Source organism: Lepidochelys kempii, chromosome 6 (genome assembly GCF_965140265.1).
Source record: "Lepidochelys kempii isolate rLepKem1 chromosome 6, rLepKem1.hap2, whole genome shotgun sequence".
Taxonomy (NCBI): Eukaryota; Metazoa; Chordata; order Testudines; family Cheloniidae; genus Lepidochelys; species Lepidochelys kempii.
The window spans coordinates 54,403,304-54,547,482 of NC_133261.1; the positions used below are offsets into that span (position 1 = coordinate 54,403,304).

The 144,179-nt window shown below is 40.8% G+C and overlaps 2 protein-coding genes and 1 pseudogene across 2 annotated transcripts; 1 reads left to right on the forward strand and 2 right to left on the reverse strand.

The window, feature by feature from the left end:
• Nucleotides 1-4,178: 4,178 nt before the first annotated feature.
• Nucleotides 4,179-8,951, reverse strand: LOC140912847 (uncharacterized). Its single transcript, XM_073348023.1, has 2 exons — nt 7,737-8,951; nt 4,179-5,505 (listed from the first exon to the last, which is right to left on the reverse strand). Exons 1-2 carry the CDS (start codon nt 8,460-8,462, stop codon nt 4,969-4,971), a joined length of 1,263 nt encoding a protein of 420 aa, XP_073204124.1. The 5' UTR covers nt 8,463-8,951; the 3' UTR covers nt 4,179-4,968.
• Nucleotides 8,952-29,252: 20,301 nt separating this feature from the next.
• Nucleotides 29,253-98,863, forward strand: LOC140913602 (E3 SUMO-protein ligase ZBED1-like; annotated as a pseudogene).
• Nucleotides 98,864-115,867: 17,004 nt separating this feature from the next.
• Nucleotides 115,868-129,037, reverse strand: LOC140913603 (uncharacterized). The gene is made up of 3 exons (XM_073350330.1): nt 128,168-129,037; nt 127,182-127,580; nt 115,868-115,881 (listed from the first exon to the last, which is right to left on the reverse strand). The coding sequence occupies exons 1-3, from the start codon at nt 128,748-128,750 to the stop codon at nt 115,868-115,870; spliced, it is 996 nt and encodes a 331-aa protein (XP_073206431.1). The 5' UTR covers nt 128,751-129,037.
• Nucleotides 129,038-144,179: the final 15,142 nt, after the last annotated feature.

Here is a 144,179-nt window from a genome sequence, read left to right on the forward strand (position 1 = left end):
GCACAAGAAGTGTCATGATGGTCTCAGAGGCTCATGTCTGAAGAAATGTTATTCTTGAAAAGCTTTCTGTCAAGTTCCTTCCCCACTCTGAACTTTAGGGTACAGATGTGGAGACCTGCATGAAAACCCCCTAAGTTTATTTTTACCAGCTTATATTAAAACTTCCCCAAGGCACAAGCTATTTTACCTTTTGCCCTTGGATTTTATTGATGCAACCACCAAGCTTCTAACAAATATATAACCAGGAAAGAGCCCGCTTGGAAACTCCCCGCCCCCACCCCAAAATCCTCCCCAAACCCTACACCCCGTTTCCTGGGGAAGGCTTGATAAATACCTTATAGGGTAATCAGATTCAAAACCTAGAGAATCCCTCTAGGCAAAACCTTAAGTTACAAAAAGACACAAAAACAGGAATCTACATTCCATTCAGCACAGCTTATTTTATCAGCCATTTAAACAAAACAGAATCTAATGCGTATCTAGCTAGATTACTTACTAAGTTCTAAGACTCCATTCCTTTTCTGTTCCCAGCAAAAGCATCACACAGACAGATAGAGCCTTTGTTTCTCCCCCCTCCAGCTTTGAAAGTATCTTGTCTCCTCACTGGTCATTTTGGTCAGGTGTCAGCGAGATTATCCTAGCTTCTTAACCCTTTACAGGTGAAAGGGTTTTTCCTCTGGCCAGGAGGGATTTTAAAGGTGTTTACCCTTCCCTTTATATTTGACACTTTCCCTTGAGGGTATATTGTGAGATGGCTTTCACTCTTCCTATGCCAAATCCTGTCTTGTGTGTTGTTTAGGTCTCACTGCCTGGTGTTTGTCACTCAGCAGATTTTCAAAAATTAAAATCACTGGTACTCAATAATGATGTACAAACCCATGAACTTTATTAATTATATCAGCACTGACTAAACCAGTGAAGTCCTTCTCTTTCCTTTATATTCCATTCCATGAGACCTTCACAGCCTACAGTTTCTCCACTGATTGAAAATGTCTGAGTGGAAAAAGCAGGGGGGTTATTCCATTTGTGAAAACTCCTTTTCACTCCCAGCTGGATTTTTTGAAAAACAAAAAACCAACAGACAAACAAAAGTGTCAGTTTTGGTATGAACAAATTCTCATCATTCTAGGCAGTGACGTCAGTCTCCAGGAGGAGGTGTTAGACTTGAATCATTCCACAGCACTGGCTGATAGAATGACATTAACCCAACTTCAATGGAAGTTCAGCTCTCTTAGCGAAAAGAGAGTCAAAGTGATATGACACACACAAATAGTACAACAATAGAGAGATTACATAAAAGGAAAAACTAGACCTTCATGAGGCCTCAGGTCACACTACAGAGATAGGTAGAATATTAACTAAAGCATTGCAAACTGTGTCTGATCCTGTTCCCAGTCGTGTCATCATTCTCAGCACAGAATGGTTTGATTTTTTTTGAAACAAAATGACTTTTCATTTAAAAAAAAATATATTGCAAAAATCTTTTAAAATGGAAACACTTTTATTTTGATTTCATTTGACTGCAGATTTTTTTTAATTAATTTGTTTCATAGGAAATTCAAAATTCTTTGATTTTGGTCTGATTTGAAATTTTTAAAAAATATCAAAATTGCAGAATTTCCCACAAAAAAGGAAATTCTGGTTCCCACACACTGTGTGGGTCTGATAGAACCATCGGAGCAAGAGAAATGGTTGAACAGCTCTCTGAGGTGAGAGTTGATATTTTAGGACTGATCGATTTTTTAAAAAAAATGAAGAGAAAATCACTGAAAAAGATAAAATAATTCACAAAATTAGAAATGTTTGCAAATGTTAAAATAAGCCCTGGAGTGACAAGTTAGTGGGTGGTAGGCTGGTGACTTGATCAGAAGTGAGTCAAAACTTCATTTATTACATGATTCTATAATTAATTGCATGGTTCCATAATTCATCACATAGCTATATATTAGGTATATTCACTTTTTATATCCTAATTGCTAAACAGTAATTCTTTTTATCCTTTTATTTCCTTTTGTGGTTTAATTGTCAGTTTTTTCTTATGGTGTCATTATGTCTGGCAAATTGTCTTTATATTGAATCCTCTCGAGTGCAACAGGTTGAAATAGCTGGAGTATTGCAATGCATGGGATAAGCTGCAGATAAAGAACCTCTTGCTTGATCTTTAATGAGATAAAGTTTCTATTTCATTCCATTAAAGATGAGTGGTAACACAGATAATGTACTGACTCTTTTAAAGCTCTTAACTCATGAATAACATTTGTTTCAGCTTTTGCTAATTCCTCTTTTAATCCTCTCTCTTCATTACACAACTTTGAATAAACTTTGCATGTCTCTTTACCATGTCTATTAATATTGTCTTTACACAATATTTCTCTATTGTCTGAGAATTCTCCCTCTTTCATTTCTGGAAATAATTAGACTCATTACTGCCATTGCCCTTTTCTCTGCTTTCATTGCTTTCCCTGAAACCAGCCATTTGTTGATTTTTTTTAGTATTAATAAACACAGGACCAGGTTTAAGAGTTTGTTACCCTGAGTGAGACTAACATATTATAGACCAGAGGGGGTTAGCAAGGGTGCATATCTTTAGCAGGATTTTGTATTAACAAAATGAATGAGATAATTCACTTCTTACAACATGCTGTTAAAAGCCCATTCTGTGAATGTTGCATTAGCAACAGATGTTAGATAATGGAAATGTGCAGGGGTAGTTCTCTTCCTCTTTGTGCTCAGCACCCCTGAAAATCAGTATTTAACCAAGCAATTCCCATGGGATTCCAGTGGGCACTGTGGAGGCTCAGCACTCTTAAAATCAAATCAAAATATTAAGTTACCATCAGTATCAGAGGAGTGTGACTATTTTACATTTAATAAACAAGAAGTGAGACACCAGTGAGTTTACGGCATATCTGTTCCTGTGAGTTACCATTCACCAATGTCTGGAAATGCTGTAATTCCAACCATATGATAAACCTTCTTTTCACAACAAGAATAGCCTCTATTGATTGATTTTCTGGCCAAAACTAGAAAGACGGGGGGGGGGGGAATTGTAGATGTGTTCCATTTTTTTTTCCTTTTCCAAATCTATCAGAAGTTTGGGCCTAAGGGTATGTCTACACTACGGAATAAGGTCGAATTTATAGAAGTCGGTTTTTTAGAAATCGGTTTTATATATTCGAGTGTGTGTCCCCCCACAGAAAATGCTCTAAGTGCATTAAGTGCATTAACTCGGCGGAGCACTTCCACAGTACCGAGGCAAGCGTCGACTTCCGGAGTATTGCACTGTGGGTAGCTATCCCACAGTTCCCGCAGTCTCCGCTGCCCATTGGAATTCTGGGTTGAGATCCCAATGCCTGATGGGGCTAAAACATTGTCGCGGGTGGTTCTGGGTACATATCGTCAGGCCCCCGTTCCCTCCCTCCCCCCGTGAAAGCAAGGGCAGACAATCATTTCGTGCCTTTTTTCCTGAGTTACCTGTGCAGACGCCATACCACGGCAAGCATGGAGCCCGCTCAGGTAACCGTCACCCTATGTCTCCTGGGTGCTGGCAGACGCGGTACGGCATTGCTACACAGTAGCAGCAACCCCTTGCCTTGTGGCAGCAGACGGTACAGTACGACTGGTAGCTGTCATCGTCATGTCTGAGGTGCTCCTGGTCGCCTCTGTGAGGTCGATCAGGAGCGCCTGGGCAGACATGGGCGCAGGGACTAAATTTGGAGTGACTTGAGCAGGTCATTCTCTTTAGTCCTTCAGTCAGTCCTATTGAACCGTCTTACGGTGAGCAGGCAGGCGATACGGACTGCTAGCAGTCGTACTGTACCATCTTCTGCCGAGCAGCCATGAGATGTGGATGGCATGCAGTCCTTCTGCACCGTCTGCTGCCAGCCAAAGATGTAAAAGATAGATGGAGTGGATCAAAACAAGAAATAGACCAGATTTGTTTTGTACTCATTTGCTTCCCCCCCTCCCCTGTCTAGGGGACTCATTCTTCTAGATCACACTGCAGTCACTTAGAGAGAAGGTGCAGCGAGGTAAATCTAGCCATGTATCAATCAGAGGCCAAGCTAACCTTCTTGTTCCAATAAGGACAATTGTTGCGGTTCAGTGATGAGACAGAACACAGATTTATGCAAGCAAACAGGCTGGTCAGCGGAGATGGGCTGTTCTGCCCCCCCTGCCTTCCACCTTCTCCTTTTATTATATTTCTCCCCCTAAGCATTACACACTGCTACACAAAGGAATGTATGACGTTGATTCATATGCTTAGTTACCATCCTCTATCTACTACAATCCTGGTTCTCAGGCCTTGAGCCCAGGCTAAAGAAACCTCCCACAGTTGCTGTCCAAACAATCAAGTTCTCAGGGTTCATATCTAGCCCTTGTCCTTGGATAGAGCAATGTGTGCATTGCTTCTAGGAAACAGTCAGGGTGTGCCCCGCCTGCTTCCAGGTGGAATAGCTAGACATTAACCCTTCATCTCCCCTTTTTTGTTTATTGAAGTTGGCCATCTCATGGTAGCCGCCAATTTGTTTTGTCATGCTATTTAACTCCCAGACAGACAAGGACATAACCTGGGGAGCTTTCCAGGGCAAAATTTTACAAAGTCTTAACAAGGAAGGAATACATTGTACACAGCAACAACAAAAAATAAGCCCAATGATTACAAACACAAAATAACCAAAAACTTAACATCTGCAATATAATCATCTAAAAGGGGTACACTTCTTTTACTACAATTGTAACCAGCAAAAGGCAATATAAGTATCATTCTACTAAGACAGCAAAGGGTGCCATCACTTAAATTTGCAGGAATATAATTAAAGGTGCATGAACCACAAGTAAAAACCCATCCTGATGGTAGGATGATATGGCCATAATTATATGAAACATTAACAGCATGGGAACAATTTAAAAGGGATTGAGAAATTTTTTGACAGCCCAATGGCACCTTTGTACTAGTGCAGTTAACTACACGCGCACAGGTGACATTGTGAGCCCCGGCCGGGTACGGTGTGTGAAGGAATATAGCCGTGCGAGGCAGAATATAGTTGGCCGGGCCCCAATTAGCCATGCTAGAGTACTGGGAGAAAAGATTAGCATAAGCAAAGAGCAGTATCTTATTCTCCTTCGGACTTGTAACGGGGGAGGTGCTTCCGAGCCAACCCCTACAGAAAATAACAGGCACAAAAGGCACACAATCATCACAGAATTAGCAGTGATTTGGGCGAGAATCGCCACAAACAAAGTCTTAGGAGTTTCTGGCTGCTGATCTGCTGCCAGTTTTCGTTGAGCCGTGGCGACCAATGCTTTTACTGCTCCCCCTGTCACGGGCTGGCTTGGGACGTTACGCCTCCTCCGTTTCCGTCCCGCCGTTGTCGACTCGGGGGGCAACGCGGTCTCCTCCAAGGTCAGCTGAAACTCTGGTATGGGATTCGACAGCCCCTGGTGCCATGCCATGTTGTTTAAGTGCTGGTCGCACGCACCGGGCTGGAACCCACAACGGTCCTGCAGGGAGAGACACAGCAGCATATCCCCGACCCCAAGTGATTAGAGGTGCTGGGCCCAGCCACTGTGGATCGGGCAGCTGACGGTAAAAGACACGCGGTCTTTCCAGTACCTCAGATTTGTGAAAATGCCGATCCGCAGGGGTCTGCTGATCTGCATTCAGTGTTAAATTATTTAAAGTAAACAAGAGGATATACATTTGTTGTTGAACGTCTCCTAAGGTTCGGAGATGCAGCTCCCCTTGTTTTAATTGTTTATCTAGCAAGGTTTTGAGTGTGCGATTGGCACGTTCAACAATGGCTTGGCCCGTGGAATTATAAGGGATTCCGTGTTTAAGACGGACGTCCCAGCGGGCACAAAAGGTGGAGAGGGCTGCAGAGCAGTAGGCTGGGGCATTATCTGTTTTAATTTGGCAAGGGCGACCCATAACAGAAAAGCAGGCCAGCAAATGGTGAATAACTTTGTTAGTGGCTTCCCCACGTTGTGGGGTTGCCCAAAGGAAGCCTGAATAAGTATCAATGGAAACATGTAAAAATGAATAGGGGCGGAATTGTGGTACATGAGTAACATCCATTTGCCACAGCTGATTTGCTGTGGTACCTCGGGGGTTAACGGCATAAGAAAAAGTAGGAGCAGCAGCAGCACAGTGGGGGCAGGAACGAACAATGGAACGTGCATGATCAGCAGGAATGTGAAACTGCCGGGCCAAAACAGAGGCAGACTGATGAAAAAAGGCATGGCTTTCAATGGGATCAGAAAAAAGGGAATTTACCTGACCACGCAACGCGCGATCGGCGCGTGCATTGCCCTCAGTGAGTGGCCCAGGCAGAGGGGTATGACTGCGAATATGAGCAACAAAGTAAGGGAAATGACGAGTGGCAAGAAGATGCTGTAAAGACAAAAACAGGTGAAGGAGGTCTGCATCAACCTGAGGGGTAATGAGGGCAAGGGGTAAATGATCAATTACCTGATAAACATAATGGGTATCCACAATTAAATTAAAGGGACAATCAGCAAAAAATTGAAAAGCCAAAATAACAGCAGCCAATTCTGAACGCTATGCAGAACGCTGAGGCAGTGTAAAACGAGAATGCCAACGAGGGGGGTCACCCAACTGATAAGTGACTACACCTCGGTGGGGAGAGCCATCAGATGTTAATATCGAGGGTGGTGTCTAACTTTGTAAGTAAATCACGGCCCCAAATATTGAGGTGGACAGGGAGCACAAAAGGGCGGATTGTAGCAAGGGCACGGCCTCCTGGTTTAGAGACCGTGACCCAAGACAAACTTTGGCGCCCGGGTTTGCTACCCCCAATCCCCCACAACTCTTTAGAAGGAACCGTAGGCCAACTAACCGGCCACTCCAGATCACGAATCACTGTAACATCAGCTCCAGTGTCCACCAGCCCTGTAAAAGGAACATCATTTAAGAGAAGTATTAACTGAGGTTTCGAGGGGCAGACTGACATTGTCAGAGCAACAAGTGGAGAAGACGCGCTGTGAGACGGCGAGTGAGACAACGTAGATCCAAAGCCTCCTCCGCCCCGAGTTCGATCCTCGGCAGCTGGCACCTGATAGGGGACTAAAATCAATTGTGCAATTGACCGTCCACGCGGGAGCGACTGTGGAAGATGAGTCCACACCTGAACCTTAATAATGCCAGTGTAATCAGCATCAATGACCCCTGGAATGACAAAAAAGCCCTGTTTCCCAGCATGTGAGCGAGGGAGAACAAGACCTACAAAGCCGGCAGGGAGAGGTCCCACCACCTGTGTAGGTATGGCACAGACCTCCCCTGGCAGCCGAAAGTCAGTGTCCTCCTGCAATCTGTTGGTAAAATCCAAAAAGGACTCTAAGGCACCCTGACGGATACTGACAAAGCTTTTGGTAGGCTTGCCTGAATCCGGGACCTTCTTGAAAGCATGCTGGGCACAGGTGGAAATAATGGGGAAGACGGCCTGAGGGAGTTGAGACTGCATCTCAGTAGTAGCAAACTGGCCCTCCCCTGCCAAATGCTCATAAATGATACCTTGCTCTCTATATACCTGGGCTTGGCGTTCTGCCATCTGCCGATACTCACTAAGCCAAATAACATACTGACTGGGTGACAACATCATGCGCAGCAGCGTTTTCCAATCCTCAGGGATTAGGGAGTACCCAGCACCCATCCCTTCAATGAGACCACGCACAAAGGTGCTAGTCAGGCCAAATTCACGAATTGCTTTCTTTACCTCTCTAACCACCGAGTATGGCAGAGTGGTCCAGGTGCCCACGGGGTTGCCCTGGTCATCATTCTGCCAGGTCACCGGGCAAACGGAGACCAGATCAGCCAGCTCCTCTGCTGTAAGATCTGATCGAGCTTTCGCTGCGTGAACCATTTGTTGCACCAGCGAAAGCTTCTGAGCAGATGCAGATGACTCTCCAGGGGGCCCCATGGGGGGAGGGTGATCACACACCGGCTCCGGTGGGGAAGGCCAGGGAGGCGGTGGTAATAGAGGCACTGGGGGCGAAGCAGGGGGAGGGATGGCTGCAGGAGCGGACGGGGGTGGCAGGATCGGCAGCTCCTCTGTTGGGGCTGGAGAGGGCCTTTCCGAGGCGACACGCTGTGTCGCATCGCCAGGAGGGGGGATGGCTGCAGGGGCGGACGGGGGCGGCGAGAGCACCAGCCTCGCGAGGGAGGGTCTGTCCGAGGCGACACGCTGTACCACGTCGCGGCAGAGGTGCCAGGCATGTAAAGCCTGCACGGGCGCCCGAGGCTCTTCGTGCAATGTCTGGCCCAATCGCTCCCAGTCCGCTAGCTTAAGGCTTCCAGCTTCAGGATACCACGGGCACTTGGCACGCACCTCCTGTAGCAGGAGAGTGAGTTCTCGAGCCGGGCAGTCATGCTGAGCCTTACGCAGCAAATACTGCAGCTCATTGCGGTGTTGCACTTGCAAAGCAGAGAGGGAGCTTCCCATACTTACCACAATGAAAAATACTCACCGGGATCCACGAAGTGGATGAGTGACGCGTCTGAAACCCTTGCCGGGCGAGGTGAGTGCTGAGGGCCCCACGTTTGGGCGCCAGTTGTTGCGGTTCAGTGATGAGACAGAACACAGCTTTATGCAAGCAAACAGGCTGGTCAGCGGAGATGGGCTGTTCTGCCCCCCCTGCCTTCCACCTTCTCCTTTTATTATATTTCTCCCCCTAAGCATTACACACTGCTACACAAAGGAATGTATGACGTTGATTCATATGCTTAGTTACCATCCTCTATCTACTACAATCCTGGTTCTCAGGCCTTGAGCCCAGGCTAAAGAAACCTCCCACAGTTGCTGTCCAAACAATCAAGTTCTCAGGGTTCATATCTAGCCCTTGTCCTTGGATAGAGCAATGTGTGCATTGCTTCTAGGAAACAGTCAGGGTGTGCCCCGCCTGCTTCCAGGTGGAATAGCTAGACATTAACCCTTCAGACAATAACTTAGGTGCACCATTTCTTATTGGAACCCTCCGTGAAGTCCTGCCTGAAATACTCCTTGATGTAAAGCCACCCCCTTTGTTGATTTTAGCTCCCTGAAGCCAACCTTGTAAGCGCCCCTCCCAGCGTCAGAGCAATGGCAAACAATCGGGCATCTCAGAGTGCTGTCCAGAGCACTCACAATGGAGCACTCTGATGGGGCTAAAACATTGTCGTGGGTGGTTCTGGGTACGTGTCGTCAGGCCCCCGTTCCCTCCCTCCCTCCGTGAAAGCAAGGGCAGATAATCATTTTGCGCCTTTTTTCATGAGTTACCTGTGCAGACGCCATACCACGGCAAGCATGGAGCCAGCTCAGGTAACCATCACCCTATGTCTCCTGGGTGCTGGCAGATGCGGTACGGCTTTGCTGCACAGTAGCAGCAACCCATTGCCTTCTGGCAGCAGACGGTGCAATACGATTGGTAGTCGTCCTCGTCGTGTCCGAGGTGCTCCTGGCCACGTCGGCTGGGAGCGCCTGGGCAGACATGGGCGCAGGGACTAAATTTGGAGTGACTTGACCAGGTCATTCTCTTTAGTCCTGCAGTCCTATTGAACCGTCTTATGGTGAGCGGGCAGGCGATACGGACTGCTAGCAGTCGTACTGTACCATCTTCTGCCAGGCAGGCAAGAGATGAGGATTGCTAGCAGTCGTATTGTACCATCTTATGCCAGGCAGGCAAGAGATGAAGATGGCTAGCAGTCGTACTGTACCATCTTCTGCCGAGCAGCCATGAGATGTGGATGGCATGCAGTCCTTCTGCACCGTCTGCTGCCACCCAAAGATGTAAAAGATAGATGGAGTGGGTCAGAACAAGAAATAGACCAGATTTGTTTTGTACTCATTTGCCTCCTCCCCTGTCTAGATCACACTGCAGTCACTCACAGAGAAGGTGCAGCGAGGTAAATCTAGCCATGTATCAATCAGAGGCCAGGCTAACCTCCTTGTTCCAATAACAACGATAACTTTGGTGCACCATTTCTTATTGGAACCCTCCGTGCAGTCCTGCCTGAAATACTCCTTGATGTACAGGCACACCCTTTGTTGATTTTAGCTCCCTGAAGCCAACCCTGTAAGCCGTGTCGTCAGTCGCCCCTCCCTCCGTCAGAGCAACGGCAGACAATCGTTCTGCGCCTTTTTTCTGTGCGGACGCCATACCAAGGCAAGCATGGAGGCCGCTGAGCTCATTTTGGCAATTAGGAGCACATCAACCACCACTCGCATTATCCAGCAGTATATGCAGCCCCAGAACATGGCAACGCGATACCGGGCGAGGAGGCGACGTCAGCGCGGTCCCATGAATGATCAGGACATGGACACAGATTTCTCTGAAAGCATGGGCCCTGACAATGCATGCATCATGGTGCTAATGGGGCAGGTTCATGCTGTGGAACGCCAATTCTGGGCTCGGGAAACAAGCACAGACTGGTGGGACCTCATAGTGTTGCAGGTCTGGGACGATTCCCAGTGGCTGCGAAACTTTCGCATGCGTAGGGGCACTTTCATGGAACTTTGTGACTTGCTTTCCCCTGCCCTGAAGCGCATGAATACCAAGATGAGAGCAGCCCTCACAGTTGAGAAGCGAGTGGCGATAGCCCTGTGGAAGCTTGCAACGCCAGACAGCTACCGGTCAGTCGGGAATCAATTTGGAGTGGGCAAATCTACTGTGGGGGCTGCTGTGATGCAAGTAGCTCACGCAATCAAAGATCTGCTGATATCAAGGGTAGTGACCCTGGGAAATGTGCAGGTCATAGTGGATGGCTTTGCTGCAATGGGATTCCCTAACTGGTGGGGCTATAGACGGAACCCATATCCCTGTCTTGACACCGGAGCACCAAGCCGGCGAGTACATAAACCGCAAGGGGTACTTTTCGATAGTGCTGCAAGCTCTGGTGGATCACAAGGGACGTTTCACCAACATCAATGTGGGATGGCCGGGAAAGGTACATGACGCTCGCATCTTCAGGAACTCTGGTCTGTTTCAAAAGCTGCAGGAAGGGACTTTATTCCGAGACCAGAAAATAACCGCTGGGGATGTTGAAATGCCTATAGTTATCCTTGGGGACCCAGCCTACCCCTTAATGCCATGGCTCATGAAGCCGTACACAGGCAGCCTGGACAGTGGTCAGGAGCTGTTCAACTACAGGCTGAGCAAGTGCAGAATGGTGGTACAATGTACATTTGGACGTTTAAAGGCGCGCTGGCGCAGTTTACTGACTCGCTTAGACCTCAGCGAAACCAATATTCCCACTGTTATTACTGCTTGCTGTGTGCTCCACAATATCTGTGAGAGTAAGGGGGAGACGTTTATGGCGGGGTGGGAGGCTGAGGCAAATCGCCTGGCTGCTGGTTACGCGCAGCCAGACACCAGGGCGGTTAGAAGAGCTCAGGAGGGCGCGGTGCGCATCAGAGAAGCTTTGAAAACTAGTTTCATGACTGGCCAGGCTATGATGTGAAAGTTCTGTTTGTTTCTCCTTGATGAAACCCCCCGCCCCTTGGTTCACTCTACTTCCCTGTAAGCTAACCACCCTCCCCTCCTCCCTTTAATCATTGCTTGCAGAGGCAATAAAGTCATTGCTGCTTCACAGTCATGCATTCGTTATTCATTCATCACACAAATAGGGAGATGACTACCAAGGTATCCCAGGAGGGGTGGTGGAGGAGGGAAGGAAAATGCCACACAGCACTTTAAGCACAGCACTTTAAAAGTTTACAACTTTAAAATTTATTGAATGACAGCCTTCTTTTTTTTTGGGCAATCCTCTGTGGTGGAGTGGCTGGTTGGCCGGAGGCCCCCCCACCGCGTTCTTGGGCGTCTGGGTGTGGAGGCTATGGAACTTGGGGAGGAGGGCGGTTGGTTACAGAGGGGCAGCAGTGGCAGTCTGTGCTCCAGCTGCCTTTGCTGCAGCTCAACCATACACTGGAGCATACTGGTTTGGTCCTGCAGCAGCCTCAGCATTGAATCCTGCCTCCTCTCATCACGCTGCCGCCACATTTGAGCTTCAGCCCTGTCTTCAGCCCGCCACTTACTCTCTTCAGCCCGCCACTTACTCTCTTCAGCCCGCCACTTACTCTCTTCAGCCCTCCACCTCTCCTCCCGGTCATTTTGTGCTTTCCTGCACTCTGACATTATTTGCCTCCACGCATTCGTCTGTGCTCTGTCAGTGTGGGAGGACAGCATGAGCTCGGAGAACATTTCATCGCGAGTGCGTTTTTTTTTCTTTCTAAGCTTCACTAGCCTCTGGGAAGGAGAAGATCCTGTGATCATTGAAACACATGCAGCTGGTGGAGAAAAAAAAAGGGACAGCGGTATTTAAAAAGACACATTTTATAAAACAGTCGCTACACTCTTTCAGGGTAAACCTTGCTGTTAACATTACATACATAGCACATGTGCTTTCGTTACAAGGTCGCATTTTGCCTCCTCCCACCGCGTGACTACCCCTTCAACCTTCCCCCCTCCCTGTGGCTAACAGAGGGGAACATTTCTGTTTAGCCACAGGCAAACAGCCCAGCAGGAATGGGCTCCTCTGAGTGTCCCCTGAAGAAAAGCACTCTATTTCAACCAGGTGACCATGAATTATATCTCATTCTCCTGAGGATAACACAGAGAGATAAAGAACGGATTTTGGTTGAATGCCAGCAAACATACACTGCAATGCTTTGTTCTACAGTGATTCCCGAGTATGTGTTACTGGCCTGGAGTGGTAAAGTGTCCTACCATGAAGGACGAAATAAGGCTGCCCTCCCCAGAAACCTTTTGCAAAGGCTTTAGGACTACATCTAGGAGAACCGCAAATGCCAGGGCAAAGTAATCCTTTCACATGCTTGCTTTTAAACCATGTATAGTATTTTAAAAAGGTACACTCACCAGAGGTCCCTTCTCTGCCTGCTGGGTCCAGGAGGCAGCCTTGGGTGGGTTCGGGGGGTACTGGCTCCAGGTCTAGGGTGAGAAACAGTTCCTGGCTGTCGGGAAAACCGGTTTCTCTGCTTGCTTGCTGTGAGCTATCTACAACCTCCTCCTCATCATCATCTTCTTCGTCCCCAAAACCTACTTCCATATTGCCTCCATCTCCATTGAAGGAGTCAAACAACACGGCTGGGGTAGTGGTGGCTGAACCCCCTAAAATGGCATGCAGCTCATCATAGAAGCGGCATGTTTGGGGCTCTGACCCAGAGCGGCTGTTCGCCTCTCTGGTTTTCTGGTAGGCTTGCCTTAGCTCCTTCAGTTTCACGCGGCACTGCTTCGGGTCCCTTTTATGGCCTCTGTCCTTCATGCCCTGGGAGATTTTGACAAAGGTTTTGGCATTTCGAAAACTGGAACGGAGTTCTGATAGCACGGATTCCTCTCCCCAAACAGCGATCAGATCCCGTACCTCCCGTTCGGTCCATGCTGGAGCTCTTTTGCGATTCTGGGACTCCATCATGGTCACCTGTGCTGATGAGCTTTGCATGGTCACCTGCAGCTTGCCACGCTGGCCAAACAGGAAATGAGATTCAAAAGTTCGCGGTTCTTTTCCTGTCTACCTGGCCAGTGCATCTGAGTTGAGAGTGCTGTCCAGAGCGGTCAGAATGGAGCACTCTGGGATAGCTCCCGGAGGCCAATACCATCGAATTGTGTCCACAGTACCCCAAATTCGAGCCGGCAACGTCGATTTAAGCGCTAATCCACTTGTCAGGGGTGGAGTAAGGAAATCGATTTTAAGAGCCCTTTAAGTCGAAATAAAGGGCTTCATTGTGTGGATGGGTGCAGGTTTAAATCGATTTAACGCTGCTAAATTTGACCTAAAGTCCTAGTGTAGACCAGGGCTTAATTTGGGGTCTGGGAGAAGCTTTGAGTCAGTTCATATTGAACCTTAAATGGTTCAGCAGCTCCTAGGGAACTTTTAATTTGGTTTATTCTCGTTTGGTTTATTCTTGTTTGTTTCCTTTAACACCACTAATAATATATACAGAAAAAAATATGTAATTTAACTACATTTGTGTAGGGATTTCTTTTCAAAGAGAATTCCCAAAATACATAACGGCACTTTTCATACGGTAGTGCTTTATTAATCAAAATGTCAATTTTTACAATATGAAGACTGCTATAGAGGGTTGTTTGTTGTTGTTGGGCATAATGAATGGTGGTACACATTTACTTGTGGTGAGGACTTTCTTTCCCACATACTAATTAGCATTTTATGATGAATTCCCATTAAATTAATAAAAATTGTACACAAAAATGTGATCTCAGTACATGCCTGTCTAAACTGAGTGATGGGTGAACTGAGTGAAAACATGTACAGTTCTGTTCTAGCCCAGCTGATCAGTGGAGAATTCTTTGGAGGTATATAGGAAGGACCTACTGAAATCAGTGGGAGATTTGCCATTGATTTAAGCAGGAACTGGATTGTGCCCTGAATGAGGCAGAGTTCCTCGTGAGGTAGAAGAGCATTCACTGGCCTTTTGGTAAGGTGAAATGCCTATCTGTTGACCCCCTCTCTTTTTCTAACTATGATTTTACTTCAGAAAAGTTGTACAGTGAGTTGCTATTTTGTGTGAGTGTGGAGGCAGATGGCACTTTCTTGGAGTTGAGAAATAAATGAAGTAGAATGAATGCAGAAATAAATTTGACAGGCAAAAACAAGACACGTTTTATCATTGTGCTTTCATCCGGGCCATATGCTGCAGGTTTTAGTCAATTTGACACTGACAAAAATCCACCGAAGACTCCACTGAAACAGATTAGCAGGATTGGCAATAAAATTAAGATTTTCACCTATATCTGCATTCAGATTAGCAGTGATCTAGCTACCTATTTAGCAAACGTGATGCCAAATCACCATTGTATATAGGCAAAGAATACAAACATAAAATAGGCAAATATTGAAATAATGGCTTTTCCCTTGAAATCCTGGTATTTATCTGCTTAAGCTTTTGGGGTTTATTTTTATTTTTATTTGTTTAAATTTCCCTCTTCTTCTCCCTACCCCATCCGCATCCTTTTGTTGTACCAGCATTTTTCAAATAGGTGGAATTTGCACCAGGATCTGAAAATAGTATTAGGGCTCACTCTAATTTCTACAGGTAGGCTGATCAGGCACTAAGGATTCAATAAGGAGAATCCTGTGGGCTTATGGCTCCCCAGAGTTTAATCCTGGGTCTTTCTAGTATCCGGTGTCACTGGTTAGAACAGCTGCTTTGTGGGTCATTTGGATAAAGAATCTCTGAAGTAGTCTGGTCCCAGAACTTGGAAGGGGGTGTGTGTGTGTGTATGTTCCATTCTATACATGCAATGAAGTGAGCTGTAACCCACGAAAGCTTATGCTCAAATAAATTTGTCTCTAAAGTGCCATTAGTCCTCCTTTTCTTTTTGCGAATACAGACTAACACGGCTGCTACTCTGAAAGCTGTCTGTATGCTTAAAGCCCCACAACACAAGGTGGGATAGGAGAGACTTGCTCCAGAGCTTATCAATATTGCTCCTTAACCAGTTGGCAGTGTTCTTGGTTAGAAAGTCAGGACGTTCTCTCTCTTTCTCTCTCCATGATTCCCATGATGATGGCTTAGGTAGAAAGGGACCAGAACAGGAAATCAAACATGGTCCTCCCACGTGGCAATACAGAGTGTGAACCACACCACACCTATCAAAAAGATGGTTTCATTCTTGGTCCTGACCTTCTTAAGAATCAGCCATTTAATAGCATGTGCAAATGTATGGTAAAGGTTAGTGAACCAGGCATTTTTCAGAACATGTCACTGAGATTCTTCTCTCAGAGCATAACTGTAGACTAAAGTGAATCAGTATATGATCAAGTTTGATGTAAAATAAAACACATCATATTTAAAAGGGCATTGTTTTTTCTCTCTCTCCTTTTTTTTTTCTACATGCATCTTCTGTGAGTGGTTGATTCCACATAGGGAACAGTTGGAAAACATTGTATTTGGAAACATCTCTGCATATCCTGTCTATTGATTTAGGCAGCCAAATTTTGACTGGAGATTCCTAATTATGATTTTAAGATCTATCATGGTGGACAGGCTCATTAGTAGTTCCATATCCTTGCCCCAGTGATGTCCCCTAAACTCCAGATTCACTACAGTAGAGGACAGGATGTATCACCATTGCCAGCTCTCCCTCAAGATTTATGCAGTGGGAGGGAGAGGTTAGCTTTAGTGTATGGCCAGAATGTTTTAGGGCCCCCACCAACAGAGTCTGCTGAGAGAGAATATAATCTATCCGCACATCTTCTAGCCATACTCCTTCTTGTCCAATAATACCCCACTTTGGGGGTCTGGCTCTGTGTCCATTCTGTATCTAGTGCATCTAAAGCTATGCCTACATAGCTAGGGGTATGATTCCCAGCTTGTGTAGACATACTCATGGTAGCTCTCAGAGAGCTACCATACTAAACATAGAAGTGCTGCTGCCCATGCTACCACAGCTACAACAGGGCTAGCTGCCCCAAATCCAAAACTGCCTTGAACTTATGGATATGTACTTGGGGCGGCTAGCCCATGTCATCACTTACTGATCCCCATGCTAATGTGGCTATACTACAACTTTTAGCAAACTACTTCAATGACAGCTAGTGCATATGAGCTGGAATCACACTCCTAGCTCCAAGTGTAGAGAGAGCCTAAACTAGCAACCAATTTGTGCTGCCATAACCTCTTCCCCTTAACAGGTTTTTACCACTGCTGGCCTGCATAGGAGTCTGGAATTGTTTTGTTTTTTCCCTGCATAGGTTTGCCCTTGAATCTGGTCCACTTTCGTTATTTCCTGTCCTTTGTTTTTTTGATGAATAAATATAGTTGCAAAACCAAATATCCTACATATGTGCTATCAATGGAAATGAGATCCCTCTTAGAGAGGGATGATTAGGGGTGGGGATGAAGCAGCAAGACTAAGCTGGCATGACCTAAGGCCCCAAATAACACAGGAAAGCATAAAATGGAACAAAATGCAAATCAACAAAAAATCCACTTTCAAGGAGATAATAAAAGGGAAATAAAGGAAAGATGATGCACATCAGAACTGTTACTCATTTGAACATTACCCAGTGTTTTTTATGAGTTACAGGATGCTCTTTAATTTATCTTAGCCATGGTGTAGGACATAACTATTTAAAAATTTACTTAGACAGATTCCATTTTATTCATGTTATAAATGGATCATCATTTGGAATGTTTCTATTTATAAATATTTAAAGGCGTTTGATCTCATGGAAAGAAAAACAGCACAAAGCCTTAGGATCACAGTCAGCCCCAGGGGCACTCCCCTGCATCAGTGAAGGCTGCTCCAACCCAGGGAGTGATGCTCCCTCTGGGAGTGTAGACATCATTACTACCAGCTGTTGGGACAGGCAGCTTTAAGCTGGGCTACCTGTAGGAGCACCACTGATGGATGCAGCAGTGGTGATGCACTGAATCTCCTCCATCTTCCTGCTGTCATATTCACCATCTATTCTCAGTCAGTACCACTTTTTTTTTTTTTTAATCATTCTACCCACCCTATAAGCCCTCTGGTGGAAAGGAGATCATAAGCAATATGTGTCCCCACTGTTACAACTCGGTGTACTTTGTATCTTATCATGATCATGGCATATGCTGACTTTTTTGCCTACATAGAACCTTGGGTGAATCTAGCCCTTGCTTATATCCAAGGGAATCATTGATCATGCTTGAATGAAAATAATCCCTGGTTTGTCCGTCTGAATAAATCTTTTGTATTGGCATAACTGTGTGATGGTTTTCTAACCTCCCCTTTCTGTGTTCCAGCTGATATCTCTCTATTCCCTACACTGACACAATTTTTTAAAAAAAATAACTTATTACATTCTCTAATTCTGGGTTGCATAATGATGTTTTGACTTGTCTTGTATCCTTTAGCTAAAGCTCGATTGGTGAACTCTGATTCTTTTCTCATTTTGACAACACGCAGAGAAATCCTAATTTGTAATCAAAGTAGAAAAGTGGCTGACCTATTGCAGACATCCTCTCTGGCCTTTTCATTCTCATTTTTCTAAATCGGTGATAAGCAATTTCCAACATGGGAAAGAAGAAAAAAATAAAAACAAAACCACCCCTGCCCCAAAACAACATCCTACCTTATTCAAACAGAGTCAGTAAAATGCTATTTTATTAGTGCCTCAACCATATCATCCTCAATTAGCTTCAAAGGCCTAGATTCTCATTTCATAAGAACATCCTTGAAATGTGAGAAAAGAGAAGTGGCCTTAACTGACTCCCTGCAGTGTAGAGCACTTCATAAATTACCCAATTATTGTTGGTTCGTTTTTTCAGTATTATCAGCAAAACACATTCCCTACATAACTAATAAATAATGGGCCCGATTATGTAAAGCTGATGCAGGGAGATTTCATTTACTTTGGGTCTTGTCTACAAAGGGTTGTTTTGTTTTTATATCAATTTAACTCTTTTTTTTATTTATTTTTTTTAGTGGTGTGATTTTTTTCTACCCCCTAACTAAAATAATTTAATTGATTATAAAAACAATTTTTACAATTCCTAGTTTGGACACAGTTATACAGGCATAAAGATACAAGTATAGTTATTCCCATAGGAATCTATTTCGGTATAGTTAAATTGGTACAATTTTTGTGCATAGACAAGGCCAGAGTTTGCTCTTTCTTAGGATTACCTCCAGTTGAAGGCTTATTTAATTCATAACGATAGCTTCATTGCAACCCGACCAAAGAAGACTTTTGAAGGGAATGTACTGAATCGGAAGAGTATCCCTTTGCTGCTTTGGTTACCCCACTTCCCACAAGCACCAAACATGATGTGGATTGCCTTGGACCATCGGAGAAAAAAATTCAGTCATTTCCATCACTGGGAGCTCCTCAGTGAGTGCTGACAGAGGCCTCTGCCAGCATAACCAAGAATGGTCCCTGAAATGAATTTAGGCTGGTGATTACATTTTTCACGTATAAGCTTATGCAATTTGTGATAGTAATTAGCGGTAATAAGGGAACTGCCCATTACGTCCTATCGCAGCAAACTGAAATTGGTGAGGTTGGAATTGTTTAACGTGGTTGAACTGAGGAGCCATTTTGAATTCAAACGGTTTTTGCATTACTCAACTAAGTCTTGTCTAATTGGAATCCCTTGCTGTAACCAGTTGACCACAGCACCTGCCGTGAAATATCATCAATTTAGATAAGCAATAGTCACAAGTAAATATTAGCCATTTCCCCCACCTCTAGTCACTAGGGACCTGATCCTGCAAATGACTTTAATGTAACTCCACATGGGTTCAGGGTTTTACCCAGACCAGCAGCTAAGTCCATTCTGATGCTTTTATCATCTCCAGCCAACCACTGAAAGCACCAAAAAAAAAAAAATTGTAAAAACTGACACAGCTTCAGCAGAGAACAGGATGAGATTTAATAGGTTCAGAACCCACTCACTTTCATTGCACATAGTACTAGGTACTGGTTAAAGCTGGATTCTACAAGAGGTGACTAGGTTGTTTCCTTTATAAGATTTAAACTCTAGTCACACTGTCCTCCTTTTCACCCACAACACTTAGATTTTGATGAAGAGCTCATATTAAATATAGTATGAAAAGAAACCAAATGAGAAATCCTAGTCTTCATGCTCCCAAGGCAAGGTGTGATATGTCATCATATACTACAATGCATTTATGAGTAAACATTAAATGCTAGGAAATGGAATGCTGCTGCTTTATTAATTATTCAAAATATTTATCCAGTAGAAAGGAGCTCCTGAAATCTTTTATTTACAAGAGTCTCCTGACAAGCAAAGTAAATTAGAAACTACTGTACTAAGCAATGCAAGATCTCTCACTAAGTCTCTCGTCATCTTTAAAGCATAAGAGCAGTAAATAGACTATACAGTATGTTGGGCTTAGTGGATGGAATAAAATTGATAATGCCAGCATGTTCTGTGATTCCATCAGATCTCACAAGCTCACCTGAGCTAATAGTTACACTGAATATCTCCAATGGGAAAAAAATGGTGCTACAGGAAGTGATATTGATGAAGAATCAATGGCTGGCATTATTCTCAATTAGTCAGTACTTGCTTGATTCGTCTATGATCTTCTCTCTAAGGATACCCCTCTGATCTTTGTCCCATTCTCCTTTTATTTCTGTTACCTGCTGCAGTTCAGAGTGTGGACATAATGCCTGCCATCTGAGCTCATTCACCAGCCACTGAACTTACAGTACATTTCCTTCTTGAAACAAGTTACCTTGGAAATGAATTTTCATGGAGCTTTTGAAAATTGTTCCACTTTCTTAAGTGTAGATCTAGCTGGATTTAGTTCCTTTTTTAGGTTAGCAATTGTGGATTTACCAATCCCAATTGTTGGACTTTATACATAAGATCTCACCATATAGTATGGAGGAATAATTTGTCTTCAGAGAAGAGAAATAATGAAGGAATTAATAGGAAAACTCATCCACATGAACAGTGGTCAAGGGAAGTGCTGCATTGGATGTGACAATGACTTAGGATTCAGGAGTCCTTCTCTGCCTTGGATATGCCACAGAATTGCTCTGTGGCATATAACAAGGCACTCTAATCTCTTTGTGCCTCAGTTTCCCCATCGGTTTGTAGTCAGTGGAGCCCTCTAATGCTAAAGTCTGTCCGCTTTCAGTCAAAGCTTAAAATCTTACATTTTTTAATGCTGAAGGAAGTTGAGCACAGGGTTCAGAATTAGAGGATCCTGAATTCTAATAATCATTCTGGCACAGATGTACTGTGTGGCCTTGAACAAATCACTTTACCTTTTTGTCTTCGTTTTCACATCTGTAAAATAAGGATATAATACCTACCCACTTATACCACAAGGGTGCTGTAAGGATTACTTATTGTCTGAACAATGCTTTGAGCATATAAAGTACTATGTAAATGAGTATTATTATTGTTTAAAGTAGGCATATTAACACCATCTTTACAGAAATGTTTTGAGGCTTAATTATTGAACGTTTGCAGAGTGCATTCACATCTTCGGTTTAGACAACATGTTGAAGGAAATAAATATATTGGACTCTGTTCTCTATTAATACTCTGCTGCTAGCATGAAAGGGCATGATTAAAGATTATGAAAGCAAATTATACTCCAGCGTTTGTGATCACTACTAACTAGAAACAGCAGATAAATATAGCTGGACTTCAGCACCTTGATCCCATCAAATAATGTGCTGATTCCTTAAGCTCCTGGTGGCTCTTCTCCATTTAGTACTCAAATCCAGGTCACCCCCAGTTTCAAAATTGAATTGCATGACTGGGACCCAATAACAACATACAGCAGCACAGAAACTGTCTTTCTTAAAGGATTTATAGATTTCAGAGAATGCTATCTGGAATGCCACCTCTGCCCACATCACTGATTCATGAGTTCATCTCTAGTAAGACAGCAGCAGAATTACTTTGCTATAGAGAAGTGATAACATCTTGGGGGAGAAAAGGGTCATACTGTCACTTGCTGAATATCATACAACATAAAACTCAAATACTAGAACACTGTAAAAACTCATCACGTATCTCACAAAATGAGGGCCTTGCTGCTGGGATTCTGTCAGGCGACAATTTTTACTTTAGATAATCAAAGTCACTTCATCTGTCTCTCAGCATAACAATGGTAACTTCTCCTTTCCCAACTCCCGCAAAGGTTATTGGCTGTATTGTCAATCTTTCTTCAGCATTTGTCGGTATGTACTATATGTTCTTCCTTTACAATAAAATAAAACACGCACGCACACACAGAGTTAGCCAGTCTCCAAAATAATTGTAGTGACCTTTGGATGCATTTCATATGCACCTCTATGCTTGAAACTCATGTCTTCTGCCACTGCATGCTCCATTTTACATTTGCCTCCTCTAATTTTGTTCAGGTCAGGGTCAACAGCAGTGACAAGGTATATGACTAGCAACATTATAACGCTGTGATCTTGCCTCAGTGGGCAGCTTTCTATACGTGAAGCACAGCTAGCTGTTTCCAGGAAAAGAGTGAACCGCACACAGAGTTGAAAGAGCTGTTTCAAGAGACAGGACTTAAATGTCGTCATACCACTGAAGGCATAGGCACTGTATATGCACAACCTCTCAGAAGTCTTCTCTCCTCATATTACCATTGATATGCATTTTCTCAGTAACCTAAAGGGAAAATGAGAAACAGTCAGATTTTACGTTCTTAAAAGCAGGGGTGCTGGAACAATTTGTATAGTGGGGGCGCTTAGAGCCATTGACCCAAACTGTATACCCTGTAAATAATGGAAATTACTTCAAGCCAGGGGGTGCGGCAGCACTCCTAGTTCCAGCACCTATGCTTAAATGTATGCACAACTGTTTCTGTAATATGAGATTTCTACTATTTATATATGCATCCATACACTGTGTATATACAGCATCTAATAGCACGTACATATCCTTTCCATGTTTAAAAGGCTATGCAGATGTTAGCCAGTTAATTAGTTCTTGACATAATTCACAATATTATTATTCCTGTTTTATAGGTGGGGAAACTGAGACACATTGAGACTACATGACATGCCCAAGATGACAGAGGAAGTCAGTAACAGAACTGGCATTATTTTGGAGGATTTTGGTTTGTCTTAAAGTGATTTTAAAGTATAACCACTTCAAAAGATTAAGGCAGTTTAAGAGTTTAAATTTTGAGACATTAAGAAACAAAGCCATCTTGTCTCCTTACAAAGCTTTGAGCATAAATTGCATTAAGGATTAAAAGTGACTCAAGTGCTGAAGCCACCTTAAATGGTAAAATCACCTTTAATCTCTATCACACCATTTAATTTTAAATTGTTTTGAGAATTTAAGGGTGACGGGTCAGCTTGTGTGCACAAGAAATGGGCTTTGGTTGGATAACAAAGCTTGAGTTCAGCAAGAGAAAGAAATGGAAAAGACTCTGTCCTGAGATAAGGAGCTCTATACCTGGGAGCAGGGACTCTGCCAAGAGTCCTATTTTGCTCTGAGTTCCTCACTTGGAGACTCTGTGCTCTGTATGAAGGACTCCACAGAGATGCCCAACCAAGCTGGGGTGGTAGCAGTAAAGTGCTCACTTCACAGGACTCCAGCTCACCTGGCTGGTGAAAGCACAGCTGAAATCCCTGAGCTGGACCGGGTAGCTGCTCATCAGAAATGGACCCTGGCAGTATAGTTCTATCAGGATTGAACCAGACCAGCAGCAGAGAGTCACCTTGGATGCATGCTGGTTACCACTGAGAATGACTTTATCTGTGGGTGGTGGTTTGGTGAGTTGGGTTTATGGCAAGACAGGACTCTAGACCTCCATTACCTGGCAGATCATGTATTATTTTGGACTAGGAAGGTTTCCCTCCTGCTGTGTTAATTTTGGGTTGCTTATATGACTAATATATCTCTTTCAGGTCTCTTTTATACAGAGACACTTGAATTCCATGTCCTAATAAACCACTGAGTCCTTGCAAATGGGAGAAAAAACACTTGCAAAGATGATCAAGGAGGCTTTATTTTTATTTTGCCATGAAGATATAAGAATATGGCACTGGAAGGGGGCTTGACTCGGAGTTTTATTTATTATCCCAGATGGACGCCTAGACTCACTGAACCCAGCTCTTGTTGCTGCTATTGGCACCAGCAGAAGTGAAACACCCTGCAGCACCTCGCTGTAGACGTTGAGGGAAAGAAACTCCCATACAACAGGTGTTTGCTTAAAAACAAGATTAAAATAGAGTGAAAATCCTATTAAAATGAAAGAAATAGTTTACATAACATGCCTCATTTGAACAGATTGCAAAATTCCAATGAGGCAGACTCCCCTTAATGTAGTTACAGAAAAGAAAGGAAAATCATATATGACTAGAAATCAAACCTCTTCTCTGAGTTCCTGTGGTCAGAATGAAAGTCTCCTGCTGTTGCACCTATGTATCCCACCTATTTCTTCTCCCCCACCTCCCAATTTATAAATCTAGCCATCAGGGCAATTTCCCTCCCCCCATTTTCTGTAACAGCTTTCTGTAGATAAAATACAGGGCAGGAGTTGCCTCTTCCATTATACTAAGCATGAGGGAAGGACTTTTAGCAAAGAACAACCTCTGCCTTTGAAATGCCCAACCAAAGTACACAACGTTGTTGTAGCTGTATCAGTCCCAGGACCTCACCAATGAAAGTACAGCCTTTCACAGATCATTAGGACGGTCTGGCTCCAGTTTATTCAGACCTCTTTTTAAACCCATTTTTAATATATTTTTTTCTTGCCATGAATTATAAAATTAATGGCAAACCCCAACCCCTGTCATAGTAGAACTCCCTAATTACCTAAGGGAGATAGCTGTCATTTTGAGCTTCAGTTCAAGATCATTAGTACTACACTCTCTCATGGAGAAATTATTTTAGTTTTTTATTGCTTTCCCTTCACCTAAGATAAATAGCACTCAGGCTGAAAAGTATATGGATACTATTATTTTTATGTTGCTATTTGTTCTTAGAAAACATAAGTGAGCAATATTTTCCACCTAATGAAAATTAAGTGCTTTAGGATTATCTGATGATCTTGCTTGCAATAGTCAGCTAACAGGAAACATTTTTTCCTATAGTTAAACAAGCGGGGAAGAAAAGGTGGTTATCAACCGAAAAATACGACTGGATTTTTATAAAAGGTATTTTTAAAAATACTGATCCTACTCTTCACCAGAGGTGCATGCTATTAGGAAGCACATAATTCACACTGTAGTTACTGTCAAACTAAAGATTAGCATAATTCCTTTAAAAATAAATAAATAAATAAACACATAAATACATAGTTTGCCTCATAGTGTGCTGGATAGATGGGAGAAAAGAAACATTTGAGCTGAGTGTAAAACATTTTGTTTCTACTAAGCTATTCAAATAGCTTTTTCGACACGATAACTACCTTCCAATTTTTGTAAACTTGCATATTTTTGGGTAGAAAAGTGATGATATTTTGGAAGAATTTTAAATTAAAAGGATTTTTTTTGGTCATTACTTTTTTCACGCTGTCTGTTTAAAGCAAAAAAAAAAAAAAAAAAGCCATTCAAGCTGTTGAAAGATTACTTTCATTTTTAAATTGTCACACAGCACCAAAAAGTGGTGTCAAACTCCCTTGCGTGCGAGGAATTAAAAAAGATGCCCCAGCTTCAGAGTGCCATTGTCTGACAGGAATACGTTTTCCTATCCATTTGTGTCAGTACATTCAGCAGAAAAGTGTGTGTGGGGAAAATAATTAACGCTTGAAATACTTTCAGGAAAAGAACTTCTCTGGCTTTTGTTTCAAATGAACCACAACAATTTAGTTATTGAGTCCCACGGCAGCAGAAAATCACGCTGGCCAGTACTGTTAAATCACGCAGAATGGTTTTATAGACTTGACTGCTGCTAAATGAGACTTAGTCAAAGCTGTCATATTTACTGGGGCTGGGCTCAAGGCAGACAGCATCCTGCATTTTCTTGGAAGGAACTTAACCCGCTGTGTGTAAACACCTAGAAGGCAGGATGGTCCAATGGACACAATACAGGACTAGGAGACCTATGTTCTATTTCTGGGTTTCCCAGAATTTTCAAAGCCTGTTAGTGTATGTCTACACTGCAGTTAGGCACCCATGACTGACCCTTGCCAGCTGACTTGGGCTCATGGGGGTTGGGCTTAAGGGGCTGTTTAACTGCCATGTAGACATTCGAGCTAGGGCTGCAGCCAAAGCTCTGGGACCCTGCCACCCCACAGGGTCCTAGAGCCCAGGGTCCAGCTGAAGCCCAAATGTCTACATTGCAATAAACAGCCTCTTAGCCTGAGTCCCATGAGCCTAACACAGACCAGCCATGTATTTTTAATCTCCGTATAAACATCTTCTTAGATGCCTAAGTGGAAGGTGGATGTGTATAAGTGACTTTCCAATGAGTGACCTCTCTAGGCTCAAAGAAAGATCTCTGAGCACTGGGGATATGACTGAGTATAGGCAGGCAAGTGGAATTTTCTAACTGGACAAAGTGGTGGCTAGCAAGACTTAGGCATGTTAAAGTTAAGTCTGTTCATACCGCATCTAAACTGATAGGCACTGATCCAGGTTATCCACTTCAGAGCCACGTGTGTGCTGTGGAGAACATCTGAGGTTTTCTGCTAATAGAAAAAGTGGTTAGTGAAAGAAACACCACACACATTGTGATGCAAATGTAATTTTTTTAAGGATATTGGGTACAGGATAAAAGGCACATTTAAGGAAAAAAGAACACCTTGGCAAGAAGGATAGAAGAAACACTTAGCATTTTCTCTTAGTCTTTTGGAGGGTGACTCTGGGGTCAGTTGAAAGTGTACCCTGGCCAGTCAAGTGTTTCAAATGGAAAACACATAATTAGAAATCCTTATAACTTATCAGAACAGCAGTCCTTCTCATCCAGTGTCTTTTCACTATCAGTGAGCAGCTCCTGATGCTCAGAGAAAGGTCAAGGCTCATTTACTGTACAAGGGAAGCTTCTTTCTATACTCCTTCAGTTATAGGATGGCTTGTGCCCTGAAGCATGTGGTTCCAAATATTCATATTTTTATTCTATCTAATATAACTTGATGTTTCAATTATCTATATATATGTCAAATCCTTTTTTAAACCCTGCTAAACTGTTGGCCTCAATGGCACCTTGTGGCAAGGAGTTCCACAGGTTAATAGGTTGTTGTGTAAAAAAGGGACACTTTAATTAGGTTTTAATTTGTTGCCTTTCAACATCCTCAAATGTTCCCTTCTTTTTGTACAATGAAAAAAGAGTAAATAGCAGAGCCAGACTTACTTTCTTTCTACCATTCATTATTATTTGAGTAACTATCATAACACCTTTTGTTTCCTCTCTAAAGTAAACTGCTCCAGTCTTTTTCAATCCCATTTGGAAGCCTTTTCATGCCTCTAGTCATTTTTGTTGCCTATGTCTGTCTGAATTACTTCTATTTCTGCTGTACCTTCTTTGAGATGGGGTGACCAGTGCTGACTGCTAAATGCCAGGTGAGCGCATACCATTTATCCATATAGTAATGTTAGAATGTTTTCAGTTTTATTCTCCAACCTATTCTTTAATGCATCCTAACATTGTTTGCTTTTACTACATCAGAGTTTTTCATTGAGTTGTCCACAATGGGTGCCCAGATTGTAATTTGGAGACATTTCAGAGGAAATAGCCTGGTGGTCCATGTCCAGTAAAGGCAGGGGTGAAAAGGGTTGAAGGACGGAAGGTTGTGAGGATTGATCTGTGGTAATGACCTAGGTGGTAATTGATCTAGGGGTAAAGACCTAAAATAAGCAGAGCAAGAGACAAACTCATGGAGTCAGCTATTCCAGTTAGGTTCTGTGCTAAAGTGCTGAGGGAGTTAGAACCCCACTTTCAGTTTCTACAGTCATGCAGGTTCAGCTTACTGATCACTGATAGGTGAGTGCCATCTATTCTTTGATCTATGCTGTGAGCACCAAATTCTGTGCAGAATGACCCAGTAGGAGAACATTAACACCTCCTCCTCCTTGGTTAAGCCCTCTGGGCCCTGCCCTCCACAGGTACTTTTGCAGGACAAGGTACTCTGATATGATCTCTGTAGTGGCACTGAGAAAACCATATTCTTCCTCTGCATAGGCATGGTGCCAGTCCAGAACTCTGTGTCTCCTGCTGACAGGACAAGGGGAAAGGATTATTCACTGCCCTTTTTGCTCAGGTCCATAAGAAACTGGAGTTGGCTTTCCGGTGAAGGGTTGTCAGGGAAGAGTCAGGACATAAATGTTTTATGCCTAACACAATATTATCTCCCTTATTTGCCATTTCAGGTGTATCCCCTCTAGGTCTGGACAGAACTTTCCATTCAAAGTCCTGGCTTGCTGGGGTGGACTCCTCTTTTGGGCTGGGGGGAAAGGGGATGCATGGGGAGGAGGCTCTGGTTGTCTTGATAGTTCTGTGGGCAAAGAACCTGTTACAAGGTTTCTCTGTTTGTTTGTTTTGTTTTGTTTTGTTTTTTTCATAGATTCCATGGCCAGAAGGAAGCACTGTGATTATGTAGTCTGACTTCTGTATAACACAGGCCATAGAATTTCCCCAAAACAATTCCTAGAGTATATCTTTTAGAAAAACATCTGGTCTTGATTTTAGAAAGGTCATTGATGGAGAATTCACCATGATCCTTGGAAAATTGTTCCAATGGTTAATTACTCTAAGTGTAGTTTTTTTTAAAAAAAGTCTTGTTTATGGTCTGAATTTGTCTCGTTTCAACTTCCACCCATTATCGTGTTATACCATTCTCTGCTAGACTGAAGATCCCATTATTAAATATTGATTTCCCATGTAGGCACTTATAGATTGTATTCAAGTCACCCTTTAACCTTCTCTTTGTTAAGCGAAACAGATTGTGCTCCTTCCGTCTATCACTATAAGGCATATTTTCCTATCCCTTATTCATTCTCGTGTCTCTTTTCTGAACCCTCTCAAATTTTATTAATATCCTTTTTGAACTGTGTGCAGAGCTGGACACAGTATTCTAGCAGCAGTTGCACCACTGCCAAATACAGAAACAAAATAACCTCTCTACTCCTACTTGAGATTCCCCTGTTTAGGCATCCCAGGATCACATTGGCTTTTTTTTGGCTACGGAATCCCCCTGGGAGCTCATGTTCAGCTAATTATCCATCATTACCTCCATATCCTTTTACAGAGTCACTGCTTCTCAGGATAGAATCCCCCATCCTGTAAGTATGGCCTATATTCTTTGTTCCTAAATATATACATTTAACAATATTAAAATGCATATTGTTTGCTCACCCCCAGATTACAAAGCAATCCAGATCACTCTGAATCTGTGACCTATCTTTTTCAATATTTACCACTGTTCCATTTTTTGTGTCACCTGCAAATTTTATCAGTGACGATTTTATGTTTTTTTCTAGGTCTTTAATAAAAATGTTAAGTAGCATCGGGCAAGAACTGATCCCTGCACAACTCCAATGACAACACACCATCTCAATGATGATTCCCTATTTACATTTACATTTTGAGACCTATTTCTTAGCCAATTTTTAATCTATTTTATGTGGCATGTAATTTTATATCATTCTAGGTGGGCTGTCAATTAATCAGTTAACACAAGGGACTAACGCAAAACAAATGAACATTTTTTTTAATGAGTGTTAATTGCACACATCTGTTTTGACCCTCTTCACTTACTATATTTCATCACTTGGTGGACAATGGCACAGCTCTACTGTGTTCTCATGATTTGGAGTGTTTAAATATCGGAAAAAGTTAATGGAGCAAAGCAACAAAAGTTCAGGTCTTTTGAATGGGAAGTTTATTTAAAAAAAAACTTCTGGATGGTTCTCTGGATAAAAAGATGGTTATCTATAGCTATTGCAAAGTTGAGTTCCAATACCAAGTCTGCATGCCACCTATGCGCTAAACATGCTTTCACTTCCCGTTCTTGTGCTACAGATAACCCACCAGCAAATGAATCCCACCAGCCACAACAGAGTAACCTTACAGAGTTTCAGGATCACTACAAGCCCATGGATCAAATAAAGTACAACAGCTTAACCAAAGCTATTGCAAAGCGGATAGCTACGGACTGCAGACCACTCAACACTATAAACAGAGGGCTAAGAGATGTTATTCAAATTGCATCTTCCAATCAGTCATATACCTTGCCATTCTGAGGAACCGTTGCATCACGAATACATGACTTATATCACAACTAGAAGACTACACGTTGGAGCTTCTGAAAAATGCACTAGCTCTTGCTTTGACTAGTGATCACTGGAAATCCTTGAGTAATCACATCTATCTTTGACTTGTGGCGCACCTGATTGATGCTGCATGGACATTGCAGTCATTTGTTTTAACAGTAACTCCTATTGAAGAGAGACACTTATGCTGAAATGTGCAGTGAGTTTCTTGGATGTTGCAAAATAATGGAATATTCAAGAAAAGGTAACAACAATTAGTACTGACAGTGTACCTAATATGACAGCAGTAGCCAATCATTTTGTCTTTTGAACACATGACATGCATTGCTCACAGTCTGCCGCGATCCATTACAGTAGTGCTCAGGGATGACGGCTTTGGAAACGTGCTGGCAAAATGTAGAAAACTTGTGGGCCATTTCAAACACAATCCAGCTAACAGTACAGAGCTAGAAATACAAGCTGCAAATGTATAGAAACAAGAACCTCTTGTACAAGATATTTCAACCAGATGGAACTTCATGTTGGGTATGGTTCAGCGCCTCCTTAGAAATAAAGCTGCTATCACAGCCCCATTAGCTCTTCAAAACCACAGTCTATCAGTGCCAACAAGTAGAGATTTTGAAAAACTGCAAAAGCTAGAAACATTACTTGAACCCTGCAGGGTTCGTGACTGAACTCCTTGGGGGAGAATTGTATGTCTCCTGCTCCATGGTTTTACCTGTATTCTGCCATATATTTTATGTTAAGGCAATCTTGGATGATGACCCAGCATATGCTGTTTGATTTAAGAACACTTTCACTGAAGATCTGACAAAACGCAAAGAGAGTACCAATGTGAGATTTCTAAATACAGCTACAGCACTCGACCCAAGGTTTAAGAATCTGAAGCGTATTCCAAAATCTGAGAGGGATGAGGTGTGGAGCATGCTGGCAAAATTATTAACAGAGCAACATTCAGATGCAGAAACTACAGAATCCAAACCACGAAAAAAGAAAATTAACCTTCTATTGGTGACATCTGACTCAGATGATGAAAATGAAGGTGTGCTGATCCTCACTGGTTTAGATAACAGCTTCTGCTTGATAGTAATCAGCATGGAAGCATGTCCTCTGGAATGTGTTTGAAGCATGAAGGGGCATATGAGTGTTTAGCATATCTGTCACATAAATACCTTGCAAGCTGGCTACAACAGTGCCATATGAATGCCTGATCTCACTTTCAGGTAACACTGTAAATAAGAAGCAGGAAACATTATCTCCTGTAAATGTAAACAAACTTGTTTGTCTTAATGATTGGCTGAACAAAGGGAACAGCTACATGCCCAAAGGCCCAACAAGGCTTCAAATCCAAATACTCTGTCATGATGCCCCTTTTGCAGGGCACTTCAGCCTCTTCAAAACTCAAGACCTGGTACCAAGGAGCTTCTGGTGGCTGTCCCTATGCACTTCTGTAGCAACTTGCATAAAGTCCTGTGATCAGCATCATGGTAGGGAAAAAGGTCTAGTTATCTGCCTGAAAACTTAAGTCCACTCCTACACCTGCAAAGCTGGGCCATCAGTCCTTAGGGCCCTTCCATACCACAGAACAGAATGCAGACTGGATGCTACAGAATTAATTACCAGCATCTTTTAAGGTCTTCCCCATGTTTCATGTCTCCCTTTTTAAAACTGTATGCTCAGAATACCTTCCCACAACACACCACTCCTCTCTCCTGCTAATAGCAGTTTGGGGCCAAGAGGAATACATGATCAGGCAAATTCTAGACTCCCGATGAGTCCAAGGAAAACTCCAGTATTTAACAGATTAGGCAGGATATGGCCCAGACAATTGACCATGGGAACTTTTGCAGAACATGTCCACTCTCCAGAATGCCTGCTCACCTTTCACCAAATACCCAGAGAAACCCAGCCCTACGGCTCTTGGAAGGCCCCCTCAAAGGGGGGAATACAGTCAGGGGTCAGGCTAGCTAAAATGAGCTGCTGGCCTACTTCCCTGCTAACTTTGATACTAGGCAACTAATAGACCAAAATGTACTGCTCTGGAATGAACTGACTGGCTGCAGGGCCAGCCGCCTGGTTTATAAGCTCAGCAACAACAGCAGAGCACTGGCTGCTAAACATGCCTTGGTCCCTGGCCCTAGCCCCCAGTTCTCTCCTGGTTTTGAATTCTCAGTTCTGACCCTCACCTATGCCTCATAGCAGTGAGTCTGGTTAACCTTTTGACTTCAGCTTTGGTTTCTGACTCTTGGCTATGCCTTTGACTGGGGCTCTTTGGCTTACCCTGGGGCTTAGGCTTTGGCTTCTGCCTCCCAGTTCTGACCCTTGACCCTTGGCCAGACTTTTGGTCCAACCATGAGGTCCGACCACACATAACTTGATCACTGACACAGGTATGGCTCAGTAACTCCAACTGGGTTATAAAGGAGAAGAGAGTGGCTCTTGAAGGAGAGAGAAGTAGGGAACTAAGAGGAAGGAAATTCTATGTACAGTCCAATTGAGGGAGGAAACTTAGGGCTTAAATTTATGTTTTGACTTACCAGCAAAGCCAAGTCCTAGATACTGAGTGAGTTTTGACCCTGCCTCAGAATCTCTGCTCTCAGCATGTGGTAGGAATTCATGCTTTAAAAGCCATGACCTTGGCTTCAGTATTATCTTTTTCTGTTTCAGCTATTCACCCTTTATTTTATCCTCAGATTGCTCTATTCTTTGTGGCATATTATTTTACCTTTTGAGTCTGCATCCAGCCTCAGCTCATTTCAGCCAAAACAAACAGCTGTAACCTGGAGATGTGTGTGAATAGATTGCTAGGAGTGACAGGATTATTGGAATTAACGACTGGCTTCCCAGTGAATTTTCACCCATACCTTGTTCTCTCAACTGTTTTGAAGTGAGAATTGAGACCAGGTACAGCAAGTGCCAGGTTCAGTAGAGAACATATTTCAAAATAAAGCTCTTATGGTATTGAAAGATGGGCGGTGGTGGGAGGGAAGTGAAATTTTGTGAACACTGGCTGTTTCAATTAGAGCAGGCAAAACAATGAGACTCATGCCAAAAAACATTGAACTGCTGTGACCCTGTATATATGGGTTCAGAATCAGTTCAGAAGGAATTTTTTTCTGAAGCAGCTCCAGGGAGGTCACCCAGCCTAATATCTTCACAATAAAATATTTTCTATCATTACCAACAAGACAAGGACCTTTAGAGTTATTGCTGCCTTCTGCATTCTTATCTCACCCCACTGAATAGAAGGATAGTCAAGCTTCATAATGACAGGTTTCAGAGTAACAGCTGTGTTAGTCTGTCTTTGCAAAAAGAAAAGGAGTACTTGTGGCACCTTAAACCAATTTATTTGAGCATGAGCTTTCATGAGCTACAGCTCACTTCATCGGATGCATACCGTGGAAACTGCAGAAGACATTATATACACACAGAGACCATGAAACAATACCCCCCTTCCACCCCACTGTCCTGCTGGTAATAGCTTATCTAAAGTGATCATCAAGTTGGGCCATTTCCAGCACAAATCCAGGTTTTCTCACCCTCCACCCCCCCACACACAAACTCACTCTCCTGCTGGTAATAGCTATTTATGTATAGTGTGCCACATACCTCATAACAGCTGCATGGAAAGATGGAATGGAAGTCTTCATCACTCTACCCCTCTTCGCAACTCCTTAAGAATTATTATTTTAATAAAGTTTTAAATGTTAAATACTTTCTAAAGCTTATTTTAAAAATAATAAAGGAGACTGACGAGATAAGCCTCAACTCTAGCCATTTAGACTAATCATTGGTTTAGGATATAATTTAGCAAAAATATAACCCAATTGGCAACGTGATGCAAAACCAAATAATCTGCCAGTTAGTCCATCTCTAGCTATCAGGTAGCTGAAAAATCAGAGAACAGAAACATTCATAATAATGCTGAGATCATACCCTCCGCTTCTGCTAGTGGGGATGTTGGAAATCAAGCTGATCTTTTCTTGAAACAGGAAATGGGAACTGCCGTCCCATGGCATCATATGCTCTTTCTCTCACTCCACCCCTGTCCCCGCCCCCGTTCCCCCAGTCTCCTGGTAAACAAGGGAGCATTTCTACTGGAAAAAATAGTTCCATGGAGCATTGATATGGGGGCAGATGGAGCAAGAAATCATTTTATACTCCACATTATCATACCCTGTTAACCACATTGTGCTCCATTTAGAAAGCCCCATGGGACTTAATCTGTGGGAAATAAAAAGAAACATGCTCAAACTTCTATTCAGATACCCTGCTGAAATTAACAAAATATCAGCAAATGCAGGGACAGCTACAATTGCCATGGGCAGCCATTCTGTGGTCTCCAAAAGAAATAAGACTATGAAATTTTACCTCCATCAACCAAGTATGCATGATCAAACAGCCATATATTTTAAGGACAGGGATGACAGATAAAACATATTTGATCATTAAGGGTATGTCTACACTGCAGCTGGGAAGGAGTGCCATGCTAGCCCAGGTCGAGCTAGCATGCTAAAACTAATGGCATGAATTCTGCTGCCTAAGGCTGGAGCTCGGCCACTCAAGCCCAACTGACCCCTTCTGCTTGAGACCCTGATCAATGTTTAGCATGCTAGCTCGAGCTCTACTAGCATAAGTCTGGGAGGCTCACTCCCAGCTGCAGTATAGACATGCCATAAGGGGGGTTCATCATCGTGAATAACAATCCAGAGAGCTACTAACCTATTGTATGTAACTGCCGTGACCTCAGCGGAATTTGCCTGATTGAACATGGTGTGCCATTTACATGATTAACTGAAGCTGGTTTTGACTGAAGTATTTAATTTGTGGTGCAGTGTTGTATATTGTCCATATTGTCTAAACCCTGTCAGAACAGGGTTTAGATCTAGGGTTTTGATTCAAACTATTCTGTAGTTTGGGAACACTTGTGAAATTCCAGTCTTATATAAATAATTGCTTATTTCCAACACCCTCAAAGTTCAGGGGAGTTTAAGTGAGGCCTATCTGTAATAGGGATATCCCTCTCATTCTCTTTTCAGAATGTACATATGTAAGAAACAACTATGAACATATTAAGCATAGATACCAGGGCATTTTAAGATTGTGTATGTGTATAATATATATAAAATTCTCCCAGGATATATAGTATTAATTAGAGCTAGTTCAAAAAATGCAGAAGATTTTTCATGACATTTAAAAAAATATATTTCACAAAAACCTTGTTGATATTTCGACAATTTTCAGCCACTCTAGTTTTTGCATCCCCAGTCGTCATCTTTTCAGAATTTTGTCAGCCAGATTTCTAATATCTTTATATATTTCATACACTTTATTCCACCCATATTATTTTCTGAAACCCCATTTTCTTTTGATTATTTTCCAACCTGAAAGTGGTGCATATTGATTTGACTATCTGACTGCAAACTGTGGGGCAAGGGCAATGTCTGCTTCGCAGTACAAATGAATAATGGATTTTTTGCATTTTTGGAGTAGGAAGTAGCTCCGTTTGTTTTCCAGCTGTGAAAATAATGCTTTTGTAGTATTGTAAATATAGGGAGCACAGTTTAGTGGTTACACCAAAAGAAATAAGAGTCAGAACTTCTGGATTCTATGTCCAAATTCTTTCTCTGACCCACTGTAAGAGCCTCGTCAAACCACAGCCTCATATTAATCATTTATACAATGTATGTTATAATATTTAGCTAACTCAAAGGAATATTGTTAAGGTGAATTAATATGCTGTGAGTCTTAGATAAAAGGTGCCATACACAAGTACAAAATTGTTTACTGCAGACACACAGCAGGAAGGCTGGTGTTTAATGCTTTTCTGAAATTGGAAACTGAAGAATTTTATATAAACTGATAAGCTGTAACTTTTCAAACTGCTTTTTCTTTAACCTTTTTTTATATGCAATATATAGGTACAGTATTTTAAAATATAGTATAGCTAGCCTTAGAGATTTTAAGCACTAATCAGGAAGAGTTAAGGATCAGAAAGTCTAACAGTTCTAATTTATAAGTATCAAAAAATCATTAACCTTTTGCCGCTAGGTTTAGGGCCATAGATGTAAAATACATACAGTAACCATAATGAACAACCTGGTACAATTGCAGTGGAAATGTGTATGAGTAGCAGAGTGGAAAACTGACATGAGAGAGTATTCACCAAGCTATTTTATTCCTATGTTTTCTTCGAATGGCACATTAGTTTTCTGCTGTATTAATTTTTTCAACTACCAAATGTTGTTTTGATAGATCTTAAGGCTGGAGGTATTCTGTGCTGGCTGATGGGGCTGGCATTGTACTCATCATGTCATTTTGATGGGGGAAGTCTGGAGCATAGGTTCTGTCATCCTTAGTGATTACCAACGTCCCTTATTCCAAATACTCTTTCCTTTCTTCTAGATTTGTGCAGGTCAGATGTGGCCCCTTATAAATCAAGGCAATGGGCATGAGCTATATTCAAACATTACCAAAGCTTAGGTACAGAGTTTAGCGGAATGCAGGGGAAGGTGGAAATTTTGGATCAAGAGTTTTTTAGTTTGTCCCAGTATAGATACAGGGCTAACCACAAAGTTCAGAGCTTTATAAGAATTTCTATAAAACATGGCAGTCTCCAGAACCGGGTTTTTGAGTCAGAACTATCTTACTAAAGAATAATTATTTCATACATGTTACACAGATTTTCAGTTTATATTGCACCCCCAATCTCTACCTCAGACAAGAGGCAAGCAAGAATTGCAGCTCTGTGTTCTGAAAAGCACAAGGGTTCTTCCCTTTTCTAGAGTGGCTGAGGAAAGTTCCAGCCAGAAGTTCCACAGTGAGCAAACAGAGTGCTCTCATTTCTTCTTTCCTGTCAAAATGCAGCCTCAGTTGGTTTGGCCTGAGGAGGGTTTTTTTCCTCCAATGAGTTTGTTTATTTTACACAGCCTTCTACTACTCTATTATCATAAACACCATAGGAGACTCCAAACACACAGTGGTACTATCATCTGGCTTCGTGATTGATACTATAAGGCTTGCTCCTGTGGAGCCTGGGCGTTGTGACCCCAGGGAGAAGATACCTAGAGTAGTGAAACTGATCTGAGGTAGGGAAACTTTTGAGGTAAAGGGACAGGTATCAGGAGTGAAAGTTTTCATAAAGAAAAACGTTTATTTTACGTCTCCCTGCTGGTCAGGAGGAGTTGCCAGAGGGTGCAGCTGGTATGGATGTGGGTTAAATAGGAATAGGTTTGATGCCTCTGGGGAAAGATTTGCAGGGCATGTTCCTCATGGCAAATTCTGAGAGTGGTCTCTTAAAGGGGTAGGGATGCAGAAGGGTTTTGCCATGGTCAGGGAGAATCAGAAGAATAAGAGGCTAATGATGGCTTAGCAGCCACATCTAATTTTGACCTTTTCTCTGTAAATGGAAAGGTGGGGGAGGAAGTTAATATGAAGGTGTAGAGAATGTTGGAAATTTTTATGAAAATTATTTAACTCACTTTAACCACACTTTTTAAAATTATTATTTCTTCCTATTTGGTCTTTAGGGGTTAACTTCTTTATAGACAGCCTTGCTCCAGGGCATATGCATTGAATGGACTAATTGCTGGTCACAAGAACGTGTCTGGGAGTTGATATGAATAAACTAGCAAAAACTGTCAACAGGTGAACCTTGGAGATACACTGGAAACCAAGAACTGGGCCATTAATTTTTAACTGCTGTCCCAGGAGACTCTTTGGAATATTGATACATGTCTGACCATAACCTCTCCCCTGCTTGAGCCCATGGGAGAGCCCACATGAAAACAGCCTGTCTAAGACACTCCCAGAAAGATTTAAAAAATATTGCAAAGATAGGATCCCCTGTAATATCATGGCAGAAGGGCTCTTCCTACATAGGTCAATCTACTTTAAAGGACTCCACTGAAGAAGTTTCTAAGCAGAGGGAAAAGTTGCCCAAAAAACTATTTTTCTTGAACCCAAGGTTCCTCGCAATACAAAGGGAAGCCTCAGTGAAGATGAGGGAGCCCAGACGTTTGAGAATGAGCATCTGAGAAATAGTGACAATAAGGAAGCATGTTGTAGTGTTTGTTTTCAGTCATGGGTCTCCCAAGGGACCATCGAGGAAAAAATCCTATGTAGCAGTCACAGCTTGTCAGGCTTGGACCTTTGGGGAGGACTGTTTGCAATGGAAGGATTTTCCTAGGATGCCTCAACAAAGATGTATGATTTCACTGCCTTGCATGGGGGACATGGACAAGTAGTTGAGCTCTCCTGTTAAAATCTTTTGGTTCTCTCCTGCACATTGAAAGCAATAATCCATCTGTCTGGCAGCAGAAAATTTTATGTCTGCTTTTATTCTTATAGTGATAGAGAATTTTGCAGGGAAACAGTTTGTAATTAAGAAGGGGATCAGGGACTCGGATGATGCAGTGATCATTTATTTATTTTGGCCTCCATCAAAACTCTTTTTACAATTTTTGCACTATGAAAATATACATGAAATAGTAATGGAATTTTTTACACAATTTAAGTATACATGAAATGCACATTCTATATGGGGTGTCTCATTATACAAAATGTTCCAGACAAGACTATGATAGGTGTTTGGAATGCAGAATTTAAAGGCACTAGTGAATTTTCACAGGTAAATAACTTAGTACAATGTCTTCCCAATATATAGTATTTAGGTTCTGAGCAGGGTTATCTTATGTATTCCATGTAGCCATATACTTGTTTTACTGTAGTTCTACTGAACATTTTAGTGCTGGCTGTGGGGTCAGGAAATGCATATGCTGTGGATCTCATGCTCACGAGACTGAGGACTGCAAGGATTCATTAGATGTGGTATGTCTGGGAACTGTGGACATGTTTATAGACAGTGCCCAGCAGCATGGCACAATAGGGAAAGAACCCAGTTGCACAAGAATCCTTCCTCCTTCCCTGAGCCAGAGTGTCTGAAGATTCCATGTAGCCCTTCAAGGATTAATGAGGCCTCCAGTTTTAGAAGCAGGATCTCTCTACCTTTGGGAGAAGGACTCTGCCATTTTACAAATAAAGGATTGGGTCATGGAAAAATACTAGGAAACACTGAGAGGAAGGATGTTACAGATTGGGGCATGAGCACTAATGATATGGGGAAGCCCGATTTAGAGATCAAGGGAAATGGGATAGGGAAAAGAGAAACTGGGTAAGAAAAATCCACAGGATCCACTGATTTTGAAGAAATCTCAAAAAATTAAGATTGTCCATCTTCCAACAGAGAGAGAGAGAGAGAGAGAGAGTTTCAATATAGGAAAGGGAAGTAAGAGATCCAATGAGAATGCTGGGATTACAGGAATTGATAGTAGCCTGTTGCATCAGAATCACAAGGCATTTTCACAGTTCTAACAGAAAACAGGTTTTCTATATTAGGCACTGACTCAGGAAATGGAGAGAATAGAGAGGAACCTGTGGATGCATTACAAAAACATTTATTGGAGGATGGAGTTCAGGATGTTGCTCTGCTTGAGCAGATTACGGAAGAAATATTCAAGATGATACCAGGATCTAGGAACTCAGGAGACCATTTAGCTTAGAGTAAGGTGTCAGTAGACAAGAACAAAATACTCAAAAGGAAAAGGTGAGACAACAAAAGAGGTCAGACATAGGGACTAGCAATGTCAACAAGGTCCTCAACTAGGCACAGATGCCTGTGGAGACTCCATCTTGAATGTTCACTGGAGGAAAATGCTCCTTCAGTTTTCAGAGGAGCAAGATTTGGATATAGTGCAGATCCAGAAAACAATACTTTGTTCTTTTAAGTGTGAAATCCAGAGGGATTGGAGGTGGGGCCCATCTTTTTGGTTCACTGGTCCCCATACTTGCAATGGAGAAGGGATACTGTTTTTCACCTATGAAGTAATGGAGCAGAGGGGAATAGAAGTTCACCGAGGGAGAGGTTATTGGTTGATTTTTGTTATTTGACTGTGAGGTATCGCTGTGTTACCAGCGATGGCCCACAACATCAGAAGTTAAGGAAAGATATTTTTTACTAGAATTTTTTCCTTCCTTACTGATGACTTGACAGCTTTTTTGGGAGTGTGGGGGGGGGGGCAATGTGGGAGGGGTTTTTTTAGTGTTTCAGCTATAGTGACAGAGAATGAAACAATCAAGTAAATAAAACTTACTTACAGGTGGTAGGTAATGCTGCAGTGTTATAGGGAGTTTTTGGTCATTCTTCTTTTAGAAGCTGTAGGACTTTTACATCTATAGAGATGACTTGGGTAGTTGGTTGAAGAGGGGGTATATGAAAGTTAATATGATGATTGGGCAATGGTAGTGCAGCCAGACCACTGTTTGGTTCCAGCTAAATTCAGTGAATATCGCACAGTGATTTTTGGTTAGAGCTATTGGAAACTAAATATCTGTTTACTCAATACTGTGGTTTCTAGTAGAAAAGACGAAGGTGTCTTTATGGAACAAGCGTCAGTCTGGGGGTATTAGGCATCCCTCATGGAATGGTGGGAATTGACCGAGTAGAATCTGGTGGATTCTTTACAGTTCTTTTCAATATATCTGTATACAATTCATTGAAAGTGTTGTTTAGCATTGCAGGGTCATTTGAAAGATGTTCATAACTGACTGCGAGCTGGGGAACATGAGTGTCGTACAGGAAGAAAAGAAGGCGATGATTCAATATTGAAGGAGGAAAAAGTTGGAAACAGATAAATTTGCCAAGGATCTTAGCATAAAAAATGGGTCAGCAGTCCCAGACATATTTGCAGGATGCCAGGAAGGAAAATGCAGTGGGATATGGGGGAGCTATGGAATCCTGTTACTGGACAGATCCACAGGGACCCAGCTGGCATGTTGAGAATAGTTCAGACATATGACAGAGCAGGGACAACCCAACTCCAGCTTGCAGTATAGCCATATCCAGAGAAGATCAGTTGGAAGATGACCCAGGGGAGAGGAGGCTGAGACTTCCTGCTCTTTTGAGAATGTCTGAGAGAAGAAAGGAGCAGAATATTGGGGATGAACTGAAGTTCAAAGCCAGAAAGGCTGAAAGTGATTTAAGTTTGTATTTTTGTTTTGGGGATTTGTTGAATAATGTCAGGGAAGAATCCTGGCTTTGAAGGAGGAGGAAACTTGGGGGAGCTTGAAAGAAACACAAGTACACAGAGGGCCCAGGAAGGGGCTGTAGGAAAGGACTATTGACAGACTACAGTAGAAAGAAGCCCAAAAAGGTAGCAGAAGGTGGGGCTGAATATAGACAGCCCTTGCCTGATCCATTATAGGGTTCCTGGGCTAGAACTTTGAGGAGAGGGATGGCCTGGGTTTCCCTACCGACTACAGGGAAAGTGGTGGGAAACCTCCTTGGAGAGGAGTATAAGGATGACCGAACCCTGAGTGAAGGGTGTGAGGACCATGGGGCTTATAATGGGGGCATGAAAATCTGACATAAGAACATTTGTGTTGTGTTGGATTTTGTTACCCCAGAAGGGGTAAGAACAAAAGATGACCTAGCTGAAAGGCCAAGTCATGAGAAGAGAGATCACCACAAGACCACAATGACAGTTGGCAGAGGGCAGTAGAAGACGAGAGCTAGCTATGCCATGCCCAACCATGAGGGCATGCACCACAAGTGACTCAACTCTTCCACTACAGGGACACATTTTTGACCTCAAACAATTACTCAGCTGCAGCCAGAGCAGTGATCAAGATGAATACAAGCGAAGCTGTGTGGGTGAGGACTTTGGGGCAGGGGGAGGGGTTCCTTTGCTCTGCCAGAGGATTTACAGATCATGAGGGGCCCTCCTGGTGCTATAGATATTTTAAGATTAACCTTAGGCTGAGTTGAACTGGAAGAAGTGATTTGCCTCCTGCCAGGTTAAGGTGATAATGGAAGGGATGAAATCTGACTGTGGCCGGGGTCCCAGTGTGGGCCAGCTATGGTCACTCAATTAGGGTGAACTGCAATGAATGGGGCAGCCAAATCCCCCAAAGCTGGTGGATATTCCAGGATCTAGATTTACAAAGCCTCATAAAACATAAGCCTCTTTATTACCTTACTGGTTACTCAGAAGTCCAAATAACACAGTTCCTTTAAAGTGATCCAGCCTCAGGCCTCCAGCCAGGTGCCCAATATGGTGTCAAATATGAAGATTTCTGAAAATCTTATTTCATCATATAAAAGAAAAGGTCCTACCATTCCCAAAGGATTGGACATATTACCTCCCAGGTTAATGAATGTTTCAGATCTTACCCAAATACATGCTACAGCCAATTCTTATTAACTAAACTAAATTTATTACAAATCGAGAGAGCGCGTATGGCTAAAAGATCAATATACATACAGACATGAGTTCAATCCATTTAGGTGAAGATTCATAGCAGAGATGGTGAGCTCTGTAGTTTCAAAAAGTTATTTTAGAAATAGTTCATAGGTTATCGTCCAATGTCCAAATATCATATTCAGGGCGTACCAGTATAACCAGGACCACAGTCTCGCAACACAAATTTCCCCTGATGAAGCTTAAGCAGATCTGAGATGATCACGACCCCAGGTTGTCTTATACAGTGTCCTAGCATCCACTTGACCACACAGTCCTGGTTAAACAATAGGCTTTTGATGTAACCTTTTGCTTTCCAAACACCCCCAGTAATTAGTTACACAAATTAACATAGGGCAATTTATCCATTAGGCAGTCTATTACAAACTTCAGAGAGACACATAGACAATGACATTTTACCTAAGATTAATCCAAATGTTAATATTCCCTTTTGATCTCTGAATCAATAGGTATAGTGACAGACAGGAGCTGTCTGTTTACTGTTAGCATCTAAGATACACACAATTAGTATTACTTCTAACAATATAGGTTTGCATTTCAAAGTTCTAGCCTATTTAGCAAGAATGGCCCTAATTATCATTCACATACCTTTCTAACATGACTTTAAAGGTGGGATTTAGGTCATTCAGCCTGCAAGCTGTTTAACCCTTTCTAGCCATGCGTCACGCTGAGGTTGGCAGGAAGGGTGATGTTAATTAAAACATTCCTGTTACCTCTCTACATTTATGTGGCATATGTGTATCCTGCTTCTGGCAAATTGTCAATTAAATTGACAGGATAATTTTTTTCAGATGCTGGAGGGAAATAAATGTAACATAGTGAAGAGAAGTATAGTTTAATCTACCAGTTAAAGAAGGGGCCTTGGGGATGGTATGCTCAGAAACTTTCTTGTTGGTGTGACAAATTGGAAAAATGTCTTTACTATTTCTTATTAATATTATGTATGACCCTGTTCAATTTGATATTGTTACATCCCTGAGCGTGTATAATCAGATCAACGGAGGCTGTGAAGAGGGGTTGTTTAGGAGCCCAGCAAAGGTAAAACAATGACACAGATAAGACAGCCTCTCAGGTACCCACTGCACAAGAGTTAAGGGCTTGTTTATACTGGCACTTTACAGCACTGCAACTCCCCCCACCCCCACCCCCACCCCGAGCGCTGCAAGTTGCAGCACTGTAAAGCACCGGTGTAGACAGTGCACCAGTTCTGGTAGCCGCGCTCCCAGTGCTGGCAGCTACGCCCCTCAGGGAGGAGGTTTTTTAGAGCCCTGGGAGAGCTCTCTCCCAGCGCTCCGCTGCGACCACACAAGCCATGTTAAAGTGCTGCCACAGCAGCACTTCAACATTTTCAGTGACGATGTGCCCTAAGATTACAATGGATATGCCAACAGCTGGGGAAAGGAAATCCCTCACTAGCACGATCCAAGTTAACATGTTTTTTTTTTTCTCTTCCCAAGGGTAAGGTTGAGATTGAGAGACCCTGAGGGGTTAAACTGGTGCCCCCTGACAGAAAGGTGCAGGGACTAGTCATCTCAGCTGGGAGCTGATAGACAGACACAGAGTAAGCATGATGGAGTCTGACACAGCAACTTGAGAGTCCTGGTCAGTATTAAGCAGGCTGTAACTTGGTGCCCAAAGAAAATTGGGAAACACCACGGTTAAGTCATGCTTACCTAGGTGCTTGAGGGAAATGCCAAGCAAAAGACAATATGCATATAAGTCTCTGTTATTTTTAAATCTACTTCTGTAATCCCTGCATACCACTTGGGAAAAAAATCATACTTTGTTTTGGAGACACTGCTTCCTTTTCACTACATAATATTACTGTCTACAGGTCCCTAGAAGACATCTCTGCCAGGGTCCATGTCTACTAAGTAACATGACTGGTATTTAGGGAGGTGAAACCAAGAGATCCAGTTAGACAGTGGTTGGATTGCAGGATTCCACCCCAAAGAGAGGTGGAGGTACAAGCCTGCCATTTGAATGGAGTGCATTCAGGGGACTGGAAAAAGTTCTCAGAAGAGGGTGGCCTACAAGATGTTTGTGGTTTTTAATGTTCATAGGGTTCCCATGGAATGCATAAGGGAATGTCACTTTTTCCAATAATGTTGGAAAATAAGTAACAGGAGAAAAATGGGGGAACTGATGGGAACTGAAAAAAGAAATGCCTTTATAAAAGTATTTTGCTCACAACAATCCGAGGTTCCTTTTTACTTGCAAAGAGCATTATACTGCATCTCCCTTTGTCAAATTCAGGCAACTGCATTCCAGCAGGTTGGTTCACAGTTTAGGAAAGTGCTATACCAGGAAGTCCTTCAGAAATATTTTTCTGAATGTCATTTTGAAGTTTTGATTTCTTCAAATTATTTTACCTCCAAAATAAGAAAATTCCATTCAGAAATTGGGATGTATGGTGGCAGGTATTTTATGGAAAACTGTATTGAAGGGGCAATCTATGAGCCTGAAGCAAGAACCTAATCAATAAAGCCTGTCTGTGGAAAGGTGGCTAAGGCTGTCATATTTGGCAGTCATATTTGCTGACCACAAAATTTTTGCATGGCCTTTTTTTACGGACACTTGGTTCTGGTGTTAAGATGCCTTAGGACTGTGCATCTACTTCTATAAGGAAGGATGGAGTTTTCCAAAAATGGTCTTGAAGATACTTGCAATAGTTAATGAAAGAGGCTTTTTTTTATATTATTATGGCAGAAGTGGCGCACATCTCGTTTTCAGGCACTGGAAGAATCACTTGACACTTTAGTTTGAACTATTTTTGCCACCATTCAATGATTAGCAATGGCGAAGAAAAAATGGATGAGTGAGGAAAGATGTAGGTTAGCATCAGGGCCTATGATATGTAATTTACTTTTTAGCTATCTGCAGAATGGTCTGGAGTATTGAGAGTAAGGCTATGTCTATTGTGACACTGAGCCAGAAAGGGCTAAGACATATTAGGAAAGTATGTAAATGGTAATTAGGGCTATTCCTTATAAATAACTAGCAAAGTTGTGTTAGATAGACTAGAGTTTTGAAATGTAGGCTTGTATTGTTAAAGAATTGGAAGAAGATAGTGTTTTTAGTAGTCTGTGTTTACCTGTATCTTATTACAGGTTAACAATGTAACCAGACGGTTCCTGTCTGTCGCTATGTTTTATTGATTCAAAGATCAAAAGGGAATATTTAACATTTAGATGAACTGTGAATGTAGTAATATCACTGTCTTAATTTCTCTTTGAAGTATGTAATAAGCTACCTGTAAATGGCAGGAAACGGGCAGTTGCCTTATGCTAATCCACGTAGCTAATTACTGGTGATGCTTAGGAAATATGAGGTCTATTTCAAAGCTACAATGCTTCATCTATTATTCACCTACTGTCAAGAGGCTACCAGAGAACTATAAAAAGAACTCCTGGGCCCTGATTCTGAATCTCATATCTGCTTAAGCTTCATCAGGGGAAATTTGAGTTGCAAGACAGAGGTCCCCAGTTCCAGTCTGGATGACCCTGATTTTGGACATTGGACTATATATCCTATGGAACTTATTCTGAAAGAACTTTTTGCAACTCTAAAGCTCACCATCTCTACTGTGAAACTGACCTAAGAACTCTATTCATACCTGTGTGTATAATGATCTTTTAACCTATACTCTCTCTCTCTCTCTTTTAATAAATCTTAGTTTAGTTAATAGGAATTGGCTGTAAACATGTATTTGTGTAAGATCTCAAATATTCATTGACCTGGTGGGTAATGTGTCCGATTCTTTGGGATTGGTAGAACTTTTAGTATGATGAACAGGATTTTCAGTAATCATCATATTTGACTTGGCTATCTGGGTGGGAGCCCAAGGATGTGATGCTTTAAGGGAGGTGTGTTTTTTGGCTTCTGGGTAACCAGTAAGGTATTTAGAAACTGTTTTGTTGCTGGTTTGGTGATCTAATAATTAGAAATAACCTCCAGTTCTGGGGATCATGTGCCCCATTCTTTGCAGTGTGCCCTGATTGAGCAATCTCAGTGTGGGCCCCTTGGAACCCGTCACATCTACACTACCACTTCTGTCGGTACAATGTGTGTCTTTCAGGGATGTGAATAAACCACTCCCGAGTGACGTACTTTATACTGACCTAAGCACCCATGCAGACAGCTCTATGTTAGTGACAGGTTTCAGAGTAACAGCCGTGTTAGTCTGTATTCGCAAAAAGAAAAGGAGTACTTGTGGCACCTTAGAGACTAACCAATTTATTTGAACATAAGCTTTCGTGAGCTACAGCTCACTTCATCGGATGCATACCGTGGAAACTGCAGCAGACTTTATATATACACAGAGAATATGAAACAATACCTCCTCCCACCCCACTGTCCTGCTGGTAATAGCTTATCTAAAGTGATCATCAGGTGGGCCATTTCCAGCACAAATCCAGGTTTTCTCACCCTCCACCCCCCCACACAAATTCACTCTCCTGCTGGTGATAGCCCATCCAAAGTGACAACTCTTTACACAATGTGCATGACAATCAAGTTGGGCTATTTCCTGCACAAATCCAGGTTTTCTCACATCCCCCCCCACCCCCATACACACACAAACTCACTCTCCTGCTGGTAATAGCTCATCCAAACTGACCACTCTCCAAGTTTAAATCCAAGTTAAACCAGAACATCTGGGGGGGGGGGGTAGGAAAAAACAAGAGGACACAGGCTACCTTGCATAATGACTTAGCCACTCCCAGTCTCTATTTAAGCCTAAATTAATAGTATCCAATTTGCAAATGAATTCCAATTCAGCAGTTTCTCGCGGGAGTCTGGATTTGAAGTTTTTTTGTTTTAAGATAGCGACCTTCATGTCTGTGAGAGAGCTTAGTGAGAGAGCTTCTCCCAGAGACACAGCTACTGCCGCTGTCAATTAATTATGTCGACAGGAGAGCTCTCTCCAGTGAGCTTAGAGTGGCTACAGCTGTGCCGCCGTGCCTCTTTAAGCTCTCTAGTGTAGACATAACCTAAATATTGGGCGTCTTTTATATCTGAGTACTGTGCTTGTGATTAATTTTTGGTTATTGTTTTAAGTCTTTAATGAACATGCAAAGATAAACATACTGATTAATTTTCAGTGTTAAAAGGAAACAACTCAATTTTTTACTGCTGTCACATAGCAATAGGAAAACATATCTGGTATCAAATTTGTCCATCATTTTGCTCTGCTTTCTGACAGAATTGACAAAATAGTGAGGTGCAAACTCAGAAAAGTTCAGAGTTTGGGTTTGGATGCTCATCTGAAGTTAATCCTTTCTGCCCTCCTTGTGTCTGCAAAATTAGGCTGCAACTTTCATAAGTGCAATTTTCCTGCAATATTGCTGGCACATCTGCTTTTGGGTCTGAACTGTAAACTGCACATGGAATAATGTATACAGACTTTTCAGAACCTTAAAGCTTTGCTTGAGGTTCAGTTCTAAAAATGGAAAATTTTAGGAAATTCTTATGGAATTTGAACTGGTTTGACTACTTTTATCAAACACTTTTCAGAATTCTTGGGACAAATACACAAATTCATCAGCTTCAATGCAAATGTTACCCAAAGCCGTCTGATAATAACTCAGGTTAAAACTAGGGTCACTTTTGCAGGAAAAAGGAAAGAAGAGGAAAACTACCCTCCAATAATCACAACCAATATCTGCTGAAGGAGAAAGAAGATGGACCAGTATGTAGGGCAGGTGCTGATTTAGGTGATCTGGGTTCAAGTTCCTACTGTACCACAGACTTCCTGTATGGATTTAGGCAAGTCACTTAGATGCTGTGCCTCAGTTTCCATCTGTAAAATGGGGATAATAGTCCCTACTTCACAAGCATATTGAATACAATAACAATACAAGATTTTTAAGACAAGTGTAATTGTTTAATCACCAGGCTTCCATGAGAAAGAATAGTAATGAAAGATCAGCCTGGATTATTGCAATAACAAGAGCCTGCAGAGGATTTTGGAAAGTCAGGAGGCTGCCAAGAGTTATCAAGCAAAAGCTTTATCTAAAAGCTACCAAATCTGGCAAAGAAATAAATGACTCTTTAGTCACAAGATCACCCCCAAAAACTGACTAGACAAATGAACCAACTGGTAAGCACAATGAAACATGAACAAGGGCTAACTAATGCACAGCAGGATAGAGGGGAAGTTGACAAGAATGATGAAGTACTTGAAATAGAATTAGAAATTAAATGAATTGTTAGAATTTGTAAATGTAACATCCATTTCTACTTATCTTTTAAAATATTACTTTATCTGAATTCCTGGAAAAGGGCAAATTGTCTGAAATAACAATACACATAAAAGGGTGTAGGACACTTTTCAATCATGCTCATTATAGAGGACTATCTGGCAACACACTTTTCTCTTGTACTTATTTAGCTAATTTATCCACAGTGACAGTAACGTATGCTTTCCCTTGAACACTCAAGGTCCCAATTCAGCAAGTTATTAAGCACATGCCTAACTTTAAGCACATCCTATGTCCTATGAGACTATTCAGATATTTAAAGTTAGGTGCAATATGACACATTTGGGGGAAAATGTAATGTGACTTTAAAAATCAGATTAGCCTAATCTGGGACTACAGCTACCAAAATATCTTAATCATGCTCAAATGGTCATTGCATGACCTCACTAGAGGGGAGAGTTAAAACTGTTAGGGAGTCCTAACTGTGCATGCCCCTTACATATTTGGATTTCTTCTAAAAACTTTAACTTTAACTGAATTTTCTGGATTTACAGTGCTTGTTTATGTGATCATTACAGTATCCTAGCACTGTATTTTACCCTAAATTTCTGATATGTACTGTCAACCTTAACTTTATATAAGCATAGTTTTTTATGGGGAATATATAAACAAAAACATATATTGCTGAAAAAAACAGGCCTTCCTTATTACACCTGCACAAATATTTGAGGGGCAAAGAGGATGGTAGGCAAAGATATGGCTACTTGCATTTACCCACTAGGGGAAGTCCCCATTTCTATCTGCAAATGATGATTGTGCCTGGAAGCATGTCACCCACGCTTACTACATTAAATTTCAGACACAAATTGGGAACTTATTTATGGCCTCTTTAAAAATCGGATGCCTAAAATATGCACTCTGATACCAAAGTGATGGGTGTCATAAAACAACTAGTACAGATATATTAGACTGGTAATTACCAAATCTTAAAATTAATTTCTCACCTACTAGGCCGAATGGGATCTCTCCCAGAAGAAAGTGATAAATAGAAAGTTTGAATCAGCATTAGTGATCTATATTTTAGCCATATCTTCAGTCATTTGAGATGAATGGCTCAAATACCTGCTCTAAATTATATTAACACACATTATGTGATGACAGGCCAAAAACAAGGTTTATTAATTATCTCAAAGATTGAATTTATAGTTGGATGGACCATCACCTAAGGTGTCACTCACAACCAGTGACTGAGGTAATTTATGAGAGGAAGTGACTCATTTAAAAAAAAAAATCAATCTTGTTTCCAATGAGCTAAAGAATAGGTAAAGGGCTTCCAAGATTTGCTATCAGAAAGCAATCTTTAGAATTCAGAATCTTTGGTGTGGGTTTTCTGGAATAAAGCATCTTATCTATGTCAAAACAGTATTTATATTCCACTGCATTCCAGGTGAATGAATGGTATTACCCATGGGAATAATACAAAACTAACAGAAGACTTTAAATAGTAACAGATCCCCTGCTTTGTCCCTCAATAGACACAAGAAGTAACAGGGATACAGATGCAAAAGAAAAGATTTTTCCTGGCAAGTGAGAGAGGTTCAAATAGAAATAATACTTAGCATGTAGTGCTTTTGCATGGCCAAAATGAAGTTCAAATGTATCATCTGATAAGTAGTTAATTCAAATAGTTTAAAATGAACTGTCAAGGTTCCTTCCCTACTCTGAACTCTAGGGTATAGATGTGGGGACCTGCATGAAAACCCCTTAAGCTTATTTTTACCAGCTTAGGTTAAAACTTCCCCAAGGTACAAACTATTTTACCTTTTTGCCCTTGGACTTTATTGATGCCAGCACCAAGCTTCTAACAAATATATAACCGGGAAAGAGCCCACTTGGAAACTTCCCCCCCCCCCAAATCCTCCCCAAACCCTAGACCCCCTTTCCTGGGAAGGCTTGATAAAAATCCTCACCAATTTGCATAGGTGAACACAGACCCAAACCCTTGGATCTTAAGAGCAATGAAAAAGCAATCAGGTTCTTAAAAGAAGAATTTTAATTGAAGAAAAATAAGTAAAAGAATCACCTCTGTACAATCAGGATGGTAAATACCTTACAGGGTAATCAGATTCAAAACGGGCAAAACCTTAAGTTACAAAAAGACACAAAAACAGGAATCTACATTCCATTCAGCACAACTTATTTTATCAGCCATTTAAACAAAACAGAATCTAACGCATATCTAGCTAGATTACTTACTAAGTTCTAAGACTCTATTCCTTTTCTGTTCCTGACAAAAGCATCACACACAGACAGAGAGAACCTTTGTTTCCTCCTCCCCCTAGCTTTGAAAGTATCTTGTCTCCTCATTGGTCATTTTGGTCAGGTGCCAGCGAGGTTATCCTAGCTTCTTAACCCTTTACAGGTGAAAGGGTTTTTCCTCTGGCCAGGAGGGATTTAAAGATGTTTACCCTTCCCTTTATGACATGAACCAATATGAAATTTAAAGGAAAGAAAATAAGATCATCAGGACATAGTTTTTTTAAATCAATGGGACTTAGGTGGCCAAATAAATAAATAAAATCCCATTCAGCACCTGTCTGCATCTTTAGGTATCTAATTACTTTAAAAATCTGTCCATGAGTTTTTCATGTTCTGTGTGTGTGTGTGTGTATTATATAAAATCTTCCTACTGTATTTTCCACTACATCCAGCCAATGAAGTGGGTTTTAGCCCATGAAAGCTTATGCACAAAAATACATTTGTTAGTCTCTAAGGTTCCACAAGTACTCCTCATTCTTTTTTCTAGTAGTGCAATGTGACATGACTAACGTCACAAGTGGTTTGTTTTTTCTCACATCCTTTCCCCAGAGGCAAAGTGGTGTATGCACTCTAGTATTTTCCCACAGCCCACACCAATACATACACACTTCCATGTGTTAATATTAGACAATGCAAATTCAAGGAAATGTGAAGTGAGGAGTGTTTCTGTAGAAGTTCAGTTTTCAGTCTGGAATCAGGCCTCATATTGTGGAGGAGACAAACTGAAGTTTTCGGTATTATTTATTATTTGCAATACCATAGCACCTAGGAGCCCTAGTCATGGTCCAGGACTCCAATGTGCTAGGAACAAAAAATATTCCCTACAGTTTCTAAGAGCTGAGGGCTTCATGCCCTGGTATGTTGCATTGCTGTAGTCCAGATGGAAGATGATGTTTAACTTGTTTAAGTTAAGTCTAATGTTTAAGACATGTTTAACTGAGGCCATTCCCCATCAGGATGGTCTCCAAGACCCCAGATGGGAGAAATATCAGCCTCTGCTAGTAAGGCTATGAGAGCTTAGCATCAGTGAGGAATTCAAGAGCACTGCTCAACCACAGACTGAATTGGCCAATTGTGGGTGTGTACCTTCAACCAAAAGGAGACTTCACAGTGCCGCAAATTCCTCAAAGTGCTTTCCCATCCCCACCAGAATAACCTCAGACTTGCTTGGGCTATGCTTCAGTCTTCTTTATACATGAACTAATGTCCTCCAAATACACAGGGCCATCTTGGTGGTAGTGCTATATGGTGAAAGATAAGTAACGTTTAATTACTTAATTAGTAAACAAAGTGCTGTACTGTCTGCAGTAACCCACAATGTTGATTCAAGCACTATGGAATAGACTATGGTTGATGGAATAGACCTGTTATGAATTCAGTGGGCAAGGACCTCAGCTAAAGTAAACTAGCAGGCCTGCAATGAAGTCAAAGCAGCTACTCTCACTTACATCAGCTGAAGATCTGGCGCAGCATGGGTTGAATTTTTGTTTTTAATTTTACCTGTGGTGTTTGATGAAAAATTGTAAAATTAATAAAATAAATTTATTTGGAGTCTGATCAAAGCTTACTGAAGTCTATTTGAGTTCTTCTGTTAGCTTCAACAGGCTTCGGATCAGATCCTTGATGAAAAATACTTGACAAGTTCTTATTGGAATCCAACTTCCCTAGTCCTAACAAAAGTAGGATCTACTAACCATATACACCAGAAATTTTGCTTTCCTAGACAAATCAATATTATATAGTTTCTCTTAGCTAGCATGAATTCAAAATGGAACTAGTAATTGAGGTACTATCAGCACATTCATTAAGGAGGCAATGGCTAAGACACGGACTAGAGATCTGGGTTCTTGGCTCTGCCGTTGATTCGTTGTGTAACTTTTGGGAAATAACCTCTCTCTGCCTCACTTTTCTCATCTGTAAAATGGTGATTTTAATAATTCTGAATCACCTTTGTGAAGGAATGTAAGCTCTATGGACAAGAAATATCAATTGCTAATTAGTATCATTATTATGATTACTAAATGGGTTTTGGGGGAGTGAGATGTATTGCTTATTACTTTGGGGCATGCCAGACAAATTCCTCTTCTTCAGTATTTGTGGGAATATGAAAAAACAACAACAAAAATAATTTAAGACTCAAATAGCTGCTTCCTCCACTCAAGAAACAGCTGCTTTGAAAGTTCTAAAATTCAAACTCTGCTAAAATCACCAACAAAGTGTAGATTTATGATAAGTGATTTTTAACCAGTTCTGGGAGAAAATAAAACCTGTGTATGACTCATGCAGCTACAGCATATTCTTTGCTGAAAGTGGGAAACAAGAGTTTCTCAAATAGCTAGATATTTTTATTTTCCACCAGGGCTGGGCATATTAAGGTGCAATCAAAACCTTTATGGAAATCTCAGGCCATATCTTTATTGAAAAATGAAAAAGTTTGGTTCTTTTTGATCTATTGTTTTTTTGTAGGCACTCATATCTGTACTTAGGAAACAATATGCAATATGCCCAGCTCAACCAATGTAAGAGGTAGCATAAAATTTATGAGATATTTTTCAGCATGATTTTTCAGGCTCAATTAACATAACTGACTATTACAAGCAGCCAAGCTTTTGGATGTTCATCTGAACTGAAGCCCCTGAATATTTTGAGGTTCACCCATCACTTGAGTAAACAATCTGGAAAGAAAATCCCAAAGCATCCTGGAGTACACATAAACTTTGTAGGTTAAGCTCAAATTTACAAACTTTACTTTGGGACTAAATTCAAACATGAATGCTATGGTAATCTGGCCTAGAGTGAAATAAGTAGCAGCCTGGAATTTTCTTGAACTCCTGGAATAATGGTGGTAAGAACATTTGTGGAACCTACTGTATTAAAATTCTCATAGCTAATGCTATTAAAACTATATATGAATAGCAACATTAGCTTGGGCAATAGAAGGCTCTTATAATCACAGCATATTTGCAGTAGGTCAGCAAAGACTGCAACAAAACTTTAACATTCATTTAATTCTACTGGAAAAGTGGGAGCACAAATCTTTGCAAACATATTGGATTGTGAAAAACACCGCAGTCAGATACAATCTGTGTGTAATGTTATTAGAGATGGACACAAAATCCCAAATCCAACAACTCCTGAGCTTTGGGAGAAGTTTAATCAGCAGTCAAAATTGTGATTGTTCCCTTAAACGAAATGCCTGCAAAGTTAGAGAGCTTGGATCTAGGAGCGGTTCTGGCAGCCCAGGTGCTTCTTTCATTACTGTATCACCTAGTTGGTAATTATTAGATGTTCAGACATTACTTACTTTCTAGGAAGCCATCCCCTCAGTTTGTAGGAGTTTAGGAGGGAGTGGCCAGGGAATGCAGTTTATAAACCCTACATATATAGGGATCCACAAGGAAGTGAGCCTCTAGATAAGTTAGGCTTTTTGGTCTCTCCTCTGGCTTTCCAGACTCCCCTGCATGAGTTCGCAGCTTTTGACCCGAGATTGCAGGATTTTGGTCTGTTCTCTAGATTCCTGGACCACCCTGGCAAATCTGACTTTTAGCTAGAGACTTTAGTTTCTCCATCTTCAACCTCTGTGTATCAGGCTTCTTTAGCCATCTTCCAGGTTAGGGAAACCAGTGGGTGAGACTTCTTCCTCACCTTCCACTTACTAGCCAATCAGTCCTTTTTTTTTTTTTTTGAGCTTATACTCAAATAAATTACTTAGGCTTGAATAGAGACTGGGAGTGGCTTAGTCATTATGCAAGGTAGCCTATTTCCCCTTGTTTTTTCCTACCCCCCCCCCCCCGACGTTCTTGTTAAACCCTGGATTTGTGCTGGAAATGGCCCACCTTGATTATCATGCACATTGTAGGGAGAGTGGTCACTTTGGATAAGCTATTACCAGCAGGAGAGTGAGTTGAGGGGGTGGGGGGAGAAAACCTGGATTTGTGCTGGAAATGGCCCAACTTGATTATCATACACATTGTAAGGAGAGTGATCACTTTAGATAAGCTATTACCAGCAGGAGAGTGGGGTGGGAGGAGGTATTTTTTTCATGCTTTGTGTGTATATAATAAGATCTTCTAAACTTTCCACAGTATGCATCCGATGAAGTGAGCTGTAGCTCACGAAAGCTTATGCTCAAATAAATTGGTTAGTCTCTAAGGTGCCACAAGTCCTCCTAGTCTTTTTTCTGTGCCATCAGCTCCTCCCATCTCTTTCAAAGAATGAAACCGGGGGAGTAACTTTGGGCAAAATGCACTGAGCAGCTGGCAAAGGAAGGAGGGAGTCACAGCAGCTGAGCAAGAAGCCCAGCCCAATCTGGTCTGTGTGAGTTGGTTGAATAGGTCATGGGGAGAGGGGAAAAGGAGGCACTGGGATAGCTAAAGAGATATGGGGCCAGATTCTGTTTTGCACTGGTAACTGTGATCAAACTTTGTACTGTGTAGAGTTGATGAGACAGAGAGATAGAGGCTGTTACAGATGACAGGAGCTACAGAGAAGACTCTCACACTAACCATGTAAAGACTGTCTGAATGGAGAAGGTTGGTGCCGTGAAGAGAGATGGGTACCATGACATAGGCTAGGACAATCTAGAGGCTTTTAAAAAAAAGAGCAGTGAGCAATTTATAGCTTGATATGGAAATGAATGGAAGCTAATAAAATTGTTGGAGGATTTGAGAAATATAGCTATAGAAAGAGTAATGGCTTTTTGCATTTGGATTTTATTTCAGTGCTATAAATGTAATCATTAGTTGAGCATGTATAGTACCTACAATATTTGATCTAAAGTTTCTGGCACTAATTTTTTTTCTAACTAAGAAAAAATAAGTGTTCACAATTTTTTTCTTATACTGACTTTATTTTATGAACACTAGCAGATAGATTTAGATAGGTAAGAAAGCTCAATTGTTTGCCAAGGTATCTGATGTAGCTACAGTGAATCATATTTTTTTTTTTTGCCAAGGTATCTGATGTAGCTACAGTGAAGCTATATTTTTTTTATTAAAAAGCAGTTCCTGCCCAGCTCTAACTTTCATTCTTTATGTATATTGCACCAGTATTCAGCAGTAACAGTCAGGCTCAGCACCTATTGCGGTAGGTGCTGTACAAACTCATAAAAAAACCACAGCCTCCTTCCTGGAATGGCTTACAATGTAAAACATGATCCTGGAAAGAAATCCACAAGCACGGCCTCTTACACCCACCTTCCATGAGCCTCCGCATGACCAAATGAGTCCATGTTTGCAGACCTCCTTGCAGTACTCCCATTGGATTGATAGGAACAATTGCTGGCAGCACCCAAACAGGGGGAGGGGAATTAGGTTACTCAGTTGCACAACTGGTGGCTTAACAATATAATGAGAAACAATAAAATAACTTATATTTTTCTTTATCATCCTATCTGAACGCCTACTCGCTCCTGAGCTTTACTTGTCCCCAGTGCTCTATAACCCATATTCCATTTCCATAGAGTTAAATTTCACTTATTTTTAGTTTCAAACTTCCTTCCCCTTGTCCTCTCTCCTTTCTTCATTCATCTTGCTTTCCCTACCCTCAGCAATCCTCAGCCTCCATTCCAGAACCATTTAGTTCCTACCTCCCAAAAGACAATGTTTTCCCTGGCAATAATTTGCAGGTCGTTGCTAATGGCAGAGTGTTATCAGGATATGTTCCAGGGCCTGGGAGGATGCAAAAGTATGCCTGTCTTGCTGCTTGTTCCAGAGATACAGAGATATGGGAGATATGCAGTTGTAGTATACAGGTAGTCAAATGAAGCAGGCTAGTCTGAATCCCCTTTGTCAGCTACCAGAACCCCTATGCCCCTCCTACAGCTCTGATTCCCCCTTCTCAGTGGTAGATAGCACTCCTGTGCAAAATAAATCCATTTCACAGGAAAGCCAAGAGTAAACACCCTGAATTATCATAGGGAATGTGCTATTTCACTTGAGCTGGTTTAATAAACTGCTCCCTCTAGACAATGGGATGTAAAGGCCGGTCAATTGATTTGCCAAGTACTTAGCGACCTGCAGTAATAGCAGGTTGAGGGACCTGACAATGTGGATCATAATGTCAGACAGTGCGTCACTCCCACATTCTCAAATAGGTTCATGCACACAGCAATAAAGGCTGATCCAGCACTAACTCACAGAAGGAGTCTCATTGAGATCATTGGGTTATTACCAGTATGAAGAATTTGCAAGACCATTCCCTAAAGATCAGCCCTTTACTCATATGAGAAATCTTGAAATGAATGGGAGTACTTTACCTGAGTGAGAAGTACAAGAATGGACACTAAATGCAGCCAAAAAATCTAAAATATCCCTTAGGTAATTTTGTGCCCCTCGTCTCTTATTGAACTCACACACAACTAAAAGCACAGTGTGATATATGAATTTATCTATTGATGTATATGAATGAATAAGCCAGTAAAATAAATTTGACAGAACTGAAAGATTGCTAAGTCTTTTGCTGCATGAAGACAACATTGTACAGTACATAGCATACAATGTTATCAGCTTGCATGTTAATTTGATTATGTTGGAATCAATCACTTGCCCATCACTCATCTAGTAAGCACAGCCTTAGTTCTCTAAGTAGTTAATTAGGTGACAATCTCACTCCAGCCCAAGAGTAGTTTCATTATCTCAAGTCAATTACTTTTTGATTTATCAATTAGTTTTGCCATTGTAGGTTCCAGAAGTATCATGCATTGCAATGTGGCACAATTTAATTACACCAGAGTTTATTAGCACAGGCTTAAAGGCACTTAGAGAAATCTCAGGAGGTTAATAATAAAATAATAATAATAATAATAAGCTATATTCAGATCAAAATTTGAAAGTATAAATTAGGACATTCAAACGTTAAAACTCACCACACAAGAGTATAATAAAATATACTTGGATTCTCATGCTGATGTATTTATGATTCAAGACTTACTTATTGCACTTTGGTAAGCATTTCACTCTTTAGTGCTCAGCATAACACACTGTGGTAAAACATTAAAAGATGTGAGGAAACTCCATAACAAGATCAAGTTATGCAAATGAAAGGTTGCAGTGTCATGAACCATAACTAGACTAAATACTATTGGAAATATTAATTTATAAAGACACAATTAATTAGAATTTGTTCAATCCTTTGAACAAAAAAAGGTCTGCCCTTAGAGAGAGTCCAGATGGCCTGACTTGTTCCACAGCAACGTTGATAGGCAAGTACTTGTTTTTTTGCTAGAACATTTAGAATGCTTGAATAGGCCATTAAGGATGGCATATTTAGCATCCTGTAATGTCTGTGAAGTTAATTTGTAAAAGCAGTACACAGCCAGAATAGAACTTCCCTGACCCTGCAAGGTGATGAGTACTCCTGTGAGAAATGGTCTGCCCTCTGCCTTCATTGCAGGGTTGAACATGCTCACTAGCTTGTAGAAGTGTTCAACAACTTATAGAATTCAGTGCTTAGTGCCTCCATAACCTGGGTTCACACACATAAATTCTGTGATCAGTGAGCTCATTGTTTGAGTAAACACAGTTCAAGGGAGAATATATGCTATGCCATATATCAGGAGGGAATTGTAGTTACCACTGGGAGATCAGTGATGACTGTAGAGCAGTGGTGGTCAGCCTGTGGCCTGCGGGATGCATGTGGCCCATCAGGGTAATCTGATTATGGGCCGCGAGACATTTTGCTGACGTTGACTGCCCACAGGCACGGCCCCCTGCAGCTCCCAGTGGCTACGGTTTGCCATTCCTGGCCAGTGGGAGCTGCAGGAAGTGGTGGGCCACAGGGATGTCCTCTGGATTAACAGGGAAGGGTTTAAAAACTTTTACTTGGGGGGAACCACTGTGGTAACAAAAATTATTCAATTTGCCTGGGCCACAGTTGATCAGGCTGGGGCCACAGGATTTTTTGGGGGAGGAGATGACGAGGCACACCAAGTGTTTAAATTTTAAAGCATTATTGATAACATAATAAAATAGCAGCAGAGAGTGTTAGGAACGTTTTCACATTACTTAGGGGAAGAAAGCAAGTGTTAACGTCCCAAGCCCTAACCCACTTTTATACTTACACGTGCCTCCCAGATTGGCCAAGTCTGGGTGTAACGTTAGAAGAAGGGCAGGGGGGGAAGGTGGACGGGAGTGCTGTTCTAGGCCCAGGCCGTCCAAGGATCTGCTGTGCTCTCTGAATTGCTCCAGCTCTTATGAGGGTTTTAAGCCCTGGGGTTTTTGTGGGGTGTTTTATTCTGGGACCTCTGTTCCTGGTGCCTTTTGTGTTCGTTTAAACAGGCTTGCTATGGCCTTTTTGTTTTTTAAAAACATTTTGTCTTTGGAGACTTTGTTTTTTCTTTTATTGGCCTTTCCTGTTGTTGTTTTATTTGCTCTCACTGTTCTTGCTGTTATTTTTACAGCTTTGCTTTACTTAGGTTTTGGGGTTTTTTTTAAGGCTGGTCGGGGGGTTAAACTTTCCCCCTTCTGTGTTGGCAGGTAGCAGCTGGCCTTGGGCTAAAGTCAGCTTCTTATCTTTGAACTAAGCTTGCTAGCTGCAGTGTTAAGTTAACCTGGGTTTTGCTTTTTGCTCTGCCCTCCCCCCCCCTTGGCCTTTTGTACCTGCAAAAAAAACTTCCACTCACACACCTTTAACCCTCCCCAAAATGCTTTGCAATGCTTGCAACAGCGGTAGCAATATACAGTGCTAATCTGCCTTCCCAGGGGACTTCCTAAGGAAAGGGGGACATTAGATTGTAACACCTCAACTATGTACACTACTTGCAGGGGGAAGTCTGTGAGAAGGTATGGCCTATGTGTGAGGAGTCTTTAATTCTGTTTCTGCAGAACTTTTCATCAGGCCCCTGCCCTGTGAGCGTTTCCACTCAGGAGGAGGTAGGAGCTTCTCCCATACTATATAAAGAGCTCAGTTATTGGGTGCAAAGTGAAGAAAGGAGGTTTGTAGAAGGATTCTACCCTCCCTTTCCTGTTGAAATCTCCAAAGAACTGAACCATCTGACCTGTTTACTTCAGGACCCATGGAAACCTGAAGAAAAGCAGTTGGGCCGGGGGGGGGGGGGGGACCAAGAAGACTAGCTGGTCTATTTTTGTTAATTTCTTTGAACCAGAAGAGGAGAGTAGAAAATGACATAAGGGACTAAATTAGTGCTCTTTTTCCATTGTATCTTTGGCTGGGGTAAGCAGATATTTTGTTTGGCTCCTAGAGGATGAAGAGCTGGAGTGGGGATTTTTTTGACGTTTTTGTCCTGGGAAAGTGAGGTGTATTCTAATTTCGCCAGTGAGTTAAATCATTAGAAAACACTGGACTCCATTTTAATCTAAGAGAGGGACACCAACACTCCAGGAGTCTGACTGAGAGAAAATTGAGGCTCAGACCCAGTAGCTCACCATGGTTAAGAATGTCCCCAACAACACTGATGAATGTGTGTGTGTCTGTACCTCTGCTCAAAATACAGTACTCTACTTAGACATACAAATGTTGCCTCTGCACCAAACAGTATATGTCAATGAAATGCTCAACAGGATATACATCAATTTATTACGATACTCTCTGTAGGTTTGTATACTTTGATCTGGGTAGCCAGTCCTGGTTCTGCAGAAGTCACTGGCTGAACTCACTTTCCATCTAATTGATGGGACCGTAGGGTTTTCAAAAGCATTAAAGATACTCAGTCCAATGCTGAGTGTTTTTGAAAATCCTACCCTTGGACTTTATTTGTATATCTACTTGCGTCTGAATGACAAATTATATTTATAATCGATAATTTTCAAAGTAAAATTTTGCTTTTTGGGGCTCCAAATGAGTGTTTAAAAACAAAAAACAAAAAAAAACCAACTAAATCTGGTCCATTCTTGAGTGAAAAATGTATGGGTTTGTGTGTGAACTTCACATTTCATGGTAAATCTGCCAACACTCAGATCTGAATTGTGTTGCAAAAATGTCACATTATGCTAATGAAGTTCTTAGCTACATGTTCTCTCCTTAGGCTTGACTCCTCCTGCTGAGTAGGGTAACGTGGCAGCAATTCAGCAACACCTGTTAGTGCAGGATCAGGGTGATTCTGCACTTCCTGTTCCTGACCATCATTTTTTAGCTTCTGTTTCTACATGATGCACCACACATTTGCACTGGACAGGATGAAGCCCTATATTTGCTTTTCAAGCGATTGAAGTCATAACAGGAGGAAAAGCAATGGGGGAAACCAAGACAAGGCATCCATCTTCCTCTCTCCAAATCCTTCTGTTAGCACATTTCCATAAACGGATTAATCATAAATTATTAATACCAGCCTCACTGATACACACTCTATCTCTCTTTTATTGAAATCTGTCTCCCAGGCATTCTGGCCGTGTTTTTGACAGATAAGCCAATAGTGCCTCTATTTGCATAACCACGCTGGCACCTTGCTGCATAGTTAACATGCTGTAGTGTTGACACAGTGGCATATGATGTATTTGTGCTTGGCATAATCTTGATGGCCCACAATCAGTATTTTTGGATGAGGCGATTATAAATAAGTCACAGTTTTAAGTTGTAACTCATTTGATTAAGGCTAGTTTTTAACAAAATACAGTCTTGGGGGAAAAGAAATTCCCTTCTGCTTGTTAAACAGTCAACTGTACAAAGTATTATGTTAGGAAAGTATTAGTGTGTGAGAGTAGATACAGGGAAACAAACTGCTATGTTTTAAAGTAACTCAGAATATGAATTGTTAGCTGAGAACATTACTACAGCTACACTTTGTTTTTCCTGTGGTTCTAGATCCATTTTCTATGGAACACCCAAGTTAGAAGGGACTTAAAAAGTCATTACCATTTGATTTCTACCTGAAGACAATAAACTAATTTCACACTGGTTGCCATACAAGTTCCTACTAGAGAGGTGCTCACATCACACTATCTACAATGTCCACAGCAAGTTTGTTGGTAGCCATAGAAGGGACACTAAGATTGAATGGATCAAAGAGACACAACTCCTCTCTCATGTATAAAATAATTTATCCAGAAGAGGGTGATTTTAAGATAAGCAGTCACCAATGACATCTTCATTTTATTTTATGGACGAGTTGAAAATGATGCTGAATATACTGTAGCCACAGCAGCAGTCAGCAATGGTGGCATGATAGGAGAACTGAAACCTCAACATCTTTAAAATCTTTACATTTATGTAATACTGGGGATATCAAGGCACTTAAAATCACTTCTCAAAATACTCCTTTGAACAGCTAAGAAATTTACTTCCCTTTAAGATACCAGTTCTTTTGTTAATTGATCAAAGAATCCATTTGCATGAACAATAGCTCTCAGACAATGGGCCCTAACATTAATTGGAAACAAGCAATAAGTGAATGTGGGGCACTTATGTCTCTCCAAGCTATTGTTTGTGGTGAAAAGACATAGCATTTGGGAATAAACTATAAACTTAGGGCAGTATTATTAATAGTACTGTATGTCCTTTTAAAAACAAGTTAAAATAATACATAACAAAGAATTGTACACAGTTTATGGAGTCTTGTGGGTGAATTTGGTTTAGGAACATACAACACAAATGAAGAAATGTGTTGCCACGCTGTAATTTCCATCAATATCTCATTGCTGTGCCCACTGAGGGTTACATGCAGAGGCAATATTTTCCCTTTGTAACTATTTAGATGCATATTAGTCCTTTCTCTCTTTTGTGTTGGCAATGAAGAGGCAGGAATACAGCTACTGAAAAACAGGTGACGAGCACCGGATGATTTTAAATTAATGAGGTTCAGTGGCTGCATCGTCATTTGATTTTATCCCCGTCTTTGCTTTACAGTTTTGAAATAGGTAAGTATCTATCTCTTCCCCAGATAAAATTTTGAAATACTCTTTATTAATAATTTTGAATTTAATGGAAAACTTTTATTTTGATCTTGTCTTAGTAGATGGATATCAGGATACATGAATTCTAGCTGTTCAGGGAGATCAGACATTTGTGTCTCAGGATTACAAAGCCTTCCAAAGGTGTTCCCACCAGTTTGAGGTGATCATCATTCCCTTTAATCTCTTTCAGTATTTGGTCTATACCTATCCACTTTTCTATGGTATACAAAGCCATCCATTCAATCCTTCAGTGACAATTTATTTTAATTGAAACTGCTGGTTGGATATGACTTTGGCCTTCTCCATGTTCATTTTTAGACCAACCCTTGTGCTTTCTCATGGAAATGCTTTAATCATAATTTCCCACTTTGTGTGAGAGATCAAAACACTGTTAGCTGCATAGCTCAAATTATATTTTTCTCAGCAGGCCTGGAGAATTCTAAAAATATTATTTTATTTTAAACTGAAAGTGAATTTAATGCTTGTGAAGGTGCTTGAAGATGAAAGCCTTCCAATCTGCTTGAGCAGGCATTGGCACAGGAGTGAGGCAGGTGGGGGTAGAATTTCTCTCTGGTGGTAAAGGGTGTTGAGAGACAAAGGTTTTAAACCGTCTTGGTCTGATGAGTTATGAGGGTGAAGAATGTACGTTTAAATGTATCTCAAGGGAGACTGGAGTTTGAGATGGACATCATTTGGTATGGAAATTACTTCAGACTAAAATAGAAATAAGTAAATAAATATTTTCCTAATAGTCTATATATAAAGAGGCAGCAGTAATGCAAGTATGAGTTAACATGGACCTTGCAGACCCCACTTTTAAGGTTGAATAGGTAGAATTTGGTCTCCATGATCAGTTATTCCTCAGTGTCTCTACTGAGATTTCCAACAAAAGTGGATAATGATTTCTGTTCAGTAGACCCTTGTCCATTGAGAACTGCACTAAGGTTGAATCATTTTCAAATACACCAGCAAAACGTAGCCTTTTATATAGTAATGGCTTTCCTTCAATACTAACCAGGGCTGCATTTGGATTAGTGAATTAGAAGTGAAAAAGCGGCTAAATGGCTTATGCAGAGCAGGTTAGAAAACAGAATCAGTCCCATTCTATCTGGCGTTGTGAAATCTGCGTTCATTCCAAATTGGAACAAAAACGCAAAACTCTGAAAAATTGAAATGTGGAATGGAAAGTCCCAAAAAATTAAATTTGAAAATGTGGAGTAATTAAGTTGTGATACTGTCAAAGCATGTTAATATAAAATATTAAATATAAATACATTATTATAATTATAATAATTTTAACATTTCCAAACAAAATCAAGAAAGATTCATTTTGACATTTCCCTCCTCAAACTCAACACATTCCCACAAACTGTTGATTTCAACAAAACTGGATTTTCCAATGGAAAACTGTTCCATTATTTTTTTGACCAGCTTAGGCCCAGCATTGACTTCTCTGAAACCAATCCAGTTTTTGAAAAAAACTACTTTCTTCATCCCACCAGCTGCCATACTCCTGTGTCCTCCAAATTGCAAAAAAGAGCTTTAGTTCATGAGTGTTACTTATATTTTAACTGTCCATTGACTCATGAGGTGTATGGAGAGCACTTTGTAAATAGTATATGTGGCCAAATAATGCCACATTTACTAAAGAAAACTATCATCAAATTCAATGGGAGTTTTGGATGGTGAGGATTTCCTATTAACACAGTATATCTTTATGCCTTACTCCCCATTCTATTTGGATCATCTTGGTTTTGGTGAATGTCCCGAACAAAACATTCCTATCAGTGTGGATGCCCAAAGCATATACATATATGTTTATAAATCTATTTTTATGACAGCCTTTGCTTAACTCTATTCATGAACACAAGACATCATGGCTAGTTTGCAACCATATTCTCAATCAATGATTCTGAAATGGATTTTCTTTCATAGCTCAGTGCAGTTAAGTCTTTAATATGAGCCTAGTATCAGTGCCATTGTTAGGTATTTGGTGACATGCCTGTAGATATATAGTCCTTAAAGTCTTTTTACGCCTTTCTTATGAAGCATGAATGAGGGGGGGAGTTTAAAAGAGATAAGAATGATGATAATACAACACACAGAGAACAAAGCAAAGCTTACTCTCTCTTTTATCGGTTTGCAAGGAGAGGAACAAAAGAGCTCCAGGAGTGTGATTTCAAGGAGAGGAACAAAAGAGCTCCAGGAGTGTGATTTATTTATTATTATTATTATTTTATTACAGAAAATTAAATGGAGAATCCACTGAGTCTCAGAACAAATATTTTTATTGATTTACCTTTTCTCCTTACTCATTGTGATCTTCCAGTAACGGAGCATGAAGATATTTGCTCTCATTTCTCATTGGCTCAACAAACCAGCCATCTCCTCAAACTAGTTCTAACAAACTCGGGACCCCTTCAAAGCCCAGACAAGAATATTAATTTTTCATTGTTGGAATAGCTATTTGGAATGTGTTTCAGATTGTCCCTGGACTCTTTTTTTTTCTTTCATTTTATCTGCAGGAATACACTGGTCCTTCAGAGTTATTTTTTTTAAAAAATGTTACTGAGCTGGAACTATTCTGTAATGCTAAGTCATAGCACTGGATCTGATAGTAAAATTAGGACCAGGTCTTGCCTTTAGAGAAAGTCAAATTCTGGTTACTTTATTCATTCATGTTACTACATCACAGTCTGACCCAACAACATACTACCAGTGAGGATTGCTGTTGAAGATCCCTGTCCAAGAACAGATAGGCCCTGCCCAGCTAGAAATAACATGAGAACATAAGAATGGCCATACTGGGTCAGACCAAAGGTTCATCTAGCCCATTATCCTGTCTTCCGACAGTGGCCAATGCCAGGTGCCCCAGAGAGAATGAAGAGAACCAATAATCATCAAGTGATCCATCCCCTGTCACTCATTCCCAGTTTCTGGCAAACAGGCTAGGAACACCATCCCTTCCCATCCTGGATAATAGCGATTGATGGAGCTATCCTCCATGAACTTATTTAGTTCTTTTTTGAACCCTGTTGTAGTCTTGGCCTTCACAGCATCCTCTGGCAAAGAATTCCACAGGTTGACTGTGTGTTGTGTGAAAAATACTTCCTTTTGTTTGTTTTAAACCCGCTGCCTATTCATTTCACTTGGTGATGCCTAGTTCTTGTATTATGAGAAGGATTAAATAACACTTCCTTATTTACTTCTCCACACCAGTCATGATTTTATATACCTCAATCATATCCACTTTAGTCATCTCTTTTCCAAGCTGAAAAGTCCCAGTCTTATTAATCTCTCCTCATACCGTTCCATACTCCTAATAATTTTTGTTGCCCTGTTCTGAACCCTTTCCAATATGTCTTTTTTTGAGATGGGGCAATCACATCTGCACACAGTATTCAAGATGTGGGCATACCATGGATTTATATAGAGGCAACATGATATTTTCTGTCTTATTACCTATCCCTTTCTTAATGATTCCCAGCATTCTGTTCGCTTTTTTGACTGCCGCACATTGATTGGATGTTTTCAGAGAACTATCCACAATGACTCCAAGACCTTTTTCTCAAGTGGTAACATCTAATTTATACCACATCATTTTATATGTATAGTTGGGATTATGTTTTCCAATGTGCATTACTTTGCATTTATCAACATTGAATTTCATCCGCCATTTTGTTGCCCAGTCAACCAGTTCTGTGAGGTCCTTTTGTAGCTCTTCGCAGTCTGCCTGGGACTTAACTATCTTGAGTAGTTTTGTATCATCTGCAAATTTTGTCACCTCACTGTTTATACCTTTTTCTGAAAATCCACTGGATCACCCTTGTCCATATGCTTGTTGACCCCATCAAAGAATTCTAGTAGATTGGTGAGGTATGATTTCCCTTTACAAAAACCATGTTGATGTCTTCCACAACAAATTATGTTAATCTATGTGTCTGACAATTTTGTTCTTTACTATAGTTTCAACCAGTTTGCCCAGTACTGAAGTCAGGCTTACCAGACTGTAATTGCTATGATCACCTCTAAAGCCCTTTTTAAAAGTGGTGTCACATTGGCTATTCTCCAGTCATAGTAGATACCCAACAGCAGATCAGGAGCCAACCTTCTAGGCTGTGTGTGTGTATATTATATATATGGTGGACGGTTTATGCTGAGGGATGTAGAAGGAACAATTAGCATGTTATTGGGGTGAGAGGCCATCAGGGTAGGAAACTGCTAAGATGAGAATACCTTGGTAGGACACTTATGGGCCAGTCTCTGTGGCATGGAGGCAGGTCAGAGCTGACAGTGTGATTAGCCTGTGGTGGGAGACACCAGAAGGTATCAGAATTAAATAACATCCTTTTTTCTTTTTGAGGGTGGGAGTCTTAAAACTGAGGAAGGATGGATGATTGTACCATTGGGTATTATAGCATCTTTAATTCTTCTCTCTGGTAATTCTGTGACAGAGGAACTTGTGGGGTAGGGATGCAGAGTCCATAGAAGTGGATACTTATGTCAGCACTACTCACTGGGAAGAAGACACAATGAGTATAAAGTAATCAGAAGGATTTTTGTTTTGAGTGGGACAGCACTCTAGGGTTTGAAAAGTGAGTTGTGAAAAGTAAGCAGAGTGGGTGGCATATAAAGAGGGTATTGGTATCTGAGTTTGTTTTTTTTTCCAGTCAGCCACAAGGCTCATTAGTTAGGCACAGACTGCAGCAGCTGCTTCCCTTCAATGGCCACTGTCTATGGTAGGACAATACTGCCGTATGCTGGGAATATGGACGCCCAGGAGGCAGGTATAGTTATGGGGGTCTGATTCCTTGATCCCTTTTGTAGTTGGCAGGGGGAGAGCAGGTAATGCATGTATAAGAAGAGCATGGAAACCAAGAGGAACAAGATGTTTAATTTCTGTTCCCTTCCCTCTTATCCCCTCAGAAGGTTATGTTGTCAGGAGACAAGAAATCTGACCTTCTGTGCATGATAATTAATTCTTGATCAGTGGGAAAACAAACAAACAAAATATTAATCAGTTATGATTTAATAGAACATGAGACTCCCTCCACCCTCCAAAAATTACTGTGTTTTACCAAAAGCTACCTGGTGAGATTCTTCCATCCCACTGAATGGCACCTTATCCCAGGGGAGGAATGAGGCTATTCAACATTCTAGAAGTTAACATTATTTTTCTTTAGGGACAAGGCTTTTCTTTTATGCATACTTTGTTTGTAAACTTAAAAAAAATTACAAAGTCATATGAATATAGAATCATATTAATACAGGCTCTGTTTTACACTTATAACCTCACTGCTTACGGAGGGAAACCTTCCATTTTCTGTGTGAAGTCTGCTTGAGTGGGCAAGAGTTAAAAGTGGAGAACATGGCCATAAAAAGAGAGACTTTTGAAAAATAGCTGAAACATTTACTGTCAGCATAGTGCACAAAATGACTATATTTGGAAACAATTGGACATTTTTCCATAGGAGATTTTGGGTGCTGACTAGAAATAAAATGTCATTCATCCTCCATTCCAAGTGCAGGGGTAGGATAACCAATATGGCAGTGTTATCAGAGCTGGTATCACAAAATTACATGCCTGGAGATTACATGAAAAACAGGTTTAGTTTGTACCCCTTGCCACTCGTATTATAACTACATCTCAAGAATGGAATTTCTTTTCTTGTTATACTTTCTTATCAAGAGACTGAGGTGTCAAATATGTAGGAACAGAAGACTCTTTAGGAACAGTAAAAGGCCAGGTAGCCTGATGTGCCTGCCCTTTAAATGCAATGCTCAATAAAATATATGCCACACAGATAGTAACAGCCCGTACTTTCTGTCCTATATTGCAACTGGATGGTGATTCTACTGTGGCCCAATGGTTTTAGTAGGATACTGGGATTCAGGATTTCTGTGTTCTCTTCCCAGCCCTGTCTGTTTGTGACCTTGAATAAATCACAACTTTTCTTGTGCTTTTATAATTTCACCACCTGTAAAACTATTATTATGTAATAATCACAGCATCATGGAAACTGGAGTTGGAAAAAACTGATTTGCTCATCATACATACCCTACACTCTAGTATTAAACTTTAGAAAAGGGTTTTAAAATAAAAAAAGAGGAAGCAGGATAAATAACTAAACTGAAGAACAATGATATTAAAATCTTTCAGTTCAGCAGGGAGGCTACTTCAGTAATTATAACACAGGCATAGAAGTTCTACAAAAAAGGAATTATGAAGGAAAGAAACAAACAGTATGATAATGTTACTCCTTTTGTTCCAAGAGGTTAGCCAAGATCTTCTGGGCTGTTCCAGTTAGGAAAAGAAATTGATGATGGAATCAGGCATTTCTCTGATGCAATCTTGTTTACTTACAAAGAATGTACAATGTCCTGTTTCCCTGAACACAACAGGAATCAAACAAGAACCAGTATCACAGTTCCAAGTTAACGTACTTAAAGGAAATGTTTTTTCCCCAGACAGCACATATCCCAAAAGCTCTCTGACTTTATCTCACAGCCACATTCCTGGCACTTCTTGTGACTGCATCTTTACCTTTTTTCTGCTCCTACTTCTCTGGTATTCTCTCCTGCTTCTCTGTGTTTCTGCCTTTCTCTCTCTTTCACACACACACAAACCTCCAGAAAACAATAGTCAGTGAACCCCTCTGTCCACATGTGTCTTGCATGTGTCTTTGTTTTGGGTGGTGACATGCACCTGTGTTTGGGTGGAGGCCTCTATGGTTTCAGTTACCTTGTTTCATGGAGAAGCTTAACTGTTTTTTACAACTACCCTGAATGAAGTCTGTTGGTTATTCCCAACCCATAACAGTAAAATGGTCAGAACAATGTGATTATTTGGGCCAGGCAGATATCCTTCAGAAATTGGAAAACAAGCCTTACCTGGAATATTTTGTTGAGCTCTGGTCACTTGGGTGCTTCTGAGTTCCTATTCACAATACAAGAAAATGGGGTCAGTCAAAGAAATTTAAATGCAGCAGGGTAAAAACCCTGATAAACGAATACATACATTGTGCATAACTAACCCGTGGAACTCATTATCACAATATAAGATTGAGGCCAATAATTTAGTAGAGGATTAAAATGTATATAGATAATAGAGATAATGTATATAGATAATAAATAATGAATATAAACCCTTATTCTTCAGTGCATAAAAGTACCTTTGACAAGGGATAGGCAAAAGCTTCCCCTATCAGCAACTTAGCCCATAACTGTTCATTGCTGAGTTCCTTGCACCTTGCTCTATTTTATTGTCACCATATCTGTTTGGGCAGAGTTTTGTTGGGATGGGACTAGTTCAACTCATACACCAATTTACAGGAGTTGTACTGTAAGCCAGTATAAGAGACAGTAACACAGCCCTAAAATCTTCCTCCCAGTCCAGTCCAGTCCTGTTTCAACATGACCTTCATCTCAGGAGTTTTAACACTTATTCTGTACAAAACATCAAATAAATAAAATAATAATAATTATAATAATTAATAATAAATAATCATAACCTACATAGAATTTTTAATCCAAAGCTCTCAAAATATTTTGCAAAGATAGTATTATCCCTTTTGATCGGAGCAGTTAGCCAAAATTCAGAGTATTGCAGTAGGAATCAAACAAATAACAAGAGACAGTTTCATTTCTTACATCTCCAAGCCCAGCCAGCACTCTGCACTAAAAGCTCTCTCTTCGCTTTTTCCTTGTGGTCATGCTACAAGTGCTTCCCTGGCTATCTCTGGTGCTTCCTTGCTTCTTTCTTGCCTGCTTCTGTGGGGTTTCTGCTGCTTCTCTCTCTGACACCCAAACCTCCCTCAAGCAATACTCAGCCCACCTGTGGAGGCCCTCCACACACACAGCTCATATTCCTGACTGGCCTTTTATGTGTTTTGGGAATTGGCTGCTATTGTTTCAGCCCTCTTATTCCATATAGGATCTTCATTGATTCTTAATATTTATCCTGAATGAAGGGTGATTAGTTCACCCACCAGCTTCAACAAGGTTTCACCAGCACCTGGCATAACAGCAGGTAAAACTGCAATATCCTATTTTGCAGTGGAGAAAACTGAGGCACTGAAATGTTAAGCCCAACATTGCAAAGTCAGGTGGAGGAAGCAGTAAGAACAGAACCCAGGAGTCTTGTCTCTGTTTCCATTTCCTCTTCTGTAAAATCGGTATTGTAATATTTTCTACTACACGGGCTATACTGCAAGACTTCCCAGAATCCCCTTTTTCTATGCTCCTGTGAAGGCAACTGCTGTGAAGCTTACTTCAGTGGTGCATGTGTGTCTACAGAGTCCCTTCACTGGTGCATGCGTGTCTACTGAGTCCCTCTGTATCTTCCTACATCCAGCTTCTGCAGTGTATGTGCAACATTTCTACTGTGTTTGGCCACTTTGTGGCCATGTAGCAATATCTGTGTGGGGAATGTATGGTGCCACGTTTCAGCTCTGCTTTGTGACCGTGAAATTATTCGGCTTCTGGAAAATCTTCCATAGGAGATGGTTATTCTAAGAGTTGGAGGGTTATCTGTTTTTAATTCACTACGGAGCTTCAATCTCAGGAGTTACAAAACAGCATTTCAGCAGAGGACACTAAAGTACTTAGAGGAGATGTTGTGAAGCTAGTCCACCTTTCAATCCATTTATCAAAAGTACTTCCTGTTCTGATTTTTTAGTAGGTGAGACAATAATGCAAATTGAGTCAAGAAAGTTAATCTTCATCTGACTATTTTAATACATAAAAGATTCCTATAAAATAAATTCTGACCCATTAGCTTTTGCCAATTATTGCCAAATTATAGGGCACATACAGAGTAGATATATATTACTGCTCATTATAAACCTCCTGAAAATGGATATTTATAGTAGAATTATTGGCACAGCCTTAACTCAAGCCCTGTGAATAGTGATGCTAGAATACAGTAAATGCTGCAAGTCAAACTCTGGTACAGCAAGCTAGTTTATTTTCTAGGCTCTATTCCCATAGATTTATTTTATGGGAATCACTTAATAAGCTCATTATCTACAGGCAACTGTTAATAGTCAAAGCATGGTAACTTTCAGGTTCTATTAAGCCTGAAACACATAGGCACCGTAATCTTTCTCAATCACTCTCCCTTTCCTTTAAATATGTAAATTATCTTTTATTAAAAGCATATGTAACTATTAATTAAGTAATGACTTCAGCTGGTTTTGTGATGATCTTCTCTTTATTCTTTAGTGTAGCCCCCTCGCAGATAAACTACAGGGAGGATATATATTTTAAAGTGGGGAGGATTTCATTTAGTCTCTGACTTTAAACTATTTCAAGCCCTTTTATATACCTTGATACCCGTGCATAACATTGTAGGTGTGTTGTCAGAAGATAATATATGGGAGAAGAAAAATCCATCCATGGAGAAAATGTTTTCTGTCTCTTACACTTAGTGATGAATATTAGTAATTTCTCCCCTTCCCATTGAAGCATCTAGTGGGAGGGACAGAAAGGGGGCACCAGCTAAAAGGGGGGCACGTGACCTCCCCACGTGACCTCCCCACCCACCACATGACCCCCTCACATGACTCCTCCCCGCCATGCTCCCTATGTGACAGCCCGCCATGCTCTCCCTGTCCCCTCCCCATCCCATGTTACCTGGTGGGAGGGCGGACTCTGCTCCAGTCCCCCTGGCATCTCCCAGGCAGCCTTCGGCCATGCTGCCTTCCTGGATTGTTCCAGGCAAGCAGTGTGGCTGGAGGTTGCCTGGGAGCGTGCAACTGCTGCGTGCCACTCCAGGCAGCATGACCAGAAGAGGAGACTGGAAGAGGAGAGGCTCTGGCCCCGCTTCTTCTCTCCTGGCTCTGGCTCTGGCTCTGGCCCTGCCCCTTCATCTTCCCAGCTTCTGGACTTGTCACCCCCCAACATTTTGGGGAAGGTCATGTGACCTTAGATTAAGAGAATCTAACCGTGGGTCACCATGGGGCCCCCACAAAGTTATTTTAAAATCACCTGAACACATTCCAAAACATTTTATCCACAAATACATTTCTCACTGGTTTTGAACAAAGTACTTGTATAAAAATGTATCTTCTGATCCCAATAGGATGTTTTCTTTGTTTTGCATCAGGAAATTATTCTTATTTTGTTTAAAGTAATGCAATGAAAAATAAAGTACCGAGTTTATTTAATATGATGAACTGTTCACTACTGCAAAACAAGAGCTATTTTTGATAACCCAGCCTATAGTATTTGTATTGGTCTAGCAAGCATTCAGAAGTACTGTTGTTTGGAAGTTGTTTTCCCCTATAATTATAAGCAGTACAGACCTGGGTCTTTATTGGTCAAAGTGAAATCAGAGTTTTATACTTTTGTAATTATATTGGCTTCTGTAGAGTTACTCCTGACTCACACTGGTATAAATTAGATTACAAAAATTTCTTTTTTCATGTGGACTTAGATTCTGGAGCAAAAGGATAGAGGCCACCAGAGAAAGTATTGGCTTACCAAGCCACTGCATAATGTCCCTATCTGATTCATTTAAAACTCTAGGCATGAAATTTTGGTCCCATAGAAATCAATGGTAGTTTTGTCATTGATTTAACTGCGGCCAGGATTTCACTGATAAAATCTACTATCTGCTGCCATTTTGTGTTCAGTTCAGATGTGGCACAAACTCTCTTGGAGAGCTGACTTTTTTTTTTTTATTGTGTGTTTCTTTTTTAGATTAGATTCTCTTAATCTAAAATAAAAGTCATTCAGATTGAAAGTCTACATTTGGCTTTGTGTACAAAAAAATCCAGAAAAAACTGACAATCTCCTTTCTATTTTGTTTCCTTGTATTTGCTGCTGGGAATGGGATTGACTAGATAATGCAATTGGAAGGGGAGAGGCAGGCAATAACTGAATATAAGAGAGCAAGGAAGAAGACAAGAGTGGCAAATCCTGCAAGAAAGAAAAAACAGTGAAGATAGCCAGAATTTGGAGCCCTGGGAGCATAGATGATGACTGGCAGATGATTGCAATTGAGAACAGAAGACCAGAAGACTTTCAGCCAGAAAGAACAGAATGGGGAAGGCCTGAAAATCACACCAGGAAGAGTCAGGTCTCCGTGAATGAGGACTCCCTACTAAAAAGAACAGAGGGGCCTGTCACCAAAGTGATCCAGAGAACAGAAGGGTGTTTTGTCTGCTGGAAGCTAAGATACAGGATGTGGACCTGAGCTGGAAGAGGATCCTAATGGGAGTAGGAAAGAATTCAATTGATTATCCTTCACATGGAAACAAATGATACTGCTAGATTTTCACTGGGATGCATCAAGGAAGACTACTCCAGGAAGAAATGGAAGCTCAGGTGATCTTCAGTGGGATTCTACTAGAGGAGGAGAGCAAAGGTGAGACAAAATTATGATGGTCAACAGATGTCTCATGCAATGGTGCTAGATAGAGGCCTCTGGAATGTTTGACTGCTGGGAGGCATTCATGGACAGAAGACTATTCTCATGGATGAACTCCACCTGAATAAGGAGGGAATAGACTTCTGCAATGAAGGTTGGTACAACTGATTAAAAGAGCTTTTAACTAGGAATTCAGGGGAGAGGGTTGAGAGGTGCTCAGGTAATCTCCACACCTGATTCTAATATTGATTGGGAAGAAAATCAAGTAAAAAAGGATAAAGCAATACGGAAAAGAACAGAAGGTACGAGAATGGACAACAAGGGAAAATATAGTGGCAATTACAATGACAGTAACAGTCAGGTAGGCGATACTGGCAGTATAATAACTGGCACCTATCCTGGTAAGGAATCTGGGGAGACCAAGTAAAAATTTTAAAAAGGAGCCTGGGTAACAAAATGAGGGAACTAGAGCTACTGGTGCAAGAAGTGAAAATAGATATTAGAGGGATAATAGAAACATGGTGAATAACAGTCATGACTGGAATACAGGTATTGAAAGGTATGCACTGTTCAGGAAAGAGAAGTAAAGGTAAGGGTGATGGAGTAGTATTATGTATCAATGACAAGGTAGATTATAGAAATTAAGAGTGATGGAATGGATAAAATGGAATCTATTTGGGTTAAAAACACTGGGGGGAAATGATAGCAGAGGCTTCACTAAGATAGTGCTTGGGGAATGCTACAGACCCCCAGGATCTGATCTGGATTGGGATAGAGATCTCTATTGTAGCTAATTAAATAAATAGTACTGGGCATTGTGCAATTATGAGAGACTTTAATTTACCAGATATAGATAGGAGGACAAATGCTACTCACAATTATATGGCCCAGATATTTCTGGATGTGATAGCTAACAGATTTCTTCACCAAATAGTCACTGAGCCAACAAGAGGTGATGCCATTTTAGATTTAATATTGGTAAATAGTGAGGACCTCATAAAAGAACTGGTTGTAGAAGATAACCTTGGTTTGAGTAGTCATGATTAATTCTGTTTAACTTAAACTGGGGTCCCTGATTCCAAAAGGGCAAACTTAAAACAAGTATAGGAATTGTTATGTAAAGCCTCCGCTCAATCCAGTAGAATGTGATTATAAGATTTGTAACTTTTCAGTCATTGCTAGTATGATCATTAAGTTCTGTAACCTTTTGCAAACTTTGTAACTTTGCTGCAGTTTCCACGGTATGCATCCGATGAAGTGAGCTGTAGCTCACGAAAACTCATGCTCAAATAAATTGGTTAGTCTCTAAGGTGCCACAAGTACTCCTTTTCTTTTTGCGAATACAGACTAACATGGCTGTTACTCTGAAATTTGTAACTTTAGTGATTGTTAGCATAACCTTTTAAATTCTGTAACTTTTGCAAGCTTTGTAATCTTTTCAGTTACCACTTGTATGAACCTCCAAGCTTTGCAATATTCCATCACGCGATCAGAGAGAGTGTGAAAAAGGGAGTGTGTGTGGAAGATAAGGGAGTGTGAACAAGGGAGTGTATGTGGGACTGGGTGGAGAGGAACTGCAAAGAGAAAAGAGCCCAGAGACAGGAGCCAGGTGTGTCTTATATAATCTGCCCTGAGAAGGCAATCACGGAGTGCTGTAAAGAAAAGAAGAACCTAGTATGCATGAAAGGCACAAGGTCTGGGAATGCTTCTCGGTGATGGACACAGCAGGAAAAACTCAGTGTATGTGACAGGAGCCACCCAGTTCCAGCAAAAGGAAGAAGGCATGCGCACAAGCCCCCTGCTTCTTGACCTGCTCGCTGACCTGGATTCATGACCGCAGGCGGACACACCAAATCTACTATGCTTCGGCTTCTCAGCTTCCTCTGCTGTCTCCAGTAACTCTCTGCCTCTGTGAGTATGTAGGTGCATGAGGGTATGAATGCAGTGAATGTGTGCATGCATGAATAAGCTCCATCCCTTTTCTGTTTGATCCAATAGTGGCATTTAATAAAACCAATATAAGTGTAACCCTGGGTTGATTTCTAGGGAAAATGAGGTAACAGGAATTAGTTAGGGAAATTGACTGGACTGAAGAACAAGGATCTGAACATGGAGGTGGCTTGGAATTATTTCTAGTCAAAGTTGCAGAAACTATCTAGATCCTGCAGCCCAAGCATGGGGGAAAATCTTATAGGGAAGTGTTACAGAACAAACTGGATGAAGAAGCATCTCAAACAGGTTATTAAGACAAAGAAGATAGCCAGCAAGGAATGCAAGAGGGGATGGATCAGTAAGAAGATACTTCCTGGAGGTCAGAAAGTATGGGAAAAAATGAGAATTGACAAAAGCCAAGCAGAGCTGGACTTTGCAAAGGAAATGAAAAACAATCATAATAGGTTTGTTAGCCATACGAATAAGCAGAAAGTAAGGAAAGAAGTGGGACTTCTAAACACTGAGGATGAGGTGCAGATTGAAGTATCTAGGTATGGCCCAACACCTGAACAAATACTTTGCCTCAGTTTTTGATAAGGGTCATGAGGAGCTTGGGGGAAATGGCAGGGTGGCTAATGGGAACAAGGGTATGGAAGCGGAAATTACCACATCCAAGATGAAAGCCAAACTCAAACAACTTAAAGGAATTGACGCATGAAATTTCAAGCCCAACAGCAAGGATTTTTAATGAAACCCCAAAGTTAATGGACAAACTCTATGACTGGAGAATTGCAAATATAGTGTGTGTTGTTGTGGTTCAAATACAAGACAGCACAAAGCTTTAAGCAAGAAAGCAGGCTGGTCTGCCAACGGGCTGGTCCTGTCAGCTTTCCACCTTCTCCTTTATTCTTTCTCTCCCCCCGCGCATTACATTCTCCAACAGATAAAAGGAATACACTGGCTTTGTTTAACATTCTTATTTACCAATTTCTATCTACCGCATTCCTTGCTCTCGGGCCTTGAGCCCAGTCCTGGGAGGCTTCCCACGGTTCATGTCATCTGGGCGAGATTCCAAGGTTCATGCCCTTGAGAGGAGCCGTGTGTGCACTGCTCCTACACAACACTCTGGGTGTGCCCTGAATGTTGCCAAGTGCATGAACCTTGTATGAATGCTACAGTGTGTGTGTGTATATATATATATATATATATTTAAGAAAGTGGGAAAAAGTGATCCATGCAACTACAGGTCCATTAGTTTGACCTCAACTGTATGCAAGATTTTAGAACAAATTTGGAAAGGGACAGTATTTAAAAACATACAGGTAAATGGTAACTGGAATAAAATACAACATGGTTTTACAAAAAGTAGATCATTCAAGACCAACCTGATTTTATTTTTTTTAAGAAGCTAACCAGTTTTCTAGACAGTGGAAATGCAGTAGATCTTATCTACCTGGATTTCAGTAAACCATTTGAGACAGTTCTACGTGGGAAATTATTAGTTAAATTGGAGAAGATGGAGATTAATATGAGACTTTAAAGGTAGGAAGGGACTGGTTAAAGGGGAGACTGAAATCAGTCATGCTGAAAGGTGAACTGTCAGTCTGGAGTGAGATTAATAGTGGAGTTCCTCAGGAATAAGTCTTGGAACAAATCTTATTTAACATTTTCCTTATTGACCTTGGCACACAAAGTAGGAGTACGCCAAAAAAAAATAATTAAAAAAAATTGCGGATGGTACAAAGCTGGAAGGTATTGCCAATGTGGAGGAGGACCGGAACATCATACAAGAAGATTCGGACAACCTTGAAAACTGGACTAATAGAAATTGGATTAAATTTAATAGTGTGAAGTGCAAGGGCATGTACTTTGGAACATTTTTTGCTATTAGATGGGAATTTATCAGTTGGAAGAGAGAGGAAGAAAAAGACATGGGTGAACTGGTCGATCACAGGATGATTAGGTACTGCCAATGTGATGCAGTCATGAAAAATGTTAATGCAATCCTAAAATGCATCAGGTGAGGTATTTTCTGTAGAGATAGGGAAGTGTGATTACCATTCAAGGCACTGGTGAGACCTCAAGTGGAATGCTGTGTGCAATTTTGGCCTCCCATGTTTAAGAAAGATGAATTCCAACTGAAACAGGTGCAGAGAAGGCTTCTAGGATGATCAGAGGAATTGAGACCCTGCCTTATGAGAAGAGACTTAAGGAGCTGGACATGTTTAGCCTAACAAAATTATCTTAACCAGCTCACCACTGTTAGGCAGAGCAACCTCCTTGCAAAAAACTATAAAAGGTCTTTTGAACAAAATTGAGTCAGAGAGAATGCTACCTACATGGTATTGTTTCATCAGTAACATTGTTCAGAGAACTGCTGCAATCTAAAAACATCTTTAGGCAGGTTCTAATTAGTTCAATAAACTGATGTCACGAAAATCTTTACCAGGGACTTTTTCCCACCATTCCTACTGAGATTTACATTCTATCAAATAGAGACCAGTTTTCATCTACAGAAGTCATTACCCATTTTTCTTAGTCTACATTAAAGGCAAATTTGAGGCTTTAAGATTTCTGTTTCCTCGTGATATTTTTATGAAGATGCAGCGGAGAGAGATCTAGATTTTAAAGGTTTGTGTACGTTGGCCAAGTAGCACCAGTCAATCTTAATCTTTGACTCTCTGTGCTCCTATTCAAATAATTCCTGTGCAGGTCACTTAGAGGACAAAAAAGTCTTCAGACACACATTGCATCTGATTCTAATCTGTGACAGCACAAAAATATTCTTCATTAAACTGTAGAAAAGCAGGAATGCCAGCTAATTGCTTTCTACTATTTTTTTTTCTTTTTAAGTCTCCATGATAGATCTGAGAGGAGGAGTGGGGGGGGGGGGGCGACACACCATTAGAGTTTTAGACCATATCTGTATTTTTTTAAATGATCTGCCCTGTCTTTAGCAGCTGTAACAAGCCAAGTGTCCTACACTGGAGTAGTAAATACAAGGAGCTGACTGCTCAACATTGGCCTTCTTTTAGAAGAATCTGGGTATTTTTCCCCTCCCAGTTTCAATTTTAATTTAAATAGTTATCTGGGAATCATTAGTTCTATTTCAAAACGAGTAATTTCACAGGAGCATTATAAGTGTACAAATACATATGGTGCTCTTAGAGTAAATTTGAATTCCACCACTTTCCAATCCGACTCTGAGTCATAAACTTTTTTTTTCTTTTTAATTGAATGAAAGAAAACTCATCACGCTCTAAATATCAAGCATATGGGAAAGGCGAGAAAAGGGATAGATACAGGAGTATACCTACAAAAGATTCCTTCAGGTGAGTTTCCATTTTTATTCAACCCTGCTCCATTTGAAGCAATTCTTTCTAGAGACTTTAAACTCAGTGTTGGGTGGATAGTCAAAAGAATATTTTGAACAGTGGGGGGGTGGAGAGAAAGAAAGAAATGTGATATATACATAGTAGTTTGACAACTTTGAAGATGTGTTAGTGAGAAAGTGAGCTCTTTTCTCCCTTTTTGATTTTATACATAGTTACTACATAAAGTCTATGTAGAAAGGACAGTTCTTCTTTAAACGTTCTCCTCTGAAGAAAGACATAGATAAAATATGTCAGGCTGTACACTGTTCCCTTCCTTTAAAACAGAACTGGTGAATTTTAGCTTTTGTTAGTTAATGTGGAATAATCTTTTTTTTTCTTTTTTTCTTATTCTTCTGGTGGAGTTGCAGGTGCTTCACCCAACAGTTGAAGAGTAGAATCCACTGTGATGTTCAGTATGGACAATGCTATGAGCAAAACTACTTATTAAATCTAAAATACTAATTTAAATAACTTAGGGTTGGATTCTTATTAGCAGAGCTGAGACAGACTAGATTGAAGTAAGGTGGGGGTGGCTATCAGAGATTCAGCTGTATTTCCCTGATCCCATACCACCCAGCCTCATCTGAGTAGTGCCAAGTGGACATAGTGGACTGAGACTGCAACACTTTGATTAATCTTGTCTTTAGAACTAAGATTCTAGAAATACCAAATTGAAGATTGTTCTGAACATGTTCAGATGATCATAATGGGCCAAAAGTATTCAGCACACTTTTTGATCATGTCTATCTAAACTTTCCACCATGTTCTAAAACCCCCACCGCTCTCTCTCTCTCTATATGTATAAAATAATAATAAAAAAAGACTGCACCTCCCCTTGTCCTTGGAGTGTTCTTTGTTGCACTTAAAAAAATCTGAGCCCTAAACAAAAAAAAGCATGGGTATCCAGGTACAACTGGGAGAGCTAATTGTGCAAGGAAGAAACAGAGTAAAACAGGATATAGTCACATGCTAAAACATCACATCAAAAAGCCCCTCACACACAACCAGGCTCCTAAAGCTGGAAGCATGAACTAATTCCTTTTGAATACTAATGCATTACACTTGCAAAAAGAGTTAGGCCAAGTAGACCTTAGTTTCCTCAGTTAATGGCTTATGGTTTGGAAGACAGCAAGGTAGGGAAATACTTATCCTTCCAGAGAGTAAAAGTTACTCATGCTGCAAGGAAAAAAAAATCATAACCGAAAACAAATCAAAACAGGGGTGGAATCCTCAACTTTAAAGGTCATTTACTTTGAATTTTGTACTGAGCACATAAAGGGTTTGAAAACCAGCATGAATAGACCTCTGTTTCAAGGAGAATATTCTCAGTGAAATTAGGAAACCTGACTTCCATCTCAACAAGTTTGCCCCTGTGTATGCTCAGGACTTTAAAGCATCCTTGAACTTGTTAAGAATTCAGTGTACCACTGAGGGCCCTCATTTAGGCTGTATTTCAGGAAGTATATATCTTGTGGTTTTTAAACATTAAAATACAGGCTGAAATTCCTTATCATGTGCCAACTAAGAGCTCCCTTTGAAAACCTGGAGAACCAGCATTTTAAATCAGTGTCGTTGATTGAATAGAAGTTGCTCGTGGTTGTATTAATTCCATCTCAGAAGGATGAACATTTCTCTGGATCTGTCCTAACTGATTTCCTGATTGCAATTTTTCACTGTAATCCAGATGATTAAAAAGAATATTTTAAATCTTCCTTTAAGTCAAGCCCCAATGTACAAAGGCCTCAGTAGGATAGGGCCTGGATAGAATTCTTTTCATATCAGACCTGTGGACTGTACAATTCTAGGTATTTACTATGGCTGAGAAACCTCTAGCAAAACTCATATATGGAAGGAGACGAAGCATTTTCAACAAAGGGCCTTCAGCTCTAGAACCTTCTATAGATAAAGATTCAGATGCAATCCTACTTCACTACTCTTAGAGCTCAATTTAAGATCTTCTGCCAATAAAGGAGGCCTCACCAAGGTTGTTGACATTTTCCTTACCCAACATATTTTCAAAAAAATCCCAAACAATAAAACAACACAGCATCATTGAGGGAGGGAAGGAGAAATAGTAGCTAGTGACTGAATTGCATAGTACTGAGGGTTTACAGCATACAGTGACTTCACTTCTGAAAATAACATTGTCATTGGCCAGCAACTACCTCTCTTCGAATCAATGATATGTGCCTTGGTTCTATAGTTGTAGATATTTAGTGCAGTTTTCCCATTTTTGTTACTTAATTAACTCTAATGTTTATGTTGGATGGATGAACTGGGTGAGGTGAAAGGAAGCAATTTAAACTCTTTTTTTTTTAAAAAAGAGCCTGTTAAAAAAATTAAAAACAATCTGTTTCTGTTCAATTTGTTTCTCTTTGTTTTCATCCAGTTGTCTTCTTTTTGCTCTCAACAGGTATCAGAAGTGCAAGTAACAAAATACCATGCAAGACACTGTTCTCTTATCAAAGAGGTTGGGTTAACTGTCCAAGCATTTAACTGTTACATCTTTGGAACTGTGGAACACATTGGGGAACAATTAATTACCTCAGCCTTCTAAATCCAAGAGGCAAAATTACTGACAAGGCTTGTTAATAAATTTACAAGAGTGATGTTAGACTTTGAGCAAAAGTCCTCTGAAAACATATGTTTGGAGAAGATAAGAAAATACTGATATTGGGGTCAGGTCACATTGCACCTCATAACTTCCCTATTCAAATATGCTGAATCATGTTACTGAAATATGAAGAATTGCTGAATGTTAAAAATAAGAGTTTTGTTAGTTTAATGTAATAGTTTATAAATATGGATAGTTATGATGGGTACGGCTTATGTCCAGGCCCTAGGCTAGCTTCTTCCTGGCACAAGTGTTGTCTTGCTAATCTCTTTCTCTTACATAAACTTGTTTAGGTAATATTTATTGCTGACAGAACAAAGGTGATGGTTAGTTATTGTCCTGGAGAATTTAAATACCAGCTGGTATAATAGACACACAAAACATCATGGTAAAAGCCTCTATCTTGGGAAAATCAGGTGTACGGTGACAAAGACATAATGGCATCAAAACAGTGTAGACAATGAAAGTTATGGTAGGTTTCAGAGTAGACTCGAGTGTACATATTGTACAGGTTATGTAAGATACAATGCTTAGTGTTGATTGAGGAAAACTATTGAATATATAAGGTGAAAACGTATAAGAAACAAGTGAACAAGAGCCCAAGTCGGAGAAATACCAGACCAGATACTGAAGAAATGAGACTGAAGGACCATACCAGAAAGGGACTGAGAGCATAGGTGTCGACTTGTAGGTGCTCCATCCCTGGAGCACCCACAGGAAAAAAAGAGTGGGTGATCAGCACCCACTGGCAGTCCCATGGATCAGTGCCTCCCCCTCCCCGCGGCAGCACCTCCAACCCACCGTGATCAGATGTTCATCAGTATGCAGGAGACATTGGGGAGGATGAGGGGAGGAGCAGGAAGAGGCAGGTGGTAGGGGTTTGGGGGAAGGGGTGGAGTGGAGTGGGGGAGGACCTGGGGCAGAGCAGGAAGATTCACCCCAGGAAGTCAGCACCTATGACTGAGGCACTCATCATGAAATACAGGAGCGCTTCCTGGTACCAAGTAGTTGGCAAACTTGGACCCCACCTGTTTTGCTTTATCTGTTTAGTCTCTGTCATAAACATATAATCAGAAACTATGTGACAATAAATCTGTCTGAAAATTTATAAATAAAGATGAAAATTGGTTGCACTTAATTTGGGTGGACTCATGACTCAGTTTCCTACCTTACACTCCTTACAAAATGTAACAGTCACATATCACACAGGGACTCAAAAAAAAAAAAAAGGAAAGAAAAAGAAAAAGGAAAACCAACCTCCTTTCTTCTATTCTTATTATTGTAACAAACTTGTGGTTACCTCTACAGACCCAAAGACAGAGAACTGAGCAATTCTGAATCTATTAATCAGAAGCCCCCATCCCATCCCAGTCCCTACCATATTCACACAAACACAAAACAAGCCCGTCCGGCACATAGTTACCAGAACTGCAGGAGTATTCTTAGTTTTGGGTCATTTCTCATTCCTCACTAGTTTTCCCCGCAGACCAGTTAACATTATCCTAAACTTTTACTCTATTTTTGTATCTTTTCACAAACTTTACTTCACAACCAATGCAATATTTATTAAGGGGTTAGAAGGCCCTGCCTGCACGAGGTGCCTTGTTTGGAAGGATATGTAAAATAATATTATAGTTTACATCTTCAAAGTACTATTCAAACATTAATTAATTAAAACCAAGGTCCTGACCACTTGTTGTCATTAAAGAGCCTTAGTACTTTCTACAAGAGTTGGAACATTAGCCTCAGGCTCCTGGCCAAATTCCAAGCATGTAATTACATTCTACCCACCTAAATTTCCATGGCAATTGCCACTAGATACATTGTTTTTCTGTTTCTGTCCTGAACTGTAGTACCATCTAGCTATTAACTGCTTAAAGACTGACACTTTACATTCCAAAGGTGGCTGCATTTCCCTGATTGATGAAGGCATCCCATTACATATAGTATTGATGTAAGATTTGGGATTTTTGGATTAAAATAAGGTACTATGTCAGCCAGTTATTAATTTTAATTATTTTCGTATGCAAAAAAATCTGATATTTATTCCCAGTCTACCTCCTAACACATGTCAAAAAGGAAATTTGTGTTTACTTTTTTTTTAATAATTCACGTATAGTAGAATTATATAAGCAGGTGAGACTATGAACTGTGGCAACAGTTGATCATCTTATGAATAGGACTGGGCATTGAAGCGGTTTGTGTAATGGATCAAGAGACTTTTAAATATAAACAACTCTTTCTTTTTTTAATCCCTCACTCCCTGAAGTTTCTGATTTAGCAAGAGAGAAAATAAGTGCACTGAGGCTATGTACAACATAGAATATATTTTAAAGACTTTTCATGTGAACTGTGTTCCAGAGTTAATTAAGAAGCAGAAGAGGGACATAATTTGAGTCATAGACAAGGCGGAGAAAATTTCAGAGTCCAGGAGGTAGAGAAATACAGGAGTTTTATTTCATCTGGCTAAAGATATAGAAAAGAGGGCTTTTGCAATGAAAAATAGCAAGACTGTACTATGTGTATGTAGTAAGGATGTGACACAGGAATTCTTCTAAGTAAGCTTTGTTTCCTGTCCCCAGTCATATGATGTATGTCAGACTTACACAAGGTCAAGAAGCTGTCATGTGACAGGGATCAGTGCCCCACCTCCCCCCGTTTAAATAGTTTCTTCTTTATTGTAGGATCTGGGGTGGGGTCACCTCTCCACCCCCCCCCCCCCCCCCAGGAGAGGGGGGCTCAGCTGCTCAGCCATGGGGTGCACTCCTGGAGTGCTGACTGACTCCAGTGGCTAGGAAAGGAGGCTGGTGCAAGAGGAGGGAATGTGGAGAGGCAAGGGGATCAGATGCAACCATGCTTCAGAGGCGCACAATCTGGGTTTGCCATGTTGTGAACTGAGCCCATGAGACAAAATAGATAGAAAGCTGGCTAGATCATCAGGCTCAACGGGTAGTGATCAATGGCTCCATGTCTAGTTGGCAGCCAGTATCAAGGGAAGTGCCCCAAGGGTCAATCCTGGGGCCAGTTTTGTTCAATATCTTTATTAATGATCTGGAGGATGGAGTGGATTGCACCTTCAGCAAGTTTGCAGATGACACTAAACTGGGAGGAGTGGTAGATACGCTGGAGGGTAGGGATAGGATACAGAGGGACCTAGACAAATTAGAGGATTGGGCCAAAAGAAATCTGATGAGGTTCAACAAGGACAAGGACAAAGTCATGCACTTAGGAAGGAAGAATCCCACGCACTGCTACAGACTAGGGACTGAGTGGCTAGGCAGCAGTTCTGCAGAAAAGGACCTAGGGGTTACAGTGGATGAGAAACTGGATATGAGTTAAGAGTGTGCCCTTGTTGCCAAGAAGGCTAATGGCGTTTTGGGCTGTATAAGTAGGAGCTTTGCCAGCAGATCAAGGGATGCGATCATTCCCCTCTATTCGACATTGTTGAGGCCTCTCTGGAGTACTGTGTCCAGTTTTGGGCCCCACACTACAAGAAGGATGTGGAAAAATTGGAAAGAGTCCAGCGGAGGGCAACAAAAATGAATAGGGGGCAGGAGCACATGGCTTATGAGGAGCAGCTGAGGGAACTGGGATTATTTAGTCTTCAGAAGAGAAGAATGAGAGGGGATTTGTTAGGTGCTTTCAATTACCTGAAAGGATGGATCTAGACTGGAAAGGATAGATCAAGAGAATGGATCTAGACTGTTCTCAGTGGTACCAGATGATAGAATAAGGAGCAATGGTCTCAAGTTGCAGTGGGGGAGGTTTAGGTTGGGTATTAGGAAAAACTGTTTCACTAGGAGGGTGGTGAAGCACTGGAATGGGTTGCCTAGGGAGGTGGTGGAATCTCCTTCCTTAGAGGTTTTTAAGGTCAGGCTTGACAAAGCCCTGGATGGGATGATTTAGTTGGGGATTGGTCCTACTTTGAGCAGGGGGTTGGACTAGATGACCTCCTAAGGTCCCTTCCAACCCTGATATTCTATGATTCTATGAAATCCAGAGTTTTAAAACCAAGGGCAGCAATTTTAATCTGGGTCTTGAAATAAATGTGGAGCCAGCAGAGTATTTTGAGGATAGAAATGATGCTATTGCACTTCTTAGTACATGTACAGCTTTATGGGCAGCAGCTTTATGAACACGCTGTGGTGTCACGAAAACTCCATCAGGAAGTTGGAGAGAAAAGAGATGGGATAGCCAAAACACGTCAAGTATATAGACCTGATTGTCCTCACAGATGCACTAGAGTAAATCAGGATGTCCATCTTAGTCATCATAATAGGGAGAGGAGTACTATACCCTCTACATTGTTGCCATTTGGAAAGCTAAATGGAACATTGCATTAATGTGCAATATATGAACTACAAGAAGAAATCTTCAATAATTTAGTCAAATAGCTGGAACAAAATGGGAATAGAAATGCTTGACAGCATCCACTGCTTTATAGTATATGAATGTGTTCACAACATCATTATTTTAGTTTGTTTCAAAATGTTATTGACAAAGCAATAAAGCATACAGTATCTCTGCTAAACACACACAGCAAATTAGTTGAGACAATGCTTTGGTTCTGGAGCTATACCCATAAGATTATGCAAGATTGACCTGCATATTAGTCACTGAGCATACAAGCAGCACTAAATATTGAAAGTACGGCTGTCAAGTGATTAAAAAATTAATCGTGATTAATCACACAATTAATTGCACTGTTCAACATTAATAGAATACCATTTCTTTAAATATTTTTGATTATATATATATATATTTCAATTACAACACAGAATCCAAAGTGTACAGTACTCACTTTATATTATTTTTTATTAAAAGTATTTGCACTGTAAAAAAAAAACAAAAGAAATCGTATTTTTCAATTCACCTGATACAAGTACCCTAGTGTGATCTCTTTATTATAAAAGTTGAACTTACAAACATAGAATTATGTACAAAAAACCTGCATTCAAAAATAAAACAATGTAAAATTTTAGAGCCTGCAAGTCCACTCAGTCCTACTTCTTGTTTAGCCAATCACACAGACAAACAAGTTTTTTGATATTTGCAGGAGATAATGCTGCCTGCTTCTTGTTTACAGTGTCACCTGAAAGTGAGAACAGGTATTCTCATGGCACTGTTGTAGCCAGCGTCGCAAGATATTTACGTGCCAGATGCGCTAAAGATTCATATGTCCCCTTATGCTTCAACCACCATTCTAGGGGACATGCCTCCATGCTAGGGATGGGTTCTGCTCGATAACAGAACACAAAGCAGTGTGGACTGATGCATGTTAATTTTCTTTATCTGAGTCAGATGCCACAAGCAGAAGGTTGATTTTCTCTTTTGGTGGTTTGGGCTCTGTAGTTTCCGCATCGGAGTGTTGCTCTTTTAAGACTTCTGAAAGCATGTTCCTCACCCTGTCCCTCTCAGATTTTGGAAGGCACTTCAGATTCTTAAACCTTGGGTTGAATTCTGTACAACTATCTTTAGAAATCTCCATTGGTACCTTCTTTGTGTTTCATTAAATATGCAGCTAAAGTGTTCTTAAAATGAAGAACATGTGCTGGGTCATCATCCAAGACTGCTGTAACATGAAATATATGGCAAAATGCCAGTGAAACAGAGTAGGGGACATACAATTCTCCCTCAGGGAGTTCAGTCACAAATTTAAGCAATGCATTATTTTTTTAAATGAGCATCATCAGCTTGGAAGCATGTCCTTTGGAATGGTGGCCAAAGCACGAAGGGGCATACGCATATTTAGCATATCTGGCACGTAAATATGGCCGGCTGGCTACAAAAGTGCCATGAAAATGCCTGTTCTCACTTTCTGGTGACAGTGTAAATAAGAAGAGGGCAGCATTATCTCCTGTAAATGTAAACAAACTTGTTTGTCCTAGCGATTGGCTGAACAAGAAGTAGGACTGAGTGGACTTGTAGGCTCTGAAGTTTTATATTATTTTGTTATTGAGTGCAGTTATATACCAAAAAAAATCTACATTTGTAAATTGGACTTTCACCACTAAGAGATTTCACTACAGTACTTGTAAAAGGTGAATGGAAAAATACTATTTCTTTTATTTATCATTTTTACAATGCAAATATTTGTAATAAACATAATATACAGTTTGATTTCAGTTACAACACAGAATACAATATATATGAAAATGTAGAAAAAACATCCAAAATATTTATTAAATTTCAATTGATATTCTATTGTTTAACAATGCGATAAAAACTGCAATTAATCATGATAAGTTTTTTTAATCGCGATAATTTTTTTTGAGTTAACCGTGTGAGTTAACTGCGATTAATCGACAGCCCTAGTTGTAAAGGAAATTTTTAGTTCAATAGAACTGCATAATTTTAGGACTACATACACCTAGTACATTAGTGGATGTTAAAGGGCAATGATGTGGCTTTATTTACTAGCTGCTTTTTAAAGTGTCAAATACATAGTCTAGGGAGCATCTGACTTACTGAAGGAGTGGCCTTCAATTAGTAGACACTCAAATACCATGGTGTACAATCTATTTCTCTTTATCCTTTATCTGTATCAGGGCAGTCATAATCTCTCTCTCAGATACATTTTCAAAACTAGTCAATAATTTGGGGTGTCCAGTTTTGGACACCTTGGGCCTTATTTTTAGGGGGGTGAAAGACCTGAAACTCTCATTATCTCCAGTTGGAGTTGTGGGTGCTCAGCAATTTTGTAAATCAGACCTAAAGTATCAAAGCAGACACCCAAAAAACCAGAATTTAAATCAGTCGCTACTTTTGAAAAAATTGGCCTCAGTTCTTTCCTAGTGTTTGAAAGTTCATAAACAGTGAAAAGAAGAAAGGCTGAGAACACTTATCCAGGTGGAGTAGCTTAAGCATGAAAATAGAAACCTATTAGGTTAGAAAGGGAATAAAACTTGGAGTGCTTACCAGTTCCAAACAAAGCTCTTGTTTCAGCTGAAATGCACTTCTACATCAAGGGAAGCTTTCATAAAAATGTACTGAAGATTCTACAGTACCTCTGACGACTGTTATTTTAGATACATTCACCACAACTTTTTTTTGGAAGAGTCTTGACAAAATTGTTAGCTCTTTGGGGTAGGGAGTGTATCTTTTACTAAACTGTCTGTACATATATATCACAGATCTCCCTCTATAGGAACATCTAGGAGCTACTGTCATCTAAATAAACCATAATCAGGTGTGTGCGTTTTTTTTTAAATAAACCATTCCAGACTTCTCTTACTAAAATTGTGTTATCCGATTCAATGGTGTATCATTAGTGTAAATTATTAACCAGTCAAAATCTATATTCATCCTTTTTATCTTCTAAAGATTGATACTGTGTTCCATCACCATGGTGTCTGAATACCTAAATATGCTACACACATGAGCAAATTCAAGAAACAAAATATTTTTCTCGACTTGTATTTAGTTCAGATACTTTGAGTTCCTTCCCAGACCTGAGGAAGAGTTCTATGTGGCTTCAAATCTTGTACTTTCCACCAACAGAAGGTGGTATACCTTGTGTCTCTATGCATGCTACATTCAATGACCATCATTACATTTTTGCTCCCATTTACAGTAGTTAAACCTACTTCTGTATTTCTTTTTCCATTTTAAGTATCAGCATAAGAACAGTATTGTAAAGGTAAATGACATTTACAATAAGGCCTAACACATATTTCAGATTTTGAAAACAACCATTTCAACTGATGAGGACTGAAAATAGAAAAGAACATTGGATGGCAGCATGGAAAAGAGTTTAAGCATAGGACAGCTCACATGTTGTAGGAGAACAGTGTAGGGCTTATGGCATGTGAGTGTAATGGAATGCACATAAGAACTGCTGAAAATACCTGAGATTATTACCAATGCAACAGAGGAGAATAATACAAAAGGCAGCTTTCCAGACACTAAGGTCCAGATCCTGAGCTTGGTCCTACAGGCATAACTCAGGAGGGATGGGAAGATAGTTTTAAGTCACCCAAATCCTCAGGTCCTATTGCACTGGCATAAAGCAGAAGAGCCTCTATGATGGCTGCTCATACCCCTGGGAGGCCATACCAGCACAGGGATTGCCTGGGAATGAATGGAACAGCAAGAATTCTGGCAGTCAAGAATAAAGTTCAGAAGGATGTCTATATAAGCTTTCACAGATTCTGCCAGCATTGCTCAAAGCTCAGGGCATTGGTTTTTTTCCATAAAGACAATCATATTTAAAAACTGCATTTTTCTGAAAGTTCAGCATTTTAATATTTTCAGAGAGTATGCTAGTATTGTGAGAATAGTTGTCCATCATTCTCCTTGCAAAGTAATAAATCCTGAAATAACAGCAATATCCTGTGGAGATCAGTGAGAAATCTACATATTATCTAGCAGCTCTGACAGCGCCATGGCATAGAATCAAGCTAACCTGTCCAAATGGTTGAACTAGAAGCATTGAAATGGTCAGATGCATTTTCTTTGTAACTGGCACAGCTGTGCAGTTTGTGTGTCTTCAAAATCATTTCGTTTCATTGGTCATCTATCACCATGACTTATCTTCCTTTATGTTTCTGAACAACTTTTTTCCTAAAATATAGATGCATTAGAAAGAGGCCCAGCAGTTAATGCTGGGAAAAGTTCATTCCTGCTGCATTTCCATGAACTCCAGTGTTGCTGCTTCTCCAGTCTCAATATTTTTTACCTACAGAGAATTGAGACACTGGGGTCATGGCAATAACTCATGGAAGGTTTTGCGTGCCAGGTGTGGACATGCTGGAGTAGGAGCGACAATCAGTGTAGGAGTCTGGTGGACAGTCTGGGAGAACGGTTGGGCAGGGCCTGGGGCTGAGGTTGGTTGGAATGTTGCAGGTGAGGTCTGTGACTAGGTAAGAAGATTATTTATTATTTGTATTATGGTAGCACCTAGGACAAAGGTGAGCAACCTGTGGCCTGCGGGCCATACACAGCCCATCAGGGTAATCTACTGGTGGGATGCGAGAAAGTTTGTTTACACTGATCGTCCGCAGGCACAGCTGCCCACAGCTCCCAGTGGCCATGGTTTGCCATTCCTGGCCAATGGGAGATGTGGGAAGTGGCGCAGGCTGGCTGCTGCTTCCTGCAGCTCCCTTTGGCCAGGAACGGTGAACCTCGGCCACTGGGAGCTGCTGGTGGCTGTACCTGTGTATGGTCAATGTAAACAAACTGTCTCGTGTCCTGCTAGCAGATTACCCTGCCAGCTGTAGGTTTTCCACCACTAACCTAGACCCTCAATCAAGGACGTGTACCAGTGTGTTAAACATTGGACAAATAATACTACTAAAAAGACTGTAGCTCCTGCCTCCAAAAGTTTAGGTGCGAGGGGACGGAGGGTCCTTAGCATGGGGGCTTCCTCCTTCTGCCCAGGTGTAAATCACTACACAAGATGCAAGGCTGTCGAGAATCAGACTCAATACCTCCAGCCCCTAAAATCTGTCTGAAGAACACAAGAACCAGTCCTTGTGTCATATGTGTTCCAAAGGTGTTATGCTTTTTATTTTTTACACATATTCTCACTTTACTATATTAATTTATTATTGTTTGGCTCTAACACCAAACTGTCTAGCGTATCCACATCTTCAGGTGCAAGAATAATACCTAAAAACCGAAAAGGAAGCAGTAAAAACCATATTTTTCAATTCCCTCAACTAGAAAAATATGAAGTGAAGTTTTTGTTTTTTGATGGTGGAAAATGTCATTATTTCCCATGAGAAACAGTGCCAGCAAGACCATATTTATACTACTTCTTCAATGCAAATGTCAGCGGCAGAATGAGAACAGAGCTGCTGCCTTCATTGTTTAGGAACAATTACAATTAAGTGGGAGCTTGCAAACAATCTGTAAACATACAGCTGGTATGTAAAATACTACTGTGTATTATATTCAAGGTTGTTTGGAATTTCTCCATGGACATGGCTGGCATAAGACAGACACAAACTGTAACTCTTGTCAACACAGGACAATAGAAGTGCAATGGGAAACAATACATTCCTTTGCTATGCTAATATTTACAGAAGAATGGGAAACAGGCACAATTTTCTGTTAAAACATTCTGGGCCAGATTTAAAAATGAGTGCTTAAAAGCAGCATTCTAACTTAATGCTTCAGCACCTAAATAAGTGACCTCATTTTCAAGAAAGTTGGATACCCACTACCTCTCCCTGAAGTGAATTGGAGCTGTTGGTTGTTCTGCACTTTTGAAAGTAGCCACTTATTTAGGCACCTAAAGACAGATGTAGTAGCCTAACCATAGGCACCTATTTTAGTACCATCAGCTCCCACTGACTTCATATTGATGTTGACTATGAACCACATGGAAATCTCCTGTTTTAAATTTTATGGTTACCAGGCTCATTTTTGGTACAATGCCTCTCCACAAAATGCTTAACCTACACTATGGGCGCTGTTACTCAGTGGCTCAATTATACTTAACGCTCCAAGACTAAATTAAGAATAGTCTCTTATTTCATGTGCTGTAGAATTAGATATTCCAAGAAGCAATTTTTTATAAGCATACATTTTCAAACCTATGGATAATGACCACTCTCTGAATTTATTTATGGGAGGAAGCCATGAAACTTTCTTCTGGTGTAACATGGGGTCACAGAAGGGAAAAGACTGGTTACCAGTGTTGAGAAATTGCTTTTCAAACCCTGCATGTGATGTGAAATTTGACCAGCTGATAGGCTAGTAGCTGAAGTTGCCCATTATTATTGTTTTGTCAGACATAGTTGCCTCTTTGATCTGATTGGTATTGTTCACTTAGTATCCTTTTCCTGATCAGGAGTCAGGTAGCATATCCTGATATTACATTTGTATTCTTATCACTTTGGATTTATATCCATGTATATTCTAGTAGGGGGTCTCTCCCCACAAATTTTATCTGATTAGATTCTGAGGAATCTTTTGGTACATCTTTTTGAAACTCCCCACACCTCTTTGACCTAAACTGTCCTCCTTGTATATTTTATAACCATGCATTACAGTAACCCACTGATTTTTGTTATTCCGCTTTTTTTCAATAATGTCTATTATGTTATGAATTAATAGCAGTACTGTCTACGGTAGGTGATTGAGACCAAAAGACTTACCTGTTACTGACAAAATATGACTTACATCTTTGTGCAAACCTCACTCTTCCTATTTATACTTTCCATGAACTAGATGTATAATTCACCTGTTTGTCTAATGCGCACGCACACACACACACACACACACACACAGAACTCTCTTAGTACCAAGTAAAGCACCAGCCAAGTAAAACAAAACACTTCAGTCAATTATATAATGTATGTGTTCTCATTTTTTCCCTTATATCAGTCCTGATGCTCCTCCTAATTACTCCTCCATTTTCTTTTCACCTACGTTGCCTTGCACCATACTACATATCACCTCTTCCGTGTTTGGGACTTCTCCACTTCACATACACCAAGCAATCTCCCTCTTAGCTTTTGTATCCTTCCTGGTAACATATTTCTTTCACAAAATCATGCAGTGTTGACCTCAGTGAAGACATCTGCACTATTTATTGCTGTACTATAAATGTTTGAACTAGATTGCAGGCTCACTTTTAGTTTGCACAGCAACAAGCACACTGAAGATCCTTTATAAATAACAATTGGAATGGAAAGAGGAGCTATCTGGAGGTCTGTAGTTCTTCCTAATTTTTAGAGGTTCAAAAATACCTCTTCCTCTTTCTCAGGAAACTGTAGGCTGGCCAGCACAATTTTCAATGTTCAGAGTTCAGTACTGCAGGGCTGGCCAAAGGAGGGGGCAACAGGGTCAGTTTGCCCTGGGCATCGCATTTGAGAATGCTCCCAAACCTCATGATGGAGGGGTGACTGGGACAAATTTGAGTGATTGGCATTGTGACCTTGCATGCAGAGTCATAATAGAGGGGTGGCCAGGCCAAAGCTGAGTGGCGCTGCGACTTCACGTGCCAGGTCACAACACCCAGAGAGGGAGACAGGTCTAGCCCATGGGACAGGAGCTGCTACAGCAGGGTAAGTTTCTCTCCAACCCCCGCCCCACCCCCGCTCTCATTGCGGCTGCTTCTGAGGGCTAGTCTACACTGGCTACACTAAAGTTCTGCCGTGGCAGCGCTTTAACGTGGCTTGTGTAGTCACGGCAGAGTGCTGGGAGAGAGCTCTCCCAGTGCTCTAAAAAAACCCACCTCCACAAGAGGCATAGCTACCAGCGCTGGGAGGGCAGCTCCCAGCACTGGTGCACTGTCTACAATGGTGCTTTACAGCGCTGAAACTTGCGGTGCTCAGGGGGGTGTTTGCAGCGCTATAAATTGCCAGTATAGACAAGCCCTCAGTGGTAATTTCTTTGAACAGGTGGGAGGGACTTCCATTTCGGATTTGTCCTGGGCCCCCAAAAACCTCTGTGCAGTCATGCAATGCTGAAATAGATACACTAAAACTTCCCTTGAACCAAGGTTTGTTCTAGGAAAATCCTTGACATTCTAAAACATTTTCATGTTTTGGGGAGACAGATCTCTTCATTATTTCCTTCCTTTGCACTCTTGGGTTCCATCCAGGAGCATAACTGGAAGTGCATCACAAGAACTGTTTCATGGATATTTCATTGGGATTTGAAGATTGAAACTTGAGAGGACCTATTCTTGGTTACCTGCCAATTTTATTAATTATTAATTATTATTATTATGATTATTATTATTTGCAATTTATGACGGATGTGCACTTTATAACATTCAAGTTAGTATTTCAGCTTTTGTTTGCTTTTCCAAACCCAAGTTTGATTTGCTCCAATTTGAAAAAATAATTTAGGGTTTCATCACAATAAAGCTTTATGCCGCTATGAAAGGTGGCATTTTTTTTAAAGTTAATCACCACGACACTTGCTGACCATCCAAATTAGATACATATTTGTGTTGTAAGAATAGCAAAGGTCAAGCACCACTGAATTAAGCTGGTCAAATTGTAAGCAGGACATGTACATTTTTAAAATTGCCTAGAGAGTCTTCAGAACTGTATAAAGTCATTTTGAAACTATCTTTTGTTGGAAGGAATTATACCCTTAACCATCAAGAATCACTATTCCTTTTCATTATCAAATTTAAGAACCATCACAATCTCTCAGTATAAATAGGAAAAAAACATTATATGCTTGTATTTACTTTTGAGCTTACTTGTCCTGAAAAAAATATTTCAAAGTAATGTGTCTAGATGTTCTAAGACTTGTTAAATAATAATAAAAACGAGTAGGCAGATCTTCATTGTGCTGTGGGAAAACAACTCACAGTGTCTTTGGAGGGAGAAAGAAGAAAGTTGAAAAACTACTTCAGTGAACTGGGTGCATACATTAATGACCGTATCCTGGACTGAACACATAGATCAGGCAAATGGGGTGCACATTGGGTTGGCCTGGAGGGATCAGGAAAGTCCAATTTTCCACCCGTGACTGCAGTGTTGTAGTGGTGGGTGATTAAGAGCTACTACTACAATCTTTTGACTGTCTTAGCCCCTACAGCAGGTTCATACTGCCTACCCCCAATATTTACCGGGGCTTTAACCAGTGTATTTGCATAATCATAGCTCCACTGGCCCACCTCACTTCAATTTGTTTTTTCAAAAAGATATGCTCTAATTCAAATAGGAATTAATAGAGGAAAGTCCTATGGCCTGTGTTATGTAGGAGGTCAGACTAGGTACCACAGTGGTCCCTTCTGGGCTTAGAATATGTGAAGCTATGAAAACTCATCCTACAAACTCAGCGAGGTGTGCTCTACAAGATGAACTGGGAGGACTCCCTGAAGGAGGAAGGAGGAGAGGATTTGCTCTTATCTGCAGGTATCCCTGCAAAGTTGGCCTCTGTGCTTTACAGCAATAGCATACTCCCCACTCCCTGCATGGTCCCTGGAATTCTACAGAATTTTATTGGTTCTGTTGTCAAGGGAACCACTGCAACCAGGGAGGCTGGGACAGGATTTGGCCTTATGTACATAAATATTCCCTAACAGTGTTTAAGAGTCCATCCTCCTACAGATGTCTCTAACCAAGATATCAGGTGGCACACAAGGGGGGACATTTCAGGACCTGCTCGTTTCACTGCCTTTGCCAACATCAGCATGCTGCTGAGTGCTGCTTTTCCTGATCCCTAAGTCACTCAAATGACTGACTTATCTTCAAACAGCAAGCACATAGAGCAGAGGAGCTAAAGAAAATGGACATTTCAAGGCACATTTGAAAAGCAGCACAGTTCTGTTGAATGTCAGCTAAAAATACATCTACAATTTCAGAGTAACAGCCGTGTTAGTCTGTATTCGCAAAAAGAAAAGGAGTACTTGTGGCACCTTAGAGACTAACCAATTTATTAGAGCATAAGCTTTCGTGAGCTACAGCTCACGAAAGCTTATGCTCTAATAAATTGGTTAGTCTCTAAGGTGCCACAAGTACTCCTTTTCTTTTTACATCTACAATTGTAACTGTAGACTTTGTTTTTGTGAGTGGAAGAGGCCAGCTTTCTTTTAGCTCTTAAATGTGCAGGGTACAATAATTCTGTTCTTCTAAGGTGAAGGTACTTGTAATGTATCTGCCCTTAAAACTGCAGAGGCATAACAATTATTATTCTAACAATAGACACAAGCAACAGCCATTATGAATTGGACTTATCATTGTATATTAAATCTTTCCTTCCCAACTGTGACTATTTGCAAGACAGCACTGAAAGGGATAAGACCAAAGTTACTTCACTTACAGAAAAACTAAGCTTTTGATATTCTTGCTTCTTATCTATGACATATGCTATCTATGACATACAATTAATTGAAGTTTACTCACGTGATTAACTCAAACAAATTAATCGTGATTGTGATGTTTCCATATGTTTTATGGAAATATGCTAATAAGTGTGAATATAATGTAACTGGAATATGCTTCATGCAAAAGGTCTCTTGTAAGGTATCATTACAAAGCTTATAATCTACTGAGTGTAGTCATCCCATTTGTTTGCATGTATTATTTCTATGTCTGGAGTTAGGAGAATAAGATATAAACTTGTGTTACTGATGTAAACATGTTAAGTGGAAGCCATTAAAGGTGTTTCGGAATCAAATACCTGTAAATGGCTCTGTTTACTTGCAAATCTTCCAGGGGACTTGCTGGCCAGCCTTGGAAGAATGGAGACTAGGAGTCTCAGAGGACATGTGACCATGTCACATGATACTGGAATCCATCTTAAACCTGGTGCTTTTCCATTTAGAAGGAGGGCTGGGAACCCAGAGAGACAAAAGATTCCTGCCTTGTGCCAAAGCTATACAAGGGGGTTGAACAGAACAAAGGAAGCTGAAGTCATGAGAAATCCCCTAGTTACCACCTGAGCTAGAACTAACAAGAACTGTACCAGAGGAAAGGACTGGGCCCAGACTAGGAAGGAGTCTATTCTGTGAAAGAAGCTTATTGGAACATGTCTGAGGGTGAGATTTTACCTGTATTCAGTTTCTTAATGTATTAAGCTTAGACTTGCATGTTTTGTTTTATTTTGGTTGGTAACTTATTTTGTTCTGTCTGTTATTACTTGAAACCACTTAAATCCTACTTTTTATACTTAATAAAATCACTTTTGTTTATTAGTAAACCCAACATAAGTGATTAATACCTGGGGGAGCAAACAGCTCTGCATATCGCTCTATCAGTGTTATAGAGGGGGGACAATTTGTGAGTTTACCTTTATAACCTTTATACAGAGTAGAACAGATTAATTTTGGGTTTGGATTCCATTGGGAACTGGGTGTCTGAGTGCTGGAGATAAGTGACTTGCTGAGCAGTTTTTGGTTAAAGTCTGTAGCTTTCAGGGTGTGGACCAGACCTGGGTCTGTGTTGCAGCAGACTAGCATGTCTGGCTCAACAAGGGAGGGTTCTGGAGTCCCAACCTGGCAGTGGAAAATGGGCTCAGAGGTAATTCCAGCACATCAGGTGACAGCCTCAAGGGGGTCTCTGTGACTGAACCAGTAACAGCGATTAATCACAATTTTAATCACACTGTTAAACAGAATACCAATTAAAATTTATTTAATATTTTGATATTTTTCAACATTTTCATATATATGTTATTCTATGTTATAATTGAAATCAAAATGTGTATTTTTATTATAAATATTTACAATGACAAACAAAAGCAATAGTATTTTTCAATTCACCTCATACAAGTACTGTAGTGCAATCTCTTTGTCCTGAAAGTGCAATTTACAAATGTAAATTTTTTTTGTTACATAACTGCACTCAAAACAAAACAATATAAAACTTCAGAGCCTACAAGTCCACTCAGTCCTACTTCTTGTTCAGCTAATCATTAAGAAAAGCAAGTTTGTTTACATTTACAGGAGATAATGCTGCCCTCTTCTTATTTACAATGTCACCAGTGTGAGAAGGTGAGAACAGGCATTTGCATGGTACTTTTGTAGCTGGCATTGCAAGGTATTTATGTGCCAGATATGCTAAACATTTGTATGCCCCTTCATGCTTTGGTCACCATTCTAGAGGACATGCTTCCATTTTGATGGTGCTCATTAAAAAAATAATACGTTAATTAAATTTGTGACTGAACTCCTTGGGGGAGAATTGTATGTCCCCTGCTCTGCTTTACTGTCATTCTGCCATATATTTCATGTTATAGCAGTCTTGGCTGATGACCCAGCACATGTTGTTCATTTTACGAACACTTTCACTGCAGATTTAACAAAACACAAAGAAGGTACCAATGTGAGATTTCTAAAGATAGCTACAGCACTCAAGGTTTAAGAATCTGAAGTGCCTTCCAAAATCTGAGAAGGATGAGGTGTGGAACACGCTTTCAGAAGTCTTAAAAGAGCAACACTCCGATGCGGAAACTACAGAACCCAAACCACCAAAAAAGAAAATCAACCTTCTGCTGGTGTCAACTGACTCAGGTAATGAAAATGAACAGGCATCATTCCACACTGCCTTCGATTGTTATCGAGCGAACCCATCATCAGCATGGATGCATTGTCCCCTGGTACGGTGGTTGAAGGGACATACAAATCTTTAGTGCATCTGGCACTTAACTATCTTGCAACGCTGGCTACAACAGTGCCATGCGAATGCCTGTTCTCACTTTCAGGTGATATTGTAAACAAGAAGCAGGCAGCATTATCTCCTGCAAATGTCAACAAACTTGTTTGTCAGAGCGATTGGCTGAACAAGAAATAGGACTGAGTGGAATTGCAGGCTCCAAATTTGTACAAGGGTATTTCAGTGGGAGCATGGTTAGGCATCAATCCAACAAAAATATTTAAGCCTGTAGTCACTCAAATTATTCAGTGCTTAAACTCAAGCATGAGCTTAAGTGTTCAGCTAGATCAGAGCACTAATGGATTTCCACAAATATACCGAGATATTTTACCATAGCCAAATATAACATTTTGAGAAATACTACACCATACTACACTGTGATTCAAAATTTAAATAATTTTTGCATTTTATTTTTAAGATGTTTATTTTATATTCACAACACTACTTTCAAAACTCAGGATTGGATTTTGAAATATACCATACTTATATTTTCTGACCACAAATCCAGCTCATTGGCTTCACTTTTTTCTTCAGCTCAAAGCCCTAAGTCAAAACCCTCTCATCATAACTTTCTTAATGTAATAACTTGGAATTGTATTGATCATTAAACTTGACTCTGCACCAAGTTACTATTCATTCCTCAAAATCAGATATCACAGGGACACTTGTTGCTCATTTTCTTTAGATTGTGGTCACATATTTCATCCACCTAGTGTAATGCTTGATGAATGTATCCCTTTTTTATATCTTGCAGTGGGAAAGTACATGCACGTTGGTGTATGTGTTTGTTGTATCAACCAGGCAAGGTACTAATAAGCTTCAACAGGACTTTATTTTCAAAGTGGAAACCTCTTTACCAAGCTGCTGCTGCACGCTCTGTAACTTTCTCCCAGCCTCTCAACTCCTCCCCGCTCCTTCCTGTTTCCTGCCCGTTCAGACTCCCAACAGCCAGTGCTCCCAATTCTAATAATTACAAGCAACATCTACACCACATTCCCCACCCCTCTCCTTAAGAAACTCTCCCAATTAAAATAAACATTATTGTTCTAACCACAGGAACAAATATGAAACAAGACACTATACTGTTGGCAGAAATATTATACTGAAAACACTGTGGATACTACATAACATAGTCTCTAGTCCAGGCAGGTGTTTGTCTGGGTCTGACAGGCCGTGTCTCAAGCCCCGGTTCCAGTGCAATGTCTTGTTGTGTTGGTACTATGGTGAAGCCATCCAGTGCAGACTGCGTGTTGGCATAATCTCCTCTTGGTGCATAGGCAGGTGCAAGATAAGAAGCGTTCCATACCCACCCATCAGAAAGTTGATAGGTGTAAGGTCCCTTCTTCTCTATGATTTTAAGAGGAGCTGTGAATTTATGGTCCCCTTTGCATAAAATTCCAGGTTTTCGTATTCTAACAAAGGAACCACACTCAAACTTTGCTTCCTTAGCACCCCGCCACTTGTCTGTGAAAGCCTTAGACTTTGCTTGGTTCTGTTCAACTCCTCCCCCTCCTTCCTGTTTCCTGTCCTTTCAGACTCCCAACAGCCGATGCTCCCAATTCTAATAATTACAAGCAACATCTAAACACCACAATGTTCCTAGGATTCATGTCCCCAGAAAAAAGCAACATTTCAACCAGGGAGGTGATGTTAATTATATCACAGCTAGCCCACAACAATGACTCCCACATCCCTGCCTTCACTGCTGAGATGTAACTTTTCAGTTCGTATTTCCTGGGCCTCCACTAACTTTTCTCATTAGCAACTGTTCTGCCATATTTACTGACATTTTCAAATCTGTAGGGCTGTGCAGCCCTCGGATGTGTGTTACAATGTTCTCTGCAATGGTCAGTTGTAAGAATAACTGCTGGGTTCTAGCTTGAGGCAGCCTAAGGTAGTTGGGGAAAAAAGTTCAGATGAGGATAACCTTACTCTTATACAGACTTTTTCATCCAGAAGGAGTCCAAAAGTAGGAGTACAAAATGTATATAAGGGAATCTTTTCACCTATGACTAAAATGTAGCCATCTTGGGGATGAAACAAAGCAGCTGATTAACAACATACCAAAGAACGCCAAATTCCATTTAAAGTACAAAGGAAATTAGAAGTCAAGAAAACATAATTACCCAAATTGGAATTTGGGCAGGACATTGAGAGTCTTGAGAAAAATGCTGTGGGTATAATACACACTGGAGGTGCTCAGAACTTCAGTTTTACTTCTGATGCTTGTCCATTTGTCCTTGTGTTTAATAATACTTCCTCTCTCTCTAAAGGCTCCAATGGAATGTCCTTTGTCAAGTCTGCTGTAACATCTTCCTTTGGAAGAATGAGCTTTCCTCTAGGGGTGGAAACTCATGAAAATGCATTTGTGAAAAGAGATATCTACTAGACTTTTAGTCAATGCAGCAAAAAGAATTAACTCTGAGGCAATATATATGAGACACTTCAGTAGAACTGTATTTAGATTCTGGTTGGAAATTAAATAGACACTGCTCCCTATCAGTTAATCCTGGTGTGAAAAAAACACCACCCAGGTAAAATACCCCAAATGCCAGTGACTATACATTCAGATGATAAATGGGGAACTATCGTAACAGCAAGAAGAAATGATGTGTTTACTCTGTTTACAAGTGTTGGGTTAAGTATCTTCCCATGGGGCGGTAAAAGTCAAAGTAGTTTATACAGTCATAAATAAACCTCAAGGCAAACGCAAAGTGAATGCATGTACTGTAGCTAAACTTGGAGGACATTTTCCCACAGTGAACATACACTTCCCTATTTTACTGCTATTATTTCACACAAGCAAAGCACTCTTCAGAACAAAGTTGTGTGTGCCAAGATTACAACATACAGTGAATTAGTTGTCCAACTTTCCTGAAGTATGATTGAGCCAGAAACTTTCTAAATAATCAAATGAAATGAAATCTAACCTGGTCAAGATTTTGGGTGCCTCCGTTTTAAGCAGAGGTGGGCAAACTAGGCCCTTGGGACCATCCTGCCCAGGCCTTGAGCTCCTGGCTGGGGAGGCTAGACCCCGCCCCCTCCCTTGCTCTCCTCCCCCTCCCCCCAGCTCACCATGCTGCCAGCACTCTGGGCGATGGGGCTGTGAGCTCCTGCTGGGCGGCATGGCTGCCAGCCCAGCTGCTCTGAGCAGCATGGCAAGGGGGCAGGGAGCGGGGGTGTTGGATAAGGGGCAGGGAGTCCAGGGGGCAGTCAGGGGACAAGGAGCAGGGGGGGCGTGGATAGGCGTGGGAGTCCCAGGTGGCCTGTCAGGGGGTGGGTGTGTGGCTATGTGTTGGGGCAGTCAGGGGACGGGAGCAGGGCAGGGTTGGATAGGGACTGGAGTCCTGGGGGGCTGATTAGGGGCGGAGGAGGCGGTGAGGGGACAAGGAGCCGGAGAGTTGGATGGGGTGGGGGTTCTGAGGGGGGCAGTCAGGGGGCAGATAGGGGGTGGGGGCCAGGCTGTTTGGGGAGGCACAGCCTTCCCTACCTGGCCCTCCACACAGTTTCGGAACCCCAATGTAGCCCTCAGGCCAAAATGTTTGCCAACCCCTGGTTTTAAGGGTGCGCAACTTGTTACATGGCCCTACACCTTTTTTTCAGAAGGTGGGCATCCAGCACTTTCTGGAGATCAGCCCATTTAAGTTGTTTCAAGGTAGGAACCAAAAATGGGGGCCTCTAAAACCACTAGTTGCTTTTGTAAATCTTGGCCCTCTCTGGACCTGGTCCATTATTTGTTAGAAATAGAGCCTATTTCTTGTCATATAAATAATTTGTGATTTCTGCAAATATATTTGTTATTTTTAAGTAGTCACCAATTACTTTGGATAAATAATTCCCATACTATTGAGGTGTACATGAACAGTTTCCCTGGCTTAGTCATGAAAGTTTTGGGATTCCCATATGGTAGATGCATTTATAAAATTTCCTTCTGGTTTTATGGCTATTATAGATTTCAGATAGATGCTTTGTATCTGAAATAGGGAATACACAGTAGTGTCTCTAGAACAGAAAATGTGCCTGACCACGTTCATTTACATCAACACAAACAAATAATTCCACAAATCAGAGAGGCCCCAAACTGTAGCTTTTATAAGCAACCTTTATACTCTTTGGTTACATCTTGTATTCCTGTTACAGATGGAGATATTGAGACACGGAGCAGTTAAGTGACTCAGCTAAAGCTGTCAGAGTCACTGTACTAATAGGCGATGGTCACATAAACACTACCCTATACTGGAAACCTACTGACTGCTATACTTACCTACATGCCTCCAGCTTCCATCCAGGACACACCATACGATCCATTGTCTACAGCCGAGCTCGAAGATACAACCGCATTTGCTCCAATCCCTCAGACAGAGACAAACACCTCCAAGATCTCTATCAAGTGTTCTTAAAACTACAGTACCCACCTGCTCTAGTGAAAAAACAGATTGACAGAGCCAGAAGAGTACCCAGAAGTCACCTACTACAGGACAGGCACAACAAAGAAAATAGCAGAAAGCCACTAGCCATCACCTTTAGCCCCCAACTAAAACCTCTCCAGAGCATCATCAAAGATCTACAACCTATCCTGAAAAAAATGATCCCTAACTCTCACAGATCTTGGGAGACAGACCAGTCCTCGCTTACAGACAGCCCCACAACCTGAAGCAAATACTCACCAACAACCACACACCACACAACAAAAACACTAACCCAGGAACTTATCCTTGCAACAAAGCCTGATGCCAACTCTGTCCACATACTTATTCAAGTGACACCATCATGGGACCTAATCACATTAGCCATGCCATCAGGGTTTGTTCACTTGCACATGTACCAATGTGACATATGCCATCATGTGCCCCTCTGTCATGTACATTGGCCAAACTGGACAGTCTCTATGCAAAATAATAAATGGACACAAATCTGACATCAGGAATCATAACATTCAAAAACTGGTAGAAGAACACTTCAGCATCTCTGGCCACTCAGTAACAGATCTAAAGGTGGAAATTTTGTAAGAGAAAAGCTTCAAAAACAGACTCCAATGAGAAACTGCTTAGCTTGAATTAATATGCAAACTAGATACCATTAACTTGGGTTTGAATAGAGACTGGGAATGACTGGGTCATTACACATATTGAATCTATTTCCCCATGTTAAGTATCCTCACACCTTCTTGTCAACTGTCTAAATGGGCCATCTTGATTATCACTACAAAAGTTTTTTCTCTCCTGCTGATAATAGCTCATCTTAATTAATTAGCCTCGTACTCTACCTTTTCATGTTCTCTATGTGTTGTGACAGGGTCAGGCCAGATGGCTACAGGAGAGTGATAGAAGGCAGATATATTAGCCTCAGGTTAAGTAAGTCCCTTTTCCCTGGGTAAAGTGACAGGGAAGGTTCTAGAACAATCAGGAACTTTCTGGAAACAATTAAGGCAGACAGGCTGATTAGAACACCTGCAGCCAATCAAGAAGCTGCTAGAATTAATTAAGGCAGGCTAATCAGGGCACCTGGGTTTAAAAAGGAGCTCTCTTCAGTTTGTGATGCGTGTGCGAGGAGCTGGGAGTAAGAAGCGCAAGAAGCTGAGAGTGAGAAGGCGTACTACTGGAAGATTGAGAAGTACAAGCATTATCAGTCATCAGGAGGAAGGTCTTGTGGTGAGAATAAAGAAGGTGTTGGGAGGAGGTCATGGGGAAGTAGCCCAGGGAGTTGTAGCTGTCATGCAGCTGTTACAGGAGCCACTTTAGACAGCTGCAATCCACAGGGTCCTGGTCTGGCACCCGGAGTAGAGGGAGGACCTGGGTTCTGGGTTCCCCCCATACCTCCATCCCCCACAACTCCCTACTTCATACTGGAGGAGTTGACCTGGACTGTGGGTTCACGAAAACGGCCAAACTGAGGGCTGCCATGAATCTCTGAGGCGAGCAAATCCACCAATAAGCACAAGACCCACCAAGGTAGAGGAGGAACTTTGTCACAGTGTATATATATCTTCTTACTATATGTATGTGTATATCTTCTTACTATATGTTCCATTCTATGCATCTGATGAAGTGGGCTGTAGCCCATGAAAGCTTATGCTCAAATAAATTTGTTAGTCTCTAAGGTGGCACAAGTACTCCTGTTCTTCTTGCGGATACAGGCTAACACGGCTGCTACTCTGAAAAAAGTCTCAGAGCTGGGAATAGAACTCAGGAGTTCTTTCTTCCCAGTCCTCTTCTCATTCCGCTGCACATTTCTGCTTCCTCAACAGAAACAAGTAGTAGGGAGCAAAACCCATGCAAAGTGCTATTTCTGAAAATGAGGTTTTACTTACTAATTATTACTATAAAAACAAATGGAAGTCATTTCCCACCCTCCCAACAAATATGGTCTTGGTTATTTTTTCCCCCAAACTTCATAATATTGTCATATTTAAATCTAAAGTTCCCTAGAACTAATGCATCATTATTCCTTTGAGAGAGGATTTATTCCACTGTGCTTTCCTGGAATATGTTGGGGCGGGGGCAAGGGGAGCAGAGAGAAAGAGAGAAAGGAAAGGAGAAGATGAAATCATTTCTGGTAGAGCAGTTTGCAGCTGTTTTCACTGTTTGATGACACACAGCAACATTACAGGACACCAAAATTAATTATTTAAAATGAACAATCTGGCAAAAGTCAACCAGACAAATCAATCACTCTGAAATGTTTTTCCCTCTTCATTAGTCTCCTCCTTTGAGTTCCAATTCATCATCCAAATTCATTTGAATTCATGCATTTCCATCCACTGTGAAAATGATTCCTGGCTAGGGAGATTTATAGTAAAAGCTCTCAAAGATACAAGTTTAGATTTAATAGGGGAGGCTCATGGATGGGGGCTCATGGATGAAGGCTCATGTCCTTTAATTCTGAACTATAATTTGGGCTGTTATGGCCAGGGTAGAGTTGAGGATGAACTCCCATCTCCTATAAAATGCCCCAAATGGCTGCCAGAATAAATAATTTCTGACAGCCAAACTGCCCGTCACTTGCCTTCATGTGGCAGAGGTGTTTCTATTAAAAGTGGAGGTGTGAAAGTTGAGTATCTGGTGACTTTAGGAAAAATACAGAATGCGGAGGGCAGGAGGGGTTCTGCAGTCTTGGTAGACAGCCCACCCAGAAGAAGTAAACTCAGAAGTCAGCCAAGGGTGCCACACCCCTCAAGGCAGATAATCATCCTTGGATGAAAATGACAGTAGATTCTAGAGAGGAGATGTGTGCACCAGCATTATTGTCCATAACTTATGACAATGCTTCACAGTAGAGGTGACATATTGGCTACCATGTACCAAGGGAACAGACATATTTGCATAGGAAAATTCCAGGGGTGCATTCAATAAGGAACAACTGGATTCCAAGCCAATTAAGTTGGCCAAGAAAGTGTTCTCCATCAGCTTATGAAATGTTCATACCATTAAAGCAAGTTTCCTCCAGCTAATACAAAATGAGAACTTGTCAAATAAGTGGGATGTGACTGGTTTATGAGAGTCCAGAGGGACTTCAAAAAGAATGATGATTACTACAGAAGAAAACATGCTGATCTGGAATGGTGATGACAGAATAAGACAGCATAGCATTGCGCTGCTGATCTGGCAGCAAATCAGGCCTTACGTGGTGGTCTAAAAACCAGTCAGCAGCAGCAGTTGATGGCAGGCCATTCCTATAAAATAGCTGTTTTCCAGAGCTACACCCTAACTATTAACTGTGATTATGAAGGAGTTGAGAAATTCTGTGGCAACATTGAGAAGGAGCTAGCAGCTGTTCTCCATAGAGACATATTAATTGTACAAGGTGACTCGAAAGCATACACTGGTCCTCAGAATGACAGAGCAGTGTTGGAAAGTTTGGGTATGGCATGACAAATAGCAGAGGACTGTGGCTCATGCAATTTGCAACTGGAAATAACTTACTATTAACAAATATCTTGTTCAAGCACAAACTGTCAGAGTGATGGACTTGGACATTGCCAGATTTGCAGACTCAGAACCAAATCAACTTCATCATGATCTCAAAGAGGTGGCATTCTGGTCTGTCGAGGAGTAGATCCTTCAAGAAGCATAGGATCTGATCATAACTTAATAATAGTCAACACAGAGATTAAACTTTGGAGCAAGAAATGACCAGCATACCATCAGAGTCCATTATAATGTTGACATATTGAAAGTCTGTGAAACACCAGTGGAATGCAAGAAGATAACTGAACAAAAGCTGCAAGCTGCTGACCTCTGCATTGGTAAATTAGATCAGACAGAGGATAACATCTCCCGCTGCATTACCAAGACCATGGATGAACTCCTGGGGAAACAGATCCTAAAAAGGGAATCTGGAATCATGAAGAAGATCAAGTTGTGCGAGTTGTGAAGGAAGCGAAAAGCTCAAAGGAAGATGGATGAAACTGCAAGAGAGAAATATTCCTATATGATGTGAGAAATAGATGCACAGATTAAAGTGGCTAAGGAAGACTGGCTTGAACAACAGTGCATCAATATATGCAACTCTTGCAGCAAATGCCACTAGGAATGCCTACCAAACCATGAAGAGTCCTCTGAAAGATTTCCATGGAAGGAAAAATATTATTTCACTCAACACTTGGGGTAACTATTGCAAAGAACTGCATAATACGAGCACAGTTAATTCTAAGCTGGAAGTGAAGGCAGAGAAAATTTATGCAAGCAGCTTGATTCATCCAGATGAACTTCCTCTTATGATCGAAGAAGTTGAGGATGTAGTGTGACACTGAAAAGCAATAAACCCCCTGGAGAGGATAACATACAAGCAGAACTAATTAAAAGTAGTGGAGAGCCATTCATCCAGACATATTGCAAGGCTATCAGTGTGACTGGGGAGTCTGGAAGATGGCCCAAGACTTGGACAGTTCCTGATAATTTCTGTTAATAACATGGGAGATCTGGCTGGTTGTGGATATTACTGCACAATTTTATTATTGACACATCCTAGAAAATACTGCTGCACATCATTCTGAAAAGAATTGTGTAAGAGAGTGAACTTTCTGGATGAAGAACAAGTGGTTTTGACCCAAAATAAGCACAGTGCAGAAAATCTATCTACGTGATTTATGCAAGAACATGCTGGAGAATTCTGGGAAGGTGGTCTATGTTTTTACAGATTTTGCTAAGGTGTTTGACAGCATATGGCACAAAATATGTTTGGACATTCCTTTAGTTGGCTGGTCAGAGTCGGTGTAAATGTAACAAGGCCGATACAACATCTCTATGGAAGCACAACGGCTTCAGTGTTTGTGGGCGAGAACAAAGCAGTTGGTTTCCTTGAGGTAGGTAGGCTTGAAAGGATTAGATTTTTATCCATAAATGCCAATAAACGTTGATTTCCCCAAAACACAAACAAACCAACAACAAACATTTCTATGTTTGATAATAGAAATTTATAGATATGCAAAGTAACAAGAATGCTACTTGTCAACTTACAATTTGATTTAAGGCTAAAATGTTGTCCTATGATGTTGGAAGTTTCTGTTGAATTCGTGACTGCAGTTCTAGCAACACTCAGCCATGTTCGGAGAAACAAAAGTTATTACCATGAAGGGTAAAATGAAATTCTTGTAGTCTCTTGTCTTCAGCATCTAGCTAGTGAAACATGGATGCTAAGGAAACAGGACATTAAGAGGCTTTCGGCCTTCAGGCGATTGCTGCACTTTAGCTATACCTTGGGTTATGACTAACAAGGAGGTAAACATCCCAATCTACAGCAAAACTGATGATACCTGGTATCAACAAGACAATAAGATGAAGAAAGCTGAAGTTTGTGGGACATGTAGGATGGATGAATGGAGAAAGTTTTGCAGAGACTGGTACCAGGGCAGGGGTGCCCGTGGCAAGTGTGGTTCGATAATGTGGCTGACTGGATTGGTTACAATATGGGGCGCTTCTCAAGGCTGTGTGAAGGCCAAAGAAATGTGAAGGAAGATTACTGGCCAATGAATGCTGTATACTGTATTTACTGTTCATTTTGAGGTGATTCTATGGGACTTTGCATGAAGAGAATATGTAAGTATGTATGTAATTCAGGATATAATTTGTAACACAACTTGTTCAAAGCTACAGGAGGGACCAAATTCTGGGACCAAATTAGCTTTGCCTTGCATCCAGCTTTGTGTTAAGATCCATAGTCCACTTCCCCTAGACTGTTCTCAGTGGTAGCAGATGACAGAACAAGGAGTAATGGTCTCAAGTTGCAGTGGGGGAGATTTAGGTTGGATATTAGGAAAATCTTTTTCACTAGGAGGGTTGTGAAGCACTGGAATGCGTTACCTAGGGAGGTGGTGGAATCTCCTTCCTTAGAAGTTTTTAAGGTCAGGCTTGACAAAGCCCTGGCTGGGACGATTTAATTGGGGATCAGTCCTGCTTTGAGCAGGGGGTTGGACTAGATGACCTCCTGAGGTCCCTTCCAACCCTGATATTCTATGATTCTATGATTCATGGACTACAGTGCACAAGTTAAGCTGAACAAGAGCATTTCCATACTGCTTTTCAGTGTTCAAAGAAACAACAACCAGTCATCCCAAAAGTTCTTACACATTTTTACAAAGTGAGCATGATGAACATTCCTCTGTGTTGCCAGTCTTACACATTCAAAAATCATGAGCCAGGACCAAAAAGAATCATGAAATTGGCTTAAAGATATGAGATTTTAAGAAAACTGAGTTTTGATTCTTTTTATTTGCCGTGCTTCCGAACATTCACAGCAACTCCATGCAGTGGGTTTGGTTACAATACTATAATAATACAGTTATTTGGCGAAGGGATTCCAGTCCATGGGGTAGCACAAAGGGGACAGAGAACTGCTATAATAAAGCATCTAGGAATTTTCCAGGTGCAGTAGGTAAAACCGAGGTGGCATAAATCTCGCGTGGTAGTCTCCATCACCAAGCATAGTGGCATTGCTCAGTGGATGAGTGTGATCTTTGGACAGGAAAGTGGTTCACAGTGAGCCGTTCTAGTCAGCATAACAACTGAGTTAGCTTATGTATGGTTTGGCCCACAGACAAGCCAACGACAGGGGAGTGGATCAGAAAGGTGGCTTAAAACTCCTTTTTGTCTCCAACATTTAGGGTTGTTTGCCAAACATAGCTCAGTCAAACACTGGGATAGGGCCATAAGTTTATAATGATGCCAATTGAACTATAATGTGCTGTACTTAGATTACAGGGTCCCTGCCCTAAAGAGCATCTTTTGGCTCTGTGTTTGTACAGCTCATGGCACAATGGGATCCTGATCTATGACTCAGACTCCTAGGCACTACAGTAAAACAAATAATGAATAATCAAATACCTGATTTCTGAATGGACAGTATTTCACATACAATGTAAAAGAATTGGCTAATTGATTACATTTCTACTCAAAAAGTTTTGCAAACAGGATTTTGTCATGAAAATTAAATGGTTTTCAGATCTTATTAAACTAGCTAGTGGAAGTATTGATATGAAACAGGATACCACATTAAAATTATCATTATCCCCTCTTAACCATGTTATTTCACTATGAAATGTAGTCAGTAATAATACTTCATAAATTTCTCATCTAACACCTTTCATCTGACAGCATCAGAGCACTTCACAAAGAATGACTTAAGCATCAGAGACCTCTGTGAAGTAGATAAGTGTTTGGGGAAGCAAAGGCACAGAGATGTTACTTGACTTGCCCAAGGTCAAAAAGTAAAGCACTTAGAACAGATCCCACAAGTACAGAGTTCCAGAGTCTTCAATACTCAATTAGGTCACATATCTTCAGTTAAAAGCACCATCACATGGAACCAGATTTATACCCAAGACCTGCTTGGCTTGAAGCAGTAACTCTTTTTAAGAGATTGAAAAGAAAACATCCATAAATCAGTGGCTCCAGTACCTCAGGTGGAGACTTGTGTGGAAAAGTCCCTTCAGATGTTCTCATCAGGAGTGAGAGGCAACAAAAATAGAGAATCCATCCTATGTTTTCCACCTGACCCCAGCACATTGGGTAGAGTCTACTAAAAGCAGATGTCTTGATTAAAGCTGCTTGTTTATCTTACTACTGGATAACAGTACAGTAATCAAAGGCTCCCAGTAACCAAGGTTCAACTCGTCACTCGCCCAGCATGTTGCATTTGCACAGAGGGTCAACTAATGTAATGGACTTGGTGTGCATCTGGAGTTACTCCAGATGACTCCATAGCCAGTCTTCAGAGAACCTGGGCTGATTTATAGTTTTTCACTAAAATACTGAATCAAACCAGGGGGAAATTGACAACTTGATATTTTGAAGTCACTGAAGCTAAAACTCAAAGCAAAATTTGAGGTGGCTGGAACCATCTAAATTGAGACCAAAGGAAATGTAATCATGAGCCCCTGTGGAGTGCAACTGATAAATTTTAAACATTGCTACTTTTAATCATAAAAAAGTTACTTCTTTCGCACCTCCTCCCCCCCCCCTTCTAGTCTGTCTGAGTCCATCCCCTCAGGTGTTAGGCTTCAGACCTTTACCTAACCTGAGGGAAGAATTTCTCAGTTCTCCCACTCATAGACAGGGCCCTGAGCTGTAGTACCTGGGTATGAACTGTTACCTTGCAGGTACAACTGAGTTTTTCCCTTCAGGACTCTGTGATCAGTGGTATTCAGTGATCAGACTTATAAAAACAAAATATTGTTTATTTTAGAAAAAAACATTAAACAAAAACAGGATTTTAAAAACAAACAGTCCAGATGCATGTCTATCCTTCCTCAGTCCTACCATCCTGTTATGATGACCTAGGCAAACCTAGTTCCTCAGAAACCTTCTGGGGTGATTGGATTCTTAGTCTGGCTCCCTCAAACAGCTACTACTTCTCTCTTGAGAGAGTATCCCTTTTTAAACCCCACTGTAGATCCTTTGTTTTTCTGTGTTTTGGGGCCTGTTCCTGTTCTGATCAAATCCAGTTTTGTAAGTCGGCTGGAGACAGAGGCAACATCTAAGATAATAAATCTGGCATTGTCCCTCGGGTGTTTCCTGAGAAGTGGCTATCTTGGACCACTCTTTTCCTTCTTGATGTTTTTTTTTTCCAGACAGACACCTATTGAGGTAAGCCAATATATGCATACAGTAAACATTCCAGTAACCAAGACAACATACAGTATTCATAAATTAGTAGAAGGTAGCTCCAAATCTGTCACAGATTGTCGGACTTTTTTTAATTTGTTAAAAAAGAGAAATGAATGTATGCATTGAATGTCTTATTCAAAAATAAAAAAAAATAGAACCTCAAGACCTTTAAATGATTTTTTGGCAATGCTTATTCAAGCACACAATTTCTTATTAAATCTGTAAGTGCCTTGGGAATGCAAAGAGTTTTCTTTGGCTATATAAAAACACAAGCTAATAAAATGTAGGGGTTTTTTTTAGAGGGACATAGTCAATTTACAAATCAACACTTCTAATTTTTTTTAAGCTTGTATTGTTACAAGTAACCAAATTTATAACCAAAAGATTTTTCTCTATTTTCAGTTTGTTTAATTTGTGCATTTGACAGCACTTTTTGTACAGTCAGTTTCATGGTTGTCCCTGCTACTTGTGGGTATCCCTGCTCTTTGGCGGGGAGGGCACACAGTGACAGAGGAAAAATGATGGTTTAGAAAAGGAGAGTAAAACCTACAAAAAATAGTAAGATGACTCAGGGACAGATCCAGGCCCTGAAACTGATTAACATTTTTTATTTAATTGACAATTTCAAAATGACTTTCTTTTAACCCCCCTTGACAGTGTGGCCTACATACTATATCTAAATAGTTCATGCACACATACACAAAACAAAACTATGGTAAAAGGAACAATAAGGCTGGAAAATCTAGTGAATTGTCTATGAAGAGTTTATTCATTATGTGATGTTACAGAAAATAATTAAAAAACAAATTTTTTTTGTACCTTGCTGCCCTAATTTTTGCTCAGTATATAATCTCCCTTTTCCTTTTAATTCATCTTCCATGGGTTTGCATAAAACCTGGTTAATTTAGAAATAGATAGGATTAAAGAGAAAAAAACAGCTTACTTATGCAGCAGGTGTTTTCAAAATTCCCCCATTTCAAAAAGATCTATTACTTGATGTACATGAAGTTACTGAAATGAATCACTATAAAGAATTACATCATTACATGTGCAACATGGAAGAGTTCAACATTCTCACAATGCAAAGAAAAACAAAGCCTTAATGTTTAATAAAAGATCTTGTCTATCAAGTAAATTAAAGTTTAAAAGGACTCATAATAGTATGTTTTATTTCTTGTTTAAAAGTTAATTTAAATCATAATGCACGTTGAGCCTTTCAACATATGCACCATTTGTTGTCTAATGGATTATTTCAGGATAATGGCAGACACATATGTCAAGATTTCTATTAATTTCATACTTTAGTACATATAGCATGACATACTTCAGAAACTCATAATCCACACTAGAATTAAGAATAGCATTAATTATCTGTGTGTATATACAATTTTAAACTATATTTAAAATCAAGATGAAGTGGGTTTTCCAGTTTTTACTTAATAATCAGATACTTCCCTTCTTTTCATTAAAACCATTTTTGTCTCATCAATGAGAGAGAAAGAAAACATTGTATAGATTACATACAGTATGGGTTCAGATGTAAAAGCAATTTAATATGGTGTAAGAGTTAAGCTAGTTCCTGAGAGAGTTCTACATCAACACCTACTCTCAAAAGAGTAATGCAGTTCTTAATCATTCAGAGTAGGACCAAAATTTCAAAATGGCTTCAATCATCTATATACTCACATTGTATGTTCAACATATTTTTTTTTAAAAGGTGGGTCTTTGTATCCAATTTTACACTCCAAACTTTGAGGTTGTATGGATCTAAGGTTTTGGTTTGGTCAATTATAAACAAATGGGGTAATTTGAAAGTTTCAGATTTGGAGCTTGATTCAGCTTTCAGCACTAAGAGTTTGGTGTTTGGATGAGGGGTTTTGCTCTGGGCCCATTTCTATCACTTGGATATATTTGTGGATAAAATGTGGCCAGAAGTTAAGAGGATGGACTGAGGTCACTGTGAAAATATAGTTCAGTCTTTTAAAGATAATTTCTACAATTATTTTAGCAAGGATAAAATAAGAAAAAAGTTATATTAACATCATGTTTCAGGGAATAAACTGATATCCTGGCCAGGTCATGTCCCCACACTGATACTCACCACTTACATAAGCACGCAATAAGGAGAATATTGAATTAGTCGGACTAGTGGTCTGTTCCATTATATAATTATTTGTGGTTTTGATTTATTCAGCATGCGAGTCACAAACTTGTAGATACATGAACAATGTTTAAAAACACACATATACAATGTACCTTTATACAGTAACAACTAAAACACTAAAATACTCCCTTGGCCTTCAAAATGAAGAGACCTTCTCAACTCAGCTCATCTCCCAAACTGTGGGTAAATAGAGACATAAGCTTTGTAAGCATTCTGAAGATCTCAGTAAATTCACACTCTGGAAGAGAAAGTGGGTCTCCAAAACTCAGGGTGAAGTAAATTCCCTTCACTGAGAATGCCAGTCCCGGGTGCAAATCTAGAGATTGAGAGGTCCCCTGTCTGAGATGTACAGAACCCAGCTGATCTCTAATGCAGTGGTACAACAGGAGACTGTCTTTGAGATATACAGGACCCATAAGGTAAAGGCTTTATACTTTCAAATCAACACCATAAACAAACACCTGGCAATGCACAGGAAGCCAGTGCCATTTATTCAGCACAAGTTTAATTTGGTCTCTCAAAAGTTCAGCTCAGTAAGAGGGCAACAGCAAACTGTATTAGCAAATATTTATGAGTGGACTTCTGAAGTAGCCACACATGGACTGCATAACAATCATCTAAACTGGAGATGACAAAGGCATGAATCAGTGATGTGAGATCCATATCCAACATGAAATATCTCAGTTAGCACAAAATGGGAAAGAAATAAGCTTGGTGATGACTTCTCTCTAGATATCCTGATGTATCGAAGGGTTTCATAAGATGATGTGTAATAAAAAGAGGGCACACTCACCTAATCAAAAGGACAGATTTCATCACACATATCTCCTCTGATACCTTCTAATACATTCATTCCTATATTCTAGCTGATGTGGAAGGTTTTATTGGTTGTACAATTGAACTGAGCATACTTTCCAAATTCACAATGGCTTAGGCATTCCATTTGTCTGGGCATAGCAACAAGATGAAGCCATTGAGAAAGGATTGGTGCTCAATCTTGTTTCCATTGAAGTCAAAAGCAAAAAAACAACAACAAACCTATCATTCACTTCACAGTGCCAATTAGACCCTAGAAAAAGGGAAGGATCAACCAGCTGATGAGTAAAGTATAAAGGTAAATCTGGCCCTCAGATATACACCTACCATGAGTTATTTTGCAAGCTGTTGGTTGGTAAGTACTAACTTTTTAATGGAGGCTTCTCTCTGTGCAACTGTACAGTACTTTACTGATTAACAATGTGGTGATGTAAAGATTCATTCTTCCCCTGACCCTACGTATCTGAGAGCAACAACAAATGTCCTTAAATCACAAACAATGCCCTGGGCTTCCCTGCCCAGCAGACAGGAGAGGGCATGATTTCATTACTTATTCAGGAAGAAGTAAATGTATTGCATTGTCTATATATGCATAACTTTCTGTTCTATCCTGCAGCTAAAGCAACCTTGAAGTCATTAGGGGTGTATCATTCAGTCTGTTCCAATGACCTTCAGGGATCAAGGACATGATGCCAAGAATCTTGATTTTCCTCACTACAGATCCCTGCTACGGGGTATTGGTAAGTGAAATGCAGAACTCTGCAGAACACATCGAGGTAATAAATATACAAACAAATACTGATGTCAGGAATATAAAATACCTGAGGCATTGCATCTTCAAAAACCAGACAGCTTCCATTTAGTTTGAACACATCTAGATCCCAGCAGTGACAGAAATAACTGTTATTTCTGTTTCTCATATGTCCTCGCTCTTTGCATCCATTGAAATGGGAAGAAGAAATGCAGAAGCAGCAGAGGAAATAGTGTCAGGGGGATGACAGTGAATGTTGCTTTTAACTACTTTATCTTATAATGCTTTTTCATTATAGGGGCCACCAATCACATTATTGGTGCTACATAAGAAAAGATGTATTTTAATTACATTAAGAATTAGTTGGCTCTGTGGTTGTCATGAAAATAACATCATGCTGCAGTTTGCTGGACTGACAGAGGCTTTTACAGACTGTTCTACTATCAGTGAGTATTTGCATATTAGGTTTAAACATGTCAGAAGTTGAAAAGGAATGAGGCCTCTGTCCTGCAAACTCATCTAATGCTGTGCTTGTACAAAACCACATTAATAGTCTTCCTTTTCCCTTCTAAGTGTATTTCTGAGAGCCCATTATGGGGCTCTGCACAGGTGCCCCCATACATATAAACTTACATGATCAGAACCCAAATGTGCAATTATTTAGAACTATATTTTGCAGCAACCCACACTTGACACTTATCTGGCATAAGCCTGGTCCACAGAATCATCATAAAACAGAGAAATATAACAGATCTGTAAAAATGCATCTTTTGAGAAATGTCACCTTCTAATGATTGGCCCACAGGCAGAATAATGTGCCCACTGCTACTGTTAACTAGAGGAGGACTCCTTTATTGCAAGTGACAGGGCTTGTTTCTTTGAAGGGCGAAGTTCCGATCTCTGCTCTGCAGATGTGTGCATGTAAAATATTTCTAGCAATTGTCTCTTTTGTCTGCAGAATGTGGATTTGTTATGCTCTTTTCCTTGTCAATATGGGATTGTGACCCTACACACTGAGTATTAATTTCCTGAGAACTGCCAGAATGAATATCAAAGCAGTAGTGAGCTATAAACTTAAAATATGCTCTTATCTTCACTTCTGTCAGTGTAAGAGACCCAAATGCTGTTCCTTCACGTGCTGAAGATTTAGTAAGCCGCATCCTCAACTGGTCTAATTCAGTGTGGCTCTATGGATTCACTGGAGCTATGCCAACTTACACTAGCTAAGAATGGCCCTGTTTCTTTAAAGGTAATCCTTCTTTAAAATGGATCAACCCCTTAACCTCCCTTCCAAACCTTAGATGGCATATTAGACACTTATACCTGGTTTCTATTGTGAAGTACAAATGCTTTTCTTTTTCTGAGATTCATATTGTCTTCTGCAACACAGAGAGATTTTTTTCCTAATGTATTCCCTCCACATTTTTTCCCTAACATTTTAAAATCTAAATTGGTGGTAATTTTCTTAAGAATACCTGTGACTTTCTGAATTAATGAGGGGGAAAATCAGAATTAAACTCAACAAGCAATACAAACACAATTATACAAATATTCCTAAACCTCTTGTTAAGCATCTTAAATTTCAATAAGGGGTCTGACTTACATTTCATTCCAGCACCTATAATTACTGTAATATTCATATGTAAATGTACTTTTGTGCAATAACTTATATTTACATGAACTCTCATTTATTTTAGAAAGGCCTGATAAAATACCTGACCTTAAAAATGTCTGTAACTGATCAGCACAGTTAGGGATGAGGTACAAACTTTTAAAAAGGTATCCCATTGATTTGAAGGGAGGTTTGGGATGGTTTCTCTACTATTGGTATTGCTAAACTATCTCTGCCAGAGATGGTTTATCCTTGAGGCATATATTTATTTCAGATATCAGAAAAACAGGGTTTTTGTTGTTGCTGTTTTTACACCTGTGCAATAGTTTGTACCAACAGCAGGGGAATTCTTTTTCGAAAATTTATCACTCTTAGGCCCCTCTACAAGGTCACTCCTTAATTATTCTTATTAGAAGCAGAGCTGGCAGAGATGTCTATAGTTAATGTTGCCCAACAATTTCCATTATAAGACCCTGTATTCAGAAATTTATGAAAAAACCCAACCTGTAGTGATCATTGAGGAGTTAACTGGATTACTCAGAGTATTATGGGTTGGGGATCCCTGCTTTACTTCTCCCTTACATCTTGTTTTAGTTACTGTATGTCCCCCCCCACACACACACTCTGTATATAGTTGAATAAAGCAGCGTCTTCTAAGTCTGCCATCCTGTAAATAAAGAGTGTTTCTGGTACACTGAGTGGTCCATTACGAAAACAAAGACATATTTGGGACTGGATGTATGGAGGGATTGTACTCAGAACTCACTACTACTGGTAGTTCTAATAGCATACTACTATTGTCTGCTTCCCAGGACCCCTGGAAAGCAGAGAGTAAATCTGAGCAGCCCTGAGGCTGATGTAATCCACAGAAGGAGCCAGACAGTTGCATGGTTGCCCCAAAGTATGGGGCATTAAAAGTTGTCTGAGAGCCATCTCCTCTTACCCATCCTGTTTCAAGTGCAAAAAACAGAGCAACTGACAATCGGGCTCTTGGAATTCAGATTAGTGAACAAGGCCGCCAGCCAAAACATTTGTCAAGAGACTTGTGAGCCTTTAGTTTAATTCAGATTTACAATTGAGTGTTTTCAGTGATGGAGATACATAGTAATTACATTTAATTATAGAGACACCACTAGCACCAGTATAACTGTAATTAATGGACTGTCAGCATCTCTTTTGTTAACCTCCATTTTAGAGATTTATAACGCAACACACATACACAAAGGGCTGAGTAGGATTTTGGTATTCCAGGTCTCCAACAATTTTATACACACTTAAATCATTCTGTTTCAGGGGTGTGTGTGCGCGCACATGAGCAAGAGAGAAGGACAGATTGATTAGTGGTTTCAGTTGTTTGTTGTTTTTGTGATGTGCTGCTTTAACCTTGTTATATTTTAGTGGAGAAGTTGCAGGGAATCGTTGTATGGTATGCCTCTGGGTTAAAATACCCTCCAATAGAAATAAATTCAAGATCAAGGAATTATATAAATAGAGCTTGCTGTGATTTATGAGAGTGACACAGTATGTCAGTTTCTGTTACCACTCCCCATACAATATATGGGACAAATCCTAGCTGCCTTCCGTATACAAGTGTTACTACTGAAATACATTTACTGTTTGTGTTCCACATGTCGACTCGCTTTCTGCCAGCCACCTTAACATCAAAGGTTATGATCTTGTGATTTACTCTCTCATTAGGAAATATGCCAGCTATGTCAAAGCAAATCGTGCTGACCTGGAATGACTCCCATCTAATTCAGTCTTTTTTTATATTGCGAGAGTTGGTCATTTCAGAATGACAAATGAGTGCAAGCCCTGTAACTAACCATGACTGACCCTAAATATTCTTCCTAAGTTCCTACTTCCTGATATCTATGTTGAAGATTTTAATAACCACCACATCATCTTGGGATACAGATAGTGAGATCAAAATGGGGATGACTTATAGACTGGGCCTCCCTCCATGATCTTCACCTTATCCATGACCCAAAACAGTGAGTACTTTTCCTTCTGCCAGATGGAAGCAAGACTGCTCCCCTGACCTCAGGACAGGCAATCATCCATATCAAGCTACAAGCTGTGTATTGAAAAACTTTCCACATAGGCAACATCATCCGATCCTTATGAAAGGTAGACTATCCATACTTACTATGAGCACCAATAAAACCCTTTTTAAGACCCAAAAAAACCAATCAGATTTTTAAACATCAGAACTTTATTAGAACAACAACAACAACAAAAAGATAAGAGAACAACTCTGTAAGAACAGAATGGAAGATATTCTTACAGGCAGCCAGATTTAAAACATAGAGAATCCCTCTAGACAAAACCTTAAGTTACAAAGAGACACAAAAACAGGAATACACATTTCCTCCAGCACAGCGAATTTACAAGCCAAAAAAACAAAGAAAACCAAACGCATTTTCTAACTAGATTACTTACTAACTTTACAGGAGTTGGAGAGCTTGCATCCTTGATCTGTTCCCGGCAAAGGTATCACACAGACAGACAAAAATATTTCCCCCCCTCCTCCAGATTTGAAAGTATCTTGTCCCCTCATTGGTCATTTTGGGTCAGGTGCCAGTGAGGTTACCTTAGCTTCTTCACCCTTTACAGGTGAAAGGATTTTGCCTCTGGCCAGGAGGGATTTTATAGCACTGTATACAGAAAGGTGATTACCCTTCGCTTTATATTTATGACAGCTTGTATCCCACACATCTCTATTGAAGAAGCTTACATGAAGTTCACAAAAGCCATTTACAAAGCTGCCACCAAGTCAATTCCAAGAGGTTCATAATAGAACCTTGATGAGAAATGTGCAGAACTCCTCAAGCAATATGAAGAAAGTGGTGATCCAGACATTACCACACAACTTTTAGACCGCTTCTATGGTTCTAGGAGAGCAAGATGGGAACAGGCTATCGCTGAATTAAATATGTCAAGATCCAGTTGCAAATCCTAGATTCTAATCAGAAAACTTGATGCTGTTCAGAAGCCCCCAGCATTCATTGCTACCCACCTAATAAATGTCACAAAGGCAGATAAGGGCAAAAAGTATGAAGGAGAGTTAAAAAAGTAATGATGGCAATATAAACAGTATCTACCTGAAATCCAAGAATACTTCTGGACTTTCACTGCAGATGAAATAGAAATCCAAGAATACTTCCGGACTTTCACTGCAGATGAAATAGAAAGAACAACTGAAATATTGAAAACAGGTAAAGGCTGGGGGCTTGATAATATCTCCCTTCCAAATCCCTGAAGAAACTGGGAAAAACTAACAGACAATAGATAGACATCTTTCTATCAAGAGTCATCCAGGAAAATAATATACCTAAAATCTGACACAAAGCAAAAGTAATAGCCAGAACCTGAGAAAGAACAATGATTTGCAACAAGTTACTGGCCCCCACACCCTTTGCTAAGCTGCATGTACACATTACTTGAAAAATGTATCCTTCAAAGAATTGCCCCCACCATTGATGACATCCTCAGTGTAGGTCAAGTAGGTTTGAGACAAAACCACAGTCCTTGTGATCAAGTGCTGGCAGTCACCACAATGGCTTTCAGACCAGGCTGAAAACACGAACAGTATTCCTAGACTTCACTGTGCTTATGACATGATCTGGCATACAGGGTCTACTGGCATACATTGGTCCTACTGAAGTGGGTTGTCATGGCTATGGAACTGTTTCTGAGAGACCTCAGGTTCCAAGTTTCACTTGGACAAAAAAACAGCTTCAGGAGGTCTCAAAATAACTGTCTCAAGGTTCAGTTCTAGCACTGATACTTTTCAGCCTCTTCACAAATGATATTCCCAACATCACTGCCAGGCATTCTGTTTATACAGATGACATCGGTCTAGCAGTACGGGACCAGGGTTTCTGTTAGCTAGAAGTTCTGAATGCTGACATGCAAAAGATGGAAACTTTAACCTAGTATCAAAAAGAGAGTTTCCAGCTGCTTCCATCTATATCACACAAGGGCCAAACAACAGGGCCATTCAGGGCACAAGCTACCCCATGACTCAAAACCTATGTGTCTAGGTGTTATATTGAACTGTACGTTGACTTTCAAGGAACATTTTACCAACACTTTGCTGAAAATAAAGACAAGAAACAACTTTCTCAGCAAACTAGCTGGTTCTACATGAGGAGCCAATGCAGAGATACTGAGAAATTCTGGGCTTGCCTTGTGCTGTTCTGTAGCAGAGTATTGCTCCCTAGTGTTCCTCAGCATTTTCCACACAGGATTAGCAGACATCCATCTGAATGAAACTGTGTGTATAATAAAATGTACCATAGGACTGACTAACATGGCCTGGCTGCTGGTCCTGTTGATCATCACCCTACTGACATCAGGTTATAAGTTACCTTGCAGAATTTGCTTCTTAAGGTACTAGTCATGCCACATCTACCCCTGCCACATCTACCACTGTTTAAAGATGTTTAATCTACTGAGCCACTGTTTTAGCTCAAGGCACCCTGTTTGGACAATTCTCCTAATATCACCTCTGAGTGGCATACAAGGTGTCAAGAACAAGCTACAAACGTAGCCAAATTTTTACCTTGTGATAGATCTAACAGCCCAGCCCCCAGCTTTGAGTAAAGCTCAGTCATTTCAGGTGTGGAGTGATCAGATGTGTTGCTAATGACTATAAGTGTTCCTCCTTTGCAGACTGCCTGGGACCCTCACTGACTTGCACAATGTTCTTCCTTCTGCTATTGAATAGACAAGATACTTAGACTAACAAGTGGCTTGACTATGTAGATACAATCACAATATGTACATACAGACATTCTGTTTGTGAATTTCAGGTGAAACCACTGTTATTACTTATCTGACTATAATGACCAAGATTTGGCCCTATGCCTCATTTCCATTCTTAATTTTAATGCCAGAATTTTGCTATGGATGTTCGTATAATATACTTACTAAGCAATATAGGGACTGATCCAAATCCCACTGAAATACGCTGAGAGATTCCCATGGACTTTATGGGTTTGGGAACAGGCCCATATACTGTATGTAACATGGATTATCACATTCATTAAAGATTCCATATCCCTCTTTGCAAGATTAGGGTTGTGAGTACTACAGTCCTGATCAAATTCCAATCTGAGTAATTATTAATCCTGTACCTTTCAAATGAATTTTTATTCTTCATTTTCTATCTTAGTAGTTGCAGAGGTGTGGTGATGCTTTTGAGATGTTAAACAGTCATGATGTTTCTGTCCATATGTCTGCTCCTCATTTTTGGGCCAGTGATTTCTTTATTTTTCAGGCCTGATCCTGAAAGCCCTCTGCCTGTAGACATTCCATGGACTTCAGTGGGAGCTCAGCACAGAGAGGGCTTGCCAACACTGGTCTCACAAATGGTGTAATCAGTAAAAGTCTATAAAGTGTTTGAGAAATATTTGAATGAAAGCTATGAAATAAATGCAAGGTCATCATTGTCCTTCATTAATACTCACCGTAAGTGTATGAAATAAAAGTCTCATGGTTGTTTTGGTATCGGGATCTATCACTTAACACAACAGAATGTGTGGAACAAATACTGTTCCTCACACTCATGTCAGAAGTCCTATCCTTAAGTTATTTATGCTAACTATGAGATTCGTGCCATATGATGACAGATAGAGTGGTCTGGTGGACAGGGCATTGGACTGGGAATGAGGAGTCCTGAATTATATTCCTAGCTCTGCCACTGAACTTTTGTGAGACCTTGGGCAAATCATTTTACCTTTCTGCCCAGTTTATCCATCTGTAAATTAGGGGTAATGATACTCATTTCCTCTGTGAAGTGTTTTGAGATCTATGTAGGAAAAAAACCTTCTAAGCATAACTGGTAACACCTTGTCCTACTGGAGGAAACAATGACATTTTAATAGGAAAAACTGCATTGGCCAACCTGCTGTGGAAATATTTATAAGATTCCTACTGTACCATAGCAAAGTTCTGAAGTAGAATTTGGGATTAAAAACAGAAGAATCAAATCAATATTTAACTCTTTAGTTTTACTAGGCAGCAGGCCTGCTTAGCATGTCTGTGGTTTTGAAAAGCCAAACAATCAGACAGGCTTTGCAAGCACAGCTATGGTACTTTTTTATGTTCTCATTTATGCCAGTAAAAATGAGAATTCGTAATACAATGTCAACTCATTTTATGCTTAGCAGTATGAAAAATATCCTGGTATCAAGAGCTGGGGGAAAGAATACAGCAATGGGAAAAGCTGGCCTTACTGTCTCACTTACAGAAGCAAAGAAATTCAGAGTTAAAATTAAAAATCTGGATGGGTTTGCACTCCAGACTGAATTGACTGTGTGCCATAAATGGGTTCTGTTCCATCAGCATGCCAGAAAATTGTTGTGGACCTGAAAGCTCACATGCCAACTTTCACATTCTTTTGTCCCTCTCTCCCCTCATCCCTACTGTCAAAAGTCTTGCCTAGACCTTTATGTTTCTTGCCTAGACTAATGCAGCCTTCTCTCTGGCTTACCTTGCATGTCCTCCTCCACCATCCAGTCAATCTGCAATGCTGTCAACAACCTCGTTGCCTCTCTCACCACTCACAGCATATTGCCTTCTCTTTGAGACCATTTTCTTGCTTATTTCCCACCCACACTACCGCCACTTCATGAAAATTAAACTTCTACTCCTTACATATGGTTCTGCTGTTTCCTATATCTCCTCCCTTGTTTCTAGCCACACATGCTCAGGCTCAAAGTTTTATCACCTCTGTTTCCTTTCATGCCCCTTTTGTTTCCTATTGCCATAAGAAATATCTTACCTTCTCCCAGGATGCTCCCTATCCATGGACTATCTTTTCTGATCCCACTTGCCATACAGTCACCCTCTCCAGCTCCCTCTTCCTACTCTGATTCATGCTAGGCATCGGAGCTCCACAAGGCAGGCTCCTTCCACACCTATAAGAACTCCTTTATTGTGCAGAAATGGAACATGGTTCTTTCAGGGTTTTGGAGCACCAGATTGCAGCTGCCTCATCCTGCAAACTTCCACATCTCAAGAGAGTGCTTTGGTCCCTTTCTGTCACTGCCTGTGACCCAGTTCTAACCTCCACTCAAGAGCCATGCCAGTTTATTCACATTGCTACATGTCTTTCCCTGAATTAAGTCGTGGTATCTGACCTTGATTTTATGCCCTAAGGACGGGGAACACATGTTCATTCTCTGTCAAGCTCTATTCACACCTATGGCAGTATATAGAAATGTTAAATAATAATGCTAATGATCCTGCTTTCCTACAGTATAATTACTGTAAAAATTTAGGGGACACATACTCCAATGAGCTCTATATGGCAAGAACCCAAGTCCTTCAGATGGCACCAAAGTAAGGATTCCTGCCTTCCTACAGCTGTGGATTCATATAGGATCTCTAAAAAACCAAAGGGACATACTGCTATGGGTTTTCCAGATCCCAACAGCCAACTCTGTTGGGCTATGAATAAAACAGTGATTGTCAGGAAAAATCCACAACAAACTTTGACCATGCAACTCTGGTCCCTTCTACTAAAAAGCTTCAGCATCTATGGGTATGTCTACACTACGAAATTAGGTCGAATTTATAGAAGTCGGTTTTTTTGAAATCGGTTTTATATATTCGAGTGTGTGTGTCCCCACAGAAAATGCTCTAAGTGCATTAAGTGCATTAACTCGGCGGAGCGCTTCCACAGTACCGAGGCAAGCGTCGACTTCCGGAGCGTTGCACTGTGGGTAGCTATCCCACAGTTCCCGCAGTCTCCGCTGCCCATTGGAATTCTGGGTTGATATCCCAATGCCTGATGGGGCTAAAACATTGTCGCGGGTGGTTCTGGGTACATATCGTCAGGACCCCGTTCCCACCCTCCCTCCCCCCGTGAAAGCAAGGGCAGACAATCATTTCACGCCTTTTTTGTCTGCTGCCAGCCAAAGATGTAAAGGATAGATGGAGTGGGTCAGAACAAGAAATAGACCAGATTTGTTTTGTACTCATTTTCCTCCTCCCCTGTCTAGATCACACTGCAGTCAGTCACAGAGAAGGCGCAGCGAGGTTAATCTAGCCATGTATCAATCAGAGGCCAGGCTAACCTCCTTGTTCCAATAACAACGATAACTTTGGTGCACCATTTCTTATTGGAACCCTCCGTGCAGTCCTGCCTGAAATACTCCTTGATGTACAGGCACACCCTTTGTTGATTTTAGCTCCCTGAAGCCAACCCTGTAAGCCGTGTCGTCAGTCGCCCCTCCCTCCATCAGAGCAACGGCAGACAATCGTTCCGCGCCTTTTTTCTGTGCGGACGCCATACCAAGGCAAGCATGGAGGCCGCTGAGCTCATTTTGGCAATTAGGAGCACATCAACCACCACACGCATTATCCAGCAGTATATGCAGCACCAGAACATGGCAACGCGATACCGGGCGAGGAGGCGACGTCAGCGCGGTCCCGTGAGTGATCAGGACATGGACACAGATTTCTCTGAAAGCATGGGCCCTGCCAATGCATGCATCATGGTGCTAATGGGGCAGGTTCATGCTGTGGAACGCCGATTCTGGGCTCGGGAAACAAGCACAGACTGGTGGGACCGCATAGTGTTGCAGGTCTGGGACGATTCCCAGTGGCTGCGAAACTTTCGCATGCGTAAGGGCACTTTCATGGAACTTTGTGACTTGCTTTCCCCTGCCCTGAAGCGCATGAATACCAGGATGAGAGCAGCCCTCACAGTTGAGAAGTGAGTGGCGATAGCCCTGTGGAAGCTTGCAACGCCAGACAGCTACCGGTCAGTTGGGAATCAATTTGGAGTGGGCAAATCTACTGTGGGGGCTGCTGTGATGCAAGTAGCTCACGCAATCAAAGATCTGCTGATATCAAGGGTAGTGACCCTGGGAAATGTGCAGGTCATAGTGGATGGCTTTGCTGCAATGGGATTCCCTAACTGTGGTGGGGCTATAAACGGAACCCATATCCCTATCTTGGCACCAGAGCACCAAGCCGGTGAGTACATAAACCGCAAGGGGTACTTTTCGATAGTGCTGCAAGCTCTGGTGGATCACAAGGGACGTTTCACCAACATCAACGTGGGATGGCCGGGAAAGGTGCATGATGCTCGCATCTTCAGGAACTCTGGTCTGTTTCAAAAGCTGCAGGAAGGGACTTTCTTCCCAGACCAGAAAATAACTGTTGGGGATGTTGAAATGCCTATATGTATCCTTGGGGACCCAGCCTACCCCTTAATGCCATGGCTCATGAAGCCGTACACAGGCAGCCTGGACAGTGGTCAGGAGCTGTTCAACTACAGGCTGAGCAAGTGCAGAATGGTGGTAGAATGTGCATTTGGACGTTTAAAGGCGCGCTGGCGCAGTTTACTGACTCGCTTAGACCTCAGCGAAACCAATATTCCCACTGTTATTACTGCTTGCTGTGTGCTCCACAATATCTGTGAGAGTAAGGGGGAGACGTTTATGGCGGGGTGGGAGGCTGAGGCAAATCGCCTGGCTGCTGGTTACGCGCAGCCAGACACCAGGGCGGTTAGAAGAGCTCAGGAGGGCGCGGTACGCATCAGAGAAGCTTTGAAAACCAGTTTCATGACTGGCCAGGCTACAGTGTGAAAGTTCTGTTTGTTTCTCCTTGATGAAACCCCCCGCCCCTTGGTTCACTCTACTTCCCTGTAAGCTAACCACCCTCCCCTCCTCCCTTTAATCACCGCTTGCAGAGGCAATAAAGTCATTGCTGCTTCACAGTCATGCATTCATTATTCATTCATCACACAAATAGGGAGATGACTACCAAGGTATCCCAGGAGGGGTGGTGGAGGAGGGAAGGAAAATGCCACACAGCACTTTAAGCACAGCACTTTAAAAGTTTACAACTTTAAAATTTATTGAATGACAGCCTTCTTTTTTTGGGGCAATCCTCTGTTGTGGAGTGGCTGGTTGGCTGGAGGCCCCCCCACCGCGTTCTTGGGCGTCTGGGTGTGGAGGCTATGGAACTTGGGGAGGAGGGCGGTTGGTTACAGAGGGGCAGCAGTGGCAGTCTGTGTTCCAGCTGCCTTTGCTGCAGCTCAACCATACACTGGAGCATTCTGGTTTGGTCCTGCAGCAGCCTCAGCATTGAATCCTGCCTCCTCTCATCACGCTGCCGCCACATTTGAGCTTCAGCCCTGTCTTCAGCCCGCCACTTACTCTCTTCAGCCCGCCACTTACTCTCTTCAGCCCTCCACCTCTCCTCCCGGTCATTTTGTGCTTTCCTGCACTCTGACATTATTTGCCTCCACGCATTCGTCTGTGCTCTGTCAGTGTGGGAGGACAGCATGAGCTCGGAGAACATTTCATCGCGAGTGCGTTTTTTTTTCTTTCTAAGCTTCACTAGCCTCTGGGAAGGAGAAGATCCTGTGATCATTGAAACACATCCAGCTGGTGGAGAAAAAAAAAGGGACAGCGGTATTTAAAAAGACACATTTTATAAAACAGTCGCTACACTCTTTCAGGGTAAACCTTGCTGTTAACATTACATACATAGCACATGTGCTTTCGTTACAAGGTCGCATTTTGCCTCCTCCCACCGCGTGACTACCCCCTCAACCTTCCCCCCTTCCTGTGGCTAACAGCGGAGAACATTTCTGTTCAGCCACAGGCAAACAGCCCAGCAGGAATGGGCTATACTGAGTGTCCCTGAAGAAAAGCACCCTATTTCAACCAGGTGACCATGAATTATATCTCACTCTCCTGAGGATAACACAAAGAGAGAAAGAACGGATTTTGGTTGAATGCCAGCAAACATACACTGCAATGCTTTGTTCTACAGTGATTCCCGAGTATGTGTTACTGGCCTGGAGTGATAAAGTGTCCTACCATGAAGGACGAAATAAGGCTGCCCTCCCCAGAAACCTTTTGCAAAGGCTTTAGGACTACATCTAGGAGAACCGCAAATGCCAGGGCAAAGTAATCCTTTCACATGCTTGCTTTTAAACCATGTATAGCATTTGAAAAGGTACACTCACCAGAGGTCCCTTCTCCGCCTGCTGGGTCCAGGAGGCAGCCTTGGGTGGGTTCGGGGGGTACTGGCTCCAGGTCTAGGGTGAGAAACAGTTCCTGGCTGTCGGGAAAACCGGTTTCTCCGCTTGCTTGCTGTGAGCTATCTACAACCTCCTCCTCCTCATCATCTTCTTCGTCCCCAAAACCTGCTTCCGTATTGCCTCCATCTCCATTGAAGGAGTCAAACAACACGGCTGGGGTAGTGGTGGCTGAACCCCCTAAAATGGCATGCAGCTCATCATAGAAGCGGCATGTTTGGGGCTCTGACCCAGAGCGGCTGTTCGCCTCTCTGGTTTTCTGGTAGGCTTGCCTCAGCTCCTTCAGTTTCACGCGGCACTGCTTCGGGTCCCTGTTATGGCCTCTGTCCTTCATGCCCTGGGAGATTTTGACAAAGGTTTTGGCATTTCGAAAACTGGAACGGAGTTCTGATAGCACGGATTCCTCTCCCCAAACAGCGATCAGATCCCGTACCTCCCGTTCGGTCCATGCTGGAGCTCTTTTGCGATTCTGGGACTCCATCATGGTCACCTGTGCTGATGAGCTCTGCATGGTCACCTGCAGCTTGCCACGCTGGCCAAACAGGAAATGAGATTCAAAAGTTCGCGGTTCTTTTCCTGTCTACCTGGCCAGTGCATCTGAGTTGAGAGTGCTGTCCAGAGCGGTCAGAATGGAGCACTCTGGGATAGCTCCTGGAGGCCAATACCATCGAATTGTGTCCACAGTACCCCAAATTCGAGCTGGGAACGTCGATTTAAGCGCTAATCCACTTGTCAGGGGTGGAGTAAGGAAATCGATTTTAAGAGCCCTTTAAGTCGAAATAAAGGGCTTCACTGTGTGGACGGGTGCAGGTTTAAATCGATTTAACGTTGCTAAATTCGACCTAAAGTCCTAGTGTAGACCAGGGCTAACACTTGAGCTAAAACACTAATTCCCTTAGCTGCTAGTCATAGTCGACTCATTAACCTCTTCTGCATACCAGCAATTAGAGGAGGACAAAATCCCACACTGAGGAAATGAGGGTTAGATTTTTAATCCTAGTGAGTAGCTTACAACAATTTGCAGGTGTTACTTTTCAAGGTTCTTTCCAAGAAACAGAACCATAGCCTTAAAGCAAAACAAAAAACCCTGCACTACTGAAATTCCTTTTTACTTTTTTTTTTGTTGCCTCCTAAACTCAAGGGGGCTGTGATTGCAGGCTTTGAAGACTTCCAAAGTCTAGCTCTCGTACACAATAGATGATGTATAGACCCCATAAGAACAGGAATTAATAAAGGGGTTGCTAGCATTTCATTATGAATAAACATGAAGCAAAATCTATAGAGATCCATTGCATTTACCTTCCCCATTGTCAATACTCAGCCTTCAAAATTCTTTCTGAAAAGCGTTTTGTTTCATGTGCTGTTTTGCCAGCCCATTCAGTGAGCAGAGATGGAGATTATGTAAATACTGTTTATCTCTGAGGATCAATCTATTATGGAAGAAAATATAAATATTACAGTAACTGAGCAATTATGTTGTAATGAATGACAAACTGCGTACACATGTAACTACAATGCCCTTTTTTCAAATTTATGAATGTTTTTGCAGTTATTGAAAATGCCAAAATTGAATAATTTACTCCAAGTATCATTATACATGGTCAAAAATTGCGTTTACATCATCTACTTATTTTTCACAATTATTCACCATGTGAACAAGATATTAAAAATGAATCAGTAATCTGCCCAGCCAGTTGGTACAGCTTTGTTCTGCTATGAGAAACGGGGCTGATAGGAGGAGTCAATATTGTCACACATTTATTTTAAATTGCTCCCATTGATACGGTATGCTTATCACTCAGATAATTTTCGTGTGTATTAGAGGATCAAGATCTGTGATCAGAAATGTAGAGCCTTAAACAGTATTTGTTACATTCTGAAATCCTCTACAAATGAACTTGTATTTATAAATGTTTGTTTGAGTCTATTCCCTGTTAGGCATTATGACATTGTTGTGTTAGTGCTGGCTGCTGAATATGTGGAAAAGATATATACACCTGGGGGTCCTCAGCAAATTGTTAACAGCAGAACCTGAGGTGTCCCATGATCTCTTTAAATGCTGTCTTGTGGGTGAGGAGGAAGAGGGATGGAATGGATCCCTGCAGGATGCTGTGTGTTCTGTTGGGAAGATCAAGGTATTTTTTATTAGATCAGCAGCACCTTGTTTGCAACTGTGTTGCAAGCTTTAGAAAAGCCAAGTAGTATGAGCACTGAGGTACGTTTCTTATTTGTTGCCCTGAGGAAGTAATCTGTTAGTGCTAGTAGGGCTGTCTGTGCACTGTGCCTTGCTTTGAAACAGGTTTCTGAAATGTCTAGTATGTTGGCAGATGGCACATGTTGGAGATTGGTTATCTCTGCATTTCAACAAGTTTGCCAATGGAATGGGAGTTTGGAGAGGCACAGAGTATGTGCTCAACTATAAAAAGTGAATGAAAGTTCACAAAATGTCACAATAACCTAAATCACCAAATGTTGATAGGAAAAGGTGCAAAAATTAAATGGAAGGAAACAGAAAGGCCTACTAATATAATTCAAGGACTATGTTAAGATCATGCCTGATAAACAAGAGAAGTGTGGAAACCAGAAATCAATGGACCAAAATTGGTGTGTTAGAAATTAGGCCTTATTGGTAGAAAAAATAATGAGAGGTCAGGCTATTCCACCTATCACTTTCCTAAACAGAAAAGGAAAAATAAAACTTTTGAGGAAAAAAAATACAAACAGAAGTAAATGTGGACAACTGCTGACTGAAAGATAGGGAAGGGGATTCACCATCATGTCTGCCACCCCCTCCATCCTCTGGGACCCTGGGATCCAGCATGACACCATTGTGTCTTCTTCATCCTGATACTGAAAGACATCCTGAACAGACTGAACAAGAGAGTGGGACCAGAAGACATCACCATCTCCACCAGCTGCAGCAAAATTCCAGTCACCACCTGGGATGTGAGACTCTCTCTCTCTCATACACATGGCTTTTTTTTTCTCCATCTTATTTTTTCTCTTTTCTATCCTTCTTTTTTTGCCTTCTATCAATAAGAGTCTGACTCAGCCCACCAAGACTGTTTATTTTGCAACATTGCTGTAAGCCTGTGACCAGAAAGGGGCAGCTAAAAGCAATGCCCTATGCAGCCCAACTGCAGTAAAAATTTGCCAGGTCTAGGAGTGGCTGATATTAAGATCATGCACCGTGTCTGTTATTTTCCAGCAAGAAGCTTGCAAGTGAGACTCAACCCGAGAGACAAAAGCTGCATTTTCCATCATTGCTGTTCTCTTCTTTCTTTTCTTGTATGTGTTTGTCTTGTTTTGTCTTCTAGGAAATGGGACCATACTTTAACAACAATAGCAATAATAAGAGCTCCAGCCCATCTCAACCACCTTTTGCTCTTTTCCCCAAGAAGTACAGTGATTACCACCTTTAATACCATTTAAGAATCTCTCAATTGGGAGGTTTCCTTCTAAAAGGAAAGTGAACAAGGGAAGTTGTTAAAATGAAAGCCTTACTTAATATTTTACCTTTCTAATACTTTAACTTTTTTCCTTCTTTTCTATATCTTTAATAAAAGATTAAAAGATGTGTAATGCTGTGTTTGCCATCATATAAGCAGGCTGAGGTCTCTGTATATCAAACCCCCAACCCTTGTTTAAAACTGTTTAATTTTGAAAGTTACAGGGTCATGTTAACACTTTTTAATCTCTGGGGAGACTTTTTAATAGTTTACCTAAACCAATTGAAGCTAGACAGCAGTGGAAATTCTTATGAGAAAATCTCATGAGATTTCCACCTTGATTTTCAAGTTAAAAAGACACTGTACCCAGTTGAAGCCAATAGGAGTTGAAGGCAGTCAGCATCTTGCTGGAAGTGTTCAGTATTTCACAGGACAGGTCTTATGATTAGAGCAATTTATCTGAAATCAACCGAGGAATCATTTGAGGTCCATCACATTTTATCTCATCCTCTACGCAACATACTTACTGTAGCAATTAGTACATCAGCAATACCAATAGCAGTAGCCTGGACTTTGTATGCTGAATTCATATTGTTTCACAGAAATAGAACCTTTCTTTCCCTTGTTGCCAGCTGTTATAAAATAAATCAGTCCACTGGATTCCCTCGGCTATAGGATCTCTCTTTTTGACAGTCAATTGCATATTATGTAAATATTCAGCTGAAGCAAGGAAAATGTTAACTGTGTCTTTGGGCTGAATTTTTCACCTTTAACCCCTCGTATTCTTTTCTAATACAGTAGCAGAGTCTTAATGCAAAAACTGTACACATATATTCCTATGTTCATGTTTATACGTATATATATGTTAAACTGGACAAATTTTCTGTCTCCTGTTTGAATAGGATTTGGGCTTCGACTGAATAGAATGTGGAAAAGATACTTTAAAGGCAGAGTCCCTGTAGCTTGACTTTCACCTTGGCTACCTTCCTAGGCAATTCCCCTTTCTTTCTATTATTTCAGTTTTTTGACAAGCAAATAGAAATGAAAAGATAAAGGCTGACGGACTCAATTTGTCTCAGGCCCTACAGTCACAGTGAAATGATAAATGCACTCCAATAAATCACACCATGGACATCTAGTTCCAACATGGGATTATCTATCCTATCCTTCTATACCAACAGGTAGAGAAAAAGAAACAGCTCCCGGAAGCAGCGGCATGTCCCACCTCAGGGTCCTACATGAAGGCGCAGCCAGGCAGCTCAGTGCACTGCCCCGTCCGCAGACATTGCCCCTGCAGGTCCCATTGGCCATAGTTCCCAGCCAATGGGACCTGTGGGGATGGCGTTTGGGGCAGTGGCAGCATTCGGAACCCCCTGGCTGCCTTTACGCATAGGAGCCTGATGGGGGGACATGCCGCTGCTTCCAGGAGCCACACGAAACCACAGCATGCTTGAAGTGCGGCAAGCCCCTGGCTGGAGCACTGGAGTGGGGCAAGCCCTGGACCCTGCTCCCCGGCAGGAGCTTGAGGGCCAGATTAAAACGTCTGAAGGGCCGGATGCGGCCCCTGGGCCGTAGTTTGCCCACCCCTGGTTTAAATGCTGCGTGCTGTTTTGGGAAAGTCTTTTCTCAAAAGGCAAAAGAATCAAGGAATTTGTTTCCAAAACTCGAGTATAGACTGCAAACTCTATCAATGTAATTCACCTATGAATGTGGCCCACAAGTCTGAGGTATCTGGTTATATGCATGATTTACATATCTTGTGTCAGGAAGTCTTCCACTTAAATCACAGTTGTTCCCATCATTGTGGTGCTGTATCCAGTCATCTGCTTAACTATTGTTGATGGATGAGATTACTTAGTCCATTCCTGCCGGTGCAGAAATGTTTCCTGTTGTAGCTTGTTTAATGGCCTATTGAGTCTATTTTAAGTGTCTCAAATGCTGGAGCTCCCACCATTTCCCTTTGGAAATAATCCCCCTTTCTAAGAGATCTTACTCTTTGGAACTGTCCCCTGATAATAGTCTAAATGTGTCTTTTACTCATGCTACCTCCGTCAACAAGCTTTCTCCATCTTTAGGACCCTAGCCTGAGAAAAGAATTGTACATCTCAGTGTCAGGTTTTATATCCATCTCACACTGGTACATTGCTATCATGACACCCTAGCTCCATAGATATTATTTGACCAGGCTCTAAATATTTAGTAATGTTAGTCTTTCCTGACCATGAAACAGAGAGCCATTGGTGGTTCACTGCTCTAGCTCAGCAATTCCTATCAGGCCTGACAAACTTATCACACCTAACACATTTCTGTCATAGTATTTATCTATAAGGAACAGGGTAGGAAGTGTCAAATGAAAGCTTATATCATACTGGTCATCATAAGCATTGCAAGATGTATGTATGAGTGTTATTCAAGAAGTTGTATGTATGTACTAAAATATTTAAATATATTTAAATTATGTAACCAGGCAGGATTGATCAACAAGGTTGTTCTAGACAAAGGAATGTTGATTTACCTGTCTGCCTAGGTTTCTGATGTAGATCAAACATTGTAAAAGCCAAAACAGGTTGACAGGGAATGTGAAATCCCTTATAGGAAGACAATAGAGACTAAAATCACAGAGGATTCTCTATCAGTTGGAGGATCGGGATATAAGGAGAAGCAAAAAAACATTTCTTGTCCATCACTGAAGGAGCAAAAAAGGACAGGTTTATTTCATCCATGAAAGCTGGATCCTGGCCCCTGGGGGCCAGAGATGCTGAGAGGTTGCTTTAGTTGAGAAGCTTATCGTAGACAAAGATTTTAGCCTGCAAAAGTTATGTTTAGTGTCTTAGAAACGTGTTATACTTTAGTTTTATTAGTCAACATATCCTTATTCATTATCACTTAAATCTCTCTGTTTGTTTTATCATAAGTAGATCTCCAATCTGTAATATTCAGCAGAGCTTGAATTCGTAGTTGAATCAAACAAGCTGGTGTGTGCACTGTCTCTTTGGAAATAGCAAAACTGGTAATTTCTGTAAGTGTCCAGTGGCAAGAGCTAGATACTCCAGAGGAATGTTCTTCCAGAGGGCCCGGGAACTGGGGTGCACTCAGTGTTATCTTCAAGGAAAAGTAAAGGCTGGCACAGCTTTGGATGAGATTGTCTGGGTGGCTAACTGCCAGGGAATTGATATAGTGTGTAACCCCAGAAAGTCTCTCTGTTGCAAAGGCACAGTGGAGCTTATGCTCAAATAAATTTGTTAGTCTCTAAGGTGCCACAAGTACTCCTTTTCTTTTTAGTGGTAACTAGGTGACCCATAGTTCTGGGCACCCCAAGAAAATGTCACACTGATGAGTCAGTTGCTCCAACTACTTACAGTGAAATTGATAGCACTTGTTTACAGTAGTGCCCAGAGGCCCAAATTGCAGACTGGCATTCTATTCCTCAAGCAACTGTACAAACACACACTAGGAGAACATCCCTGCCCCAAAGCCTTTAGACTCTAGTAGTTTGCCTACACATGGAAGCTAATCTGGAATGAGATAGGATGTGTTAAAAGAAATCCAAAGTGGAATAAGCTAATTTAGAATAAGGCACTCTTTTTCCAGGTAAGAGCATCTACATATGGAGTTCATCTGCAACAGCTACTCTGGAATCCTCCTCAGTTAGACATCCCTTAAATAGACAAAGGATGGGAAGTTAAACAGAGGCATGGAAAGGTGATGACTTACCCAAGATCCCACAACAGGAAAAGCCAGGAATAGAATTCAAATCTTCTGACTTCCAGTCCACTGGCCTATCTACTGGACTATGCTATCTCTCAGTTTACAACAATGCTTTTTATATAGTTAAAGCTTTATTTCATAATCACCATTTCCCAGTTACTCTTTCCTTGGGCTTGTCTCCACTGCAACAGTTAAGTTAATACACTCAAGTTAGCCTAGCTATAGTGAGTGTGATCACACTGCAATACACTGGAGGTACACAGAGTGATTTGATTAGCAGAACTGAGCGATGGGACTAGCAGTTGATGACTTGTAATTCAAGCTGGTCTCCATCACTGCATTATTACTAGCTTCAGCATCAGTCTATACCTGCCCGCCATCCCCCACAACAGTCCAGCTAGCTTGGGTTTACGGCACCAATTAACATGAGCTAAATATTACTGTGTACGGACAGTAATCAAGTTAGGAGCAAATTCCAAGTTGTACCTTGAGTTAACAATACAGCAAAGAAAAGCCCACTGACTAAAGTATCAAATAGAAATACACGTGTTGTTTTAGAAAAATAAAACAAATCAAAGCCCATTTTGTTGGCCTTAGGGAGAAGTCTGAGTTGCATGAAATTGACAAAATAGTCTCAAATTGTAGGGTTTGCTTACTAAATGCAGTTGCATTCCCCCCGCCCCACACACACACTGGACTAATTGAATAAGAGTGTTATTTTCAAGCTGAAAATGTCACTTGGGGCTCAATCTGAGCCATCTGAGGCACCATTCAGTTGTTTTTCCAGCTGAGCAATCTGGTGGAGTAAAATGGACTGACCTGAATTTCACCTGGGTTTCAGGGAGAAACAATCAGCCAGTATCAAACAGGAGATTTCAGAACATCTGATACTCTTAACTGTCAGTAAGAGAATTATAGAGGAAATAGAGCAGATGAAGTTGGCTTGCACATTTTTTCTTTTTTTTTTCCTCTTTCAAAATCTGTTCAGATTTTCAAATTTTGTAATCAGCTTCCACTATCGCAAATTCCATAAGTACAGAACTTTTGTTAAGGCACATTATTAAAAAAATAACATACAACATCATCCACTAGCAACTAAAGGACATAGCAATAATGGCCAACATGATGACCTGTTTTTATGGGAAAAGTAAGGCACACAAACTTAAGAAGAGGTAGTTCCCTCCCAGCAAAGGCTCTTTGGGGATTAAGAGGAACAATATGACAGTGTGTAAGCTGATAACTAAGCATTAGGGACATTTAGTGTCAAGTTGGCAACACAGGGAAGGTTTGATATATTTTCCCTATTATCTTCATTAAAATAAAAAGTACAAATAAGGGGCCAGACCCTCAGCTGCTGAAAATAGACAAACTTTTATTGACATCAACAGAACTTTGGTCATTTACACCTACTAGAATCTGGCCCAAACTATAGTAGTGAAGGATAGTGCTCAAAAGATGCACAGATTCCAATAAGTACCTCACTGCTCCTGGAAGGAGTGCTGACTGACTGTGTTGCTTCCAAATGATCTGTAATAAAGCACTTATAAATCATGTTTGCCTCTTTGTACACTTGGCTCCTGCCTGCATCAGAATACAGCCGCTTGTAGGGGCGTTAAGAAGATTAACCCATGCATTCTTGTAAAATCTTTTGAGATACAAGATTATACATAAATGCAGTATCTGATTGCTACTGTAAACTGTCTTAAAAGCAGATGTTTTTAAACTGTGTTTTGCTTTATTTCCACTATTCTGTGAAAGATTTTATTCTCAGCATCATCATTTAAATGTTGTACCCTAGTCCAGTTAGCCAGTCTAATTATAGTACATTACAGTAACAAGGTCTAACCCTTATGTTTTCCTCACCTAGTGCTCCTGATTTTTTTTTTAAACTTGCACCCCATTTGCAGTGAATAGTAATACACGTGCACACTAACGAACTTGAAAACCCTTCTGGTTATGGGATGGGATGCTTTCTGCACTGCCTGTTTCTAACTAGCTGATTACTGACTGTCTGAATCTTTGAATCCTTTTAACTGCCATAATTTCAGATCAAATTAGATGGTTTCTTTTATGCTCCCCCAGTGATAATATCTGTAAAACCTGGATAACCTCTTTACAATGCGTTATCTATAAATGCAAAATTAATCCACTATAATCTGAAGATGTGAACAGTTCTGATTTGAAGATCGAGTAAAAAATTCAGAAATTTTGAATTATTATTCACGCACGTGACCCTTAAAACTGAAAAATCCCTCAGTTTCACACTGTAAAATTGTTAAGGAAATGATCACATTTTTAGAACGTTAAGATCATTTATGTTTTGATCTGCACACGTAGCCAGCTCTGGCTGAAGCACTGCAGGTACATTCAGAAGCTTATACTCTCAAAAGTCAAGAGGTATCAGAATCTTAATTTTCATGTAAAAAAAATTGTTTCTTGCCCTCGTGGTTGTGAAAAAGCTTCAAAATATCATCCCAGGCTAGGCAATGCATTGATGCCTGCCTGAGTCTGCAGACAACCTGAAACAGTAGCTCTAAGAGAGGTGTTTTGTCCCATTTATTTATCTTAATGGGGTAACTGACTGAAGGTAACTGCCAACACTATGACAGCAGAAGATTATGGTAGGGCTCTTGCTACTACCATCCTATTTTGGCTACGCTGAGGTAGATTTGGCATATGTGCTACACAGAATATTCTATTTAGCTGGATGGGAGCCACATCCTTCCTCTTCCTCCATTACTAGTCCCAGCCTTCCCGTAGAAAGGAAATGCTCTACCACATTCCTAGCAGACAGGTCTTGTGTGCGTGGCTCTCAGCCCTCAAAGACGGGTGGGCCATGTTGCAGGGGAAGAGCCATAGGAGGAATTCTCATGTGAGGGAGTCGTAGGGCCCTGATTGCCTTAATTAGCGTGTGAAGGCATCCCCCACTGATTTCATATTTAAGGTTCTATGCAGAGCTTAATTTTGAATCTGATAGCCAAGTGTCAATTTTTAAATGTCACAGTGTTTTGAGGGTTTTAAGTTGCTCCTGGGTGCAATCCACTCTGCTTCATCACTGATGCAGTGTGCAAACTTGACCAAGTCGCTTCAGACCTCTGTATCTTAGTTTACCCAACTTTACAATACTTACCTCTGTATTACAGATGTTAAATAAATACTGCTTGTGAAGTGTTTTCAGAAGAAAAGTGCCCTAAAAATACAATGCTGTATGAATACATATATTTTATAATAGGTACTAATGGAGGGATAAGGGAATTTTTGCTTTTCCTTTTCTGGTTTATTAAATTGGCAGAAATATACAAAGAATATCCAGCAAATGACTATCTAATAGTACAACATTCCATAAATGGGCCCAATCTGACAGATCAAATCAAGTCCAGGCCTATTATTCATTTTAGTTTCATTTCTTTAGGCAGTTTTGACTTTGTTTTTCCTCTTCCGTAAGCCAAAAAGATGAAAGCTCTTATTTAACAAATAAGGAGTTTATTTAATACTGATATAATGTGTCTGAATAGCTAGAAAGTAATCAATAGAGACAAGGTGTTCTTTCAATGACAAATTTCTTTAAATTTCTACCTTTCAGGTAGAGAACTTTGCATTCTTTTCGGATCCATTTATTATTTGCTGAGTGCAGAGGGGGTGTGTTCAGAGCTCTACAAATGAAAAGCACAACACTGTTTAGTCAGTCAATAAAGTAGCCCAGTGTTCAGCTCCCCAAAATGTTTATGTGGTCGTGCTGAACTTGGGAAGTGCTGAGCCAGTGAGACTACAGAACACGTCTATGAAGGTTTTCTGAAGCATAAGTTGGAGAATTCACTATTATTCTATTATTCTTCTCTTTCTACCTACCTTCTCAAGGGAACACTAATTCTGACTACCAGACCCAAGTACGATTTCACAGTCACTGGCCAGTTGAAATGAATCAATTATATTTCCCCCCCTAATTTCAAAGTTAATCCAAAATTAATCCAGCAATGATCTGTTTAAATGATAGCACATTGTATCTGCTCAGCCATAACATGCTGTATCCACTCACCCATAGCTGCAGATGCAAAGTCTGCAGAAACTGAAATGGTTCTGTATTCAGAGAATGGTAGTGGCCTGTTGTACTTGAAAATTACACTTGGAAGTTTGTCTGGACAGTCCATATTCATGCCAATCTGTTCAGAGGTGGCAATATGCTCATTAAGGTGGCATCTATGCCTCTTGTATACACCAACCGAATATAGGTGTAAAAGGCTGCTTTATGCATAAACCTATTATGCAAAGAGATCCTTCTCAGGATGAGAAACCTCATATTAGGAATTTTTTTACAGGTAGAGTTGGTAAAATGGTGAAAAAACACCTGACCAAGATATTTAGATTCCAAAATGAATTTACCCTGGCCATTTTTGAGCGCATTTTGCATTCTCTTTCTGTCAGCCATTAGAGAGATCAAGTTTTACTGGTGCAAATGTTTGTGAAAAGCTAGCATCAGTGTGGTAGGTCTGACTATTTGTGGAAACTGAATGTTGCACTTATCCAGAATTGCATGCACATTCATCCAACTGGGGACCAGAGAAAATCCCATGTGACATATCTGCACAATCACAACTAACCAACACAACTCAAACAGGAGGCATCAATTACATTGATAACTCAGGGATTGTTCTGTGATCACATTAGATTAGATCACATTAATAAACATTTAAATACCAGTGAATTCCTTTTTTCTGTATAATGACAGGTTTCAGAGTAACAGCCGTGTTAGTCTGTATTTGCAAAAAGAAAAGGAGTACTTGTGGCACCTTAGAGACTAACCAATTTATTTGAGCATAAGCTTTCGTGAGCTACAGCTCACTTCATCAGATGTAGCTCACAAAAGCTTATGCTCAAATAAATTGGTTAATCTCTAAGGTGCCACAAATACTCCTTTTCTTTTTTCTGTATCTCTTCTTCTGAATCCCGTTCAATGGCGGGAATTCTGCATATGGAGGAGAGGTTAAGAAAAGATACTTATAGAGCTCTCAAAATTCATTTTTTTCTTTGAAGGTCTTGCTTATGAATGCTTAAACTGCAAATTGTCAAACTTTCGTAGCAGCTAACTACAGCTGACGGTAATAGTTTTTATATGTCAGGAAAAACATGACATGCATTCCCTCGAGGTGACTTTGATTTCTGAAAATGGAGCCTGAGGTGCTCTCCAATATTTTCCTAGATATTATGACCACTGTTCAAGAACCTTTCCATATATTGACTATTAAGAGAAAAAGAGAGTGCTTTTATTAAATGTATCCTGTTGACTGCAGATTCTGAATGTGAAAATTTCTTGGGGAGAGGAGGGGAGTCACAGGAGAACTTATCCATGTATATTTCTTGTCACATTTTTTGAGTCTTTGGATTCTGTTTGCCTGATAGCTATTCTGAGTGTTTTACTTCCATCTGCCATCACTAGAAATGGGCAACGTTGCTTTCTTTGAGATTCAGTGATTTCCCAGTTTCCTAGAAATTATACCCTGAGTATTTATGGTAATGTGGCCCTTTTTAATGATAAACAAGATTCAGAAAGGGTACCACCATTATACAACCTGGACAAACGATCAAATCTGGCATTTACTGTATTTACTTTCCCAAGCAACCCTTAATTAGGAAAGATAGATAATGTCAGCAATAGAACTGTTTAGGAATTTTCCATCAATGTTTTTTCAACAGAAAATGCAGTTTTCATGGGAAAAATATTGATTTTGCTGACATTATTCAATTTTATGTTAGAAAAATCTAAAATAAATATTTTATTTGGAGTTTGGTTCACCCAAACTGAAACACTTTGATTTGGCAAAACGTTTCACTTTGGGTCAATTCAATATTAATCTGTGTCCATCTATGCTGTCATAGTGTCTCATAGGAGTTATAGTTTAGGTGCCTCACACCCATGTCTTCTTGTGTCCATTCTCCTTTTGTCAAGGTTCCTTCCCCACTCTGAACTCTAGGGTACAGATGTGGGGGCCTGCATGAAAACTCCCTAAGCTTATTTTTACTAGGTTAGGTTAAAACTTCCTCAAGGTACAAACTCTTTTACCTTTTCAACTTATACTTTATTGCTGCCAAACAAATATATAACCGGGAAAGAGCCCGCTTGGAAACGTCTTTCCCCCCAAAATCCTCCCCAAACCCTACACCCCCCTTTTCTGGGGAAGGTTTGATAAAAATCCTCACCAATTTGCATAAGTGAACACAGACCCAAAACCCTTGGATCTTAAGAACAATGAAAAAGCAATCAGGTTCTTAAAAGAAGAATTTTAATTGAAGAAAAAGTAAAAGAATCACCTCTGTAAAATCAGGATGGTAAATACCTTTGTCAAGGTTCCTTCCCCACTCTGAACTTTAGGGTACAGATGTGGGGACTTGCATGAAAACCTCCTAAGCTTACTTTCACCAGCTTAGGTTAAAACTTCCCCAAGGTACAAATTAATTTTATCCTTTGACCCTGGATCTCCACTGCCACCACCAAACTCTAACTGGGTTTACTGGGAAACGTAGTTTGGACACATCTTTCCCCCCAGAATCCTCCCAACCCTTGCACCCCACTTCCTGGGGGAAAATCCTTTGGTAAAAATCCTCATCAATTTGCATAGGTAACCACTGACCCAAACCCTTGTATCTGAGAACAATGAAAAAGCATTCAGTTTTCTTACAAGAAGACTTTTAATAGAAGTAAAGAAATCACCTCTGTAAAATCAGGATGGTAGATACCTTACAGGGTAAATAGATTCAAAACATAGAGAATCCCTCTAGGCAAAACCTTAAGTTACCAAAAAGACACACAGACAGGAATAGTCATTCTATTCAGCACAGTTCCTTTCTCAGACATTTAAAGAAATCATAATCTAGCACATACCTAGCTAGATTACTTACTAAAAGTTCTAAAAAAGAAAAGGAGTACTTGTGGCACCTTAGAGACTAACCAATTTATTTGAGCATCAGATGAAAGCTTATGCTCAAATAAATTGGTTAGTCTCTAAGGTGCCACAAGCACTCCTTTTCTTTTTGCGAATACAGACTAACACGGCTGTTACTCTGAAACCTAAAAGTTCTAAGACTCCATTCCTGTTCTATCCCCGGCAAAAGCAGCATACAGACAGACACAGACCGTTTGTTTCTCTCCCTCCTCCCAGCTTTTGAAAGTATCTTGTCTCCTCATTGGTCATTTTGGTCAGGTGCCAGCGAGGTTACCTTTAGCTTCTTAACCCTTTACAGGTGAGAGGATTTTTCTTCTGGCCAGGAGGGATTTTAAAGGGGTTTACCCTTCCCTTTATATTTATGACAACCTTACAGGGTAATCAGATCCAAAACATAGAGAATCCCTCTAGGCAAAACCTTAAGTTACAAAAAGACACGAAAACAGGAATATACATTCCATTCAGCACAGCTTATTTTATCAGCCATTTAAACAAAACAGAATCTAACGCATATCTAGCTAGATTACTTACTAAGTTCTAAGACTCCATTCCTTTTCTGTTCCTGGCAAAAGCATCACACAGACAGAAAAAGAGCCTTTGTTTCTCCCCCCCTCCAGCCTTGAAAGTATCTTGTCTCCTCATTGGTCATTTTGATCAGGTGCCAGCAAGGTTATCCTAGCTTCTTTACCCTTTACAGGTGCAAGGGTTTTTCCTCTGGCCAGGAGGGATTTAAAGGTGTTTATCCTTCCCTTTATATTTATGACATCTCTACAGGCCAAGCTCTGTGGCTGGACTACATATCCCATAAGTGTGTAAGTAAAGAATTGCATTGGGCTAAGGGATCATCTTTTCATTCTCTGGAAGGACCATTCCTAGCACAATGGGGCCATGAACACTAACTATGTACTAATGGAAATAAATGCAAACACAAATTAAAAAGAAAATACAGTTCATTTGTCAACAAAATTACTCCTAAAATCTTGAACTACATCTCCTCCTGTGTATAGTACTGGAAGGCCTCATGCAATTGTACCCAGTTTTTGTAAGAGATTTTGCTCATCGTCCTCAGGCCAATTGACTGGAACATGTTTCAATTCAAAATTCAATTGCAATTTGTTGTAAGCCTCAATAAAAATGTTAAGAAGCTTATTTATACATCATAGTCATACTGGGTTTTGTAGTAATGTGCCCCTATCAAGACTGCTCATTAACTAATTACAGGCCTTTTGCTGGGATGCAAGGAAACTTTTTTTTTTCTGTTTTAAGATGAGGTGTGTATACCTAGGTTTCTTTTCATCCCAATTCACAGATCCTGAATTCACCACCTGAATTTTGTATCTTTCAGTACAATGTAAAATACAGCCAGAGGGAGCGGGCTCATGGGACCACAATTTAACAGCATGTGATTCTGATCTGTAGCTTGTGCTAGCAGCCAGGCACTGCAGAGTAATTTCCCAGCTCCATCTGCCCCTCCACTATACAGATTACTTTCTTGGGATCTGAGGAAATTGTGCAGAAAAGTACAGAAATAAAAAAGTAAATTTGGTCTTCCCGATATTTCTTGCTCAGTAAAATGTTAGAAATACTCAAGTTAATTTGCCTTTTATCTATTTGCATTTTATTTTCTATTACCAATGACAAGTTGTTACACAAAAATGTGCATGTTGAAGTGATCTCATACATGTTGCTCCATGTTTGAGCAGAAGGGTATGCTTTTCCTGTTTCCATGCACGTGGGCTGTGGAACACAACACAGTTTAAGCTTTAAATACATGTGCCAGTCATTACCAGATGTCAATATACGCCTTAGACTCACTCCTCCAAGACAGCCTACATTGCTATAGGA

What these genes read in the sequence shown, in the direction of transcription:
- LOC140913603 (XM_073350330.1), bottom strand. Translation starts at nt 128,750, where the DNA reads ATGCAGAGCTCATCAGCACAGGTGACCATGATGGAGTCCCAGAATCGC. An exon ending in AGGCGGAGAAGGGACCTCTG is followed by an intron (nt 127,581 to 128,167) that starts GTGAGTGTACCT and finishes TTTCTCCACCAG; the next exon opens with CTGGATGTGTTTCAATGATC.
- LOC140912847 (XM_073348023.1), bottom strand. Translation starts at nt 8,462, where the DNA reads ATGGGAAGCTCCCTCTCTGCTTTGCAAGTGCAACACCGCAATGAGCTG. An exon ending in CATACTCGGTGGTTAGAGAG is followed by an intron (nt 5,506 to 7,736) that starts GTAAAGAAAGCA and finishes CTCTCCCTGCAG; the next exon opens with GACCGTTGTGGGTTCCAGCC.